Here is a 144,179-nt window from a genome sequence, read left to right on the forward strand (position 1 = left end):
TGATATATAATTGCTGCAGTTACAAAAGTCCTTCCTGATATTGACAACTGCGAAGCCACAACATTTTTAATTAAAGTTGTCAATTTTGTTCCATCAGGCCTACATCGTTGGAACATTAAAATGACATACTGGCCATATGTTCGTATAAATAATGTGGACAGCATTGCAGACTTACGTTGGCTACACTCCATGTTGTGATCGGCTGCTTTTACTAGCTTATTAAAGGACACTGATTTACTGTCTGGCAAAGTTAAATATATAAATCTTTCTGAGTCTACACTAGTAGTACTTGATAACCTACAGTTCTCGCAGTCATGCTGCCATTGATAAGAAAGGCCAAACAGATGATCTACATCTACACCTTCATCTTGCAATACATCAAACATATACATTAAAAACTCCTGACAATCTTGCTGAATATTTTGAGAGAATTGCATTTGACCTGAACATTTGTCTAACAGATTTCGAATTTCAGACACACTTTCTATTTTTGTTCTATCAGTGCTACATTTCTCTAACACAGAATTCAACAAACTGCAAAATCTTTGATCCGAATTGACCACAATCTCTTCTTTTAAAGTTTCTGGAGAAAAGACAACATTAACCACTACATTAGCATAGCAGTTGACACCAGAACTATTTTCAAATTGAAAACCAACAACATCTTCAACAGAATCCAGTTTTTTCTGCTTATAATTTCAGGTTCATCGACTTTTTGTCTTTTTGCTACAACCTCCCTACTATTGGTCACATTTCTTCGTTACCGGCCTACCACACGTTTCTCAAACAAAGGATATTGAGGCAAATGTGGCACATACTCTCTTCTTAACCTATTGTATTCCTTAACACAATCTAGATCCGCACAAATGTTTGTGACATCACACTCAATCAAGTACAATCCCGATAAACTTCTGACTTGTGACAATGCCACATATGCCATACCCTCCTTGAACACAGAACTGCCAATATTCACCAATGCACTGTCTACACTTAAACCTTGCGATTTATGGATTGTCACCGCATATGCCAAGCAAACAGGAAACTGCTTACGGCGAACATATAAGTCTTTTACAAGCAAAAACCTAGCAGAGCAACGACCAATTAGCTGTACTTCCTCAATGCCATCAAATTTAATTTTTAAAAATTCAATTCCATCTCTATTTCTGTATTTCTCAAAATCAACAACATTACCCATTGATCCATTTACCAGATCTCTTTCAACATGTAAATTCCTTCTTAAAATGATACGGCAATTTAAGCACACATTCAGAGTCTTTTCAAAACCAGCAGTTTTAGATATAGTCTTCTCTAATGAATCCAATTTAGATTTCAAATTCTCTGGCAAAATAATTGTTGCTCCCATATGCTCTATTCTGTCAATAGCTTCCGGTTTCACAATCTCTTGGTTTTCTAAATTCAACATTTTGTTGTTGAAGATGGCACATTCTGCAAGAGTTGGCATCAAACATATTCCAGATTTCTTCTCAGTAATTTTCCGAAAAATATTCTCTGGCACAACGTCTTCTTCTGGATACAAATTTGACAGTAATCGTGCATGTAAAGCTTCTTTCACATGCTCGGTCACTTTTCCGATTCTAACATTTTGTAGAATATTCTTATAATCTTCATCCTTCGCTTGACACATATTTTCACGCAGTTCAGCATAATTGAAGTTTAACCATATATTGACGTTGCCAATGCACCCTAGGCACTTCCTGGTATCTTCATGCGTGAGCATTTTGAACACAGGTTGTCCTTTCACTGGTGTCAGCTGCAGAAGATCACCGAAAACAATGATGTGTTTGCCACCAAATAACACATCATACTCTGTTTTGAGAACTTCTTGCATTCTCAAATGCACAAAGGCAAGCATGACATTAGAAACCATGCTTACTTCGTCAATGATAAGAAGTTTCATTTTCCTCAAGACTCTTGAAACTTCACAACAAGCATCTCTAGATAACTTGTGGTATTGTAATTTGTTATCATGCTCCACTGGCAGCATCAGTCTGAGGTTCCGTGGAAATCGTTACGGTGTTCTGGGCATAAACGAATATGGGCAAGTTTGGTATCTATGAACCGTAAATGACGAGTTCAGTAAGTGTACGCGTTTTCGCTACACCACTTGGCGGGGTTCCCCTTATTTACGTGTTTCTACACCTGAACCCTTGGGTTCCATTTTAGATACGGCATCCATTTTGATTCTTGCCCTCACGTAGTCAGCGAACAGGCAACTGTCCGCCTCGTGACCCGTTAGTTCCCAAGCCTTACAGAAGACGCATATTCCTTTCATGCGTCTTTATGACCGGGGGAATGACACTGCAAAGGCAGATGGCTCCGTTTGAGGGTAATCTTGCCGTGCCGGTCTATTGTTTCAGCCTTGCACGTGCTGGGATCAAGCTCTTTGATCCTACGATCACGCATCCGATATTACCCTCACACTCTTTTTCTGCTGTTGTCTGTCTTCCTGGCAGCTGTCCTTGTCTCTTGCTCTTGTTCTTTTACAACTGGAGTGGAATGTGCCTAGCAGCAGGATAATGTGCTTTTACAGTTGGGAACCGGCAATGTTACTGTAATTATGTTCCGGGGTTTCTGAAAACATGAAAGCGACCCTTTTGAAGTTTACTGTGGGAACTGGGTTGTAACCTTTTCTTCACATGTTGTGCAATGGCAAAATCTTGTATAAAAGAGAGCGACCTACATATGCAATTTGAAGCAGACTCTCAGAACCTACACGCTGTTGTACTTCTTGTGACTTTTGCCTCCCTGCAGTAATAAACGCTGATCTTTGACGCCGAAGGAAGTCTCCCGTGTCTCTGTCTTTAGTGCGCCAGAACAGGTATCCCATGAAGGTTTTAGGTGTTGTCCCATGGCACCGCTGGGCCTTAAATAGCCTAGTCCTTCAGTTGGCGCCCAACGTAGGGCGACATCAGCGGTACCGGTCCAAAGCCTGACGATTGTGAGGAGCTTCGTGTGAAATCTCCGAGGGAAGGTGCATCCCGCTTCATCGATCCTGTTGTCGAAATAAGTGGCCCGAAGATCTTTTCCCGTGAAGCTTCCCGCCTCCTGATGGCTGCGACGGACCGATGCCCTGACTGTCGACCTGTTTTCGGCGCCTGGCGTAGACCTTCCGTAAAGCGAGACGATAGACAGGCCTTCCTGGTGACGCCATCGAGCTCTCAGTTAAGTATTTGTGGGTCGCTCCCAGTCCTTAGTTGTTGGTGCTTAGTTGTATGCAAGGTTCCATTGCATTTGTGGTTCTTAGTTGTTGGTTCTTAGTTGTTATTTGACAGTTGCAATTGCCAAAAACCGAGGGTTTTGTCTTTCACAAAGATTTAGTACTTTGGTAACCCTTGAAGTTTGATACTAGGTTAGTGTGCACGATGCCTAGCCATAGTGGTTTTCTTGGTTTCTTTAAATGTTGCAACAAGGATTCCCGGTTGGAGGACTCGTGTCCGATACCTCCAGTTGGAACTCCGATATATGAGCTCTATAGTCGACATGGTGTGGGTCCTATACTTTATAATAAATATTGGGTCCGTTACACGAAAAAAGATGGTGTCCTTAGTTGGCCACCGCATGGAAGTTTTGATCTTACGATTTTAGATAATCTCGAAGCTAAATTGTTTAAAAAGAAAGCTAGACCCGCTATGTTTGATTCCTTTCGGTTGTGGCGTAAAGAGGCCAAGCAAAAAGAAATCAAACAGCTTAAACAGAATTGAAGAGAAGGTATGGTCCCGATAATGCAAGTTGTACAACAATGTCAGCGAGATAAAGAAGAAAAAGAAATGGAAGTTTCCACTAGACTACATCACATGAGGATAGACAAATGTTACCCGGTTTTACCCACTAGTCTTGATAAGAAAGAAGAGGATTCAAAGGAGGATCCCCTGTTAGCGTATTTAATGAAATCACCACCTCCTTATGCACAGGGTGTTACGGCTCCTGTAGTTCCTCCTGTAGTTCCTCCTGTTGTCCCTCCTGTTGTTCCGGCGGCTGCTGGTCAGCCTGTTGTTGGTCCTACGTTTGTCCCACCATCTGTTTCTGTTCCTACTGCTCCTTTGCCTGTACCTCCTCAAACTCCAGTTTCTACTACCCCGGCTGTCTTGTCTGTTTCTGCTGTTCCTACGTTCACTTCTAATATTGTCGCTCCTGCTCTTTTTCCTTCTTCTCCTTCCGTTCGTACCCGTATTCCTAATACTGTTGCTACGCTCTATTCCCCACTATCCGGATCGATACTGCCAACCAGTGTTTCTGAAGCTTCCCAGAGACGAAGTCAAATTCCTGGTGGAAGGGAGAGTGCAACATTAGCGAATATGGCTCGTAGGTGGATAAGACATCCTGCTAACCACCCTCCACATGTGGTTTTCGACACGTTTTCTCAGTTTAATGAGCCTACGCAGAGATTCGTGTTCGAAGAAATGTGTAACTCTTTGCGAGAACAATGGTGTAATGATGATTTAGATAACGTACCGCCCGATATGATTGAACTTCAGAGTCAATTTTCGAACGGTATGATTGTAGGTGAAGATGTACGACGTGCATTAGAGCGGTTGTTAGCTTTTAGGTCCGTAGTCCCTCCTCGAATGTCGATTGATGATGACTTCGAAACTTGGAAAGCGACTCCTGGTCAGTATCCAATGAGAGAGGTTCCGCCAGTATGGATGCCAGGTAACCCTAATGCTGCTCCTCCGGTTCCGGCATTTTTTCAAAGAGTTTGGTTATTATAAGGAGTTATCCCAATTGGTAGATGCTACTGTTATGAATCTTGCCGACATCGATATGCTGTTCGGTAATGTTGTACCACAACCAAAATCATGCGAATGAGTTAGGCGGTGATTGGGCTGTGTTAATAGCAGCTGATGGCCGACAAGTTGGTGGGGCTAAACCTGAGCAGTTAATTACGGATCTGCCACAGAGAATAATTACGCTCATGAAAACACTTATGCCGGCGATGAGGGTAAACTGGGATAAATTAGCAGCTTGTAAGCAAAAGAAGGACGAAAGTGTCTCTGATTTCTTTACTAGATTCGAAGAGGCATTTGTCGATCATAGTGGCTAGGATATGGGCACTGAGGGAGGCCAGCGGTTATTTGTTGATAAATTTGTATTGAATTTGTTGCCTGAGCTATGCAACAAATTGAAAAATTCAGAAAGTGCATGGGCTGTTTCAACCACTGCACAGATATTAGCGACGGCTCAATATTATGAGAATAGGGAAAAGGAAGAAAGTGATCGTGCAGATAAGAAAACGAAAGAGCTCAAAACGAAGGTTTTGTTGCAGCAAGCGTATCCTCCACGTTCAAATCAAAATGATTCACAACAGCAATATAGACCTCAATCGCAACCCTCCAGAATGCAGTCACGTGCTGACTCCTCAAACTTTAGATCTATGCTTGGGTATAATCAATGTGCATATTGTAGAAGAGAGGGACATATAAAATATGATTGTCCGGCCTTGCGTGACCGACTCAATGGAGTATCGGCACGAGGGGGTCGTGGTGGTCCTCAGCAAGCATCACGAGGTAGAGGTCGCGGTACTTCTCAAAATCAGTCTGAGCGCTCTCAGGTTTCCTCAGATGCGAATAATTGTTTTGACCAACGAAATGTGAGGTCTGATAAATCAGCACAGTATTATGCGGACGACTATTACGTTGATCATGAGACTGTTGCAAACGACCGTTACTAGGACAGCCACCGACAGAGAGAGGGAGTAGTATCAGTTCCGGTTGATCAGAGTGGGCCTTACGTCGCAGTTGCTACATCTGGCGTAGTTGAGCCTTTTCTGTTAGACACTGGTGCGACGAAAAGTTCCATCATGCATTCGAAACTCCCTGGCGCACCTTTGTCTGGCTTAACGAATGTTTCCGTTGGATTCTCTGGCGCCCCCGTTAGCAATCCTGTCTCTAGCCCTTTGCCACTTACGATTGGCCCTCGTGAGCTGGAGGCCCCATTAATTCTATCTACCGGTTGTGGTGAGAATCTTTTGGGCCTGGATTTGTTAAAACGGTTATATGCGACTTTGTATTGCTCTCCTGATGGAGTGGAGCTTACATTAGGTCGGAGGGTAGTCTCTCCTATGTACTTGTCGATCGATAAATTCCCACCGGAATTGAGTTCCCTTCCTGCGTCTTTATGGGCCACAGGTCCCAATGATGTGGGTCTATTGGACATCCCACCTTATGTGATCCAATTGAAACCAAATGTGCGATTACCACGTATTCCTCAGTATCGTATCTCTTTTGAAGGTGAACGAGCGCTATTAGCGATCATTGGTGATTTGATCAAAAATGATGTCGTAGAAGAGACTCGGGGAAATGTGTGTAATAGTCCTGTGTTACCAATTTTAAAACGAACTGATTCATCTAAACTTCCTGTGTACCGTTTTATAATCGATTTGAGGGAAGTGAATAAAATCGTGATCCCACAGTTCTCCGTGGTCCCCGATATCACGACCTTGTTAACTCTGATTCCAGCTTCTGCCTCCTGGTTCACGGTGATCGATCTAAAGAATGCTTTCTTTAGTATCCCGATCGCTGAGGAAAGCAGAGACCTATTCGGATTCTCATTAGGTGGTCGCAGTTTTAGGCTAAAACGCGCACCACAGGGCTATTGTGAGAGTCCGTCGATCTATAGTCAAGCCCTTAAGAGTCAACTTGATGCGTTTGTGTTACCGACGGGTGCGGCTTTGATTCAATACGTTGATGACTTGTTGGTAGCTGCTGATACTGAGGCTATTTGTAAAACCGCTACAGTATCATTGCTGCAATACCTATGTGACTTACACCATAAAGTGTCACCTTCTAAGCTGCAATATTGTTGTCAAGAAGTAACCTACTTGGGTCACTTATTGTCAAAAGAGGGGAGAAGGTTGACCCCAGAGAGAACTGCAGCGATTGCTCAAATGAGTGTGCCAAAAACTCAGAGAGATGTACGTGCCTTTCTAGGTATTACGTCATACTGAAGACAATGGATTCCAAATTTTTCATTGGTGGCGAAACCATTGATAGCCCTTACGTGCAAGGATGTTCCGACTCCTTTACCATGGACTGAAGAGTGTCAGAAAAGTTTTACTGAATTACGTGATGCGTTGTGTTCGGCTCCTGTGTTAGGTACTCCTGATTACAGTAAGCCGTTTACACTATACGTTCACGAGAGGGATGGTTGTTCGGTGAGTGTTCTGGCACAACAATTTGGCGATAAACAGCGTCCATGTGCATATTTTTCCTCGACCTTAGACCCAGTAGCTAGAGCCTTGCCGAGTTGTTTGAGAGCAACAGCGGCGGCTGCGGCATCCATTCGACAGTCCGCAGGTCTGGTCATGGATAATATGCTCACGGTAATGGTTCCGCATGCAGTCGACACTCTCTTGAACCGAACGAAAACTCAACATTTGACGAGCGCAAGATTGTCTGGATATGAATTGACGTTACTGACAAGTCACATACGGATAAAACGATGTAATGTGTTGAATCCAGCAACATTGTTGCCGATCAACACGGAGTTAAGTGATATAGCACCACATGACTGTTATCTGAAAACCGAAGAAGAGACGAAGGGTCGTATTGACCTGAAAGACACTCCATTGGTAGATCCCGATGGTACTTTGTACGTTGATGGTTCTTGTTTTAAGTTACCAAATGGTGATGTGACGACTGCGTATGCTGTAGTGACGTTGAGAACGGTTGTGGAATCTACGAGATTAAGTCAGAATTCGGCCCAGGCTGCTGAGTTGATCGCCTTGACGAGAGCGTGTGTGTTGTCCAGAGGAAAGCGGGTGAATGTGTTTACAGATAGCCAGTATGCTTTTGGTGTGGCACATAGTTTTGGGCGATTGTGGAGAGAAAGAGGATTCTTGACGTCGCATGGCACGAAGATTCAGCATGGACAGCTTGTGAGTGATCTTTTGAATGCACTTACATTGCCTAAGCAGGTGGCCATAATTAAATGTGGTGCGCATCGGAAAGTGACAGATGATGTTGGTCGTGGTAATGCGTTTGCAGATGAGACTGCTAAGGAAACGGCTAAAGATCTGACAAATCGAATGTATGTTGCGAGTTCAGTGAGATGGCCTGCAGAGACTAGTATGTGTGAAGACACGGTCGAAAGTGTAAAGGGTATACAGAATGAGGCCACGGACATGGAAAAGACTAAGTGGAAGGAAAGCACGGGGAAGTTAGACGAGAATGGATGTTGGGTTGATTTGTCAGAGAAACAGAGATGGATGTTACCGGATGCATATGTGCTTGCTGTTGTTACAATGGCACATGGCACAGCACATATAAGCGCAAAAGGCATATGCAAGTTGTTGTCTCCTGTATGGAAGAATGATGGGATTACTAAGTGTGCGGAAAGAGAGGTTAAGAATTGTATGGTGTGTTTGATGTATAATCCTGGTAAGGGCACCCCCACTCCACCTGGTCATTTTGCCCCTCCTACATGTCCTTTCGAAGTTATCCAATTGGACTTCATCCATATGGAGAGATGCAACAATTTGAAGTACGTTTTGGTTGTATTGTGTGCGTTCTCCAGATGGATTGAGGCCTATCCTCTTAAAGATAATACTGCTCTATCCACAGCTAAAATTCTGCTCAAAGAGTATTCTCCCAGGTACGGCATGCCACGGGTCGTATGGTCAGACAACGGAAGTGAGTTTGTGGGAAGTGTGATGAAGAGTGTGTGTCGTGGCCTAGGTATAGTCCAAAAATTCCATAGCGCTAATCATCCTCAGTCGGCGGGTTTGGTGGAAGGATACAATGGCACCCCTAGTCCTTCAAGTAGACGATGCAAAGTAATACCTTTAATGTTATGTGCTGCCAGTCCAGTTGGAGCGGTGACAACACAAGACAGCGATGACTCAGTCCTTTTCTGCAAATAACATGAAATTGCTTTAATGAGGAAACTTTTTCCAGTTCCCGCTTCTCCACTCACGTACAGTCGGACAGGCTTCAACGACGTACATGAGCACTCTTTCTTCTCATGACTTAATCCATGATCAATTTGGTTGGTAACTTCATCATATATTTTCCTCTGCTCAACGTTGAGTTGTCTTTCCAAGTCTTCTAAGTTAACCGCATCCTCCTGAGCATGTGCCATGGGTCTTTCCACTTCAATCATGGCAGTGGCAGCTTCATTTTCGATAACTGGTCCTCCTAGTGGATCCTGACTCAATGAAACAGAACTCTGACTGTCCTAAGAACTGTCTCTAGCAATCTCGGCTGCAATCATTGCTTCCTGCTCGATTTCCGCATTCAACATTTCTAGATATTTGGGAAAAACAGGACATTCTATGGTCTCCTTGGCGGCATTGAAAGAGTCTTCATAACAGAGGAAATCTCCAAGCAGTTCCTCTTCTGCACGCCAAGGCTTGAAAAGTTGCAAAAGAGCTAAATAGAAAAACTCTTTTCTTTCAGGAGATTCGCCACTCAATTTTCGATGGTTTACCAATTGGCATTTTCTTTGCTTGACCAGACATCCCTCACTTCCAATTACAGCATACACTCCTTTATCAATATCTTCTTTGATGTTCCTCTTGAATATGTAATTTTGTAGAACCTCATACAGACAAACATTCTCGAGGTGACTGCTTCTATTTGGATAATATGTATCCAACATGTTGGTCTTCAAAATATCGGTACTATTAGGCTCCTTTTCCGCCAAATACTCAATTTCCCGCACAGGTTTCAGAACTCGATTACGCGTTGCAGCAAGACCAAGACTCGCCCAAATGATACTCCTAGATTTGGCATAGAGACTTGCTGAAGATAACCAGTCAGAACATTCGTAAGCTTCGATTTCTCGATGCGACAACATCTTCAGACTGAAACTGTACAACTTCTTACTGAGGCTCTTTTCATGGGAAATGTCCTCCCACATATCCTTCAATTCTGTCTTTTCTTTTTTGGTGATGTAAGATGTCACATACCGAGCCACAGCCATACAGTTATCAGCCACAAACTGTATATCCATGTTAGCATTCCACATGGACAAAATCACTGGGTTGTAGTCGTTGATGTACTTGGACTCTTCGTTCCTTTTCAAATCGTATGTATTTTTGGGTGATTTCCTCGTCACATTATGTCGCAGCGAAGACATCAAACTGTTCACTCTTCCTTTAGAAATCACCGGTCGTGGAAAGCCGAAACGACATTTTGTGTAGAACTTGTCCTTGTTTCTAAATTTACGACGACAGTACTTTCCACAATGATGGCTTTGGAAGCGTAAAACTTGTTCTCTTAGGCTTTTGTCTTCCTTTGGCTTTGGAACAGCACATGTAGAATACTGTTCTATGAAACTCATCACTAAGTCATCCGGATCTGTTCCAAATTTGTGTGCATCTTTGATCCATAGCAGCATATGTATATGAGGAGCACCTCTTGCTTGGTACTCCTTTCTCCAGAAGAAATCCAACACCTCTCCAAGAGGTGGATTTTTCTTGTTCATGATGAAAGACATCATAGCTTCAAATCTATGATTGAAGTACCTGCATACATTCACTAGATCCAAAGAGCACAGTTCTCCGGGTGTCTTGAACGCTCTTCAATGCATACATGAGACCACTGGCTGGGATTGTTCGTCCGCATGGTGTTAAAATCATCTCCTATGCGGACGACACCCAGCTGGTGGTTTCCCTTGCACAGAAGAGCGGCCTCCAGTCCCCGCCAGATCTAGCGGCTTGCCTGGAGGATGTAAAAAGCTGGATGATGAGCTCATGTCTGAAATTAAATGATGACAAAACGGAGCTCATGATCTTAGGCCCGGCGGCCTCTCCCACCTCGGCGGCCCCTTCCACCTTGGAGTTGATATGGCCTCCAAGTATGGGTGTGCCTCCACCCCCAAGAGATAACATCAAAAGCCTGGGGGTATGGCTCGATAAGTCGCTGAGCTTTAATACACAGGCTACCAAGGTGTCAGCTACTTGTTTTGGCCTCCTCAGGGTGATAAAAAAAATTCTTCCCCTTCTTCCATTCGAGGCCAGACAAATAATAATACAGGGCCTCATTCAATCCCGGTTGGATTTTAATAACGCCCTTTACCTCGGAGCACCAGATTACACTCTACAAAAGCTTCAGTGCACTCAAAACTCTGCAGCTCGGGCGCTACTGGGAGTCCCACGGAGGACCTCAATAAAAAATGGTCTAAGAACTTTACACTGGCACCCAGTCAGGGATAGAGTGAAGTTTAAGGCACTATGCATTGCCCACCGGACTTTCTGGAAAACGGGCCCAGAGATCAACTGCTCCTTGATTTCCCCTTATTTGCCCAATAAGAATCTTCGCTCCTCAACTGCATCATTGGCCAAAATCCCTAGGATCTTCAGAGCCAGAGCAGGAGGACGTTCGTTCTCCCACAATGTATCCAAATTGTGGAACACCCTCCCTCCTCAGATGCGAAAGATCTCCAATCTAACTGGTTTTAGAAAACAGCTTAAGACTCTTCTGTTTAATAAATAGTAACCTTGAGAGGGTTCCTTCTGTTTTTCCAGCGCCTGGACGCCTCAGGGCAATTGCAGCGCTTTATAAATCCAATTTTCATTTCATTTCATTTCATTTTATTGAATTCGATATTTTCAATGTTTCCATTTGCCTCTCGTAGAAATTCAAGTAAGTCTTCCCAGCCATACTCGGCACAGTTGAGAGTGAGGAACCATGTGGGAGTTCCTAAGTTCCTTAGCATACATTTTAAATCACCATGACGACGGTACCAGTACTCATTAGTACCACGCTGACACGCCATGAGATTAATCAGGTGAGAATCCAAAATACTGTCTTGCACATTGACTTTATCCATAAAGTCCCTTGCCGAGATATTTTGCATCTGTACACCACTTTTCAATATGTGGTTCACTGCATATGACAGTCCAGACAGATCGCTTTCAAACAGGAGATTGAACAAATAGGGAATGCATTGACGAAACCTAGGATCTTCTGCATACAATCGTAAAGTCCGGTATTCAGAAGCAGGAATTTGATCAGGTCGCTCATCATATCTTCCTCCTTGACCTGTTGGAAATAGCTGTGGGAAACACCGAGCTTCCAAACCTTCCTCCCAAACACTAATAGGACACCCTTTGGCTTGTTTCATTTGAAACAACTCAATAGCATTCCCCATGACTTCCTTGGAATGCAAAGGATGAACACTATAATGTTCATGTATTTCTTCATTTTTAGAGGCTTCTACTTTCTCAATTTGACCAGCACACAAATCGCTATCCTCTTCTTCACTTACTTCCTCTTCTGCAACATATACATTCTTATAGTACTTATTGTTTTTCTTCAAATACAATGTTGCCTTTTTGACTTTCCTAACATCCACTAAATCTTGCCAGATTTTCTTACTCTTTGTCAGAACCCCATTAACTAAGATAACCAGAGGTTCCTCTTCCACTTTCTCTACTCCAATTGTATTAATGTTTTTCTTCAAATCTAGAGGCAAATAAACAACTCTTCCCTTTAATCCTCTCTGTAAATCTGATGGAGGCAATTTCCCTGTCGTGGGCTCCATTCGTACAATTGCCTGAAAGGGATGGACACTTTGAATCAAAATAGATTCATAAGTATTTAAATCCTTCAATTCAGAAGGAATCTGAACCAATTCCAGATTATTATGAACCGCTCTAGCAGGCATCCGGTTTTGATTTAATTTGTTACAACAATAAGTACACACACGTTGATCCGATCCCAAATCAAAACAATTTTCTACCATCACGTATGTTGCGAAATCCTTCCATTCACTATTATTTTCCCTTTCACTTTTTGCATATAAATCCACTAACTTAGTCTGATTCTTATAATAAGTGCGTCGACAACACACACAAGTAAAATTAGGCCTCTCACTTGATTTCACCTGAAACGTGGCAATTTCCTTCTGAAAATTATATGTACTGGAAATCTGTACACTCTCTTCCACATTACCTTCTTCTTCTGGGTCAATTTGAACATTCTCCTCTTCACTTGCAAAGTAACAAAACTCAATTTCTGCACAAATATTCTTCACATCTACTTCTGAACCATGCAAAAGAGCAGTGCATAATTGTTTAAGCATAATTGCTGGACTCTTAGCATAATACAACATTCTAACTAATTTCCTCACTTTATTATGATGCACTGCTAGCATCCTGAAATGATGAAAAACACTCTGGCATACTCTCCTGGAAAGACAAGCCAATGAATGACCATGCAAACCAGTCAGTTCTCTCACTCTGCAAGGATCTAATTCTTGCAACAACTTCATTTTCTGTTTTAAACTTTTCTTATTAAATGTCCGTACAAAATCACAAAGCAAATTGATGGAATCCTGTTGCACACTGCAAATACTACTACACTTCCAGGTGTACACTGGTCCCTTAGGACGTTTTCCTAAAACCTCATTACCTAACACCTCTTCTGCCTCTGTTGTCACAAGTTTTTCTTTTTCAACCACACATCCATCTTTCACCTCATATGCTCGACCACTGGTGTCAACTGCATGCACCAAATCATTATCCTGGAAATAACTCTCCTCATTAAAAAACTGCCTCACAACTTGAACTATGCATCTATTCTCCTGAAAAAACTTCACAAAAATTACTACGATTAACTGTTCTCTTCCATCTACTATTTGATTTGAAATCATAAATTACCTTGTTTAGTTTCCTAATTCTATTGATTATCAAAATAAATAACTTTCGCTTAATTTCGAATGCCTGATCAATAATTTTCTCAATATTTTTTTTTCTTTTATAAAAAACCACTTTCTGTTGACCTTTCTTAATATTTTTTAACAAATTGCCAATTATCCTGTTGCGGAACATTCGTCTACGAATGTCCCTAAACTGATTTTTCCTTCTACTACCATGCACAGAGTTATCTCCTGCTCTAGCAGTAACATTTTTGATTGGCCTTTCCTTTCCGTTTAAATTGGCACTCTTTTTCTGGACTAAAACATGTTCTGTAGTGATACTTTTTTTTCTGTAAATATTTCTTAGGATTGATTTTGTTGTCTTACCCGGAGCTTTCTTGGTGACTTGATGAGTTTTTATTGTAGAGGACTGCTGCAAGCATTTAGTAATCTGCTGTCTTTGACGTCTTGTAGCCTTTCGGTTTCTTTGCTTTGATGGCATAGTGTATTTTTTAAATGATCTGCAGTTGAATCTGTGGTAAAATATAATAAAAAATGTTATTAACCACTATTACCAAACAGTAAATCAATAACAGTCGTCAAAAAATTAACACACTAGTTGTCAATTCTACATACAATAATTTTTAGTGCATTGGCAAATTTAAAAGTCACAATAGTAGCAAAGAAATGGAATGCTTCTACATTTGACCTGTGCTCTTTTATATGTTAATCTCAACTAATTTTAGTAGCATATTTCACTATTTTATTAACCGCTTCAGCGCGGCGCAGATTCCTGCGCTGTGCTGAACGTTCCATTGAGCCAATGGAACGATGACGGAACGGTTCTGTCATGAGCACAGCTCAACCGTCGCTCATGACGGAACCGTTCTGTCATTAGCATGGAAGGGGTTAAAGACACTTCACACAAGCTGTTTTTGAAGTTGTATTTAATTTTAAATGAAACGGTTTACATGGTTACTTTTCATTTCGAGTAACTTAAATTTATTTTTAAAAGTCTTTATAGGTTAATAGGCTCGAGCAGGTCAGCTGCCCACCCTATGTCATACAATTCTGACAAATCAGCATCCTCATCATATTCTTCATCATCCACAGGATATAATTCATCCAACGGATCTACTTCCACTGACGTTTCAATGACAAGTTCAATGATAAGATGGAGATCAACAGATTGCTCATTATCACTCATGGTTGATGTTCTCGTTATCTTTAAAGAAAGAGAACAACAATGAGATGTTACAGAGTAAGAGACAAATCTCAGAGACTATAATAGTAAAATTGTTTAACAAGAGTAACATTTTGCAGATATTATTTAACCATGTCCAGCGATGCTGAGGAGGTGAGGCCTATGTCCAAGTTTTCAGTGAACAGGACTCATCTCTTCTTAACCTTGGATAAACCTCACCAACTCTGTGTCCCCTGCTCATACTTAAATGTAATGGAGCAGATTTATGTTAACTGGCGCATCCCCAGGGATGCACCAGTTAACGTGCGCCACTGCTCTGCCACCCATGATGTGCCGCATTTACAATGCGGAACACCATTGAGCAAAAACAGCAAAGATGCATCACGCATCTGTTCCACAAAAGCGGCGCAGTGCAGGAATCACGTCGTAAGCGCGACATATCTACTGCAAAGCACAGGGGCAAGCCACACATTGCATGGTGCATCACTCCTTATGCCTGTTTCAAACAGGCGTAAGGATTTGATTCAGCAATGCCATAAAGCTGACTCAGTGAAATCTTCTTAATTTTACTGTGTTAGTTTTACAGGGCTTTCATGCAAATGACTGCCCACCTTGCAACAAAACGCCCACATGAAACCTGACGCAGGTTTCATGTGGCACAGGACTTTACAGCATGACACATCTACCTAGATGCATCAAGTTGTAAATATGTCGCAACATAGCACATCTTTTGCGCCGACGCTGCGTCACAAAAGTGACGCACAGCGGCGCAAAAGAGGCGCACGGCCATCATAAATCTGCCCCTAACATTTTAAATGATTGATTCAGGATGACGATAAGGTGTGGCCTATCCAGAGGTTTGTTTGAGGTGAGGCCTACTCAGGATTGCAGATGAAATTTAGGTTTGTTGAAGAGTACAGAGGAGATAATACATGTGCAGGCCTACCAATGAAGTGAGTCATGTCCACTGCACTCTTGAACAAAGGCCAGACCTCCTCTATCTCCCTGGACAGGCCTAAAACTCATCTGCACAATGTGATTCGTAATGTTAGGAAACACAGGTGATGTAATTGAAAAACGTGCAAATATTTTTGCTCAATTCACAATCACATCACCTGTGTTTCCTCAGCTTAGTTATCTCATTGTGCAGATGTAGTCTAGCATATCCAAGAGTACGCTGAAGATGAGGACTGTATGCAACAGAGCAATGTACATTACTCACCTCCCTTGACACTTACAGAAGCCTCAGTTTCTCCATGCCTCCTACACAGTTCTAAATGTATATCATTATCATCATAGTGACTATGAAACTCTAGCAGTACATATTGTGAAACCTAATTGACTTCAAAAAACGTTATGACCTTCTCATAATGGGAAAAGCGTTTTTTTAAAAAAACAACGATTTTCTTGGCATAATTTGAAAACACAACACAGGTCCTAGGTAGAAGCACACCCTGTCAGTACTTAAATTTACCAAGCACACATGGGGTCGTATTTACAAGGACCTTGCACCACGGGGAAATGACTTAAAATAAAATGGGGAAAATAACGTCAAAGTGACTCAAAGGCCTTGTAAATATGCCCCAAGCAGCCTATGAAACTCTAGCAGTACATATCAAGAAACCTAAATGACTTTAAGAAACGTTTTTAAACACATGAAGTAAAGCAATTATTCAACCACATTCATGGGGAAGTGACTTAAAATGCCCTAACACACATGAAAGCGTATTTTTAAGGCCCTTGCACCATTTTTGCATCACTTTTAACATGGCTATGTAACTCAAAGAAACAAAATCTAAATTTGCCAAGCACACATGGGGGCGTATTTACAAGGACCTTGCACCACAGGGAAATGTCTTAAATTAAAATGGGAAAAATAACATCAAAGTAACTCAAAGTCCTTCTAAATATGCCCCAAGCAGCCTATGAAACTCTAGCAGTACATATCAAGAAACCTAATTGACTTAAAAAAACGTTTTTAAACACATCAAGTAAAACAATTATTCAACCACATTCATGGGGAAGTCACTTAAAATGCCCTAACACACATGAAAGCGTATTTGTAACGCCCTTGCACCATTTTCGCATCACTTTTAACATGGCTATGTAACTCAAAGAAACAAAATCTAAATTTGCCAAGCACACATGGGGGCGTATTTACAAGGACCTTGCACCACGGGGAAATGACCTAAATTAAAATGGGGAAAATAACATCAAAGTGACTCAAAGGCCTTGTAAATATGCCCCAAGCAACCTATGAAACTCTAGCAGTACATACCAAGAAACCTAATTGATTTAAAAAAACGTTTTTAAACACATCAAGTAAAGCAATTATTTACCCACATTCATGGGGAAGTGACTTAAAATGCCCTAACACACATGAAAACGTATTTTTAAGGCCCTTGCACCATTTTTGCGTCACTTTTAACATGGCTATGTAACATGGCTATGTAACTCAAAGAAACAAAATCTATTTGTAAAACACTTGACACAAAGCCACATTTTAAATACACAACTTTCTTCATAATTTTCTCCTTAAAGCATACTATTCTCTATTTAAATTAAATTAATCTTTTCTCACCTTAGCAAATACTTTTTGAGTTTCAAAACAGTCTCAGACACACACCAATTTGTCTTCAGCAGAACAAAGGGTATGCACTCCAGAGGCTGCAACCAACAATGGCACAGAAATGCTGTAATTCATCACACATATCTCTCATGTCACCCAATCAAAACTCTTCCCTCACTTTTTTCAAATCAACACCCTTCCCCTTCTGCCCTTTCTGCCTTTTTTGCATAGCAACCACCTCCTGAGAGACCTCTGATGTTTGCAAGTTCACACAACAATGTTTCAATTGAACTCTCAGTACACCTGCGTATCCACTGCAATTTTTCATAAAATGATTTTTTCTTGACCATTCAAATTACATCTTTCAAAGAACTCATCCATGCACCCTAACTTTCTGTTTTCAGCAATCAAAATCCACCAATCACTGCTACTGATTCATTAGCACAGAAAATCCACAGTTTTTTTCATTACATACTCCTACTGTTTCAACTGCCATTTCATTCCCACACTTCATCTGACTGCAGCAGAACCTTCTCTCACCATGTTTTCTGTCTGGATTGTTGGACATAGTTACATCTACTGGGCTCAAAGGTATGCTGATAACAGAAATTTACACAACCTCAATTTACAAAATGTGGAAATCAACTGGATTGGCCACAGAGGATTAAGATGTCACCAATTGATACCATTGACGAAAACCTTTTTGAATTTGCCAAAACCTGACCTGTTAATTGTGCACTGTGGAGGAAATGACTTGGGCACTTTGACTGGGGTAGGTCTGGAAATGCTTTTAAAAGACACCTTTGACCAATTGATGGCACTTTTTCCTCAAACTGCCTTGGTATATTCAAATATATGCCAAAGACAGAAATGGAGGTGGTCGAACCAATTTTGTCCACAAATTGAGAAATCAAGGAAGCATGTAAATAAGTCTGTTTCAGCTTACATGAGAGACCATGGAATGGGCTCCATGTACAACAATGACTTGCGTTACTACATGCAAGATATCTACAGAGGAGATGGAGTTCACTTCTCAGATGAGGGGAACAGAGTTTTCATCCTGAATTTAAGACTATGTATTGGTACCTACTTATAAGTACCTAAATCTACCACAGACCCAAAAGCTCTTCTCAGAGCTACCCTAACTATGATCACTATAAACACATTTTAAATGTAACTTTTTTTAAAATAATTTTCACAATTCACGCTTTCCGGAGCGCTACCCGGTACGCGCACCGGACGCTAACCGCGCGAAAATTTGAAAAAATATGTGTTTTTTTCGCACATATGGGCCTCCTCAGCCACCCTCAGAAAACCTAGGGGGTCAGGATACGTCTACCGTGCCCCCTTCTACCCATTCTGAACATTATTTGCCCTCCATCTTGTATCTCAATTCTACCGAAACACAAAATGGAGGACTCCTTTAACGCTGCCGGTTCGCGTACCGGGGCGCGCACTGGGAAGCGCTCGCTTAAAAAAGGTGGGAAAGTAATTTACAGAAAAACCACTGGAGACACTTTCACCAAATATAGATTAGCTCATACTACATACCAATCCCTACCATTTTCACAAATTTGGTTGGAATTCCATTTAGCCATTTAGCCTGTAGACCTCTCTAAATACCCTGAGGTAAATTACTTCACAAAACACATCTGAAGTGTTGGAATTTACAACCAATTAAAATGTTACTTTCATTTTCTACTTTTTTTACCTGACATTTGATTGGTTATGTACCTGAATATATATAAAGAAAGAGAGAGAAACACAGCCATTTTGACTACTACTTCCTGAAGTACATTGCAAGAGCATTTTCACTGACAACTTCAACTTGTTTTTAAAAGGTAAGCTGTTATTTTGTCAATTAGAAAGGAGAACTATGTCATGCACTTTAAATTAATTTGGGAAAACATTTTCAGATAGTTATATACTGTCCCTCTGTAAGAGTTAGAGATTGAGAAAGGCTTGTTTATTATAATTATGGATTGATTTAGGTTTCTGTGGTATAATTATGAATTTACATAGGCTTCTTCACAGGCACTTTTTAATAGTACTACTTCACGCCTGAAACCATACAGTGCCCATAGATAACTTTTCTGTTATAAACTCACAAGTACCTGTCTGAACTTAAACCCAACAGTGCCCTATCTCTACTGATATATTTATTTTTTATGCAAATTACAGCAAGAAAATGGAAGGAGAGCAGAATATTTCCTTCAAAATTGTTCTGGAGAACAACACAGAAAAAGTTATTGAGGACAATGATGACTCAGATTTCATGGATGAATCACGGGACCATGAACTTCTACAATGTGTAGAGTCTGTGGATTTCCTCCTTCAAAATGAGGACATTTCTGACAGTCAAATGTTAGAAGTTATGTTTAATTTGGAAAATGAATCTGAAAAATAAATTTATATTTAATAATTCTAAAATTGTTTGAGACATTATTCATTTTTATATGGAATTCTTAAGCTAGTACCAAATTGATTATAATGTAAAGTCAGACTTATAGTATACTGTGCAACTTTTTTGTGTTACATAGTCAGTTTGCTCATAGATACTTCCTTTCTCCCACTATATTATCTCCAATGTGTATTTACCATCTCTTTATCATCTCCTGCCTCCATATTGTTTCTGCTTTCCTGACACACTATGGTATGAATTCCATATTCCACAATAACTTCTGAAACAACATGCAAGATATCTACAAAGGAGACGGTGTATATTAATTTTTTGACTCTGCATTGGTACCTACATATTGCTACTTAAATAAAAAAAAACAAAAAAAAAAACAACAAAACGAACAATCAATAAACATACAATATTTGAAAAGTCTATCATTCTTTTTTCCTCATAGTACGCTCCCGGACCGCTTCCCGGTGCGCGTACCCCGCGGGGCCTTTTTAAAGCCTCCACATCAAACCTAGGGGGTCAGGGAGGATCTACTATGCCCCCTTATGGTCATTCCCCCCTTTGCTTCGCGAAGTTCCGTTACGCGTCAGGTACGCGAACCGGGGCGCTACCCGGAGCGCTGTTACAGATATATATTTTTTTTTGAACGTTAATTTATCAAAATCCACTGGAGCACATATATTGAGACCTAGCAAAGGCACATCGGGCTAACAGTCCCTACAATTTTGCCAAGTTTCGTGGAAATCCATTCAGCCGTTCGGGCTAAAAGTGAGTCCAACCGCCCTATGGAAATTAACATGGGAAAAACGCGTTTTGGGACCCTCCTTTTTTCTCGGCCCCCCCTTGACGAAACCCCCCCAAATTTTTAGGGGCTGCTCAGAAACAAAATGTTCCATTTTCCTGAAAATTTCAGCCAATTCCGTCCTCAAACGCTAAAGTTATTCGACATAGAATTTTCAAAAATCCCATAGGAAAAAAATCCTAACTATATATACCTACTGGCGACCGCCAGTAGGTAATATATATATATATATCGGCGCAATTCAAGCTGGGGTCTCGGATTCCCCTGTTTTATTTTAATGAGGCCCCTGGGCGGGCTAGGTACCGGGGCATTTCTTAAAAAATAATAGCGGGGGCTTGCTGGGGCTGCGGGGGCCCGCTGGGGTTCCCTCAGCCTCGGAGCTTCACTCATGTTGGGAGGGGGGGTTGCGCGGCCCCCTCCTGGAGCCCTCCATGTGCTTATAACTTTGGCGTCATTTGATGAATCTTTACGAAATTTTCAAATAGTTTCTCTTTTTTGATCAGCTCCTATCTTGAAAGTTATGGGGTGATTGGTCGAGGGGGGGGCTGAGAAAAAAGGGGGGTATGAAAAAGTGTTTTCTCAATGCATTTTCCATAGGAAACTTTAGACAAGGCTACAGGTCAAACTGCTGAATTTGGCAGGGAAAAAGGTCTTGATCCAGAAAGCGCGCTATTGATGAAATGGTGTAAATCATTTCAGTAATTTTTGAGATATTAAAGGAAAAAATATATATATATATCTGGAGGGTGCCTGAGCATGAGCCTGCCTCGGATTGGCTTCTAACACTTCAAACCAGGAAGTGTCCTCTAATTGGCTGCTAACACTTCAAACCAGGAAGTGTTAGCAGCCATCTTATGCCTCGCATCGAGTGAAGATATAAAAGAAAGGTCTCAGGGGCAGTTTAATATACCGGAGCTCTGTCTGTGCGAGATACCCCTTTCACGCTGCGTCTCCCCACATCAACAGGTAATGCACCCTCTTCCCCCATCAACAGCATCCCTCCAACAACCTTCTTGGGCACGCAAGTCTCCCTCTGCAAACAATTTGTCATCTCACAGCTCTTCGGGTGCGAGTTCTCGGGCCCGCAGTTGTATCTGTGAAGCCAAGACTGGAAATATACCGCAAGTCTCTCTTTGCGAGATACGCTCTTCACGCTCCCTCTCCCTACATTACTGTTCAGCAGCTATCCCTTTGGAAGCCGATGGCCCGCACCTTTCCCTATACCATTCGGCCCGCAGGTGTTCCTCTGCGAGCTGGCCCGCATCTCTCCCTCTGCGAACTGATGGGCCGCGGTTTTCCCTCTATGATCCAGCCAGTCGGCTCACAGCTCTTCATCTACAAGCCAGCGCGCCGGCTCGTAAGTCTGTGAGAAAAGATGCAATGGAGGAAACGATCATGCAGGTTGGACACCCAACACTGCTTTGACATCCCACAGCAAGAGCTTCTGGTACACTATTCCCCCCTCACCCCCACAAACAAATATGACAGTCACGTTAGGGAATCTGGAATATAAAAAATTGGGTAATGTTGTACAAATGATAAGAAGATGCTTGGGAGGTTGGATAAATAAGAATCTTAGGCATGTATGGATTTACATAAAAAACATATTATTAAAACAAAACAACAACAATTAAAACTATGCACAGTCATGTCCTGTCATTGCTTGACCATTTGTGAATCACAGCCTGCAAGACAAAAAGAAATCTAAGGTTGTGCGTCATGCCTACAGCAAAGGAGAAAGAAAGAAAGAGTGAGCGAGAGGACGAGAGAGAGAAAGAAAGAAAGAACGAGAGAGAGAGAGAGAGAGAGAGAGGGAGAAAGACAGAGAAAGAGAGAAACAGTGAGAGAGAGAGAGAGAGTGAGATACAATGAAGAGAGTAAGAGAGAAACAGTGTGAGAGAGGAAGAGAGAGAGAAAATGTGAGAGAGAGAAAGAGTGAGAGAGAGGAAAGAGTGAGAGAGAGAAAGAGTGAGAGAGAGGAAGACAGAGAAAGAGAGAAAGAAAGAGTAAGATACAAGGAAAAGAGAGAGAAACAGTTTGAGAGAGAGGAAGATAGAGAGAGAAAGAGTGAGAGAGGAAGAAAGAGAGAAAGAATGAGAGAGAGGAAGAGAGAGAAAGAAGGAATAAGAGAGAGAGGAAGAGAGAGAAAGAGAGAAAGTGTGAGAGAGAAAGGAAGAGAGGCGAGGGAGTGTTGTCACTGGAGAAAATCTTCGCAGCTCACCTTTGTGCCACCGGTGTGTCTCCTACCACGTGCGGAATATAATGCACCCTCAAGTTTAGTCATCTGAAAGATAGTATAGAATTATTAATTGCAGAATACATACAACTGCATACGCCTAATTCTCTGTTTCTCCAATGCGCACTCAAGCTGTTGCACCCTATCCACTCCCACTTCTCGGAGTTGTCTGTGCACTCTTGTGTGCCCAGACTGCTGCACAATATCCACGCCCACCGTCCAGAGATGAATGCCCACTGCTGCCGAAAGAAGCCTCTCTGTTCACCTTCTACCACAGATGTGTGTGTAAGAGGGTGCACCACGTGCCAAAGCAACCTTCAGGATGTCCACGCTTCATCGCAGGTTCTACACGTGTTCAGCTGTGGTGGTGTTGGGGGGAACGTCGATTAGTGAATCACAGCCTTTTAGATAAAAAGCAATATAAGATTGTGCATCATGCATCCATCGAAGGAGAAAGAGAGAGATAGAAAGAAAGATTGAGAGTAAGACAGAGAGAAAAAGAAAGAAAGAGTGAGTGAGAGGAAGACAGAGAGATAGAAAGAAAGAGTGTGAGGAAGACAGAGAGAAAAAGAAAGAAAGAGTGAGAGGAAGACAGAGAGAAAATGAGAAACAGTGTGAAGAACCGTTTATACCCACTTACTGGGTTCGGTGGTGGGGAAACCGCCCAAGTCTTCCATACCCTCCTTATTTAGTAAAAGGAGACACAGGAGCCTTTGTCTGCAGGAGGAACCAAGGAGCATATTATCAAGGGCACTATCGCCGCTTTAGCGAGAAAAAATCCCGATAAAGCGGTGAAAAAACTATCGCCCTATTAGCAAGCTGTCGCTAACTACTGTTAGCTACAGTTTTCCGGCGATAGCGAGCAAAAAAATTATCGCCGTTCATGGAAGCGATAAATATCGCTAATGGTATGCGAGGTAGGCGTACCCTCGCTAAATGTCACGAAAAAAGTCGTTAACACACAATCGCACTATTAGTAACGATCGCCAGGACTTGCTTAGCATCAAACAAATTCGCGCTAAGGCCCCTTAGCTGGAGATAAATAAGAACTGCTAAAACCAGTTCTAAAAAAGAAAAACTGGAGATAAAAAGGAGGCCACATAGAGGGAGACCAGCCCAGGCCAGCCACGCCACAAAGCTGAGGACCTGCAGATGCCATGGAGGCAGTAATCATTCAGCTCGGAGTCCCACAAAGGCAACAACCACCACCACCACCACCACCGCCTCCTGGACCACCACCAAGGCAGTGCCAAAGACGACGGCGGCCAATGCGCAGACGAATAATCCTTGGAGACCGACAACCACAGGATGTAATAGCCCACTACAGGCTCAAACGGACATCAATTGACTACATCCTGAACCACGTTGCCCACAGGCTGACACCACCAACCCAGCAGATAACTAATATCCCCCCGCAAACAAAGCTGCTGACTGTGCTGCATTTCCTGGCCTCAGGAACCTTCCAACCCACAACATCCAGACTCGACAGCGTCTCACAGGCAGCCTTTTCAAGATTTCTCCCTATTGTGTTGGATGGCATAATCAGCCTGATACCCCAGCAATTTATAATACACCATGGTCCAGCACACTATTATTTGTGTAAGTACATTCAGTATTTCAACAAAATTCAACAAAACAACTTGGTAATGTTCTGGTAGATGAAGACAGCAATTCAGTGGAGTTGTTTGTGGTTCACTCTTTATTTATCTTCAGTTAAAACCATAGCCGACTTTTTGTCTTAGGAGATTTAGGGGCAAGTGAATCTCTGGTCCGTGACACCTAAGAAATCTCTTACTTGAACAGTACTAAGTATAGGTGCAATAGTGTGTGACCCCATTCCCCGTTCTTTCTTTTGTCAGCCTGATACCCCAGCAACTCTACTTCCCCAACACTGTGCGGGAACAGCTTCTGGTCAAGCAGGGTTTCCATGCCATAGCTGGATTTCAACAAGTTCTGGGTGCTATAGACTGCACACATGTCCAATTAGTGCCACCTGTTGACAGTGCACACATATATTGAAACCGAAAGCACACTCACTCAATGAATGTGCATGCGATAGTGGACCACTGTGGACTGTTCACAAATGTCATTGCCAAGTTTCCAGGGAGTGTGCATGATTCGTACATCTATCGGCAGTCAGTCATTAACCAGCGCTTCCAGGATGGGACATATGGGAATGCAGTCCTAGTTGGTAAGTAGCAATCCAACATACCACTTGCATCGGCATTACACACACGCAAAACAGAAATGTGCTAATCTCCATGTCACAATATCGCATACAAGATGTCAAACAACATCACCCCACACCAGACACATTAACACCATGAACTGTGGGAACTGCAGCTAGATACATTGACCCAACTCACTGTAAGTCGTGCACCCCTGCACCCCCAGCAAATGTTGCGAGATTTGTGAAACATGCATGTGTGATGGAGAAACATCACTCACAAAGAAACTTGCAACACAAGTCCCAGTGTGCATGTCTTGTGCTGGATAGGTAGGATGAATACCACAGCAGAGTTTGACATGTTGCCATATAGTGTGAAAATGTAGTCCAGCTTCATTTCACTTACCGTCAGCGGCCCAGTAGCACACAACAATGTGTGGTAACTTGTGATGGATGCATGGAGGATGCAGAGGCATGCGAGGCAGATGCAGACCACTGGGTACACCTGTAGGTATATTGAGATTGAGCCTCAAATATGTATCTGAGTCTGGACTTGCAGTGTTCATAAACATGTCCCTGCTTCTTAACTCATTCTCCTCACACATGGAATGTGGAATCATGCCATACGATAAAGTAAATCCAGTCTATATGGTGATTTGTGAGTCAACAAAGTGTATGAGGCCACCAAGCAGATGTCGATATGAATGACGCTCCTTCTACGAGCACCACCTCTTTTGAACTGCCATTAACTTACAGGCAGTGATTAGCCCTCCATGTAGCAACTGCCTTCATACATGAAGCAAATTGTCATGCGATGAGCTCTGGCTATTGGAACAGTGTGAAGATAAGCAGAGTATCATCAGCGTATGATACAATTGCGACCCCGTGCACCTACAACCATGCAGGAAAGTGGTAACAAATAAAGATCAAACTGTCTGGCGTCCAATAGCCAGCCATGAGGGTTACCATGTAGGAGTGGAGTAATTCCAGAAAAAAACCTTGCATGTACCACATGAATGCCCCTTGATGTAATGAAATAACTCATCCATCTAAGGGCTAAGGTCTTCACTCCACATGACTCCAGTCACAGGAGCATTAGCCCATGAGAGATGGTGGCAAATGCTGCACTGAAATGCTACAGGATCCGTGCATCAGTCTGACCCATGGCTGCTCGTTGTCCCAGAGTTACACTAGGCAAGAGCATCGCAGTTTCAGTGGAGTGTGCAGTTTGGAAAAAAGTTTGCGACATGTGTAGCAGGGCCTTTTAAGTGCAATGGTTGCTGAGTTGTAGATAAATTCAGTTTTCATCAACTATCTCCCAGGAAAGGTAGTGTCAAAATGGGCCACAAACAAAGATTCAGCTCATGGTCCCTGTGAGGTAACATCTCAATGTACAGACCGTGTCTTGTTGACATTCCAAGAGGACTGTACATAATTAGAATGAGTGGGAGGACAGGAATGACCTCAATGGCATGATGCAGTGACTTACCTGCATCAGAATTACTGTGTGTGATGGTTCCTGCATTTAGCCTGTAATGCCAACAGTTGCTAGCTTCATAATCACATCTGTTGCTAGAGCTCAAAACTTGTGTACTGTTACTCCTTTGACTGCTATATCCACTGTGGTTATGCTGCCCATGCCCTGGTGATCCTCCAGATGAAACAAGACAGTAACCTCTTCTACCTCATCAGTCAATAATTTGAATAATCCATTACAGGACCCTCAGATGTATGAGTGGGCTGAGTCAATCTCACATCACATTGTAAGACTTTCAGTAAGCTAGACATGTTTGCAGATGAGTATTCCGACATATTGATTTACGTGTCATACAACTTGCGTGGGATGTCTTGATCAGTTCGTAAGTTTGGGATTTTCATTGCTTGTAAGCCACCTTAACTATGATACAATAGTTATTAGGCCATTGGCATGTCATCTTTTTTGCACCATTGCCAGTCTCTAGTGTGAATACCTGTTGATTTTGGGTGTAGACGTCATAGCTGTGCTGGCATTGTCAGTGAACCATGGTGCTAACTCATTGAGTGCCTCTGTGAAGCAGGTTTCTACTTGTCTGTAGGCAATGTCAATGTCCTGAACCAATATGCTTTCACAATCTTGTAAACCCAGAGCAAATGTGCTTGTCATAAATCATCACACTGCCTGTGGATCCCTGTTTGATTGGATTTGCATGTTGTTACAACTTGACATGGCATGTGAAAAGGGATACTATGTTGGTAGGACCATGGAAATGGCCACGAGCATTACCAATTCCATGTTAGTCATGTCAGTGAAGAATGCAACCAGGAAGTGGACTGCTTGGTGTGTGGGAGCAATGTTTAATTTGTGTCAGGTGGTGCATCATGAGCCCATCACAGACTATTGGTACCTCTGTTTTCACAAAATCTTCAAAGTGTATGTACCGATACCCTAAATGATGAATAATTTGTGATGGGTCGCTCAATTTAGCTCTATGAATACCTACATCAAATGAACAAATGTGAGATCCTGGGCCAGTGGTGTGGAAAATCAGGAAGCATGCTGTGTTGTTATCGTCAATGATTGAGTGTGGATACACATCCTTCACATTTGGACTTATCTGCCTCTCCCATTCGGCATGTGAAAGAAAGTCTCTAACTCATTGCTAGACCATCCCTCCTTGTCACACATGATCCTAACTTGTGATCCCATAGCCTCCCGGTACAGCATCAAGGGTGTCAGGGGTGGAATAATCAACAAGCAAAGTCTTGGCAATGAGCATCTAACTTATGCTTTTATCCCTTGAGTATGGTGTGGTCTACAGATTCATGGAAGATAATGTTTGAATATTCAGCTTGCGGAAGGACAGGTCTCAACCCAGTTGTGTGACCGTAATGAAGTGTGTGATCTCATTGTTGCAGTGTACACCATTGAAAGTATTCTTGTCTACCTTGAAAATTTGCAGACATACATTTACAAAGTAGCAGCCCTGCTCTGCAGTTCATTGGCTGTGTACCCAATGCACTTATGGTGTGTATGACTTGCATGATTTTTGGACCTGGTCCGGGCTGGGTACAGACAGGTGCCAACGTGATGGCCCTAGCCGTTCATAATGACAAGTCTAAGGTGTGCCCTGCATTGTGGATCAGTGTGGTGACAACCGTGGTCAGCCAAATGTCAGACATGTCATATGTCAACATGGACAATGTATGTTGAGCACTCATGGCATGTGAGTTGGAGTCCAAGACAGGAAGGAGCACATAGTACAGGTAGTGGATGGTGTTGCATCTGCAGAAGTTGATGTTGTTGGTGAAGCTAACAAGGCCACAATGGTCCATGCATGTAAGGGATAGCTAACTGTGGTTTTTGCTCAGCTCATGACTGGAAACAGTATGTGTTGTGCGTTGCTGCTGGCTTGCCGAATGCAGCAGCACGGAAAGTCAAGTGTGTGTTGTGTGTTATCATGCCTCCTACGTAGCTAATGATAATGACAGTGCATTATGTGGATCAGTGGCAGATGGGAGAAGAGCCACTCATGCAACTGAGCTGCACACCAAAATGATGTTGGATGGAGTCACAGCAGAGAGCCAATATCATTTGCAAACATGCACTAAAGCATTCTGCTGCAACACATGGCTAACTTGATAAACAAGTTTACATAAATGCCAACACACAAATCCATGTACATCAACAACACATCCAGCACAACCAATGACTAATTCTGCTTTCCCTTATATGTCACAGAGGACCAAGGATATGCACTTGGACCATGGATGATGACACCAGTTCGAAACCCCACCACCCAAGGCCAGAGGCAGTACAATGCGGCACACAGATGCACACGATCCAGTGTGGAGCGGACATTTGGTGTATTAAAGTCAAGGTTTCAGTGTTTGGATATCTCAGGTGGCAGCCTGCTGTAGAGGCCCGAAATGGTGAATAAAATCATCCTGGCATGTTGTGTGTTGCACAACATATGTGTCCGTACTAGAGCTCCATGGATCCAAGTGCCAGGACCACCTGATGAAGATGAGGATGAAGAAGAGGCTGGTGCTGTACACCCCTCACCTAATGCTGCAGGACTTGCATGGAGGAACCGTATCATTAACAATTTCTCTGACCGAGTCAGTCACATTGTGACGCCAACCTCTGATGCATGTCAGATCCAAATGACCACACACGTGGTGTCAGTCAAATAAAATGGCACAAAACCATACCATGTCTATGTGTCACTGTCTGCCATGGGCACTGTACTCATTAAACAGTTAAGTGGCTCAACAAGTGGTTATAGAAAACACTACTCCATGGAAGTTCGCAATGTGTCCACAGTACAGAAATGCTCTGCAGTGTGTAAAATGTATGACACCATACTCTTCATGGTGCTACGTAGGCTACACTATGTTAAAAGGTTGTGTCACATGATTTCAAAACAAGCAAACTAGAGTGTTGTTTGCGATGAGGATGAGATTTTTAATCTGCTCACATTGCCCCAATCCAGGTTTATTGGAATGTGTGTACGTTGTGTGATTCTTCTAAATTAGGAGTGTGTGAAATGGTATAAAGGATGCCAATAGTGCATGCAACCTCCCAAAATACAATGGTGCATATTTAGTATTTTATTGATTGATTGATTATTTAAAATCATTACAAAGAATAAGTGCGCAATTATGGACATTTCAATTAAGATACCTCAATAAAAATGATTTTTAAATAACGGTAAACCTTTAAAATTATACACACGCATTGTGCATATCATCCAGACACTTGTCAAAAACATGTCTTTCTTTCCCGCAAGAAAATGTCCCTAAAGATGTGAAAATGGGCTTGCTAATCTGCCCATTACAATTCCTATAGAAGCCCGCACAAGATGTGCAGGATATTGAACCTGGGACCGTGTATGAAATATATCCTGTATATTAGCAACCACATTGTTGCTGTATAATTGTCAAATCATATCTGCACAGATGCCCATACTGTCAATGAGGTTCATGAACATATTTTTCAAAAAGAGGGACAAGTAGGGCTATTTTTAGGGTCCAGCGTACGAGCCCGGGAATATGTCAATAAAGAAAGGTACGCAGTTCCCTTAGTAAAGTGTATTCAAAGAGTGAGACTGGAAACAAACAGGAATAGACTTAAGAAAAAGTGAAAGGGGGATGGGGATCCTCCCTTTCGGGACTAAAACCCTCACACACCCAGCAAGCTAGGTGTCATGCTTCATCATCTGGGTTCTGCTCCTCGTCAAACTGGCAGTGCAATGTCTGATGGTCACCCAGATGGGGCTCTTTATCGGAGATCTTTTGTCCCTGCCAGTTGGTGCATGTGGGTTTGAGGGCCTAGTGGGAAGGTTGTAGATGTGTAGAAGAGGTGGTGGTGATAGATAAAAAAGGATAGATAGTCCACAAAGTGTTTTAATGGTGTGGCTATCTACCTTAGTAAAAGCAGTGGGAGAGAAAACTTCCTGGTGTTAGGATCCAGGGAAGTATACTCTACCAGGTGGTCAGTGGTGGTTGGTCAACATGTTTCATGCAATTGTTCTGAAGGATACAGTGCAATTCATCAGGACCTAGAAACTATATACACTATCTACCCGCTGTGGATGGAAGAGTTACCTACTCCACAGGGAGTTCGAAAGTAGGCCGAAGGTCCTACCATATCTCAGTGGAGCCCTAACTTGTGCTGTGTGAGGCTTCAATGGTCTCCTTCCGTGAATATGAGCACTTCAAGGTATGTGCCCTAGTCACGCCGCATGTTGCATCAGTCAACCTACCCTTGCACAATACCGGCTCCTTCTCCTGGTGAATTGCACTGTATCCTTCAGAACAATTGCATGAAACATGTTGACAACAACCACTGACCACCTGGTAGACACAGGTCAGCTATTCGGACAAGTCGGACAATTTCTCTAGCTAAACCTAGGCTAGTTATACTTTTTTCGGGTCAGTATACCACCCTCCAAATGTTGCAAGTGTAAGAATCCCCAATTTCGATTGGTCAAAAGAAAGGACAGGTCAACACACCAACTAGGATTTGACCAGGAATCCCTATATTACTCCCATTACTTTATAATAACTATAGCCTTAGGATTAATGCAAAACGAACAGCATAGCGAAAGCAGCAATGCAAACTTGCAGGCATGTGAGAACACAAAGCAGCCATTTTAATACTACTGCGCAAGTGCAAAATATTTCCCACCAGAACTGCGAGTACGTCACGTCACATGAGTGTGACCGACGCATGCGCAGAAGAAATTCCCGCGTAGCAGCAGCCATTTTAGTTGCAAGCGTATTAGGATGAGTACACACATAGGCAAGACACCCCGTGTAATGTAAAATGTGCAATATTAGTAACACGAACATGCTGATTATATTTATTAACATTATTTGAAGTTCTTGATACAAGCAAATCGCTTTACGTGTGAATCCTTGCTCCATCAATCCCCTCTTTGATGATATTTTATATCATCACAAATTAATGGAACCAGATGCCAACTTTTCACATTTTCCCCAATTCAATCTCTTCAAACATTCGGTTCAGCTTTTCCTTAGTCTCTTTATTAGGGTGAGAAGTCTTCACCCTTTTATAAATCTGATTATTTAGTTCTTCTAATTCAAGTTCATCCACATTTTGTTTCACTCCTCTCTTGTTCACAGTGTATTTCTCTTGATGTTTGCAACATTTGCAGCAGATTACTATAATGAATACTGCTATACCTATTCCCGCAAATGGCATCAGTATTTTACTCAAAAGACTTTTACCTAGGTTAGAAAACCAATGACCTACAGCAGAGAGACCGGCTGTCTGGACCATTCTCAGTCGGGGTTCAGGCCTAGGTATAGTACCGAGACGGCTCTTCTTTCCGTCACGGATGCTATACGCATGTCTCTGGACAGGGGTTTCTCTGTGGTGTTGGTGCTGCTGGACTTGTCCGCAGCATTCGACACCATATCCCATACCATTCTCCTAACCAGACTAAAGGAGATTGGCATTGACAAATCTGCCCTGGCATGGTTCACCAGCTTTCTTGCAGAGCGCACCCAGAAGGTCAATATGGGTTCCTTCAGTTCCACTTCTACCAGCATCACTAGAGGAGTTCCGCAGGGCTCCTGTCTCAGCCCTACGTTGTTTAACGTATATGTCTCCTCCCTGGCCGACATCATGAGGTCTTTCGGGTTTTTGCCCATCTCTTACGCTGACGATACGCAACTGCTGTTTACCTTCAAATCCTTCACCCCGGAGATAAGACAAGCTTTCTCTAACGGCATGACTGCGATCGCCAGCTGGATGGCCAGGAACTTTCTACAGTGCAATGTGGGAAAGTCGGAGGTCATGCTGTTTGGAGAGGCAAAAATCCTGTGGACCCCTGACTGGTGGCCCACAAGTCTGGGCCAGGCCCCTTCCCCTAAACTTGTGGTGAAAAACCTGGGGGTCCGTCTGGACCACGATCTTACTCTTGCCCACCATGCCAGCACCACGGCGGGATCCTGTTTTCACATTATTAGCCTCCTGCGGAAAGTGTTTCCTCTTCTCCCTGACAGCACAAGGAAGACCTTGGTCCAGGCCCTCGTACTGAGTCGCCTGGACTATTGCAATGGCCTACTTCTAGCAGCCAATGAAGGAGTGCTCAACAAACTTCAGGTTGTTCAGAATACCGCGGCACGTTTGGTGATCAATGCCCCCCCCAGAACTCCATCCTTGCCCCTTCTCAAAGTACTCCACTGGCTCCCCATCCGGAAACGGGTGGAATTCAAGATCTGCTGTGTGGTGCACAAGAGTCTCCATAACCTAGGGCCGCACTATCTGGCCGAAAAATTTGTCCACCACCGCCCTTCCCGCAACCTGAGGTCCAGCAATCAGCTGTTACTTCAGATTCCCAGACACTATAAGACCAGACAGGGAGGTCGTGCCCTCTCTGTTATGGGCCCTCGTTTGTGGAACAACCTTCCCCTTTCCCTCAGACAGTGCTCCAGCCATCAAGCCTTCAGGAAACGTCTAAAGACAACTCTGTTTTAGTATGAGCGTATGCCTTGACCTGTTCACTATACAGCACCGCGCGGAGATACACCTTCGGGTGTGATGCCGGCGCGCTACAAACCCATAAATAAATAAATAAATAGTAAGTCTCTTCCATGCACTGTCAACCTCAAGTGGTTTGAGCTCTTTTTCCAAATTTGTAATGTTCCTCACGCACCCTTTGATTTCCACACTTTTGTCAGGTATGTAAGTGCAACAATGTTGCGCTTTCAACATTCTGCTGACTCCGCCCTCTTTTGCCAATAGGGTGTCAACAGCAAGTCGATTCTACAAAACAATTGATCTCACCGCAACCAATTCGGTATTGACCAAATCTCCAGCAGTGTCAATAGATAACCGATCCACTACTGTTGACAATTTGCAAATTCTGTGTGTGTTCAGAGCCACTCCCACTGTAGGTATCATTGCACTAAAAATATCACCTACTATTTCACCAACACTTTCTCTTTTAGTACGTACTAATTCATTAGTCTTTTCAGTGCTTCCAGTGATTTCCCCCACATGGTATATCTTTGGAAAGACAATACCAAAATAACAGCGTCCGAACCAATGGTCGGGCAATTTGAAGTAAGCCTTATTCCCACATATAAAATAAATTCCAGGAAACACAGGCTCTGACCCATCTTTGAAACCCCAACCCCCAATTACCTTGTAATTGTGTTTGCATTCACTGGAACCAATGAATATGTTATTATAATAACTAGTCACTTCTCTATGAAGACAACGTTTCCCTTTCTTTTCAAAATCCAGCAACATGGCAGCATTAGCTCCACCATTGGAGGTGCTCCCTATACTCTCTGCCCATTTAGGAATTTTCTGATTCTTGTCCTTGGCATTCTTTTGGAAACTTTCACTTCTTTTCTCTACCATATTCAGAAACTCTTTCTCCTTTTCGTGTAATGAACAGGTCAAGTTATTTCTGTGTGCATCATCTATATTTATTTTGCCTACAGTTAGAAAATAATCACTCATGTATTTTGCTAAATCTCTAGTTGTATGTACAGGGTTCAGGTTTCTTCGGACAGGAAGTACAGAAAATGTCACATCAAGATTTGAGTAATAATACTGTAAAGGTCCTCTTCTATAAAATAAACTAGTTAGTATACTACAGGAAATTCCACAGGTTAGAGGCAAGTGGTGGTAAGTCACACCTTCACTACTGAAGTGGGTAGCTTCATGCACACATAACAATCATCTATTTCCATAGCTTCTACATAATGTACTAACAGGTTTGCGAAATCATTTAAATGAGTTTTATTCTTAATTTTGTTAAAGTGTAATTCTTCCTCATCTGGTGCTTCTAAATCTAATTTTGTTTGTTTCAGGCTAAGTGGTTTTCTAGTACATCTACTCTTTGTGGTGTACTTCTAGTGAGTGATTCTACAGTATCGTCAGGCAGGTTAATATTTGGGTACAGACTTGGGTTTTTACTCATCATAGAAGGAATAGTTATGGTTAGTCCTATCCCAAGTATCAATTCTATTGCCACATGTTTTTAAACAACTTCGTCTCGGTCTCCCATTCACTGAAGAATCAGACATTTTGGCTTAAAAGAAGCTTCAACCCCTCTTTGTAACTCTGCACAGCTTGCTTACTCGAGCAACTTTTCAGGTTGGTTCTGCTTCTTCTTCAGCCTGGTCAGTAATCCCGCGACCAGGGTTCAATTCCCGACGAGGCAGGGTCGTGGACCTTGGTCAGCGGACTCGATAACTCTCGCTTCGGTGCTTACTCTAATCAGGGGTTCCACTCGGCAACTCTGGGCATTAGCTTGCCTAATCTCCACAACGGCCCCACCAATTCCGGGGATGCCTGGCTCCACCTTGGGGACTCCCAGCAAGGGACCATCCCACAGGGAAAGCCAGGACGGGTTCTCCAGAGTTATACAGCGCCGGGACGCCCCCTTGCTGGGGCAGCTGTGTGCTTTACAAGTATACTACATTTACATTTCTTCATCACTTTCGTCACTTATTTCCAGATTCTCAAATTCTTCCAATACAAAGTAAGTCCACTCAGGACCCGGGTATTTCCTGTTCAGCTTCTTTATACGAGCACTTCTTCTTTTAGGCTTTACTACTGCTGGGTCAGTATGACTTGAGACCTCATTTATTTGTTCAGGCTCTTCGTTTATTGTCTTTAGACGCAATCTCAGTCTTTTCACAAATCTAGGTACTGAGTCACCTTTTTTGGGTCTTTTAACTGGCAAATACTCTTTTGTTTTCGTTCAGTTGTGGCACATTGGAATCAAGTTCGTCTTCAGTATTACTCCCTAACTGACTAGGTCCAGGTCTGTCTTCGGTTTCTTCTGCCTGGTTTTTGGCTTTGATCTGTTTCGACTTCTTCTTCCTGAACACAATTGTCTACTCCTATCTGTTCCTGTTCAAGCTCTTCGAACTCTTGATTTTCTTCTGCTTGAATTTCCGCCCTAGTTTCTGTCTGTCCCTCTTCTGGTGCAGGTGTTCCTGGGGGAGTGTCGATTACCTGTTCTCTCCCTATCTGGTCCTCCTCAGAATCAGATTTGACTTGGATTTCGATGATCTGAGTATCTTCTTCTATACCTGTCTCATCCTCACTATCCCACTGTCTATCTAAGTAGATTTGTCTTCTGGTTCGTATAGGGTCCATTGTCGGGTCGATTATTGGGACCCAATCATCTTGACTGGAGCTCAGTTGTTCTTCTTCAGCTACTTCAGGACCGATATCTTGGGACCCCTCAGCTGCATAACCTTCAGCTTCAGTTTCTTCAGGTTCAGTCACCTTCTTCGTGTGGCTGGCATGGATCCAGCGAGGTACTCCTGCACACTTCACAGCTGTGGTGGTTACCAGGATCACCTGTCGTGGCTTTCCCCACCTTGGTTTAAGGCAACTTTTCCGAGTATGTTTCTTTATTACGACCCAGTCACCTGAATTCAGGTCATGTGCTGGAGTCGTTAGCCTGGCGACGGCGTCTCCCCCAACCTGGTGAGAGATAGAACGCACTTGGTCAGCCAGCTCTTTACAGTATTCTAGCACCAAATCATCAGATATGCTTATCAGTTTGTATCCTGGCACCCTTGCTTGCCGCATTGCTCTTCCCATTAGAATCTCGTGGGGACTCAAGCCCATGTTCCAGTCTGGAATACTTCTGAGTCCCATCAACACACGAGGCAGAGCATCTGGCCATTCCAATTGAGTGTATTCACACATCTTTCCCAATCTTGCTTTAATTGTGCCATTCAGTTGTTCCACCACTCCAGAAGCCTCTGGGCGATATGCACAGTGCAGTTTTTGCGTGATTTTGAATGCTTCACAGATTTGTTTTATTATTTCATTCTGGAAATTACTTCCTCTGTCTGATTCAATTGTGATTGGGAATCCGTACCTAGGTATTAGTTCCCCAAGTAACAATTTAGCTACTGTGATGCTGTAATTTCTACATGCAGGGTAAGCTTCCACCCATTTTGAAAACAGGCAGACAATGACAAGTAGGTAATTCATTCCTCTACAAGGGCGCAACTGAATGAAATCAAGTTGTAGTCTAATAAAAGGGCCTTCTGCCTTTCCAATTTTCCGTGGTAACACTACAGTTTTCTTTCCAGGGTTAAATTGTTGACAGATCAAACACCTCTGGCAGAGTGCCTCTGCTACGTTTCTGAATTTCAAATTGAACCATGTCTGGCGGAACATGCGAATCATCGCATCTCTGCCTATATGTGTGTCTCCATGTATCAACCTAGCCATAGGAGCAAGCATACAGTCTGGCAACACAGGCATATTATCAAGGTAAACAATGACACCATCTTCACTTCTCCTTCTACAACCAAAGTTTCTCCACCTTTGTTTCTCCCGTGGCTCTGCTGCTTCCTGTAAGTCTCTCAGTTTCTCCCATGTATTCACTCCCTCTAGCATCAAAAGTTGGCAGCTGTTTCCGTTTCCCCCAACTTTTATATTGATTGAAATTTGGTATCTTGCACAATGTTGGGCTAATTGGTCAGCATATCGATTACCTGCTGTCACTTTGTCATCGCCAGATTTGTGAGCAGCACACTTGACCACAGCCAATTCTTTTGGTAACTGGATTGATTCCAGTAACTCCTGTACATATTTTCTATTTCTGATAGGGGTGCCTGAAGAAGTCCTCTGCATCCATAACTGGCCAAATTCATGCACAATCCCATAACCATACTGGCTATAAGTGTATATGGTTATTTTCAAGTTCCTCCTAAATTTACAGGCTTTTGTTAATGCAACCAATTCAGCTATTTGTGCAGACTTGACTCCATGTAAATAGGATACTTCCACTGGACCTTCTAGAGTGCACACTGAGTATGCAGCACTTAGGCCACCTTCCTCATGTCTCATGCATGAGCCGTCTACGAACAGCTCATAATCCTCGTTAATTAAAGGGTTTTCTTTTATGTCTGGGGTGGTTTTGTACTGAACTCAGTCAAATCAATGCAATCATGTACAGTTTCCTCCCTCACTTCTGCTGCGAATGATCTAGGCAATAAGGTAGCTGGATTCAGAATATTACATCTAGAAATGGTTACGTTCCCTGCACCTACAAGGATTCTCTCATACTTAGTCAACCGACTAGGCGTGAGATATTGGGTCTTTGTTCTTGTCAGTAAAATTACAACAGAATGTGGCACATACACAGTTACTGGATGTCCCATAACAATGGACTCACTCTGTTCAAGACTCGTGCATGTTGCAGCTACAGCTTTCAAACATCCAGGTAATCCAGCTGCTACTGGGTCCAATGTGGAAGAAAAGTATGCCACTGGACGTCTGGTCAAACCATGAATTTGGGTCAGGACTGAAAGTGCACAATTGTCTCGTGTGTCACAGAACAGTGCAAAGCCTTTTGAATAGTCAGGCATTCCTAATGCAGGAGCTGTACACAGACATTCTCTCAATTTTACAAAAGCAGTCATGCTTTCGTCATCCCACTCCACTGGATCTTTTGCTCCTTTCTTTGTCATTTTTATCAATGGTCTTACTAGGACTGCAAATCCCTCAATCCACTGCCTACAGTATCCTACAACTCCTAGAAACATTCTGATTTATTTCTGGGTATTTGGCAATTCCATGTTTCGAATTATCCTGATTCTTTCTGTGGTAACTTTCCTGATACCTCTCTCTATCTGGTGCCCCAGATATTTTACTGATGTGGTACAGAATTGCAGTTTTTCTGGTGACACTTTATGTCCACCTTCACCTAAATGGTTCAGCAAGGCAATTGTGTCAATCACACAGTCTCTCCTGCTCTTAGACTCCACCAAGAGGTTGTCTATATATTGCACCAGGACTGATTTTCCGTGCAATACCAATGTTTCGAGGCATTTTTTCAGAATCTGATTAAAGATCGAAGGGCTTTCTGTGTACCCTTGAGGGACACGATTCCAGACGTAGACATGACTGTCGAACTCAAATGAGAAAAGAAATTTGCTGTCTGGATGTAATGGAATCAAAAAGAATGCATGACATAAGTCAATGACGGTAAACCATCCAGCATTCCATGGAATTTGGTATAGAATCACTGCAGGGTTTGGCCCAACAGGACAAGGAACCACAATTTTGTTAACCTTGCGCAGGTCCTTTCTACCCTGTACTTACCACTAGGTTTCTTTATGCCATTATTGGTGAGTTACAAGGACTGCTCAACACTTCTTGCAAAATTCCTGCTTCTAGCAATCATTTTATTTCCATGGCAACTCCTGCTTTTACTTCTGCACTCATTTTATACTGTTTAGTATTTGGGTAGACTGCATCTCCTTTTAGGGCTATTTTAATTGGGTCAACATTTGCCATTCATCCGACATCTTTTCCAGTAAAATTCCATACTTCCGGTTTCACTGTCTCTTGGAGCTCTTCAGGTAAGTCCTATATTGTCAGTATTTTTATTTCTGAGTCAGGTCTTGCTAACATTAATTTGTAAATCCCATCTTCGTCTGGGGTCTGAATTTCGACGCCATTTGGAGTGCAAAAGATCGTACAGTTCATTTTACACAACAAATCTCGTCCTAGAAGGTTTACAGGACTGGAATCACAAACAACGAATCTATGCATTTCTTTAAAATTCCCAATTGTAATTTCCATAGGTTCAGTGACAGGGGTACTAATTAGCTGATTAGAAATGCCCACTACTTGGATCGCTTCTCCCGAGAGGGGTAGGTTTGGAACGTCTGCTGTTCTTACAGTAGAACGGGTAGCACCAGTGTCCAACAGAAAGGTGACATCGTTTCCTTCAACCTTTCCTTCAATGTATGGCCCTGACTGGTCCACCGGCAAGGAGGCGCCAAGCACGCACTCCTCGTTCTCCCCCCTCAGGCACCGTCAGTAGGTGTCATCATGAAGAAATGTGTAATTTAACAGAAATTGTGAAGTTGGTGCATTTCTATCCTCCCTTCCTTCCCAACCATCAGTATCTTCACTCTGTTGTGCTTTACTCCTGTAATTTGGCCTAGGTGCACAAGGCAACTGATTCTGTTTTACCTGCTGCTGGGTCTTCCGTGGTGTTTCATTCTGCGTCTGAGGATCTAAATAATTAATTTGCACATTACCATTCTGCACAGCCTTACACTCGTCTCTCCAGTGACCTATCTTTCCGCAACCCGTGACAGGGGAACTTCTTTTTGGCCTCATCTCGGCTCATTTTTGCTCTGGGCTTTCCCCCACCCCTAGGGCCTTGATTCTGATTATTAGACATTTTATTTAACTGCTGTTCCTGGTGTTCTGCTAGTTTTACCTGTGCCCACATGACATTTTCCTTTAACTCTATTCGTTTATCTGCCAGCTCATCCTCGCAATATTTGGCATACTTCAGGACTTCATCAATTGGTTTAGACTGCCAGCAAATGTTATTATCTTTGATCCACTGTGAAATCTCAGGCCTTAACCCTAACACAAATCGATAAATGAAGTGGGTCATGTCTTTCATCTCAATGTTATCCAGTCCACTGTACGTTTTGAATACCTGTAACCGTCGTTCATAGTAAGAATGCACAGTTTCATCTCGATTTTGGGTAGTTCTATCTATCCTGGTCCAATCAGTTTCCTTTGCAGGCACCTTTCCTTTCAGATACAACATTACCTGGTTGTACTTCTTCATGACTTCCCCTGAAGGGGCCCCTGTCTTTGGGTCTCTGGCGTATTCTTCACTAGGCCAATCAACAGCAATTTTACATTCTGTCCACAAATCTACAGGAAATACAATGTCAAAGAAACCATCTAGATCTTTCAGGAGACATTTCTCCACTTTCACAAATCTCTCGACCTGTCTGTACCAATCTACAGGTTTTTCTCGTAATTTTGGGAAGTCATTTGTAAATGACACAATATCCTGTCGGGACCATGGAACATGTACATATCCTCCACCTGGCACTTCTCGCATAGGATATAATTTTTCTGCCTTGTCTGCTTCTTTTAAAACATACTCAGAAGCCATTTGTTTGGATCTAATTTCCTCTTTTTTCTTTGCCCACCTGGCTTTCCATTTTTCTAATTCTCCCCATTTTTGTAACAGGTTTAACAATGCTCTAATCTGTACCTTTTTCCCTGACACATTCATGTTTTCCAAATCTTTGTCTGAGAACTCTGCTCTGTAGGGTTTTTGCAACACTTTAGATTTACCAATATCTATTCCCATACTAGCCGCAGTGTCCATTAACTTTTCATGGAACACTCGGGTATTACGGGTGATACTTTTGCAAATAAATAGCAATTCTTCCTCAGTCAGGGTGTTCAGTCTGTCCAAACCCACATTCCCAACCATTAGTTCCTCCAATTCTATTCTCAGTTTGTATATATCCAATGTTTTTGGCTGAGGATTTAGTTTTTCTAATTCTCGGCTCCATCTTTCAATTTCTTCAGGAGTCACTACCGTGGCACTTCTATTATCCGTAGATGACTCAATCTGCACTTCTCTCGAAGTGAAAGGAGTGGTCTTTCTCTGTGAACCCCCTTCTGGTTCCCTTATTGGCAAATCCATCAAGGTAATTACAGATTCACATTCACTTGCCTGATCATCTACAATTAAGGGCTCTTTTCTTGGCTGTACTATCGATGGGGTAATAATTGGAGTCCTTGGACTACCTTGCTTATCCCCGTACAGAGGAACAACTGGACCAATAGTTACTGGGATTGTCAAAGCTTCAGGACTTGTATTCAGTTGGGAGATTTTCTGAATTAATTCTGTTCTTTGTTTAATTATAGCTTCTCGTTCTCTATCCTGCAGTACTTTTTCCATGGTGGTTTCATGTACTATTTGCGGAACTAATGGAGGACTAAAACTTGGGGCAGTCGGGTGTCTCATACTCGGTCCCTCACCATAATTAGGTTTCAGGAATGGATTTCCTGTACTTAAGGGTCTTGATTCCTCCTGATAAGGATGTCTTAGATAGGTATCTCTCCCACTTAAGGATCTTGGTCCTTCATTATAGGGTGGTGGATTCTTCATTAACAAATCCTCCAGATAATCATCATCTGAATCACCACTGGTCATTAAATGCTTTGTCTTTTCTGTCCTTTTCCCTCCCATGGGCTCCTCTACTGTAATTACAGGGTATAGTCCTTCTACCATCATGTTCTGTCTCCATTCTTTCATTCTTTTTTCTCGGGTTTCTCTCTGTACGTTCGTGTAAAATTTGGTTAACCCGTTGTCCATTCTGGGTCTGACTCACTCAAAAGCCTCTATTTTCCATTCTTCTAAGGCCTCATATTGCATTAGTCTGGGCCTGGGATGCAAATCATTCATTCGGGTTCTCAAATTGAACAGAATCCTGCTATTAAATGTACCGTCTAACGGAAATGCCAAAATTCCGTCATCTTTAGTATATTCCACCCAATTTTCTAACTACACGCAAGCATGGTAGCCTCTATCAAACATCATAAATGATGCGGGAGTATTAGATGGTGGAATGATAACTCCTTCTCTAGTTTTAATAGGCTTGTCTTTCTTGAAATGATTCTTTACTTTGTTCATCAATTTCATTTTTCTCTTATTTCCGTACATAATGTTATATCTACGGCTTTTCCACTGATCCTTCCCAAACCCTAGATATCTTGGATCAGGTCTAGTCTCTGGGTTAGTCGTATGCCACATATACTTTTCCGCAATTTATTTTGTTTACAAAATTACGTCCAATACAAGTGCGTCTTTTATTTCTCTGCAACCAATCAACTGTGTGATTTCTAATAATCTCAACCAATGGGTGCACGGCGTTTCTCGTAAACGAGTTCTCACGCTCCTGTGTTCTCCCCTCCTTTACAATGCTGTCTCAGCTAACCGCCCGCTGTCTCGACCAATACCAGCGCGGCACTGAGTGACGTCAGCGCAGCTCCGCAACTAACTCCCTCCTTCACAAGGTAAGGGAAAACTTCGGTTTCTACCCTTTAAAGTGCAAGTGCTCTGTTCAATTCACAACACAAACACATTCGCCACTGTACTCGAGTGTCTAGAAAGAAAAGATTTGTTTCAATGCAAGTAAACTTCTTCTATTTACTTTTCAAATACTGCGAGTAGAACCCTTCTGCCTACTCTTCACACAAGCATTTGAGAACCTGCTACTCCTTCGACTCATCCACTTTGGGATATATATACTAAGCCAAAAGTTTCACCAGTGAACCCCTTTGCTACCAATCAAGCTTAGATGAACCTGCTACTCCTTCCGTGTGACCCTTACTAGGTGATATCACAATAGAAGTTTTGCCAGCGAACTCTTTGCTACCATTTATTCAAACATTTATACAGAAACCCTAATTAGTGCTTCCAGTTCTACCTAACCTGCACCAATTTTCCTTGAGCAACTGACCTCACTGCGAGGTGGATTCTCCTCACCACCTGCTATTCTGCCTCCGGAGATTCCAGACAACATATAACAATCACTAACAAGTGTATTAGTACATTTAAATCAATATAGCAGCATTTAAAAAAAAAACAATTTAAAACATTTCATAACATTTCAAAGAAATTTTCATTTGATCGATCGATTTTCAGCAATAACATTTTTTACAGTTTAGCAGCAGTTTACCTATCTACCTATCTTAACTAGTCCTACCTAACTTTAACTAGTCCCTAACCATTTCCTCTGCTACCAGAAAATTACTGATAGAGCGCGCAGGTCACCCGACTATAATTTTACTATATGCACATTGGGCCCATAAATTTTAACTACACCATACTAAATATAATCGGGTAACCTACACTCTACTACCAGTAACCCAGTTCATTCCTATTATTTCCAATGTACCCGACTTACCAATCCACGTTACGGGTACCTATGATCACAATGGATCAGGGAGCTAGCTGTAAAAGAAAGGCAGTCACCAAAATACAAATACCATTTACTATATTTGCACTCATATAATAACCAGAGACACGGGAAGTTTTGAAAAACCTTTATCTAATCATCATCAATTTCGGCAAGCAAGAAATTAACAGTGAGTAAGCTATCAATAACCAAGACCATGAATATTGTGTAACTATGCAGGAAAAGGACTATGCCAACTATTTAGAAGTCTAAAGGAAAGGTAAGAACAGAGAACATGCTAATAAGCGATTTCCAGAATTTGGATGGGAAATAAGGAACATGCTATGAATCACAGTTAAGTATTTTTCAAAGACTAAAGGAGTTTGAATAACCATTTGGCTATAGGGAAGGGAAAAAATGGAACACGCTAATAATTCAGAATAACCACTTTAAACGACTAAAGGAAAGGGTAAAGAAAGGAACATCTATATTTCATGAACTGTATTTCAGGCTTTTCTTAAAGGATGGGTAAAAATGGAACATGCTAATAAAACAGAATGAAAGGTGTAAATCTTTATTATTGGTCAAAGACAGGGAGGGTAAGAAAAGGAACAATGTGCAAGTACGATTTTATTCAAAGCAAGGAAATAAGGATTGCAAAAAAAGGGTTCCCTCGCATTTATATTTACCTAGAACGGTGTGGAGCCCAACCCGGGCCACGGGTCAGTTAAGGACAGGAGAAACCCCAAGAAAGGACAGTTGCCAGTAGGCCAGCAGGTGCAGGATGGACACCCAGGACAGGAAAACCAGATTAGGATCAGAACAGGACCACCAAGGTAAGACCAGCACCCGCAGTTCAGCTGCAACGCCTGCGACACACCCTCTCTGCAGCTATTAGTCAAAACCCCGATTGGGTTCTCGAATTCCCCAGCAAAGTGCTCCGCCAGCACTTAAGGTTCTCAAAACCCCGAATGGGTCTCTGAGTTTGTCGGACAGAGTGCTCCACAGCACCTCTGTTTCTGGATCAGCTATTGAGTGCGTTGGGTCAGTGACAGGTCAGCTATTCGGACAAGTCAGACAATTTCTCTAGCTAAACCTAGGCTAGTTAAACTGTTTTTGGGTCAGTGTACCACCCTCCAAATGTTGCAAGTGTAAGAATCCCCAATTTCGATTGGTCAAAAGAAAGGACAGGTCATCACACCAACTAGGATTTGACTTTCTCAAGCCCCAAATTTACATCTTCTGGGACCGCCCATTGAATTTGGGGTTCCCATGACATGTGCTTCATATATAACAATGAAGAATAAAATTTTCATATACAATTGTTACAAATGCAGTACAGTTCAGCGTCGTCTTGCTGGGTCACAGGTCGGTTCCCAGGAGCATCTTGGCTGTGGCTGCCAGCTGGCTGGGTTCCACTGCTACTAGGTTTTCATCCCTCTGCCATGGTGACTTGCGCAGTAGAGACTTCTAAAATGGAGTAGTAAGCACCTCCCAGGCCCAAAAGATTCGATACATGAAAAGTAAAGGAAAACAATTTAGAACACAGAGATACATGATTACACTGTATACCAGGAATCCCTATATTACTCCCATTACTTTATAATAACTATAGCCTTAGGATTAATGCAAAATGAACAGCATAGCGAAAGCAGCAATGCAAACTTGCAGGCATGTGAGAACACAAAGCAGCCATTTTAATACTACTGCGCAAGTGCAAAAGATTTCCCACCAGAACTGCGAGTACGTCACGTCACATGAGTGTGACCGACACATGCGCAGAAGAAATTCCCGCGTAGCAGCCATTTTAGTGGCAAGAGTATTAGGATGAGTAAACACATATGCAAGCATCACACAAACATGCTGATTATATTTATTAACATTATTTGAGGTTCTTGATACAAGCAAGTCGATTTACGTGCAAATCCTTGCTCCATCAGAAGTTGGGGTGCAAATATGGAAATGGGGCATGAAATGCTGACCAATAAGAAATATAGGTGACAAATTGGAGTAACACGGAGATGTGGCGTCTAATGGGGTTACAACATTTATCTGTCTGTTAGAAGACATCAGCCAGGAAACAAGTACCACATACAGATCAATAAGGGCAACCATAACTATGCTGACCAGCTACTTGCCAAAAACAATGGACCACCACCACCACCAAGACACGCAAAACAGCAACATCTAAAAAAGGACACCATGCATGGGTGAAGACACCTCCTACAGCTGGACAGACAAGTATATGAGGATACACACTGACACATGGCTCATTCATAGCTACCAGTGAGACACACCTATCATTGCATATGAACCACTACGTAACATCAACATCTGACAATACACATGCAGGTACACACACCTGGAAGTGTACAGAAAGTGATGGCCATATGTCATGTGTCCCCCATGGGTGAGTAGCACATGTAAGAAGAAGAAATCATCACTGATGGCCCACTTGTGAGCAATGCCAACATGACGTGACATGTGTGGTGGCTAAGCTTCAAAATAGTGCAGACATGCTTGGCCTAAGGCGCTGCCGAGAGCTACCTTCCTACGTGCACATACATTCGTAGTATGCTGAGCTGCTACACATGTTGGTGATTGGTGGCACAACTACACACCTGCTGCAGCCCTTAGCCCAATTCAATGGCAATTAAAGGCATGCTCATTGCACCTCCGAGCCACGGACTCATGAACCACAGACTACACTCATAACAGATGTGATGCGCACGGCACGGGTTAGCTCTCCCCCCCCCAGCTGTGGCAAGTGGTTCAGTTACCAGTACCATGCCACTGGGAGGAGGACTAGGGACACAATGCACAGGGGATTGCAAAGTTTGCCATGGACATCTGATCCACAGGACGGGAACATTGTAGCTACTTGGACCCTGACGCCAAACCTCGGTGTGCCTGGGTGGTCCTGCACAATGACGCATAATCACAGAAGGATGACCCAGATGGTCACACACTACATCCTGTGAGGGAACACTACGCTCACAGATTTGTGAAAGAGAGACCTAGATGGACCACGGTGTACTCAAACAGTCCTGCAGCCAAACTTTTGCTTGGTGAAAGTGGGGACGCAGACATAGGATAAACTTGTGGCACGTCACAATGACTCACACCGCATCTGGACATCCCTGATGGCCTTCCCAGAACCCCACACACCCCTGACCTCTCCTGAGTTTACACTGTCGGATCCTGGCCACTCTGGATCTAGTGGTTAGCACAGGGAGACAACTGAAGGTCCGTTTTGATCCTGCATGCTGGGGTAGTGAGTTGTGCCTCTGCTGGCCCAGCCGCATTACAGAGTCTCTGCATAGCCCCACTTCCATCTACTCTGCTCCCCTATGCTGTGTGGACTAGCTATGACTGCATTCATGTCCCTGCACTCACCAACTGCTGTGTCTTTGGCGTGGGTGCACAAGTGTGAGGGTGAGTACTCGATGCGTGAGAAACATTGATAGGTGTGTTTACAGACGCTCAGTACCTGTGACATACTTAAAATACTCAACAAGTTACTTTTAATGGACACTTTGCCAGCCAACCCTACTCATACTGCAGATGCGCAGCATACTTTTGCACACACAGACGGGAGCACTTGCATGTGCATCATAGTAGTGCATGAAAGGCTTCCACCCCTGTTATACAGAGGCAGGCGGATTGCACCACGCACAGCTGTGCCTTAGCAAACAACATCCCACTCTCCAGCTGGACACTGTCCACCAACCCAAAAAATGTGGTCACGCCTGCAATGTAGCTCTACAGTTGCCCTACACTTCAGCCTGCGCTCCATACTGAATGTTGCTGTCCTTGTGTGGCTGATACATCTGCAACGGGTGGCCATCGCAAATCACCACCCAGTCCACACCAGGTGGCATCATGTGGCTGAGACCCCTGCCACATGTCACACGCCACTCGTGTGGGGGGGACGGAGGTGCACTGACCTCCCCTCTGTCCTGCATGTCTAAAGTAACTTCAATGCCAATGCAAACCACAATGGATCATGGCTCAGGCAAGCAAGAAACAGCTTCAGTACCATTTGAATAGCTGGGTGAGTCAATACGGCGAATATGCTCTTCATCAATGTAATAAATTGTTAATGTGGCTATAGACCTCACACATCTACGTGCAGATCATCACCAACTGGTAGATTGCACCGTTCACACAGAAGCTGACATTGCTGAAATTGCCATGCATGTTGAATCTGCAGACCGACATATACAAAATATACTCAACCATGTTGAATGCTGGAAGACAGAGTCGATGATGTCTTAGGGTGGATACAACGCTACAATGTATGCATGGGGGGCTGGGAATGTAGGAAGGTGGATATCTGACTATATGGTTACCCCAACTTTTTGCCCAGTGTGTAGCTGGTTTTTGACTTAGTTGGACTGAGATCCTGCTATTCAGGGCCCCAGGCTATCTGCTCTCTCTGTAAAATGGACTCCATGTACTTTAGGTACATACATAATTGGCAATTGGGTCACCTTTGTGAGCCCCTGTATAGTGTACCATAGGTACCCACGGAATAGGTGCATCCAGGGCCTACCAGGGGCTGCAGCATGTATTATGCCACCCCTGGCTGGCCATCCAAACTGACACCATGGACTGATCACTCAGCTTGGGTAAGGTGGTGTAATCACCCCTTACTTAGATATAGTATATCTATATCTACCTTATATATAGACACATATGCACCTATAAGTCACTCCGATGGTAGACCTCGACAATCCTTGAGGCAGAGTGCTTGGTTTTATGTGAGAGGGTGCTCTAGCAAGAGCTGAGACCTTCTGCAGCTTTCGGAACCATCTCCATGTAGCTGTTATATGATATAGCCATACCATATACTCTTAATTGCATCATAATCCTTGCGGTTTATGCTAATTTTGGTTTGGCTTTATCAAAACATGTCGTGTAAGGTGTCAAACACTTTGGAATACTACCCCCCCATTGGACAATAGGTTTCCTGTCGAGGGAGATGCTAGCACCTCCACAGACAGCCTGTAGTATATTGGGGCAGGGTGGGTTGAATGGAAAGATGCTTTTCCAGACACTGCCTGGGGCACACAAGGTGTTCCATGCATAGCCCAGTTCAAACCAGTTGCTGGGGCACTCCAGCTCCGCTCTGGCGTGAAACTGGACAAAGGGAACGGGGTGTAACCACCCCCTTCCCAGGGTCCACCCATAGGAGGGACCTAGCAGTTAATCCAGCCCCTAAAATCAGATAAAAAATAAAGATAGAAGGTGTGTTTAGAGACATTAGATTATCCTGGACTGAAACTCTGAAATGAAACTCTTGGACCTTCGATGTTCTATACCGACTAGAAGACTGAAGACATCTCCCTTGTGGTCAAGGAGTGACCACCCTGTGCAAACAGACACCACCAGTAACTTGACGGTTTGCTTTGTCGACGCTCCTGCCGGAACCTGAAGACTCAGTGACTCAGAAACTGGACTTCCAGACTTCTCCGACCCACATCCACAGCAAAGCTGAGACCCGTGGCGGACACGAGAGACGTGGACCGGACACTTTGGACTACCTGCACTTTGCTAATAGTGCAACTACCAAGGCACCCTTGCAGTTGTGCATTGGGGTTTGAGAAGCCCCAGACGCGAGCGCTATTTGCATCGAAGCTCAGCCCTCCACACTCCACGAGTGCCACGTGGGGCCTGCTCTGGCATTTCAGCTTAACACGTCTTCCCGGTTGCTAGCCCGTTGGCTAGTTAGCCCTCCGAGGACTTCCTTTTGAAACTACACCACTTGCCTGGTTGCTCCAGCTTTCCTGCAAAGGAGAATCTCCCCAGACCTTGCTGGTTTGAACTGAAGCCCATCTTCCCTTCCTGCGTGGATTGTGTTTGCCAAGGCTTGTTGGGTCCAATCCAAATACCGACACCACATTCAACTAGATCCTTTGCGGGACAGCTAGAATCCAGCTCCTGGTTGTCGTTGACACCTCCTGGTTCTTGTGGCTGCAGAGACAAGCTTCACCTTCTTCACTTGAAACACTCAACATCGCCTGGTTCCTTCCTGGTTCCTTCCTGGTCACTGGCTAGTGACACAGACTCTGTCTCCTCTGCTTTCATGTTCTTCACATCTTCAATCCACCCTTGGATCCACCCGGACAATTTTCTCCTTGTCGCCTGCAGAACTTTTTTGCAGCTCTCCATATGAAACAGCGACTAAACCGGACACGAAAAGACAGCTAGGCACCCGGCTTCCCTGGGTGAGGTAACTCAAATACTCCGGTGCTCCCGTGGGTGTTGACTCTCGAAGTGTCCTAGTTTAAAAGGGTTTTACCGTAGTCCATCTGGAAGTGCCCTTAATCAACTACTTTGTAACTTTTACGTTCCCATTACAACTCCATGGTAACTAACGACTGTGTTCCCACACTGCATGCATCTCCCGTGGGTCTCCTACTTCCTAACCTTTGGTTCTGTAGTGTAGCCCCATCGATTCCCTAGGCCCTAGGCCTATTCACTATTCCTGGAGTGGCTCTTATACCACTTACTTAGTATATGGTTCGTGAGGCCCCTAGGGCAGAATTGTATTTGGGCAACTTATAGTATGCTTAATGAGTAACTTGAAACGTATCTCGAACTCTGACCTCATAAAGAGTGCAGAGGGGTGGTGTTAGTAATGAATACATACATATTTGATATATACCTTGTGTGGTGTCCTTTCATTTGGTATTCAAGGGATTATATATGGTAAAACAGCTGGCTTCACATACTCAATGAATTTTTAGCCTAAGACTGCTGGTCCATGCTACCACTAGGATAGCTTGTCTATAAGGTTGACTTTACAACCACCATCAATAAGGGTCGTTTACACTGGTGCAAGGTGCCCACTAGAATAGTGGACATCATATGCCAGGCTAACTTCTCACAGGGAAGAAGGGCAGGAGGGTGAAGATCCGGATGTCTACACAGCGACTTGACCAAAATAGATGCTACCGGAAGCCACTCTCTCATCATGCGTCATAGTGAACGGGGAAACAGGGTGCCCACCAGACCATTGCCAACAGATAATAAGCCACCTACATTCTAGATCAACATCCTCAACTACGGGGACAGGGATGCCATAATGCAATTAAGTTCACAACTGAAAGACATCCAGGTTCTCAATCATTCTAAATGTTCTTCCTGGACCTCACATCACTGTTCACTACAAACAGATACACATTTCTGACAGGCAAGGATCGTGTTAGGCAAGACAAGCTTCTGCACACTATCCTGTTCCCAGCATATCTACGTGTAGTAGCAAAGGGAAATATTCACTGTGTTTAACAATCCATGACAGGCTGAATATTGGATGGACTCATGCGACTCTGCATACACTGAGACTGTGCCCACTTATCCGCAACAGCATTTGCACAATTCATCCTCCCAAACAACCAATGCTGGTCAAACACGGAGCCAATCTCGCTCTATACAATCTGCATGACCGGCATTGATCCAAGTGCAGATTTAATGTTGCAAGGTACTCAAGGCCATAGCGGACATCACAGGATCTCAACTGCACCACCTGGCTCTAACATGAGCCCACAGGACAAGATCAGACACACTCATTCCTCCAAAGAACCACAAGTATCTCAATACACCTGACCTGACCCTGGTCTGCGAAGGTCACTCCACCCGCCGCGCGGCTCCCCCTGAGTGTGTCCGGTCTCCCTGCCTGCCCCGCTCGGCCGTCACTGCCCTTGTGGCATAGGTTTTTTGTCCTCTTCCTTGTGTCTGCCATTTCCTGTGCTGTTTTGTCATCCGCCGTGTGCCCTGATCTGTAATCTTCGTTATCTTATCGGCCCTGTGCTTGTAGTACTGTTTTTCGCTTCCTATGCCCCTGTTGTGCGCTCTTAGCTCCCTGCCCTCTCTTGACTGCTTTCCCGCCAGTACCCCCTCCCAACTCCCTGCCGCGGCTCCCCTGCGGGTCCGCCCCCTTCTTCCTTGGTACCCGATCCCCGTGCCACCCCGCTCCCGCCTCCCAGCTGCTCCTCCCTCCCACCGGCTATTTAGGGCGATCCCGCGTGACGGTGAGCGTGACCTGACCTGACCCTGGTCTGCGAAGGTCGCTCCTCCCGCCGCGCGGCTCCCCCTGAGTGCGCCCGGTCTCCTTGTCTGCCCCGCTCGGCCACCACTGCCCTTGTGGCATAGGTTTTTTGTCCTTTTCCTTGTGTCTGCCATTCCCTGTGCTGTTTTGTCATCTGCCGTGTGCCCTGATCTGTAATCTTCGTTATCTTATCGGCCCTGTGCTTGTAGTACTGTTTTTCGCTTCCTGTGCCCCTGTTGTGCGCTCTTAGCTCCCTGCCCTATCTTGACCGCTTTCCTGCCAGTACCCCCCCCCACTCCCTGCCGCTGCTCCCCTGCGGCCCGCCCCCTTCTTCCTGGGTACCCGATCCCCGCGCCACCCCGCTCCCGCCTCCCAGCTGCTCCTCCCTCCCACCGGCTATTTAGGGCGATCCCGCGTGACGGTGAGCGTGACCTGACCTGACCCTGGTCTGCGAAGGTCGCTCCTCCCGCCGCGCGGCTCCCCCTGAGTGCGCCCGGTCTCCCTGCCTGCCCCGCTCGGCCGCCACTGCCCTTGCGGCATAGGTTTTTTGTCCTCTTCCTTTTGTATGCCATTCCCTGTGCTGTTTTGTCATCTGCCGTGTGCCCTGATCTGTAATCTTCGTTATCTTATCGGCCATGTGCTTGTAGTACAGTTTTTCGCTACCTGTTGTGCGCTCTTAGCTCCATGCCCTCTCTTGACCGCTTTCCCGCCAGTACCCCCTCCCCGCTCCCTGCCGCTGCTCCCGTGCGGCCCCACCCCCTTCTTCCTTGGTACCCGATCCCCGTGCCACCCCGCTCCCGCCTCCCAGCTGCTCCTCCCTCCCACCGCACCACATATGGCAGAGTCCACGCGGACGCGCAGTGGGCACGCCGATTGTGCGCCAAAGGCGCGCCAAAGGCAAGCCCGTCTGCGCCCGTCTGCGCCTGGACCGCGCCCAGTGCCAGGACGCCTGGTCCTCGACGACACCAGCGCACCCGACGAACATACGACGCCGCCGCCCTCCACGCACTCAACGCCGGCCGAAACAATGCCTGCTACCAAGCCACCCCGAGGCGTACACACGGACCCTTCACCTGCCAAGCCTGCCAATTTCTCCTGCCTCCGGAACGACACCACACCCACCAAGCCGAGCGCCAGCAACAACCTCCTCACGTGCATCCTGCTCAACACCTGCTCCATCCACAGGCACGCCGTAGAACTCTGGAACCTCCTCGACACAACCTCACCAGATGTCGCCTTCCTCACGGAAACCTGGATGAACACCTCCTCCGCCCCCGACGTCACCATAGCCATCCCGGATGGCTACAAGATCACCAGGAGGGACCGCGTCAACCAAACCGGAGGAGGCATCGCCATCGTTCACAGAAACACCATCCGCATCACGACCAACTCCGACGACACCCTCACCACCGCCGAACACCTGTGCTTCCAGATCCACACAGACCCCAAGACCACCCTCAGAGGCACCCTCATCTACAGACCCCCAAGACTGCGCACACAATTCAGCGACGCCATCGCAAACTTCGTCAGTCCGCCCGCTCTCACCTTCACAGACTACATCCTCCTAGGGGACCTCAACTTCCACCTGGAGAACAACAAGGACCCCAACACCGCCGCCCTGCTGGACAACCTCGCCAACCTCGGACTCAAGCAACTGGTGAACACCCCCACCCACTGCGCCGGCCACACGCTTGACCCCATCTTCTCTTCCAGCAAGCACATCTCCTTCAGCCACTCCACCGGACTCCACTGGACAGACCACAGCTGCGTCCACTTCAGCTTCAGGAGAACCACGACCCACCGCCACCCGCAACCGGCTCTCCGCAGAAGCTGGAGCAAGATTACCGCCGACCAGCTCGCCACCTCCCTCAGCCAGAACCCGCCCACCATCTCGACGAAGCAGCCGGAAACTTCACACAGTGGCTCACCGACTGCGCCGACGAACTCGCACCACTGAAGACCCCCCCAGCAGACCCGACAGGAGGAAAGCCTCGTAGTTTACCAACGACCTCAAAAACTCCAAGAAAACCTGCCGCAACCTCGAGAAAGCCTGGCGCCACGACCAGACAGCACAACACATGACCGCCCTCAAGAACGCCACCCGCAAACACCACCAGCTGATCCGCAGCACCGAGAAAACAGCATTCAAAGAAAGACTGGACAACAACACCCACAACAGCAAGGAGCTCTTCAGCATCGTCAAAGAACTCTCCAACCCAGACGCCTGCAACACCGACATCACTTCCTCGCAAGGCCTCTGCGACTCCCTCGCCTCGTTCTTCCACCGCAAGATCGCCGACATACACAACAGCTTCGGCGCCCAAACAACTCACCCTACCGTGGAACCGTCGCCCCCAACCACCACTCTCTGCACCTGGACCCCTATCAGCACAGAAGACACCACCCGCATGATGAACACCATACACTCTGGCTCCCCTACCGACCTCTGCCCACACCACATCTTCAACAAAGCCAGCTCCATCATCGCACCCCAACTCCGGGACATCATCAACAGCTCCTTCGCATCCGCCACCTTACCGGAGAGCTGGAAACACACCGAGCTGAGCGCCCTCCTCAAGAAACCCACCGCGGACCCCACTGACCTCAAGAACTTCTGCCCCATCTCGCTCCTCCCTTTCCCAGCCAAAGTCATCGAGAAGACCGGCAACAGACAACTTTCCACCTTCCTCGAGTCCAACGGATCCCTCGACCCCTCACAGTCCGGCTTCCGAGCAAACCACAGCACCGAGTCCGCCCTCATTGCAGCCACCGACGACATCAGGTCCCCGCTCGACAACGGGGTAACGGCTGCCCTCATCCTCCTGGACCTCTCCGCAGCTTTCGACACAGTCTGCCACCGCACCCTGATACAGCGCCTCAGCAACACTGGAATCCAAGGAGCGGCACTTGAGTATATCATCTCGTTCCCAGAGAGGCCGCCTCCCCCCGTTCCGTTCCGCGGCCACCGAAGTCATCTGCGGCGTCCCGCAAGGATCCTCACTCAGCCCCACCCTCTCCAACGTCTACATGAGCCCTCTAGCTGCCATCGCACACCAACACAACCTTACCATCATCTCCTACGCCGACGATACCCAGATGATCCTCTCCCTCACCAGCGACCCCGCCACCGCCAGAGCCAACCTCCATGAAGGAATGAAAGACGTCGCGGAATGGATGAAGATCAGCTGTCTGAAACTGAACTCAGACAAGATGGAAGACCTCATCATCGGACCATCCCCCTCCGCGTGGGTCGTCTCCTGGTGGCCCCCTGCCCTGGGCAACGCACCCAAACCAACGGGCCACGCACGCAACCTGGGCATCATCTTGGACTCCTCCCTCACGATGACCAAGCAAGTGAACGCCGTCTCATCCTCCTGCTTCAACACCCTGCGCATGCTCCAAAAGATCTTCCGATGGATCCCCACCGAAACCAGGAAGACGGTCACCCAGGCCCTGGTCACCAGCCGACTGGACTACGGGAACACCCTCTACGCTGGAACCACAGCCAAACTCCAGAAAAGACTCCAGCGCATTCAGAACGCCTCAGCACGACTCATCCTGGAAATCCCTCGCCGCAGCCACATCTCTGCCCACCTGAAAGACCTGCACTGGCTCCCCGTCAACAAGAGGATCACGTTCAGACTCCTCACCCACGCACACTAAGCTCTCCACGACATGGGCCCGAAGTACCTCAACAGCCGCCTCACCTTCTACACACCCACTCGCCAGCTCCATTCCGCCAGCCTCGCCCTCGCCTCCATTCCACGATTCCGGAAATCCACCATCGGAGGAAGATCCTTCTCCTACATGGCAGCCAAGACATGAAACTCCCTCCCCACTCACCTACGTCTGACCCTGGACCACCTCTCCTTCAGGAAACAACTCAAGACCTGGCTGTTCGAGCAGTAGCGACCCCCGCCCCCCCTCAGCGCCTTGAGACCCCCACGGGTCAGTAGTGCGCTACACAAATTTTCGTGATTGATTGATTGACTATCTGCCCAATGTCACTCCACAAAGGTGCAGCTACATCGCCTTAAAACCTACACTTGTGCGCCACTCGGGTGACACGTCCTTGGGAACTACATGGACCAGCATTCATGGCATGCATATCCTCAACTGTCTCGTGTCACAATCCATGTGAATTCACACATACCTGTTTTTTGACTGTGTCACAATCACTGACTCCATGACGAGCCAGAGTGCCCATTCACTCGCAAGCTGTGCTCCCACACATTTCACATATGTCCGTATGTATCTTCAGGCTTGGATGTATCACCTTGTGGCGCATGTCCATTTGCAACTGTCTGTCAGCTGTGAACTTCACAAGAACAAGTCAAGACACTTGCATATCCTTGGTCCATAATGCGTTGCGTTGCACATAAACCTCTGTCATTGTGTGAATCTTGCCTTTGGACAAGGTTTTGTGGATTGACTGTAGCACATTTGCCAGCTTGTGTTCAGTTATGCATTTTGATCTGTTTGCATTGCCATCTAACATCAGTAGAAGTTCAACTTACAAACTTTCAGTGCCATGGTAGGCAACACTGTGACCACATATAACTGTTTCAACGTATACATGCACATGTGCTCTCAAATTGAACACACTCTTAACCTACTATGACCTCCCTCAAAAAGGGGCACATGGAATGTCCGGGGCATACACACTCCATCATGTGGCTAGTAATTTTACTCCTATCTCAACCAACACCATAGAGAGCCAGTGCAGCTACAGGAAAATCATTTGTCTAAAAGCAGAATTGCAACATCTACATCGTCGTTGTCTGTGACAGTGGGATGCCACGGGATACTCAGTGTATGCAGGTGTGGAACAAATATGGGTCAGACTGGGGGTACCCTTTCAATTCGTGGACGTCAATATAGAGATCAAACCCTGGTATGTAGCAGTGTATGGCATAGTAGACATGAGGCCAGTAGTACTTGCCTCGCTGCATCCAAACATGGAATAGGGGGCGTTCTCCTATCACATTTTGCTTATACTCGCTCAATGGCATGTCCTAATAGATAACCTTGCCTGATGGGCCATTGAAATCGTGACATTGTTATAGCATTGCATTTGTGCAATGGTGGCACCACATGTTTACACATATCAACCTATTTCTCACCATCTCTGGATCTGTTTCAACATGTACACTGCTCGTATTTACATTGGTGTACCTTCTGGACGTATCAGTCTCCAGACCCTATTTGCCAAGTGTGTACCTATACGACATTTGACCAAAGCACATATCTGTGATTTAAGTATTATTTATTTACAACATTTACAAATTTTGTGAGCATATAGGGCAGGTGCAGAGGGTGCCCGTTGGAGGGCCAGACAGAGACAATTGATGTTATCAAGTCCAAAGGAAGAGGTATAGTTCAGTCAAGCTTACCCCCCCCCCGTCTCCGCCTTGAAGGTACTCCCACTGCTAGCAGCGGCTGAATGCAGGCCTTGATCTTGTGTGCCCTTTCCTTCCAATGCTGCATCAAGCCTCACGCCTGCTCCAAGCAAGTGCAGGGATGTGACGCAGCATGGGACCAAAAGTGAGTGGCTGGAATCTAGTATATTTAAATCTGCAAATAGAATGAGGCATTCCACCGCCGGAACACCACCTCATGTGCATGACTGCCTCCCCCGGTGCCAGGCCTTTGTGACTTTACATAGCTCAATGAGGCATGACCTTGAGGATAGCCCGCAGCATTGGGCATCCTTTACGCCACAGCTGCCTCACAAAAAGAGACGCAAATGCAGACTTTAAGAGGCGCAAGGGGCTTGTAAATCTGCCCCATGAGGTATGTTTTGTGGCGTTCAGATCTCCCCTGTGTGCTTCCTTATAACAACTGCATGATGCAGTTTCACATAATACACAATGCATTAAAAGTACAAGACATTGGAAATATATAAACAGTAACCAAAATTAAATGCCCTCAAACTTATTCCAATAACGTCCCAGGCATACTTTTACACATCACCATGAATAAACACCACTGTAGCATGCAGTTTCACCATTGGGCCCTTTGCGACCTATCAGCGTGAATTTTTTGGTCGCATTTAAAAAAACAGGCCGTTTTCACATATCATTTTCACTATATAAACCTTTGCGGCCTGTTTGCGTCCATATTTTCGTTGCTATAGCTATTTTTTTGCCGCTAACACACAGGAAGTGATGTATTACTGCTTTCTGTCACAGGGGTGTGGTTTTTACTTTCACTTTCTCTTTTCAGCACATTGCTTGTGTATGTGCTGAGAGGAGGAGGTTTATGGTGGTTGCTGGTGTTGGATTTGGGTTTTGAGAGTGGTGCTGTGTGATGTGTCCTGTCTGAAGTGTCTGTTTGGTGTATTTGTACAATTTTCAAGTGTTTGTGTGTCTACTGTCCTCAGTTTTGTTGTGTTTTGGTTGGGGTTAGTTAGTTATTAATATCTAGTTAGTTTAGTGGGTTATTATTTCTTTGTAGTAAGTGGGTTACGGGGGTCAGGGAGATGTCGGCTGTGGGAAGGTCAGGGAGGATGAGTGAGGGGGTATTGGGGGGGTTTCTGTGACTGGTAAAATTTTACCTGCCATTGATGTTGGAGGCTGGGGGACGATCCTGCAGGGCTATACTGCGTCTGTTCTGAAGGTGCGCTGGGAGCGGGTGAGGCTCCAGATGGAGCGATATTTTAACATTTCCCGGAATGTGCGCCAGTGGAAGCAGCGCTGGCAAGACATGCTTGCGCGTGAGGCCGACCTGCTCAACTACACCAGAGTGAGGACTGGCCTACACGGTGGTGAGTACTAAACCCATTATTTTACTTCACTAAACATCGGTATGTAAGTGAGTAACGTGTGTGACATGTGTGTATGACATCTACATGCTGTTTCACAACTGTGAAACTGTGACAACGTATTACTGACAATGTCATTAGACTAAAAGATTTGCGCATGATTCACATCACTTTGGATTGGAATGAACTACCTCTTCCAAACACATTGGGCTATATGTATCAAGCAAATTCGCATTCGCAAACGCACAAATTTGCAGAATTTCGGCATTTGCGAATGCAAATTTGCTAAATGGTATGTATTAATGAAAATGTTGTGCAAAACAAGGAAATGCAAAATTCCTTATTTTGCAATTTCATTTAAGTAATCGGAAATTTTGCGATTCCTTAAATGTAATGTATGAAGCAAAAAAAAAAGCTAATTGTCGGCAAGGAATCGCAAATTACTACCAACTTCAGGTTGGTGTTAATTTGCGAATTCCTTGAAAAATGCAAATTTTTGCAGAAACTATCATTCAAAGAACTAATATTAACAAAAGCATCAAATGACAACAACGACAGTGGTTGTTCATGTCCTGTAATACATGAAGTAAGTAGACTTATAATACTCATATTAATCATGTACAGGTCCATCACTATCTTTCCTCATCTCTGACTTGAGCCTCATATTTGATGGTTAAAAGTTTATTATCCTTTGTCTGTTTTAATCTATGGGAAGAGTGTTCTAAAAATGGATACGGCCAAGAAAAGCAATATTCAGAGTGTCGTGTTTATAATTAATAGAGTGGTATATGTATAAAATATAACTTAGGGTGATGTGTATTCAAAATATAATTGTACATGTTTTTTTTTAATAATGTATATAGATGCAAGGAAGTACAAAGTGGATTATCATAGACTAAGATAATCATGGTTCAAAGCTATTTTTAAGGAAGTATAATTGGGAAAGATGTTTTAATATTGTTTTAATAATTTTTTTATTAACAAATTCTATTCCTAGGATTGTGGTAATTTCCTGAAGAAGGCGTTTGATACGCCGAAACGCGCGTCAAAAAATTACTACGTGGACAAATAACCTGACTAATATTATGTTAATGATAGTTATATACTGATTGGAACTTTTTTTATAAATGTAACCTTGTATGTTTATTGCAAAGAATATTTTTGAGATTGATTTACTGTGAAATTATCATTTTGGTGTTTTTAATTTGCCATGAATTTTTATAAATGTAGAATAAATACACTTTATATATTCTTATAGATACCCTACTGTCTTTGATTTTTGCTATACCCTACGCACATGTATATATGTATTTATCTATGATTGCCTAGGAATTGTTTATTACACATATTTGTTTTTCCCTGTCCCACTAATTGAACCACGTTAGTTCAGGGGGCCTTTGTTTATCTCCTATACGTTCACCCAGAGCTTGTCTGTGCATGGCTTCTTTTTCTATATCATTATATTGTGTTATCAGTGTGGCCTGTCCATTTCTAGCACTCTGTTCTTTAATTCCCTTTTCTTTGTTTCTGAGGCTTTCCGTTGAGTAATCTCAGTAGAGTTAATATGGCCCAACTCAAGACATTCGGTTTCACCGATGAGGAATTTGCTACCTTAGTTGGTACGTCTGCCACCTTTGGTGGTGGTAATCAGGAAAGCAATCAAAACCAGGATGATATTAAAAATCTAATAGAACTTAAAAAGAAACTAACTCGGATTGAAGATCATGGAGAATTCATGTTAGCATATTTAAGGGAAGGTATCAAACCAACAGGCCTCCGAGTTCGTAATATTCCTGGCTTATTTGTACACCATAAAGAATTCCTTGATAAGTGGAGTATGATTTCTAGTAGGTGTTCAAGAGATCTGATGATCCTAATTGTAGAAATGGCCAAGGAACTATCAAATATTATTAAAACAGAGGCACAAGAATTGGAAGATAAAATTAAAAAAGCAGGCAGTGTAGAAGAAGCTTTAAAAAGGTTAGAAGAATGTAATAAAGAGATAGAATCTTTTAGTAACTATCTCAGTAAACGTAAAAATGATAAACTTACAAAAGATAAAAGGTTTTATACCATCAAAAACACCTACCCTTTTTTAAGACCAGACTTCTATAAACAAAATCACTACATTGATGAGTTAAGAACACAACAACAGCGAGTTAATACGTTTTCAGAAACTTCTGATTCTGAAGAGGATAACGGTAACAATTATTATGAACCTGAAAATAATTTTTATTCTTTTCAAGAAAAACGTACCCAACCTCAACCTTTTTTGGCCAACCGAGGGACACACAGGGGCCGCCAATGAGCCAGATTTCAATCACAAACAAGGGGGAATTATCAACCGCAATTTCACCATCAACCACAGGACCCTCAGCTAATGCGAGAAACCCCAAATCGCCAATATTGGAAACACGGCCTATAATCCCTGTTTTCAATCTATCCACCACAGATTTAGATATACATAGCATTAACCTTCTATCTAAAGGGTTATCCTTTGTCCCACACTCTCATGTAAACCTATTTGAATTACACCAAGATATCAATTCCTTCTTTCGTAGGATTAGATAAAAAAAATTTCAATAATGAGAATTCACAAGATAAGGAGGCTAACACTAATAATACCTTGAGTTTACCATCCACTTTTAGCCCATCGTTAGATCAGTTAGGACCAGAAGTGGCAGCTTTCGAATTGGTCGTCCTACAAAGATTGGAACAGGCTCCTCGGTTTATACCAAAACCTTTGTACAATCTTAACAGGTGTGAACATGAGGCACTCACTTCTCTAGTAAAAAATAAAGAGGTTGTAATAAAAAGTTGCGACAAAGGAGGAGGAATTGTGGTGATTGACACCGTTAGCTATGAAACTGAAATGAACACCATGCTTAGCAACATCACTTTTATAGTAAGATTACGGCTAACCCTAGAGTAGCTATCTCTAAAAAAATATACGATCTTACCTGCACAGCCTTACATAATGGAGAAATAAATACTAAGGAATTTGATTTTTTGAACTACAATAAAAACAAGACAGCATGCATATATGGCATGCCCAAAGTTCATAAAAGTATGATAGATCCACCTTATAGGCCAATTGTATCTACAATTGGAACGAATACAGAGCCTTTGTCAATATTTATAGATCATTTTTTACGTCCGCACATTTCGAAAATAACATCTTATATCAAAGAAACAGGCGAAATGATAAATAAAGTAGAAAATATTGTTTTTAACCCTAATATTGATCTATTGGTCACACTGGATGTTGAGGCGCTATATAACAATATTACTCCTATAGGAGCTATGGAGGCTACAAAATGGTTTATTGAAATATATCACATAGATTGTCCTAAACTGTTCCTCTTAGAGATTTTGAATATTGTGCTATCTGAGAATATCATTGAATTTGGCGAAGATTTATATCACCAGATCAAAGTGTAAGCATCGGGGCGTCAGTGGCGCCCTCCATTGCTAATATATATATGGCAGCATTTGAACAACGCTTCATATATAATGAGATAGCCCCGTTTTTCGAGTCAGTCTTCCATTGGTCCAGATATATTGATGACATCTTCTTTGTCTGGACCAATGGGAGGGAATCCTTACTCGAATTTCTTGAATGGCTCAATGCCACAGATGATAATTTGAAGTTCACTGCTCAAATTAGCGCACAGAAAGTAGAATTTCTAGATATATTGATCTTCCATAGCCATCAAAAATTAAAAGTGGACCTGTATGTTAAACCCACTGCACAGAATACTCTATTACATTTTAACAGCTTTCACCCTAGGAATCAGAAACAGAGCATCCCCTTTTCCCAATTTCTTAGAGTAAGAAGAAATTGCACTGATTTAAAAGATTTTGACCAACAGGCAGCGATAATGAGGACTACATTTCTAGAACGTGGGTATCCCCACCACCTAGTAAGAGACTCCTACAAGAGAGCGAGATTTTTTGACAGAGATAGTTTACTCAAGTCAAAAATAAACAAGAGAATACTCAATTGGTATGTGTCACTAGACATTCCACACATGATGCTTAGATCCAACAGATCGTTAATGCAAATTGGCACATTCTAAATAGCAAACCCACTCAGAGTCTTAAATTGAAGAAACCTGTGTTTGCCCATCGACATAACAGAAACTTGAAAGATTTTGTTGTCCATTCCAGATTCGATGGTAAGAAAAAGATGGGAAACGTTATCCAAAAATCTATAGACAGTGAGAAACCTATTAGGGGAACAAAGAAGTGTTCATCGTGCAAATCATGCAGCTCAATTTTGGAAGAAGAAATTCTTATCCATAATGGATATAGTATATGTGCAAATGAAATGTGGAACTGCAGGACCTGCAACGTTGTCTATTTTATTATCTGTCCTTGTGCTTTAGGGTATGTAGGAGAAACATCGAGACCTATTTAAACCCGACTTACTAAACATCTTTCGGATATCCGGACAAAAAAATTTGTCTCACCTGTGGTGAAACACTTTGTACATGAAGTCCATTAACCAGAGGAATTCAGATGGAGGATCCTTGAAAGAATTAGAATTCCAGATGATAAAGGAGGTGAAAAAATCCGAAAAAAACTAGAAGGTAAATTTGGACACCCGATAAAACTTAAAAGTCGGCAAAAAGTAGAGAGCCAGTATGAAATTTTCAGTTGACCATGGTTTTGTGTATATTTTTTATTTTGCAGTTCGGTAATTGAACCCATGCTGGAACCCACTATCAGCTATATCAAGCTTGGTTGGGTCAATATATCGCGCACCGGGTGCAAGCCAATAACTTCCATATTTTTCGCTGCCATCTACATCAAGTATTGGGCTATGGTACATCATAGATCTGCAGTAATTTAATTTCTTAATTGGTAGGTATTACATAGTGGATGTAGTATTCGTCTCTTTCTTCTACTAATAAACAAATATGTGTAAAACCTCATGATAAACATATCATTAGTGATAGAGTAAGTCAGCATTCTTATCCATTTCTCTCAGCTTTGCCTCGACCGTATCTGGAGCTGTTGGCATAAGGACACAATATCATAGTGCCTTATTTATCTTTATTATCTACTAAAGAAAGACGTTTTCGTAACCAGGTATGGATTTGTATTTTAAATGTCTGGTATGGTTTTTGACTACGACTCAAGTCTATAAAATCTTTGGTATCATTAGTCTTTAGACGACAGCATACAGGTTAAATAATATGTAGCGTAGTCGATAGATGGACAATTTGCACAAGATAAAATCAAATAAGGTTTATAAAAGCGAAAACATTGGGATTCGCTAATTAATAAAGAAAAAATGTGTAGGGAATATAGGCGAGTATATAATTACATAAAAAAGATGGCAATGTCTTGTTTTTAAGTGGTTAATGAGATTTTTATATGACTAAAAACATGGATAAATAGAAAAATGTATCTATTTAGATATAAATTAGATACATAGGTTTATCACCGTTATAAATAAATCTTCTATCCTTAGATAAAAAGAAGGTTCTGGATAAAAAAGTGGACAATTTTTAAAACGTCGCATATGATTCCACAAATCCCCATATCTTCATAGTGGGATTTTTTAAGTAAGTACGATACCCCTTATCCTGAGTAAAAACAAATCAGGCTTTTGAGATCTAAGTATCATAGTACATATGTCTATCCCCTTCTATATTGCAGAAACTATCATTCAAAGAACTAATATTAACAAAAGCATCAAATGACAACAACGACAGTGGTTGTTCATGTCCTGTAATACATGAAGTAAGTAGACTTATAATACTCATATTAGTCATGTACAGGTCCATCACTATCTTTCCTCATCTCTGACTTGAGCCTAATATTTGATGGTTAAAAGTTATTATCCTTTGTCTATTTTAATCTATGGGAAGAGTGTTCTAAAAATGGATACGGCCAAGAAAAGCAATATTCAGAGTGTAGTGTTTATAAATAATGGAGTGGTATATGTATAAAATATTACTTAGGGTGATGTGTATTCAAAATATAATTGTACATGTTTTTTTTTAATAATGTATATAGATACAAGAAAGTACAAAGTGGATTATCATAGACTAAGATAATCATGATTCAAAGCTATTTTTAAGGAAGTGTAATTGGGAAAGATGTTTTAATATTGTTTTAATATTTTTTTTATTAACAAATTCTATTCTAGGATTGTGGTAATTTCCTGAAGAAGGAGTTTGATACGCCGAAACGCGCATCAAGAAATTACTACATGGATAAATAACCTGACTATTATTATGTTAATGATAGTTATATACTGATTGGAACTTTTTTATAAATGTAACCTTGTATGTTTATTGCAAAGAATATTGTTGAGATTAATTTACTATGAAATGATCATTTTGGTATTCTTAATTTGCCATGAATTTTTATAAATGAAGAATAAATACACTTTATATATTCTTATAGATACCCTACTGTCTTTGATTTTTGCTATACCCTCCGCACATGTATATATGTATTTATCTATGATTGCCTAGGAATTGTTTATTACACATATTTTTTTTTTCAATCTCTGCCTTAGACAACTCGTCACCCAACCCAACCACAATGCTGGTCACACGCTGAACCCCATCTTCTCCACAGGCACCCACATCACCTTCTACCACACCACCTAATTCCACTGGACTGACCACCACTGCATCCATTTCCCCTTCAAGGAACAAACCACGCAGCACCGCACCCGACAGCTACCTCGCGACTGCTGGTGTAGTATGTTTATCTAGGGACCTGTATCGATACTCCTATTTCTGACCCTTGTCTGGTTATAATTCACTAATATCCATACAACGGCACAGAAACCCGTTTTCAGATTAAGTCATAGCGCATGCTGTCACATTGAGCAAGCACTATTCCTCCAGCCCCCTAGAAAGCACACCGAGTTCTCTAAACAAACCAAGCCACCAGCAAACCTGGGAAATCCCCAGCTGCTATTGTTTTGATATCGTTCGAGAACTCCTGTAAAGAATGTAAGAACGACCAGTTCTTAATGACATCCTTACTGACGTCTTATATCCATCCTTACGTCAAACTCGGCACCTTTCAGGTATAAATATACCGACGCTGCCCTAAGCAAAGACACGGTAGTGATGAGCTTGGAGCAGTGACTACTTGCCGGAGAGCCCAGCTGATGCAGGAAGCCCACGGACGCTGCCCCTCCCTTTTGACGCTCTGAGAGAGACGCTGTCTTTTCTCCTGCCGAGAAATCCAGCCTCCGGCGTTTCCAGCTTGCCCTCGCGGGTAACTGGGATACCGAGTCCTGAGAAAGAGATACCAGCCCTCCAGCCTTCTAAATCCCAGGTACTGAACTGACTAACCCCTTACAGAGAATTCTTGAGTCAGATTCTTGGCAAACCAAACTTAACTTAAACTGCTACTTACTTACTCCCTCCCATGCATTAGGCTTAGGTCAGGTACACCGGGGTAGGTGTAGTTAGAAGCACCAGTTGAGTACGATTAGTCAATGTATATATGTATGTATCTATTTTATCCATTTTAAAGTATCATATGGCTAAGAAACCATATCAATGCTTTTACAGTATTATTTTATAATCCTGCTTTTATTGTATGCATTCTACTTAACCTTAAGTATTGCAATTGTAGCAATTCATTTCTCTTGTATGAGAAAAGAGACTGATCAATAAATAACACCTTTTTATTGAACACGCCCGTCTCTTCTTTTCTCTACAATCTGGTGAAACTAAGTATGCACGTATTGACTGAGTAATATAACTGTCTTTTGTTTTCACACGACTCTAGAGATATACTCTTGATTAGGGAGAGCAAAGTTGTCATGTTCTATGGTTGTCAGAAACTAAATCCCTTCTTGTCTATCCAGGGAGGTTAAACTCCTCCTTGCCTATTCGAGAAAGTTTCTAGTGAACTCTGAGCTAGCTGGCACACAAAACTTAAGTCTAATATGGTCAGTAGAAGACCTAGTTAACCTCTGTCCTACGTCTATACTATTGAAGATATTATTCCAATGCGCAGAGCCTATTGGGATAATAGGAACTACACTACACTGGAGCTAATTCACCGAAGAGCAGCTGATCACCACACTTACCCAAAACCCACACACCGACTACACCAACCCAGGCACTGCAGCCTGCCACCTCAGACAGTGGATCTACGACTGCGCCAACACCCTTGCCCCCTGAAGAAAACCTCAAACAACCACACCAGCAAGAGAGCCACCTGGTTCACCAACGAGCTCCAGAGCTCAAAACGTGCATGCAGGAAAATGGAGAAGATACGGCGCCACAAACGCACTCTGGACAACCACGCAGCCAACAAGGAAGCCATCTGCAAATATCACCACCTCATCAGATTAGCCAAGGGATCCTCCTTCAAAGAGCAGCTGGATGACAACGCACACAAGAGCAAGGAGCTGTTCAGCATCGTGAAGGAACTCTACAAAACCAACACCAACAACATACCTCCCTCACAAGAACTGTGCAGCGCACTAGCCATCTTCTTCCAACGCACGATCGCTGACATCCATGACAGCTTCAACACAAGACACGCCCCAAAAATGCCAGATTCCACCTCCCCTGCGATCACCACCAGTGCAAACCCCCTGACCTCTTGGTCCAATGTCAACAACGACAAGATCCACAAGGTATTGCCCTCCTCAAGTTGCCCAAAGCGGACCCCAAGGACCTCAAGAAATTCCATCCCATCTCCCAGCTCCCGTTCCCAGTGAAGCTCACCCAGTACAACATCAACATGCAACTGGGCCGCTACATGGCAGACAACAACATCCTGGACCCATCCCAGTCCAGGTTCCAACGAGACCACAGCACCGAGACAGCCCTCATTGCCGCCACAGATGACATCAGGCACCAACTAGACAACGGCGAAATTATCACCCGTCATCGTCCTGGACCTGTCAGCCACCTTTGACATGGTCTGCCATCACACTCTAAACACACGGCTCCTATGAGCCAGAATACAAGAGAAGGCCCTTGACTGGACCACGTCCTTCCTCTCTGGCAGGACCCAGAGCATCCACCGTCCGCACTTCCAATCCAAGGACACCTACATCATATGCGGCATCCCCCAGGGCTCATCCCTCAGCCCAACGTTGTTCAACGTCTACATGGCCCCACTCGCACAAGTGGCCCGCAAACACAACCTCAAATTCATCTCCTATGCTGATGACACCCAGCTCATCCTCTCCCTCACCAAGGACCCGCACCCCGACAAAACCGACCTCCACGAGAGAATGTAGGCCGTCGCCAACTGGATGAGGAACAGCCGTCTGTAGCTGAACTCTGACAAGACGGAGGTACTCATCCTCAGAGCCACCCTATCAGCCTGGGACTACTCCTGGTGTCCGACCGCACTGGGAACAGCACTGACACCCACCAACCATGCACACAACCTATGATTCATCCTCAACTCCTCCCTCTCCATGTATACACAGGTCAACGCCTTCTTCTCCTCATGCTACAACACCCTCCTCATGCTCCGCAGGATCTACAAGTTTATCCCAAGCTAAACAAGTAGAATGGTGACACAGGCCCTCATCAGCAGCAGACTGGACTACGGCAACTCCCTCTATGCAGGAATCCCAGACATACACCTACAGCATCTACAACGCATCCAAAACGCCTCCACCCGACTGATTGTCCACGTCCCCCGCCACTGCCACATCACCCCCCACCTGAGAGACCTTCACTGGCTCCCTGTCGACAGGAGGATCACCTTGGGGCTCCTCACACACACACAAAGCACTCCACAACACCGGACCTGCCTACCCGAACAGCCGAATCAGCTTCCACACCCTCACCCACAAGCTCCGCTCCACCAGCATCCCCCTCACCGCTGTCCCCCGCATCCAAATGACAACCTCCAGCAGCAGATTCTTCTCCAGCCTCGCCGCCATGACCTGGGACACCCTCCCTACACACCTATGGCAGACCCAAGAACTACTTGCCTTCAGGAGACTCCTCAAGGGCTGGCTCTTTGACAGTAGCGGCACCCCTTCTCCTCAGTACCTTGGGACCCTCATGGGTAAGTAGTGCGCTTTACAAGTAGTCTGATTGATTGATTGATTGATTGATTGGGGTGCTCTGGCATTTTGATTTGACTATGTTTGCCTAGCTTTTCAGGGCACATTTGGGGTTCTCTCTGTCTTGTACAATGGTCCATGATATGACATGTATTCACCAACATTGTATTGGCTTTTTCATGAGGGAGATGCTGCTTCTACAACACAACAGTGCTTGCTGATATGCACTATTGTATTCAAAAAGAAAAAGAGGATTCTTGGGTGCACCTGGCCTACTATTTACATTCAATTAATGATATCGGCATGCCCCTCCTCAGTGCTTTGTGAGCTGTTACTTCTGCTAATGCATCGAATACACTGCCGTCACTCCTGTTACTGTGGCACTATGGGGCATAATATCAACAAAGTGAGGAAGAGAGGCGGTAGCCATCTTGGCTTGATGGCTCTCTTTGCAAATTCAGAAACGCTAACATGCAGCATATTACCAAGGATATGGTGCAGCCTAGCGATTCACCCTGCCATGGTGGTAGTTTTTGCTACTTATCGCCAGCACAGGCAGCCTTGCACCAGAGTGCAAGGGTGTCTGTGAGCAGGGAGGTTTGTTTATGTTCAGGCAGGTGTTCCTTCATGCACATAAACAAAGAGTCAATGCCATTTTGTAACTTACATGTGAGATGCTTTATACAGCACACATGTAAGTAACAAATGCTTAATTTTTTGATGTAGTTTGTTTATGTACTGGAAGGGACACCTTCTAGGATATGAACAGGCCGTGGCATTTGGTTTTTCCATGTGTGCTGCACGAGGCTGCACACATGGTAGAAACAAAAACTAGGAGATATGATGCATTTCTCCTCGATTCATCACCTTCAGGACAGGACTTTCCACCTGTTGTCACCAAGCTTGATAATAGTTGTCAGCGTCAAAGTGAATGGGTGTTGCAGTGGAACGCACACCACCACACCCACTGCATAGCCCCTATCAGGATGAGTTTCTTGTGATAGTGGCCCTATTGCAATGGCAGCGTTAAAACAATTTACATGGCTTTGAGCACAGTTAATTGACATAACGCTGCCTTGGTAATAGTGGCATGCACATATTTCTACGTTATCAGCAGAAAAGTGCCAGTGACGCAGCAATGAGGGGCTTGATAATATGCCCCTGTGTGTTGAGTGAGTTGCTGTTTGCGATTAGTGATATGTCCCTATGCTAACATGCACAGGCGTATCCAGGACTTGTTGTACAGTTAATGAGGGTATGCAATACAATGACTTTCATAGGACATGTGTGCCACTGTGCCCATCCAGCCCCTTCCCCCAGTCCCTGGTTGCTGCTCACCCTGGCGTTGTTGTGGGCGTTCCAAATCAGCACTATCCTGGCCTGCGACTCCAAATACAGTCTCCTCGCTGATGACATGAGACACCTGCTCCTCCAGCTCATCCAGCTCATCCAGCTCCTCCTGTGGTCCACCGCCTCCGGTCTCCCTCGCTGCCCTAAGGTGGCTCCCAGTTTCTTTTTTGTCTTGTTCTTAGTATCGTGCCACCACTTCTTGCACTCATCCACTGTCCTCCTTCTCTCCCCCACGGCATTGACTTTGGTCATGATGTCCTGCCATATCTCCTTCTTCCTTGCCATGGTGACGGCAGAACTCACAAAGAGTTCCTGCTGGTGTTGCGTCACCCCTTCAACCAGTACCTGGTTCTCCATCGGACTGTACTTGGGGTTCCTCTTCCTCTTGGCCTTTCCTTGGGTCTCTGCCTGGCCTTCCTGGGTGTTGTTTCTGCCCTCTGCATTTGTCCCTGCTTGCTCACCCTCATCTACAATGTTAGGCATTTTGCTTGGTAAATTTTTGGGCTTAGCGGGCGTTTTTCGGGTCGCTAACGCGTTTTATGAAAGCCTGGGGCCTATTGGTTTGCGATATTTATCGCTGATTGGCCCAACGTCCTTTTTTCACGTTAGCGTGCGTTGCGTTAGCGACTTCACGCTAAATGTATCGCCTACTTTTATCGCATTTCTTGGGAAATATCGCCGGCTAGCGACGTATTGATAATACGGCGCTGCAGCGGAGTTAAATACAGGTGATGCGCAGCGATAAAAAAAATCGCGCTAAATGAGTTTAGCGATAATTTTTGCCTCTTGTTGGTAATATCCCCCAAGTTTTATTCGAATAGCCCAGGCTATGGAACAGAGTCCCAAGCACGTTAGAAACAAGACTGAGGAGTCTGCTGCTTCACTCTGCAACTTACAGGCCTTATATATACATTTCCCACATTAACAAACCAGTTTGGTTGGGGGGTTTGGCGCCCCTGAGTCAAAAATGCAGTTACACTATTCTTTGTTCAGGTAGGATGGTGGCTGCAACAGATGGTACAAAGATTACGGACAGGTCTTGCAAAACAGATATGTACGTGAGGAAACAGAAAGATCTTGAACAACAGGATACGTGAAAGAAACAAGTTCTGGGACGGTGGCGTGACCAAGTCTTGTGAAACAGGATGGATTTGTGCAGGAGATCAGTCCGAGGGTGGTGAGGCCAATTCTTGGTTCCCCTTTTTCGAAATTGGCTCAACCACAAGGAGCAGGAAGGACAGAGTGGTCGTGAAAGCTAGAATTTCGACAGACATCAGCAGAAATGACCAGGAGTGTCGTGCAGAGGTGTTTGACATGAAATGGCAATGCAAAAACAATGGAGTCATGACACAAAATGGATGTCGACAAGAAGTACACTTTTCCTCGACCCTCCTTTTGCCATTGAGTGGCAAATAATCTGGGAAACGTCGATATTCATAAGATCATCTGTTTCTTGTTGGAGCATCATCTTCATATTAGTGTTGTGAATGTTAGAGGGTAGAGGCTGAGAGCCTGAACACATGTTGCACAGAGCATTGGCAGACATGGAATGCACAAACAGCAGGAGACTAGAACAGCCACTCCCAATGCAAGGAAGATGAGCACCCTCCAACCCCATTGGGAAAGGAGGCCCCAGATCCAGCCTGTGAGGGACCAGGTGCCTTCATCCTGATGAATTTCAGAGTAAAGGTGATGCAGACTTTGGATGGCATCATATACTGTGGGTGCGTGATCAGGAATGTACACACAGCAGCTAGAGCCAATCAATTTACACACACCACCACGATCAACGAGGATGATGTCAAGTACCATACGATTTTTAAGTGTTACAAGGCGATTTGCCTGGAGCTCTGCAGTGATGTTGGAGAGGGTTCCAGCTGTTTCTGTGATGGTGGCCTCAAGGACCCTGGTCAGTCCTTGTATCACTCGACTGTTAGCCGTTGGGCCGCAGAATCGGAGGAAACCCTTAAAGAAGTCCCCGGCTTCCTGGCCTACTGTATCCTCAGCCAATATGACACCCCTACGTGAGCGGTGCAAAGTGCCCTTCATCAACAGGTGGTAATCTCCATGGGTAGAATACGTCGGTGGAAGGAGGAAGGCCAGATAGCAGGTACCAGACCAGTTACAGGGGAGCCAAGTATAGGCTGCTGTGCCACAGATAAAGTAAGTGTTGAGGGACGCCACCAACTTTGGAGGAGACGTAGAGTTCAAAGTTTTAGTGATGTCACAGATACTAGTACCAACATTCTTAGTTCCTAAGCCATGGATGCAGACACGGCCACGTACATTTATAACATTCAGAGAGTTTCGTACATCAGGTAGTAGCCTTCTGGCCCGATATTTGGTAAATGTTTATCGAGAAGTTGAGTTAAATACCACCATCTCACCGAGTTCATCCTGTGGTAATAGCAATGTGGATGAACTGGTCGGGCAAAAAGGGATATTGGTATTACCAGACCTGTTTCGCCAGAAGTCATCTCGAAATGTTCCAAGGGCAAAATTGGCAGTACCATTGACAGTATAGGCCTCCTGCCTCAACATCCACCATGCAAGACAGGACCCAGAGATGGAGAAAGGATAAGGAAAGAATGACACAGGTTGTGTCATAGCATGCGGCATCAGTCCACATACCCAACAGTTGGAAGTATTTATGATCAGCTGATGATGATGTAACATCTGGACAAAGATGTTAGTGAAAACATTGCACAGCGGGGCAATTCGTGGGCGGGTAACGTGAAATACTGATGCTCTACAGGAGTCGGGGTAGGAGTTGGTGGGGTAACAGGATAGTAGATCAGTAACGTCCAACCGATGATAGACAAGATGATTGAGACAAACAGCGTCACCACAGGGGCCACAAAGCACTTGCTATGTAGGAGACGGACATATTGTTTCTGGACTTGGGTGTATTGGATGGCTGCCATTGTAATAAGCCAGGGACCACTAGCGGCAGTCTGTGATTGGTGGTTGCATCACTGGATGCAGGTGCGAAGAGCCCTATGGCGTACCTTAGTCTGACATACCAGCACCGTTCTTAGCCGGGAAATCACAGCCCTACAGCCTGTCGGCACCTGAGCGAAGTCAAGGGCAAGCCTTCCTTCTGGAACGCAATTTATATCGGGTAGAAGTAGGAACAGTATGGTCGGTGAATAATTGTTCCTGATGCTGAGCAGAGTGAGAGGAGTGTTTTCTCTTTCCCTTCAGTATACTGGTACCCTCTACTTCCGTAGATGTGGAATGTAATCTTGCGTCGCTGAAGGGAACAAACGTCGGGACTATTTCTGTCTCTGAGTCTCCTTGTCCTTCTCTCACCCACTGATTATAGGGGAGAGGCAGAGGTGTTTGTCTGCAGTGGGACGCGTTGATCCACTTCATCCGTTCCTCAACTTTCACGGTGGTGCGGGTGGCCTGTAACACCTGACGGGGCTGTGTCCAGCGGGGCTTGAGGCTCTTAGTACGTTGAAAGTTTCGAATCAGGACCCAGTCGCCAGGTTGGATAACCTGTCCTGGGCCCTCGATTTTATCAGGTATTGCCTCCTGCACCTGGTGGTAAAGAGTACGAAAGGTGTTAGTCAAACTGTACAGATAATCAGTCAACACAGGGTATTCAACATCAGACTTATTCTGGGGCATGGAACACCCCACACTTTGGCAGGCCTCCCAAACACAATCTCATGGGGAGATAGGCATATCCTGGTATGGGCCGTTGTACTGACAGACAGCAGGGCCAGGGGCAGAGCATCAACCCAAGTGAAATCTGTCTTGGCTACAATCTTACAATCCTGGCCATTTTAGTCTTTAGGATACCGTTGTACACCTCCACTAGACCTGCTGATTGGGGGTGGTTAGCTGCATGACATTTTTGTTTTATACCCAGTGCTGAAAAGACATACCCCATTATTTGAGCCGTAAAGTGTGTCCCATTGTCACTCCAAACCAAGCGGGGAAAACCAAATCGTGGGAAGTATTCTTTTAATAGTATTTTGGCGGTAGTGATAGCGGTACAGTCTTTGACAGGGTAGGCCTCCACCCATCGGCTGAAGGTACAGACCACCACCAGGACGTATTTTAAACTGTTACATCTGTCCATCTGGATATAGTCCATCTGGAGGGCATTCGAAAGGAAAGGTAGGGGGAGAGAGTCCTCCTCCATGGGTTACTGTGCCTTTTCCCAGGTTGTACATAAGGCAAATCATGCATGTTTGACCATCCTCTCAGCATATGCTGGTATCTTTGAGTTATACCAGGTGGGTTCCAGCAACTTGCATATCCCTTTCACACTAATGTGAGCAGGGCCATGGGCCATCGTTACTACCGGTAGCACATGACTGTCGGGCAACATCCATTGTCTCTCCATAGTGATACGGGCCCAACAACCATCTATTTCCTTTACCGCTAAATGCTCAAACCACATCCTCAGCTCCTCAGGGGTAGCATGGGACTAAATATCGATCACACACTGTACGGTATATTCAACCATGCCCCCCTCTGCTACCCACCTGGCGGGCCCTCCCACATACATTCCTTTCTTTTCATATGAGCTGTCTGGCTGGCTGTCTGGTCAGCCAGTGCATTGCCTTTCCCAACATCATCTGTCCCTTTCTTATGCGCTTTGCATTTTATAATAGCTACCTTTCTGGGAAATGTTAGGCAGTCTAATAATCGGAGAATTAGGGGGGCCATGTTGAATTTTTGTCCCATGTGAAGTAAGGAAATTCCTTTCTTTCCAGAGTCTCCCAAAGTTGTGAGCCACCCCAAAGGCGTACTGGCTGTCAGTGTAGATATTAACCGTTATTCCTTTGCTTAACTCACAGGCTCTAGTGAGGGCCACTAATTCTGCAGCCTGAGCAGAGCACTGCGGAATCTGAGCTGTTTCTACTACTTGCTCTAATGTCGTGAGGGCGTAGGCGGCTGATGTGTTACCATCTGGCCCTCTGAGAGATGATCTGTCCACATACAGTGTACCTTCTGGGTTTGCTATTGGGGTATCCTGTAAGTCAACCCATCCCTTTGTCTCCTCTTCTGTCCTCAATATACAGTCCTGTGGATCTAAACAGGCATCCTGAGTATCCAGTGGGAGTAATGTGGCGGGATTCAGTACAGTGCATCTCTTAATGTTAATGTGGCGGGAAAAGAGAGTGTCAATTCATATCCTGTGAGGCATGCGCTAGTGAGGTACTTTGTCTTGGTGTTATTAAGGAGGGTGTCCACAGAATGGGGAACCATCAGAGTCAAGGGGGAGTTCATGACGATCCCTGTACTCTGACGGACCATGAGTGCGGCCGTAGCTGTCGCCCGTAGGCATCCTGGGAGAGCCCTCGCAACAGGATCTAAGGTGGCTGAAAAATAGGCACATGGCCGATGGTGACCTCCGAATATCTGGGTCAAGACAGTGCATGCACAGCCATCTGTCTCATGTACAAAAATAACACTTTTTGTTTATAATCAGGAGTACTGAGGGCTGGAGCAGTACACAGAGCTCTTTTTAAATCCTGGAAGGCCTGCGTATGCTCTCTAGTCCATGGAAAGGAACTATCTGATACGTCTTTAGTAGTAAGGGCAAGAATAGGTTTGACCATGGCCGAAAAATTGGAAATCCACTGTCTGCAGTATGAGGTTAGACCTATTTATTTATTTATTTTTGAGATTTTTACAGCGCGTACAATTGCCCGTAGGCGTCTCGGCGCTAGAAACTTTGAATGTATTCCAAAGGTTAGGCCGGTAACTATTCTTGATCAAACAGCCAGGTCTTTATCTTTCTGCGGAAATGCATCAGGGATGGGCTGTCTTTGATGGAAGCTGGCAGGGAATTCCATAATCTGGGAGCTGCCACAAGGAAGCGTCTATCGCCCCAGTTAACTGTTTTTGTTCGTGGTATTTGTAGGATTTTAAGGTTGTTAGATCGGAGCGATCTTATGGAGGACTGGTATCTGAGTTGGGATTTCAGGAAATGTGGGCCACAGTTGTGCAATGCTTTATAGAGTATGCACAGCGCTTTAAACTTGATCCTGTTTCGAATCTTGAGCCAATGCAGGTCCCTTATAGTCTCAGAGATTGGTGAGAACTTTGGGATTCCAGACAGGAGACGGGCTGCAGCATTCTGGATGGTCTGAATTTTGTTGGTCACTCTTGCTTGGACGTTGATGAATAAGCCGTTACAGTAGTCAAGAGATGACAACACGAGGGCGCTTACTAGCGTCTTACCTGCTGAGGTTGGTAGAAACGGCATGATTTTCTTGATCAGCCTGAGTTTATGATGGGTGTTGCTGCTATTTTATTTGAGTGGGCCATGAAATTTAATTTATCGTCAAAAATCACCCCCAGATTTCTGACGGTGATGGCTGGTGTAGGTGGAGCACCAGGTGTTTGACCATCCAGGGGAGAGATGTCCAAATATGACGACCTCCGTTTTTTCAGCATTTAACTTTAGGCAGTTAGAGGCCATCCACTCACCGATCGCCCGCATGCCCTCTTGGAAGTTTTCGGCTACCTTGTCTACATTCCCGTTGATGGCCAACACAAGCTGGGTGTCATCCGCGTATGAGGTAAGGCTCATCCCATAGGCCTTGATGACAGAGGCCAGGTCCGACACGTAGATATTGAATAGTGTCGGACTGAGGGATGATCCTTGAGGAACCCCACACGGTAGTGACAGCTTGTGCGATTGGAAGGGCCCCAGTGTGGCCGCCTGTGATCTACCGGCCAGGAAGGAGGAAAGCAGATTTCTAGCCATGTGGCAGATGCCCAGGTTTTCGGCACGGTCGACCAAGATCTTGTGGTCGACCGTGTCGAAGGCTGCCGACAGATCGAGCAATACGAGTATTGCTGTACCTCCTTGGTCCCGTATCACTCTTATGTCCTCTGTAGCTTTTATTAAGGCAGTTTCGGTTCCATGGAACTTGCGGAAACCAAATTGAGTGTTGTCCAGTAGTTGATGTTTTTCTATGAACTCCGAGAGTTGTAAGTTCATAGCCTTTTCCACTACCTTGGCTAAAAAGGGAAGACTGGCTATGGGGCGGTAGTTTTTTGGTTGGTCCTTGTCCAGATTAGCTTTCTTAAGTAAGGGTTTGACCAAGGTGTTTTTAAGGGAGTCTGGGTATATCCCAGTTCTGATAATTGTGTTGCAGATTGATACAATGTCAGGGGAGAGATAGTCCATGATCGGACAAATGACTTTTAGAGGACAGGGATGTAATGCTGTGCCTGATTTAATTGTGGCCGTTATTTCCTTGATTTGTGTTTCTCCAAGGTTTGAGAACTGAGATAGTTCGATTTTATTGATCCCGTTGTTAGATGTGGGGGAGCTGATTACTGTTTTTGTGGAGAATGCTTGATATATATCATTCACCTTTGTGAAAAAGAAATCAGCCAGAGAATCACAAAAGACTTGGGATTGTGGAGGATTCAGGTCCGGTGCGTTTCCCGTTAAGACCTTAGTTATCTCAAAAAGTTTTTTACTTGAGTTTTTAGCAGAATTGATTTGTTCAGTGAAATAGGATTTTTTTGTCTCGACAATAAGGGCTTTGTATTGTCCGAGTGCTTCCTTATAACTGGTCTTGCTTTCAGTGCTGTAGGATCTGCGCCAGTGTCTCTCCCGGTTTCTACAGAATTGCCTCTTAATACGGAGCTCCTCTGTAAACCATGGGGCTGATGGCATTGCTCTATTTCTAGAGAGTTTTTTAGTTGGGGCTAAGGAGTGGGTGGCGGTACCTATCCACTCCTGAAATTGTCGGGTGGCCAAGTTTGGATCAAATGTTGAATCAGGACGGGTTTTTTCAAGTAAGGTCGTTAGCTCAGCGTGATCAATGTCCTTCCAAACTTTGATGGTTTGTGGTTTCAGTACAGAGTGGGGTCTGAGTCTATTTAATGTGACTGATATTTTTATTAAGATGGCGAAGTGGTCGGTCCATGGCATTGGTAAGGTATCTATTATATTAACGCCTTGCATATTAGTAAAGATGCCATCTAACGTGTGACCGGCTGTATGGGTGGGGGTGGTTACCAGTTGCCGAAGACTCATGGTGTGCATGTCTGATATCAAGGAACAGGTGTCTTTTTCAGATGTATTCTCAAGATGGAAGTTCAAGTCGCCCAATAATGTAAATGAGTCTTCCAGCGATGGAGCTTCTAGTATTGCACCCAGATTTGCTAGAAAGTTGGTGCGAGAGCCTGGTGGTCGGTATAGGAGGATGCATTTAAAATGAAACGATGGGGTGAGTTTAAGATCGAAAAGAAGGGCTTCGCAGGAGGTGGAGTGGATGTGAGATATTCTGACCGTTATGTGGTCGCGGGCGATGATGGCTAGTCCTCCTCCGCGCTTCCCCATTCTATCTAGGCGATAGGCGTTATAGGCTGGGGGGGTCGCAACTGCCATGTCAGGATCGGATGCTCCATCCGTCCATGTCTCCGTGAGAAAGAGACAATCAAGGTTGTTATTGATAATAAGATCGTGTATTTCTTGCCGGTGCTTGACAAGGGATCGTGCATTGATTAGTGCAGCGGTGATGTCGGTAGACATAGATGCAGTGACAGCATGCGTTTTGATGTTTTCATTGGTTATCTGTAACTTAACGTTGCAGTGAGGACATGTACATTTTGTGGTATCTGACCATAGGTGTGGATTGTATTGAGCGCAGTCGGTGTTAGGCGTGCGTAATGCCATCAATGTGGATTTGGGGTAGATGTGGGGAGCCAGTCGCGGGGATTGATCAGGGGTTCTGGCCCTTGGCCCGGTCTCGGCACGGACGAGCACAGACGAGCTTGCCTTATGCGCGGCTTCGGCGCGCAATCGTCGCGCCCGCTGCACTCGTCCGCTGTGCTTCCGGAACATGCACATATTTGTAGGGAGGGAACAATGCAAGAGGCGTGGCCTCGAAGTGGGCGTGTCCCAGTCAGGGAGAGGGGAATGAAGTTGGCGGGAAAACAGCGATGTTGCCCTTACCAGTGCTCATTTTCCAGCAGGAAAGGGTGCCTGCACACTGTAGTTGTGTGCCAGGGAAGGTGAGTGATTTTAAAAACAAAGTGAAATTTTACAGTTTTACAGTTTTAAAAAAAGAAGTTATGCTCAGTTTTCCTTGCTACTCCCGGCTGTGCCTCAGGAGGGTTCAAAAGTTATCTAAAGCACTAGTAGTCAGCGCGTCTATTATAACTTTGAAGGAGGGGGCGTGGTCTCGAAGTGGGCGTGTCCCAGTCAGGGAGAGGGGAATGAAGTTGGCGGGAAAACGGCGATTTTGCCCTTACCAGTGCTCGTTTTTCAGCAGGAAAGGGTGCCTGCACACTGTAGTTGTGTGCCAGGGAAGGTGAGTGATTTTAAAAACAAAGTGAAATTTTACAGTTTTACAGTTTTTAAAACAGAAGTTATGCTCAGTTTTCCTTGCTACTCCCGGCTGTGCCTCAGGAGGGTTCAAAAGTTATCTAAAGCACTAGTAGTCAGCGCGTCTATTATAACTTTGAAGGAGGGGGCGTGGCCTCGAAGTGGGCGTGTCCCAGTCAGGGAGAGGGGAATGAAGTTGGTGGAAAAAATGGCGATTTTGCCCTTACCAGTGCTCGTTTTTCAGCAGGAAAGGGTGCCTGCACACTGTAGTTGTGTGCCAGGGAAGGTGAGTGATTTTAAAAACAAAGTGAAATTTTACAGTTTTACAGTTTTTAAAACAGAAGTTATGCTTAGTTTTCCTTGCTACTCCCGGCTGTGCCTCAGGAGGGTTAAAAAGTTATCTAAAGCACTAGTAGTCAGCGCGTCTATTATAACTTTGAAGGGGGGGGCGTGGCCTCGAAGTGGGCGTGTCCCAGTCAGGGAGAGGGGAATGAAGTTATTGTTATTGTTAAGCTGTTTTATAGCACGCACAATTACTGCCGGAGTATCCTGGCGCGGAAGAAGGAAAAAGGGAAGTATAGCAGCAAAGCCCTAAAGTAACATAACAATTTAAACAGCTAATCTAAACAAATGGGTTTTTAATGCTTTCTTAAAAGCCATGAAGTCCACAGTGCTGCGCAAAGAGACTGGGAGCGCATTCCATGCTCGCGCAGCTCTCACTGTCACAGAGTGCCCACCCAGCCGGATGCGCCGAAAACGCGGTACTTGCATGAGGTGTTGAGATGCTGAACGCAGATCTCGGTTGGGAGTGTACCGCAAGAATCGTTTCATCAGATAGGCGGGACCGCGCCCATTGATGGCTTTGTGGGCCAAAGTCAAGATTTTGAAAGTAATTCGATGCTGCACCGGTAGCCAGTGCAAACTCTCCAGGTAACTCCTAACGCTGATCCGCTTGGAGATATTCCCCAATAATCTAGCGGTAGCGTTCTGAATAACCTGGAGCTGCCCTATCAAGTAAGCAGGAGAGCCACTAAACAGAGCGTTAGCGTAGTCCAGGCGCGAGAGAATTAAAGCTCTCGCGACTGACTCGCGGGCAGAGGCCGGCAGAAGCGGAAAAAACTTTCTGAGAGACTTCAGGGTCCCAAAGCAGCCTCCAGTGAGCCTCTTGATGCGCCCCTCAAAACGGAGGTCATCCCCAAACCAGACCCCGAGGTTCTTGGCCAAGGTGTTTGAGGCACCTGGAATGGGGAAGCCATCTGGCCACAATAGTGACCTGAAGTCAGGGGGAAACTGGCCATAGAGCAGGATTTCAGTCTTGTCCTCATTACACTTCAATTGTGATGACGCTAGCCAATTGAAGACTGAGGACAGACAATTCTGGATCTGCTTTGTAGTTGGCGGCAAAACGGCGATTTTGCCCTTACCAGTGCTCGTTTTTCAGCAGGAAAGGGTGCCTGCACACTGTAGTTGTGTGCCAGGGAAGGTGAGTGATTTTAAAAACAAAGTGAAACCTATGAAGGCTCGCACCTGCTTTTGTGTCCGTGGGGCCGCCTTAGCATTGATAACGGCTACACGATCAGCGGTGAGCTGCCTTCCCTCCTTCATGAGGGGATGACCTAAATAGGTCACCTTCTCTTGACAAAACTGAAGCTTTTTTAAAGAGACCTTGTGGTTATGGAGAGCAAGGTGGCGTAACAAACAGAGAGTAGCCTCTTTACATGTCGGGCGGAATTTGCAGTAATGAGGAGGTCATCAACATACTGCAGCAGTGTGGAATTATCAGGGAGTTCCAAGGAATCTAGTTGACTTTTGAGAGCTTGACTATAGATACTGGGGCTCTCTGTGAAGCCTTTAGGGGCGCGGCAAAATCTAAAGCTCCGCCCACCAAGGGAGAAACCAAAAAAATGTCTGCTGTCAGGATGTATAGGAATGCTGAAAAAGGCATTATTCAGGTCTATGACAGAAAAGTGCGTGGCGTCAGAAGGGACCATCGTCAAGAGGGCTTAATGTCGGGGACAACAGGGTATTGGGAGATCGTTATTTTGTTAAGGGCTCTCAGGTCAATCATGAATCTGCATATCTTAGGGGGTAGAGCATCTCCATTGGTCTTTTTAAGAACCAGAATAATGGGACTGTTACAGATATTACCATGTGTTTCCTCCACTACACCCTTGTCCATCATTGCAGATATTATTGTTAAAAGGGCCGCTTCTCCTTCCGTGGGTAGTCGGGACTGTAGAAGGCGGGGGAGAACTGCGCCTGGCTGAATGTGTACCACATGAGGAGGTATGTTGAGAAACCCCACATCAGTGTCTGATGATGCACAGAGGGAGGAAGGTAAAGACTGCAACTCTGGTGGGAGGGGACCGGACAGATACATATAGGATGCTGTGGTGGGGAAAAATTGTTAGGGATACACCTTGGGGACTACATGATATGGTTGCATACAGAGCTTTCAGTAAATCCAGGCCTAATAAGTTTTCACTGCAACCTATAGTGAGGACCAAGGGAGCGTCAACATGTGCGGGGCCAATATTGAGAGGGAGCGTTTGAGCAAATCAAACAGGTTTAATCCATCACCGTTCTTTAGCCCACTCTGCCACCCCAGTTCAGACATGGCTATATGCAAATCAGTCTGACCCTGTGCCTTATGGGAACAGTCCAGCCCGAACTGCCAAGCCATGTCTTCCCTGGATCGGAAACAAGCCTCTGAGGACCGGTTTCTGGCATTCCAGCCGTCTTCAGCCCGGCTTGCTTGAATCCAGTGGCAAACTGGGGTGGCAGAGTGGGCTAAAGAACGATGATGGATTAAACCCAGACGTGAGTCCCTTGCTCACTTTGCCACTGGATTCAAGCAAGCCGGGCTGAAGACGGCTGGAATGCCAGAAACCGGTCCAAGGATGCTTGTTTCCGGTCCATGGAAGACATGGCTTGGCAGTTCGAGCTGGACTGTTCCCATAAGGCACAGGGTCAGACTGATTTGCATATAGCCATGTCTGAAATGGGGTGGCTGAGTGGGCTAAAGAACGGTGCCCTTGCGTCTCCCATAGCTTCCAGCTTAGCGCATTTACCTCTGAGCTCTACTTCATGGTCAGTATGTCAAATTTTATCCCAAATTTCAGTAGGAACGACCGTAACAAAGAGCAAGTCGATGTCTTCAAGAATAAGTGTACCAGCAGATATTATCTGGCCTAATTCTTTGTAAAAGGCAGCCAGATTTTTTCGAGGATCTGGTAACTGCCCTTTCAACTGCATTACCTCTGACCTTTTCCAATGGGCCATGAACACATAGCCTGCGCAAGTGTGCTTCGACCATTATTTTGGGCATCGGTGAGAGCGTTAACAAAGACAGGGGCCGCCTCTCTCATTGGCATAGCTGTCTCTACGGGGGGCTTAGAAAAGGAAGTCATATCACAGTAAGCTATCAAAGCAGACATAGCGCCAAGCATCCAATCTCCCTACACATTGCCTCTTTTTATTTGTGACCTGAGGTCCACTAATCCAGCGGGTATCTGCATAAATGAATTCTCGAATCTCTGCATAACCAAGGTACACATGTATTCAGCCCAGGTGGTCTATCCCATAACCGTCCACTGGGAAAAGGTGGACCATATTTCTTTAAATGGGTAAATATTCCCGGTATTTATCTAACATTCACACTGTTGCTTTTGCATGTCATCTTCTCGAAGGGACGAAAAGCTGACTGCAGAGCGCAAGGAAGCCAGTCGGGGGAATTGAATAATCTATATAAATCCTGCTTAACCGTAGACCACGCGGAAGAAGGGAAGGGGCGGGCAGGGGTAAGGCTGCAAGGTTTGGGCGGATGGGGACTCGTGGTCATTCCCGTGGCGAGGACAGGGGTAGTGTGCACAGTCGGTGTCATAGACGTCAAACTAAGGGGGGTCGGTGTGATGGGGGAACAATAGAAGGGGCAATGGGGGCAGGAGAGTGCAGCACGGCTGGTGTAGCTGTATGCAGGGCAGGGGGTGTCAGTGCAGGGTACATGGGGGCATAGGCAGGAGGACTTTCCAACATGGTATCAAACAGGGAATCGCCCTCTTCTCCCCCTTCCATAAAGCCTTTTCCTTTCTCTTCCCGGGCCGGGTAGCACTTCTGCACCCGCGCCCTATTTTCCCTATGGGCTATCTCTACATATTTTTCCATTCGGTCCTGTAAGTGCTCCCTAGCATGGTCAGCCATTGACATCCGCTCCCGCTTCCTTTCTAGGGCCTTTTCCCTCTTTGCTCTCTGCTCAATTTCCTTCCTCCACAACCTGGCAGACTCAAACCTCGAGGGACGAATCTTCCATTTTAATAGCTGTTCCTCTACATTTGCCTGAACTTGTGGGTCAAAAGACCCATAAGGCAGCCATTGTAACTCTGAGTTACTTTGCTTAGTGTATTTGGTCCAAAAAGGGGAAAATATTACAGCAGAAGGACCATGTTTAGTATATATGGTGTGACCAGGGGTCCCCTCTAGAGGAAGCGGACAGGCCGCCTCCAGCTGGGAGTACTGCGCACACACACAACAACATTATTTCTTAAACTTACTACTGACCGGCATGCTCGTAAAAAAATAACAGACAACAGCGGGTTTAAAAAACTCACCTCGCTGGCTTGGCTTTTGCAAAAGTCAATAACAGCAGAATCATACAGACTCAGTGGGTGATCAGCCCACCCTTACCTGACAGTGGTAGTTCTCTGCTGCAGATGTAGGGCTGTGTCCTGCTCCAGAAATCACTTTGTTGGGGGACTCCAGCGAGGACGCGGTCACGTGGCCCAGACCGGGTTGGGAGGAACAGCGGGCGAGTCGTTCGGCTACCGGACTGCAAGAATCCCACGGGTAGGGTACCTTCCGTTGGAGTCTCTCCGTGCACCTCCTCACATCCACCGGGCCTGACCTTCGTGCTTGTGGAGTACATATTTGGGCACCATTTGAAGAACCGTTTATACCCACTTACTGGGTCTCGGTGGCGGGGGAACCGCCCAAGTCTTCCATACCCTCCCTAATTAGTAAAAGGAGACACAGGAGCCTTTGTCTGCAGCAAGAACCAAGTTTTATTTGAATAGCCCGGGCTATGGAACAGAGTCCCAAGCTCGTTAGAAACAAGAGTGAGAAGGCTGCTGCTTCACTCTGCAGCTTACAGGTCTTATATACACATTTTCCACATTAAGAAAAAAGTTTGGGTGGGGGTTTGGCGCCCCCGAGTCAAAAATGCAGTTACACCATTCTTTGTTCAGGCAGGACGGGGGCTGCAACAGATGGTACAAAGATTACGGACAGGTCTTTGCAAAACAGGATATGTTTGTGAGGGAACAGAGAGATCTTAAACAACATGATATGTGAAAGAAACAAGTTCTGGGACGGTGACGTGACCAAGTCTTGAGAAACAGGATGGATGTGTGCAGGAGATCAGTCCGAGGGCGGTGAGGCCAATTCTTGGTGCCCCTTTTTTGAAATTGGCTCAACCACAAGGAGCAGGAAGGACAGGGTGGTCGTGACAGCTAGAATTTCAACAAACATCAGCAGAAATGACAATGGAGTCAGGACACAAAATGGATGCAGACAAGAAGAACACTTTTCATCAAGTGGGAGTGAGACGAAAAGAGAGAGAAAAAGAAGGAAAGAGTGAGAGGAAGACAGAGAGAAAGAGTGAGAGAGACAAAGAGAGAGAAAAACAGTGAGAGAGGAAGAGGGAGAGAGGAAGAGAGAGAGAAAGAGTGAGATAGAGGAAGAGAGAGAGAAAGATTGAGAGTTAGGAACAGAGAGAGAAAAAGAGTGAGAGACAAGGAAGACAGAGAAACAGAGAAAGAGTGAGAGACAAGGAAGAGAGAAAGAGAGAAACAGTGTACTAGAGGAAGAGAGAGGGAAACAGTGTGAGAGTGAGGAAGAGAGAGAGAGATAGAGTAAGAGAGAGGAAGAGAGAGAGAGAAAGAGAGAAAGTGTGAGAGAGAGGGAAAGGAAGAGATGGAGCGGGAGTGCTGACACTGGAGAACATCTTTGCAGCTCACCTTTCTGCCACCGGTGTGTTTCCAACTAACCCTGGGCGAAGCACTACGCTACGCTCGCGTAGTTTGCGAAGTTTGTGCAACTTCGCACTACGCGAGCTGCACGTAGCACAGTGCGAACACGCGTAGAGCAGCGTAGTGCAGCGGTCATTTTTTGCTTGTTCGCGGTCCTCAACGTCATGTTCGCGACCGCGAGCAAGCAAAATGACATCCCGGCGAGACTCTCAACGCGGGGAGGTCAGGTTTTCTCATTGCGAGTGGTCGTGCATGCTCGTGACCGCTCGCGATGAGAAACTACCAGTTCGCGTGGAGAAAGCTGCCGCTCGAGTAAAAATCTACTCGAGCGGCAGAAAACTACAGCTCGCACTGTGCAAGATGCCGTTTTCAATGAGTGCACAGTGCCGGATGCTTGTTCGCACTGTGAATCATTGAAAATGCATTTTGCACAGTGCGAACATGCTACTACGCAGCTCGCGTAGTGCTACGTGAAGTTCGCGTAGTGCGAAGTGCACTTCGAGTAGCTTCGCGTAGCGCTACTTCGCGAACTACGCCCACCCTCATTTCCAACCACATACCGGGACATAGTGCACCCTCAAGTTTAGTCCTCTAAAAGATAGTATAGAATTAGTAATTGCAGAGTACATACAACTACACACACCTAATTCTCTGTTTTGCTGCTGCGCACCCATGCTGCTGCGCCCCATCCAGTGCCACTGCCAGGAGGTGACTGCCCGTCGCTGCGTAAACAAACCTCTCTGCTCACCTTACGCCACCGGCGTGTCGAAGAGGGTCCACCACGTGCCGAAGCAACCTCCTTGCCCATTCTGCACTCGGGGGGCATAGTTCTCATAGTAGCACTGCACGTAGCTAAGCGAAGTGCACTTCACACTACGCGAGCTACGCGTAGCTACGCAAACTGCGTAGTGCAGTGTGCAAAATACTGTTCGCATTGATTGCACAGTGCCGGATGCTTGTCCGCACTGTGCGATCAGTGCAAACCGCATCTTGCACAGTGCAAGCGGTTGTTTTCTGCTGCTCGAGTAGATTTCTACTCGAGCAGCAGCTTTCTCAACGTGGACTGGTAGTTTCTCATCGCGAGCGGTCGCAAGCATACGCGACCACTCACAATGAGAAACCTGACCTCCTCGCGTTGAGAATCTCACCGGGAGGTTTATTTTCCACGCTTGGGATGGGCAACTTGATGTTGCTGATCGCGAACGAGGAAAAAGTCTCGCCGGGAAGTCATTTTGCTCGCTCGCGGTCGCCTACTTGACATTGAGGACCGCGAGCAAGCAAAAAATGACCGCTGTAGTATACTACATGTGTTTGTACTGTGCTACGTGCAATTCGTGTAGGGCGAAGTAGCGCAAACATCGCAAACTACGCGAGCGTAGCGTAGTGCTTCGCCCAGGTTTACTCAGGGTGAAGCAGAGCTCACAATTCAGTATGAGTGTTGATTGCAGGATGGCCACGCATCATTGCAGGCCTGCTAGAGAAAAAGCAAGATAAGATTGTGCGTCATGCATCCATCAAAGGAGAAAGAAAGAGAGAGAGAGATAAAGAGAGAGAGAAAGAAAGAGTGAGTTGAAGACAGAGAGAAAAAGAAAGAAAGAGTGAGAGAAAGACAGAGAGAAAGAGAGAAACAGTGAGAGTGAGAGGGAGAGAGAGAGAATAAGAAAGAAAGAGTGAGAGGAAGACAGAGAGAAAGAGTGAGAGAGACGGAGAGAGAGAGAGAGAGCGAGAGAGAGAGAAAAGGTGTGAGAAAAAGGAAGAGAGAGAGAAAAAGAGAGAAACAGTGTGAGAGGAAGAGAGAGAGAAAAAGTGTGAAGGAGAGAAAGGAAGAGATGAAGAGGGACAGTGAGTGCCCATACTGTGGACAAAACCCTCATAGCTCATGTTTATGCCACTGCTGTGTCTCCAACCTCATGCCGGGACCTAGTGGAGCCCTCATGCTCCCACATTTGAAACATAGTACAGAATTAGTAATGGTAGAGTATATACGACTGAGTACGCTTAAATTGCTGTGTACCCCATCCACTCCTGCCGCCCAGACATATTTGCCAGCCACTGCGCACCCAGGCCTCACTGTTCACCTTTTAATTGGATAAGGAACCCTCCAAATCATGCAGCTGCGCTCCGCAAGCCAACAATTCTTACATTTTGTGCTGCGTCTTGATTTTTGCCTTGGCAGATGACATACTAGTGCACCTATCATCATCGCAGGTTCCACACCCGCTCAGTCCTTGCTGTGCCACTAACTCAGTGACCAGTGAGGCCACCCACATGGCGGTAGTCCCCCCTATTCGATGGCTCAGGCCTACATGAGGTGTCCGGACCACCAGGACAAGCCACCACAGTGCTTGCGGTGGGAGCAACTCTAAAATGACGTAGAGCATGTGCGCCCAGTCTTTTTTATTGGTAGGGTCACGTGTCCTGTGATGCCTGTGCTGGATGGGTATGGTGTGGGAGTATACCACCCATGATGGAGCGGCTGTGGCATACTGACAACTAGACCCGTGACCAGCAGATCACTACAATGAAAATCTGGGCCTTGTAGCATTGTTGTCCTTCTCTGTTATCGTAAGCAGTGTGGGCTGGCCTGGCGTATGACAGTCCTGTGTGAGGCTGTGAAGAATGACTGCCGAACTATGGGCGTGTGTTCAACGTGAGATGTAGCGGAATCAACTGATGTAGCACTGTTTCCAGATTGGGCAGATCACGCACAATTGGGCTATATTTTTCTCGGTTGTGCGGTAAAATTTTGGTGTGTGCTAGTTGCCAGATTATAAATATATTTACAGTGCTCCAGCAAAGGATTTGCTTGGTTCAGATGCTCCGTCCATCACCATCCCCTTTTGTACCGCTTTGTTCGCCATAAGTTAGCACTGAATTAGTTCTGACCCGGACTGTTGTCACAGCATGATCATTAAACCCAGCCATCTACGTATCGCAAACGCTTACTGTTTTGTTCGAACACACACACTGAGGCTTTACCATAAACGAATATTCATTTTCACGCGATGGGACCGTATAAATAAATAACACTCCCTAGTTACCGCACTCTCTTGCTTGAGCATTATCCACATTATCAAATGTTGTAAAACTCTACAGTGATGAAACATTAAACTTCCACAACTAGGCGAACCAGCAAAGTTGCTACTGCCCAACAAAACTGACATTGATTTAGACGGTCCAACATCTAATTATTACTCTCCCTATGACAGCACAGTGATGTATATCAGGGACTCTAATTAACGGTTAGTTAAACTGTTTGTATATACATTTTTATCTCTCCAATTACCAGCTTTTACACAGGAGCAGAGCCTTGTGTTTGGCTCCACCAGGCACTGTTGAAGCCTGGGGACCACAAATAGTAGTTGAGTCCTACATAAATAATTTCCTTCAGTCTGTTCTTATTTTTCCACAGGGGCAATATTCACCACGACTCGTCTTTACCCCAGAACTCATCGGATACCGGCAGTTCAATGGGCGAACAACAAAAATCCCTAACTGCCGGCAGAGTAAACTCCACTCTACCATCCACTCTACCATCCTCAACCGAACAAGACTTGGAAGATCAGGCAGGCAAGGGGAAAAGACAAGGAAGTGAAAAGGCCGCAACAAGATGGGGAGACGCAAACAAGATCTGAACCTCTACCCGATGTTTAACACCTTCAGACAACCAGCAGTTACAGAGTGTTACGATTCAAAAAGAACCGATGAGCCAAAAATACAATCAGAGGACCAACTAACCTTGCTGGAAAGCAGCAAACAAAAGAAGATTGGCACTCCGCTACCGGCAACAGAAAAGGATGTAGCAGGGGTACCGAATGCCAACCGGGCATTCAGGGGGAAAACGGAGCCAACTACAATCACTCACATGGCTCTTTCTGACCCAACGCCTCTGCAGAATGCAGAGGGTCAAAGTTCCAGCCGGTTTACCAATCCGCTCGGCAGCACCAACTCATCGAACCAGGCGCACATCAGCAGCACAGTTCAATATCACCCGGGCAATGTTACAACACCGGCGAGGGACAAAGGAGCCGAAGTACAAATAGCCCGCGGCAAAAACCAAAAGTGCCTCAGTTCAAGGAAGGAGGCTCCTAATACATCTATTCACATAGCAATAAACAAACATTCATTAGGTCCTTTGACAGAATTAGACCAAGTGCTTTGTGCTCAAAGTTTAGAGCCAAATCCTAGGCCGGCTATGGCCCCTTCTTGTGGTGATCCAACCTTCACGCTTTTCTACCCTGAGTATAAGTCTAAAGGTAGCTGCGATATACTAAATCGCGGGAACATCATAAAATTGATAGAAGCAATAGGCCTGTCAAACGTTATAACATCACAAGACATCACATTGATAGAATTTATCGCACCGGGTCAGGGCCAAATAAACGAAACCACAAAAGTCACTTGGAGCTCGAAAGAGGCAATGAATAACATCTTAGGGCACACAGAAACCTTAAGGCAGTGGGGCATATTCATTCTACCCTGAAGGGAATCAAGCTACCCACACGTTCTGCAGCCAAGTCGAGGCACTGAGCGTACACGTGCAGAAAAAGGAGCAGTATATTCAGTCCTGAGGAGTGCACGCAACAAAACTCCCACTTTCGACCCTAAAGCAATAAAAGTAAGAGATGACGGGATCATACTTAATAGGGAGCGGAAAGAGGTCGGAACATGGTCATGGCTGGCGGGCTCCTTAAACTCAACTACGCTGACAGCACAACGTCGAAAAGGTTTTGCTCCTGGAACATCAGTGGGCTAACAAATAAACTGGAGGACAAAGCAATAATCTTATATTTTCGATCATTTGAGATATTACTACTACAAGAGACATGGCTTGAGGAGCCGCAGCAAATAGAAGGGTTTAAAACTCATCATTATCCAGCCCAGAAACTGAAATCTTTAGGAAGAGGCAGTGGCGGCCTAGCAATATACATATCAATAAATAACGCAATTGCTTCCTGGGAGTTAGGGAGCTCATCACACTTCCTCCAGTCTGTGGGAATCTCCTTCACCACAAACAAAGGCCAGAGCAGTTCTATCACTTTAATGAACGCCTATGTTCGCCCAAATTCAGTGTCAAGGCAATCCTTCTCAGAAGAGGTGATAGCAACAGTATTAAGAACAAAATCTGGATCCCCGAATGTAGAAATAATACTATCTGGTGACTTTAACATGTGGCTAATGTCTGACCTACAGAAAAACGAGGTAACTAAATCACAAGAAAGCATTTGGGTCATACCACTGCAGGAGCTTCCAGGATGGCACAAGGAAGACTCGAAGGGACGCTCCTTACAAGACAACCTTGAAAACCTGGGCCTTAGAGCCCTCAATTGGCACTTTCTTCCAGACAAGCCACCTTGCCTCTCATATCTATCGAAAAATGGTGCTTCCCTAATAGACTACACCTTTGTCAGCCTCTCCCTCCTGCACCAAATATCAGGTTTTAGACTCGGAAATAGAACAGAAAGCGATTATAGTCCCCAAGATATATCGCTTTGCGCCAGACTAACGCAACACGAAGAAGAAAGGGCACTGATATCTGACAGCTACACCATCAATCTAAAACTAATCAAGTGCTCTGTTAGTAAATTACAACAAGTAGCAATAGAGGCAAAACAAATCTTTGAGAGTACCAGTAGGTCTACTGATGACCAAATTATCAACTGGACAACATTTGCAACTAAACTGACAGACAGACACGCAAAACCAACAACGTATGAAAATCCGAACGGGGCACAACAGCCGACCTCTTGGAATCCTGTGATACAATCCACAAAAAGAACTATGAACCGGATATGGCGGGAATTAAAAACAAACCCAATGGACCCCTCAACAATAACAAAACTGAGAGAGGCCCGCAGCCACCTGAAGAAGGTAAAAAGAGAACAACGCAGAGCTCACTGGAACTCCTTCTGGGCCAGATTACACCAAGACATAAAAACAAATAATTCCGCAAGGTTCTGGAGTACCATCAATAGCCTAGGTGGGCGTGCTCCGAAAGTTGCGTCGTCAAATATACTGGAGCCTGAGTGAGTTGCTTTTCTGCACCATAATTTCAATGACCATCAAGACAATATTTCTCATCAGAACACCAGCGAAGAAGGCAGCAATGCTCAAAAAGCGGCATTTAGGCCCTTACATCGCAATTTTAAAACACTCACAATGGACGAATCTTCCAAAGCAGATCAAACAACTGAAAAACTAACAGAGAGCTTAATCCATCAAAGCGGCACCGAACATAGAACAGTCCAGAAGGATCAAATTGAAAATCAGATCAAAAAGGGTCGGAAGGATGGAGCCCCTGGTCCAGGAGGCATCCCTCAGGCCTTGTTCAAGGTGGATTCAACCTTTTGGGCCTCAAAGCTAACTCCACTTTTCAACTCGATCCTACAAAATAACATCATTCCCCCCTCTTGGCAGGGATCGATTCTTGCACCAATCTTCAAAGGTGGGGCCAAAAAATCTCCCGGGAATGACCGCCTAATTGCCCTTATCGATAATGACGCAAATTATTTTGCCGGGATTCTGCTCAACTCACTCTGGGCATGGGCTGACAACCATTCCGTAATTCCTCCGAATCAAACTGGTTTTATAAGCAACACTGGTACCTTGGTCAATCTTATGATTCTCTCCTGCTTGATAGATCAGGCGGAGATCAGTACTTCCTCACGACAAAAGGTCTTAAACAAGAATGCGTCTGGCACCCATACTTTTTAACTTATTCCTATCAGACTTTCCTGAATCCTTAAACAAGGTAAACTCTCATGCTCCCACAGTAGCTGGTTTTCTGCTGTCAAATCTTCTTTACGCCGACGACGTGATTCTTCTAAGTAAAACAAAGATCAGCCTGCAAAGACTCATGAACGCTACCTCCGAATACTCAAATAAGAACGAGCTCCTGATGAATAACAAGAAAACAAAAATGTTGGCCGTACGTCCAGGAAGGGCAAAGAAGCTGGCTTGGGTCCTAAATCGTGAAAGCATTGCAGGATCCAACTGCCACAAGTATCTAGGTGTTCTTTTCAACAACAACGGAAGATACAAAACTCACTTAGAAGAACAAAAAAAAGAAGGGTGCAGCACTAGCTTTTGCAATTAGTTCTATTCACAAGGAGTTACTCGGCCCAACATTCGCTCTAACACTGCAGGCAGCACAGGCAAAAGTCATTCCCACATTAACTTACGGAAGTGAGGTCTTAAAAGGATTGGACAGTGGCCAATTAGATCAAATTATTGCAATAATCTACAGAACAGTGTTCAAGTTACCCAAACAAACGTCACCATCCCAAATTAGGCTGGAACTGGGCATCTGTAACCAAACACTGGCCAGATCTATGAGTTTCTTAATGTGCTGTCACAAATTGAGGTCATCGAAGGAAGGCAGCCTAGCGCAACACCTATAGTTTTGCCTTAACACGAAACTATGGCGTGCAGGGCATGAATATTGGGAAAGAGGCCTAAAAACGTTAGGCTTGAATGAAGTTTGGAACCTTCACGTAAGCCACAATGAATTTAAAAGGCTAGCAAAAATAAGTGTAAAAAAACTCTCCTCACAGGAAGACAAGGCACGTATAGCAAAAAGAAGGCACGGCTGGATGACCCTGCTATCATACGTCCAGCTGACACCTCAGAGGTATCTAATCCTACCATTTACAGCACGCACCAAATTAAGTTTTTTTTAATTGAGAATGGGAGTTATCAACTTGTCGTGTCACCTGCCTAAATGGAAAAGAGATCACGGCCAGGAACACGGTCGACTTTGTGGAAACCATAAGGAAGACATAATACATATCCTATGTCTTCCCTCTTAAGGAAACTCTGGAACACCAACGAGGTCAGATCATGCAGAGCCACAGTTCTGGCATGCTTTGACCCACGTAACACCAATTTAAACTGTGCCTTAGTAAGGTTTATGGATCGAGCTGTAAAAAAACTAGGGGAGGGGACGCAAGAATATGATCCTTCATCGGATTAATAATCTGGAAAAATCCTCCCTGCAGTTACCCAGAAAAGACCAACCAGTTAGAGTCATCATACCAACTAACTAAACGGGCTGGACACCCAGGCTAGTCTACTCGAGGACAAAAAAAAGGGGGGGGGGTACTTTTTTACTACAAGGACTTGAACTTTCACTTTCTTTTAACACGTACATTTTAATATTTTGTAACTTGTAAAGGTTTTTTAAATCACGCAATAAAGTTTCTTATGAGTTTGGGACCTTAGCTCACTGCGGACAATCACCTGTTTTTAACGGATAAAACTTTGATGTTATCCTTGAACGCCGTTTGGCACTTCCACCAATACATAATTGGCATGCTTTGGAGTCACCATGAATTTTTGTTGGTACTTGTGAAAAGTTGTTACATGAGATTTGTTTCCCGTCTAACGCCTTCTTCTCCCACAACAGGTAGATCCAGGCAGGTTAAAAGAAGATTTGGGGTAAAAGATTAACCCTGATGTGCAAAACTTTGTTTGCCTTTTTCCCATTAATTGTAGATAGCTTTTTTCTTTACATAGGTCTTGAAGAATCGTAGGGTTAATACACCGTTAGCGAGAAACATGTTGACCCACACACGTTAACAAGGACACGAATACGCACGAAAACTTTTCGGGCAAGTGCCTTGTACACTGGTTTGAATTAGGACAGGAGACCCCCAGAACAAAAATGTTGTCCTTCTAGGTGCTCCCAGTCCTATTTTACTTCACTTCACTGCATCTACACAACAATGACCCCATACCCGCACTTCACCATACAGCAGTTGGATAGAAGATCTCCGACAAGGAGCCCCTTTTTATGGAGCTTGGGGATTGCACCGCCGCCCCAACGAGGAGCAGCCCAGATGATGAAGCATGACACCTGAAAGGGTGTGTGAGGGCATTATGATCCACCATATGGATCCCCACTTATGCCCTTTCTAGTGTACAGTGAGATCCAGCCACTTTGTGTCTCCAACAAGCATCGTTTATGAGAGGAACAGCATAAACCCTTTTTTTTATTGTACCTACTGAGGCCCCCTTTATGCTGGACGTGCCCACTCCTCTTTGAGTGGGAAATACGCCTCTAGTCCCTTTCTTTGACTCAAATGGTCAGTGACATCACTGATGACATCACTGATGATATCTCATATGACATCACTAGTGACATCATCCATGTGAAAATCTGATGCAACTCCTCATACCTTAATAAAATCTTTGATACACCCACTCTAAAAGACTACAATTTTTTAAACAATTGAGACCCCAATACCAGTTACTACGTACGCACCCACTGATTCCCAGGTCTACACACACGTCTACTCATTCACCCATACAGTCACTCATACATGCAGTGACTCATCAATACAACACTATTATACACCTATACAAACACTCACACACCGCCACTCATCCAGAGTTACTCACACATCTAGTCAGTCATGCAAAGAATCAATCACACTTCTATTTACTCAGCCTTACAGTTATACACACACAACCTCACCTATTCATACTGATACTAGCATATACTTACTCTCTTATACAATCACTGATACAAGTACACACTCATCCATACAGCCACTCGCACATTCACTGAGTCTCTCGTATAGTCATTTATATAGTCCAACTCTCTCATGCACTGCGTTTTACATATGTAGTTACTTGGACATGTAGCACTGAGATATCCATTCCCTCACCAACGCACCAATACACACACTCACCCACCCATACAGCTGTTTCCACATGCAGTCTTGAACCCATACACCCAGTGAATAAAGAGCTCACACATCTATGCACAAAGTCACACACCTCCCACCCACCTTCACACACACTCAGGCAGCCATACAAATAATCAGGCAACCAATCAATAACCCATATAGACACTCATGTAGCTACTCATCAAACAATGCAGCAGCTTACAAAGCAATAGACAGACTGATACAGACATTTTACACAGTTTAGTCACTAATCCATGCATTCAGTAAGACACATTTAATCACTAAACTTATACAGTCAGTATACACCTACTAAATCCTCCATCCACACACTTATACACCCACTTATTCTTCAATATACCTTGGCAAATATATTTATGAAACATATTTAAGCTTTACAGAAACACACAGTCACTAGATGATGTTATCAGTGATGTCATCAGTGATGTCATTTGAGATGTAATCACTGATGTTATCAGTGATGTCACTGACCATGTCATGAATGATGTAATATGTGACGTCATCAGCAGTGCATTGCGAGGGCATGAGTTATAGTTAGCTATAACTAACTATAACGGCCACATTTCTATGGTTTTGTATGAGTGAAATGTGCAACTAACTATAACGGACCTGAAACCTATGGTTTTTTCAGGGAATGTATATATATATATATATATATATATATATATATATATATATATATATATATTACCTACTGGCGGTCGCCAGTAGGTATATATAGTTAGGATTTTTTCTCTATGGGATTTTTGAAAATTCTATGTCTAATAACTTTGGCGTTTGTGGACGGAATTGGCTGAAATTTTCAGGAAAATTGCACATTTTGTTTCTGAGCAGCCCTTGAAAATTTGGGGGGGGTTCGTCAAGGGGGGGCCGAGAAAAAAGGGGGGTCCCAAAACGTGTTTTTAACATTGAGTTTTCCATAGGGCGGTTGGCCTCACTTTTAGCCCGAACGGCTGAATGGATTTGCACGAAACTTGGCAAAATTGTAGGGACTGGTAGCCCGATGTGCCTTTTGTAGGTCTCAATATATGTGCTCTAGTGGATTTTGAGAAATTAACGTTTAAAAAAAGATATATATCTGTAACAGCGGACCAGGCAGCGTCCCAGGACGCGTACTTTTCGCGCAACGGAGCTTTGTGAAGCGAAGCTGATTGGTTCTCCGGCGTCTGTCAACATTCCAAACAGTCCGTAGTGGCCGCCATCTTGTCTCTCGGTAGGATCGAGAGACAAGAGGAGGTCAAAACAAAGGGGGAAATAACTATAAGGGGGCATAGTAGATCCTCGCTGACCCCCTAGGTTTGATGTGGAGGTTTTAAAAGGGCCCCGCGGGGCAAAAAATAATAATAATAATAATAATCGAACGGCTGAATGGATTTGCATGAAACTTGGCAAAATATTAGGGACTGGTAGCCCGATGTGCCTTTGCTAGGTCTCAATATATGTGCTCCAGTGGATTTTGAGAAATTAACGTTCAAAAAAAGATATATATCTGTAACAGCGCTCCGCTTCGCGTAACGGAGGTTTGCGAAGCTGATTGGTCATTCTGTCACTGGGCTATAGTTGGGCTACATCTGGCTGATATTTGGGCTACATTTGTTTTTTTGTGTGTCTGGCGGCCATCTTTGGGCTACATTGGGCTACATTGGGCTTCATTGGGCTACATTGGGCTACATTTGGGCTCCAACATATATATAGGCCAATGTAGCCCAATATATATTTTTCAAAGTTAATTTTCGTAAAAACCACTGGAGCATATATCTTGAGACATAGCAAAGGCACATCGGGCTACCAGTCCCTACAATTTTGCCAAGTTTCGTGGAAATCCATTCAGCCGTTCGAGCTAAAAGTGAGTCCAACCGCCCTATGGAAATGAAGGAAATGAATGGGTAATTTGTAATTAGCAAATAGCTAATCGCAAACTAGGAATGGTAAAGAATCGCTATTTATTCCTTAAAGTTCGCTATTTAGGAAATGCAAAAAACTTTGATGATACATATGGCGGTTCATCTCTAACAAGATAAGAAGCATAGGGATACATTTATGATGACTGGCGCATCACCAGGGATGTGTTAGTCATTCTGTGCCGCTGTTCCGTCACCTATGGTGTGCTGCATTTACAATGCGGCGCATCATGGGGCAAAAACAGCACAGATGCGTGATGTATCTGTGCCGTAAAGGTGGCGCATTGCTGGAGTTGTATCGCAAGTGTGATGAAGCTCCAGCAAGGGTCGGGGGTGCCCCTGTCGCAGGGTTTCTGTTCTCACACAGAACTGTGGACAGAGGATTGGAACCTCGGCGAATTAGGGTGTCCCAAAACTCACGTTAGTAATCAAAAACTCCTTAGCAAGCTAGGTACAGTGTCACATTGGATATAAAAAACTCTCAATGTTTAGACAATCCAGAATATGAACTTATAGTACCTCAGGATACGTGGAACTCACGAACAGTCGGTCGTTATATATTTCTTAGAAACCAGAACATGGAGTTAAGAAGAACACATGTGTATTTGAAATGTTTATTTACTAATGCCGTCTTCTCAGGCGTAGTATCTTAGATAATACAAGTACACATATTATCAGTAGCAAAATTACCAGCATAGTTACTAGTACATAAAAAGCGAATGGTGATAGTATGTTAACATGCTGTAAATGAATAAGAGTTAGCAACACTTATAAGCAGCCGCGGGCCGTGGAGGGAGTTACGGTGAGGCAGGGAGGCGGGGAGGGGGAGAAGCAGGGTGGAGAATACAAGTACACATATTATCAGTAGCAAAATTACCAGCATAGTTACTAGTACATAAAAAGCGAATGGTGACAGTATGTTAACATGCTGTAAATGAATAAGAGTTAGCAACACTTATAAGCAGCCGCGGGCCGTGGAGGGAGTTACGGTGGGGCAGGGAGGCGGGGAGGGGGAGGGGCAAGGTAGAGAGGGCTCCACCCTGCTTCTCCCCCTCCCCGCCTCCCTGCCTCACCGTAACTCCCTCCACGGCCCGCGGCTGCTTATATCTCACCCTCCCTAATACACATATTATATTATTTGCTAAGAAGGTCTCTTTGTGTTGGTTTAGGGCGTGCCCATACTTTAGTGTCTTAGATTTGAAGGAATCACATCAGCATACACCAGCTCTCTCTTCATGTGAACCGCATCAACTGTTGTGTATGTGTGTTCGGCAAAGCAATATAAAACCCGCCTCATGCCCAGAATTGGCAGAAGTTGCACTTATGTTATGAGTATGAAGTCGTGGAGATCAGACCTCATAACAATTCTGTATCGTGTTGTTCTTGAAACTTTAGCACTCGCTGTACAGATATAGTTTAACAAGCAAAGCAGATAGTAGAGCAATAACATATTATTCTCATGTAAACCACGATGAACTACTAGGTGGAAAGCTAAAGCAACAACTAAGTGTCGTGTGCAGAAGTTGCAAAAAAGGAAAAATGGCGTTTAAACCGGTAATGAGCCCATGCTAACTTAACACGGTGTAAAGATATCCAGGACCTAGATGACACCTCCCCATGATCCGGAAACGAACTGAATAAGATAATAGAAGTGCCATCTCATGAGAGCAGATTGCAAGTTTATATGTGGACGGTCCGCAAGGTAAAGCATTAAAAACTAGGAAAATTTAATGCTAAAGAAAAATAAAACAGCCAAGTACTTTATCGAGTCTTAAGCCAATAGGCAAGGTAAATAATAAAAACTTGACAAATAAGTCAATGAATTGTCAATGAAATGCTAGTACTCAGCATATCAAACATGAAAAAGGTCTATGACATAACTGTGTATGCAAAATAAGCTGCAACAGCCTCCAATAGGAAGTCACCGTCTTCATCCGAAAACAGTTCAGCCATCCAATTTAAAAGCGGAAAAGAACATACGTGCTCTCCCAGCACCGGATCCTCTATCACCATCAGAGGACAGCTCGGTGGGTTTTCAAGAAAGCTCTGTTCCAAGAAAGACTGTGCTGCCGCCAGTAAATTCCAGGGACCAAGTAGTCCATGCATCAATGCCACAGCCATAATCCTTTCGCCAGGACAAACCAACTCGTGAGTAATGATAGGAGTCATCAGCTGATTAAAGTCGACGTCAGGAGAAACCGGTCCGCAGAGACACAAATCAATGGCCCAATCGAAATCACAGGTCAGGCAGTGAAATACAGGCTGGACACAGGTGAAGTAGGAGAATCGAAAAGATAATCCATATGCCGTGCTTAATATCGCCAACGGCATTGTGCCATAATATTCTAGCATGCGATTGCGGAACAGTGTCAGCAGCTGCAGGGTGGGAGGTTGCATAGGAGGGACATCCATATTTAAAAATGTAAAAAAGCACAAGAGCGTCCGCTGGTAATGCAAGTAAAAATGCCAATCCACGAACCAGAGTGGAGAAAATAGAATGAAAGGAAGCAGGGATGACTCCAAAGATTTTCTCAAATGAAGTCACGAGACCACTGGTAACAACTTTAAAAAAGTGCGCCAGGGCCTTTGTGGAGGATGCGTTAAAGATAGTCGGAACCATCTTGCTGAAATTGAAAGGCAAATCTGAATTGAAAAGGGTTGCACCTCTGTACGGGTGTTCGCTATGTGAAGCACGAAAGTTTCACGGGCCGAACTCAAGGCCACCTCTCTCTGAGACAAAAGAGCTCTTATTCTTGCCATGCCGTTGAAATCTGTCCCAAGGTTGGTATTTGTGGCCAGATTGAAAACTCCCTATGTTCATGTGTGGGAGGAAATAGAACATTTCTGCAGCAAATAACCCGTTCACTTACTGTTACGATAAAAGGAATACTTTTAATTAACTCAGAACAATCTTCATTATTGAGCATCAAATAACTACCATTTGCCAACAACTTGAACGTGGGGATGATAGCAGGAACTGGTGTGCCTTGCAACACGCAAGCCATATTTGGTCGGTGTTTGTTGCATGAACCGTGTAACTGTATGTGCCTACACATTAGTGAATGATCTGGCGTCTCAGTGCATTCCTCTCCATTCAGATAAACTTCTTGATCATCTTTGAAACATCTGTATGTGTATGGAAGCGACCAGACCTCATGAAGAAAAGCACTACCTAAAGGTTGATAACGACCTATTGGTATATATTTCATACAATTTGAAAACTTATATAAAGCAAAAGGCAGCGTTATTAAACCGTGGATAAGGCACGTTGCCAAAAAACCCGCAATCCTCTGCTGATGATGTCACTGAGCATGTCATGAATGATGTAATATGTGACATCATCAGCAGTGGATTACGGGTAATAGTATCTCTAGTTTACTCCCCTATAGCTGTCTTTCTTTTAACATAAGTGTCTGTTTCCTTCCCTTATACTTACTGTTTTTGGTTCGCTTCCGGTTCGCGTACCGGCGAGCGAACTGGGAAGCGAACTAAGAGAAATAGAGGTTGGCACAGTTCCAAATATTGTACCAATTTTTTAATAACGGGGAGGTAGTTCTGAAAAGAACTTTTTTTTTTATTGTTTTTGTTGTTTTATATTTTTTTTATTATTTTTCGGAACATTTTTTTACTTTTTTTGAATTTTTCTGAACAGTTTTATATTTTTTGGGGTTTTTCTTGGAGGGGGCAATGAAAACGATTCATTGTAAAGGGCTCAACAGGAGCAACAAAACAAAAAAAAAGTATTTATTATTTTGGGCGTTTCGTACAAACTTGCATATGATAGTCAATAGCTCTGTTGATCAGAGTGATGCTTCTTTCTCCGTAGCAAATGAATCCATCGCAATATACGCAGGTGTGTTTTACTTCACCAAATCTCATTTGTATATTTGGCACCATCTCCCTGCCCTCTGGTCCCGTTACTTCCGGTACAACAGATCTTCTGGCCATAATAGGGAGATTATCTAGGTCGTTCCGAAACTGTGCAGCACTGTAGTTGTTAGGATGCCACCTAGTCATATGGCGATGCATTGTGTAGTTTCCGAAACTGTATTTTTTCTCGGTTCCTCTGGACAGTCTATCTTGACATATAAGGCAAGTTACGTATCTTGCATTTACTTTTTTCTGACCTTTGGGAATTTTAAAAAATTGCCAAATGAAGTTTTCTTTCCGGTGAGACGTCCTGGGCTGCTCAGGCAAAAACTGCCTCTCTTCGTGCTCGTCGTCCTGTTCCTCTTCTTCCTCTTCTTGTTGAATTATAACTTGAGCAGGTGGTCCACTCTTCCTTGGATGTGGTGGAGGTGGTGGGGAAGCACCAGCTGAAGCTACTAAAGAAGCCATTGCTCAGTGATCACAAAGGGTCTTTCTCTCACAATGATGAAAGTCAGAGTGAGGAAAGAAGGAGGGATTTTCATCATTTGGGAAAAACAAGAGTTCTCAACCAATCAAAAGTGTTCATTTTAGATTATATGACCTAGTCTTACATCATTAGGAAACCAAAAGTGAAATGAACCAATGAAAAGTGTTATTACCAAGTCACATGACTTGCTGTGTTTACGTTAAGCGCTTTGCAGGGCCTCCCGGTTTGCTTCCAGAAACCTGCGCTTTGCGACTCGCTTCGCGTACCAGTTCGCTAACGTAGCACGTCATATGACGTATCACGCGAGAACGTGAAACGTCATGCGGACGGGAGGCGTCACGATGTTGTTTTCTAACGCGGCACTTGCGGTAAAGAAACGTTTACCGGCTCGCGGTCTATTTCGCGGCATCAAGGTCAGCTAACGGGAAGCTTCCCGATTCGCGAAGCGGGAACGAAGAAAAAAAAATATTTAAAAAAAAAATTATTCATAAACATATAAAATATATTTTTGGATTTAAAGAAGAATACATTTTACAGCTACAGATATTAGCTGTTAAAAAACCAATGAAATTCACAGAAAAAACCATAGGTTATAGACCATATATAGTTAGGAATTAGCATTTACAAAACCTTGAAAATTCACTGAAAAAACCATAGGTTATAGACCATATATAGTTAGGAATTAGCATTTAGAAAACCTTATTTTACTCACACAAAATCATTGAAATTCCATATATAGTTAGTTGCACTAACTATATATCGCGCACCCGCAATCCACTGCTGATGATGTCACATATTACATCATTCATGACATGGTCAGTGACATCACTGATGACATCACTGATGACATCTCAAATGACATCACTGATGACATCACTGATGACATCTCATTTGACATCAATGACCACATCACTGATGATATCATTCATGTGACAATACAATGCATCTCCTCATATTTTAATATAACCTCTGTTTCACCCAGTGTTAAATACAGAGTATAATTTTTGAAACCATTGACACACCAATACTAGTTACTACATATGTACTCACTGATTCCTACGTCTACACACACATTCACTCATTCACCCATACAATCATTCATACATACAATCACTCATCTTTACAACACTATCATATGCACTCATACACCTATACAGACACTCACACTCTGCCACTCATCCATGGAGTTACTCACACACCTAGTCAGTCCTGTAAAGAATCAATCACACTTCCATTTTCTTGTCTATATAGATAAACATAGAGCACCTTATATTTTCAAACATATACTAACACATACTTACCTTGTTATACAATCATTGATATAAGTACACATTGATCTGCACAGAGTCACACACCTCCCAGCCAGCCACACACACACTCAGTCTCCCATACAAATACTTGGACAATCAATCAATAACCCATATAGTTACTCATATAGCTATTGATCAACACATGCAACAGTTTACAGAACAACAGACATAATGATGCACAAATTAAGACAGTTTAGTCACTAACCCATGCACTCAGTGAGACACATTTAATCACTCACTCATACAGTCAGTCATGCACCTACTAAATCCTTCGTCCAGACACTTATACATCCACTCATTCTTCAATATGTAAGACATATTTAAACTTTACAGAAACATAAAATCACTGGATGTTGTTATCAGTGATGTCATCAGTGATGTCATTTGAGATGTCATCAGTGATGTCATCAGTGATGTCACTGACCATGTCATGAATGATGTAATATGTGACATCATCAGCAGTGGATTGTGGGTGCGCGATATATAGTTAGTGCAACTAACTATATATGGAATTTCAATGGTTTTGTGTGAGTAAAATAAGGTTTTCTAAATGCTAATTCCTAACTATATATGGTCTATAACCTATGGTTTTTTCAGTGAATTTTTAAGGTTATGTAAATGCTAATTCCTAACTATATATGGTCTATAACCTATGGTTTTTTCTGTGATATATATATATATATATATATATATATATATATATATATATATATATTCACTGAAAAAACCATAGGTTTCACACCAGTTATAGTTAGCTGGAAATTTCACTGGCATAAAACCAATGAAATTCCCACGTTATAGTTAGTTGGACTCACTATAACTTGCGCGTGCAATGCACTGCTGATGACGTCACATATTACATCACTCGTGACATGGTCAGTGACATCACTCATGACATCACTGATGCCACCATCCAGTGAATGTGTGTCTTTCCGAAAAATAAATATGTGTTATATGTATATGTAAAAGTTGATGGAATAATAAATGTTTAAATAAGTGTTTACATGGATGTTTTAAAAAACAAAAATGATTGGTTAACTGGCTTATTAAGTGTATCTTAGTGAATACATATATTAGTGAGTAATGTTTAAATATTTAAATATATGGATTAGTGTTTCACTTTGTGTATAAGTGGCTGCATGGGTTGGTGAGTAGCTACATGTGTATGTATATGGGTTATTAGATGTTTTTTTTAATATCAGTATGAGTGTCGATATAGATTGGTGGGGGTATTACTTAGCACATAGATGCATGAGTGACTGACTCTGTTTGTATGTGTTTTGAAAACAGCATATGTGCAGGACTGTATGGGTGGATGAGTGTGTATATGTGTATGTTAGTGAGTGAATGACTGTCTCACTAGTGTCTTTATCAGTAACTACATATGTTTTAATCTAGTATATGTGAATATTGATGTATATAAGTGAGTATATGTTAGAGTAAGACATTTTTTAGAGTTCCTGTTTAAATAAGTATGTGTTTCTATAAGTGATTGTTTAAGAGAGTAAGTATGTGTAAGTTTCCTTAGAAGTAAGGTGGTAGTGTGTGTATAGCTGTATATGCAAATAAATGGATGTTCAATAGTTTATTTGCATGTGTGAGTAACTTTTGGATGACTGTCGGTGTGTCACAGGATGTATAGGTGTATCACTACATATGATGAGTGAGTATATGTATGAGTGACTATATAGAACTGTTTGTGAATGAGTGGATGTGTATATAGATGGTGGAATTACTGAATTGGTTGTTGTAACTGATATGGGTATCTGCATTTTTTTGAAAATTTTAGTTTCTATTTTTGAATATGTGTTTCAAGGGTTACATTACAGTGAAAGGAGGTCTGTCACTCTGTCACAAGGATGGTGTCATCAGTGATGTCATGAGTGATGTCACTGACCATGTCATGAGTAATGTAATATGTGACGTCATCAGCAGTGCATTGCATGCGCAAGTTATAGTGAGTCCAACTAACTATAATGTGGGAATTTCATTGGTTTTATGCCAGTAAAATTTCCAGCTAACTATAACTGGTGTGAAACCTATGGTTTTTTCAGTGAATTTAATAGGTTTTTTAAATGCTAATTCCTAACTATAACTGGTGTGAAACCTATGGTTTTTTCAGTGAATTTCATAGGTTTTTTAATAGCAAATCTCTATAGGTATGAAATGTAATATTTTTTACAATGAATTTTATATTTTACAATTATGTAATACTATTTTTTTTTTTTTTGCTCCGGAGCGCTCCCGGGGCGCGTACCGATGCGCTCACCGGTGAGTGCAGTGTTACGACGCGCCCCAGGTCGCGTACCGGGGAGAGTCCGGTTAGCGCTATTGCCGCAAACGAAAACAACATCGTGACGTATCGCGTAGCCGCGTGATGCGTCATATGACGCACGGCGTAAGCGCACCCGGAAGCACCCGAGCGCATACGATCGCGCAACGTAAGCGCCGCCGGGCGCGCCCCGGGGCGCGTAGCGTAAGCGCGTCGGGTCATGTGACCTGAAAATAACACTTTTCATTGGTTCAGAACACTTTTGGTTTCCAAATGATGAAAGACCTGGTCATGTGACTTGAAAATAACACTTTTCATTGGTTCAGAAAATGTTTGTTTTCCAAATGATGAAAGCCCCCACCTTTTTTCCTCATTCCCACTTTGTTATTTGAGTGAGGAAGACCTGCTTTTTCCTTACAGAGATGGCTACAGTCATATCAGCAGCTGGAGCATCTGCCCCACCACCACCACCACCACCATCAAAAAGACCACCAGAAGATTACATTGGTGGTCAAGAAGAAGAGGAGGAGGATGATGAAGAGGAGGAACAGACAAGGCAGTTCCTGCATGAAGATAATCCCCCCTACAAACCAAAAGAGCACTTCATATGGGAGTTTTACAAAATCCCAAGGGGTTTCAAAAAAGTCAACGCTGCGAAGGTGACTTGTCTGATTTGTGGTGCTGTGCTGTCCAGGGGGAACCCTAACAAAAAATATTCCTTTGGGAATCATACTATGATTCGGCACAAGATGCGTTTGCACCCAAACAACTATTCTGCTGCAGAGGTAAGGGACCTCTGCAGTAACCTACCCCCATCAACATCCAGACCCTCAACATCCAAAGAACCCACTCCATCGGGTCCAGAGGCAAGAGAGACGATGCCTACCATTCAACCCAAGTTTGCCGATTTTAAAATGGTTTGCAAATTTTGTGGAAAGACACTTTGCTATGGTGAGCAAAGTATAACACTTATCATCTGTGCTGGTGATAACCACAAGTGCCCGAAAAAACCCTAATTTTTCCCTGATTTTTTTTTGCTCCAGTTGAGCCATTTACAATTCCCTGTTTTTTGTTTCTCCCCATAAAAAATACAAAAAAAATATAAAACTGTTCAGAAAAGCCAAAAATAGTAAAACATGTTCAAAAAACAATAAAAACAATATAAAACAACAAAAAGAATAAAAAAACAGTTCTTTTTAGAACTACCTTTAATTTATAAAAATAAACCTATATTTTTAAAGAATCTCTGTCAATCTTTTTTCTGCAGGGTACGCGTACCGGTACGTGCACCGGGGCGCGCACCGAGGCGCGCACCAAAAAAAAGAAAAAAAAATTAATGAAGGAGTGAGCATGAGGGAAGAACACAGAGAGAGTAATGTTAAGAGAAAGAGAGCTAGAGGGAGCAACACAGAGGGATTGTTTATTACATAGTAAAAAACAGAGAAGGTGTAATAGGATGTAAGTGAGAAAAGGAAAATGAATAAGGGAGTGAAAGAAGGGAAGAGAGAGGAAGAAGACTAAAGTAGAGGTACTGGGAGAATGTGAGTGGGTGTTGAAAGTAAAAGGAAGGACAGTAAAGAATGGGGAATGAGGGGTAGTGACGGAACCGGAATAAATGAACAACGGTGAGGGAGGGTGAGAAAAGAGCAGTGAGTGTAAGCAAAGAGGGGTGAAAGAGGGTGGATAAAACTGAATTAGGGTAAGACATGGGGAGTGACAGAGAGAAAGGACAGAGAGAATAAAGGAAACAGTGACTGAAAGAGTCTGAGTGAAACAGCAAAGAAAGGTAAGTAAGGCAGTGTGGGTGACTTATAGGGAGTCAGTGGGTGTGTAAGGTGTGTGTGTGAGTGTGGGTGTGTGGGGTGTTTGGGTGTGGGTGGAGGTGTGGGTCTGTGAGATATGTGTGGGGGGGGTGTGGGTGTGGGGGGTATGTGTGTGGGGTGGGGGTGTGTGTGGGATGTGTGGGTGTGTGTGTGTGAGGAATGTGTGTGTGTGTGTGTGTGTGTGTGTGTGAGGTGTGTGTGTGGTGTGTGTGTGGGGTGTATGTCAGAGGTGTGTGTGTGTGTTGGGGGGGTGAGGTGTGTGTGTAGGTGTGAAGTAAATGATTATGGGAAAGAGAATGAGTGAGGGAGCAAAGGAAGGGAATAGAGGGTAAGGGAAGTACAGAATGGTGACTGAAAGATGTTGAATGTGGGAGGGGAAATAGGGAAAGGGGAGTAAACATGGAGAATAAGAATACGTGAGGGAAGCAGAGTAAAGAAACAGGAGTGAGGTAGGTTGAGAAAATAGTAGTGAGGTTAAAGCAAAGGGTGATGACAAACTACATTTTTTTAGTCACACTTACCATATAATAAATGTAACTTTAATTACATTTTTTTTACTACACTTTGTATCTGTGAAAGAGAGAAGAAAAAATAAGTTATAATTAGTAAAATATGTATTTTAAAATAAAAGATACAAATGAAGGGGTTAAAAATCATAACAATGTATTTAGAAATAAAGTAAGAGTGAAGGACACAGAAAGGGAAATAAAGTAAGGTATAAGGACAAAAAGAGGGAAAAAGAAATAGAAGGAGATCAAATTACTAAGAGTAAGGCATATAGATTCACTGACAGAGAGGAAGAGAAGAAGAGAGAAATGAACTGAAGGTAAGAAAGATACTAAAAGAATGTGAGTTAGCAAAACTAAATCAGGAAACAGGAGTAAGTAAAAAGATAATGACTGAGAGGGAAAGGAGTCTAAATAAGGATGCATTTAGAAGAATGAGGAATGGAAGATAACTGAGAGTAAGTGAAGGAGAGTCATAGAGTGAAGGGATGAAGGGAGAGAGGATAATATAGAAGGATTGAGGGAAAAGGAGTGAGGAAGTTAGTAGACAGAGAGACTAAGAGAAGGACTGAGTGAAGTGGAGTACAATGAGTGAGGAAAGGAAATGAGTAAGGGAGCAAAAAAAGGAAAGAGAGGAGAAGAGGACTAAAACAGTGGTACTGAGAGAAAGTGATTCGTGATGAAAGTAAAAAGAAGGACACTGAAAGATAGGAAATGAGGGGTAGTAATGGAACCATAGTAAAAGAAATGGGATGAAGAACGATGAGAGAGGAGCAGTGAAGTTGTTGTAAGAGAAATGATAGAAGGTAGATAAACAAAAGTGAACATAACACAAGGAGAGTGAGGGACAGAGGACATAGAGGTAGTGAACGGAAAATAGAGAGAAGAGGTCAAAAGAAAGGAGCAAACAAAGATAAGCGAGGGAGAGTGGGTGATTTATAGTGATAGAGTGCGCCAATACTGCTGAGTGAGTAAAGAGGAATTATTAAAAGAGCAAAGGAGGAAAAGACGGAAAAGGGAAGTAAAGCAGAGAGACTGAAAGCTGAAAAGTTATGCAAGGGAGAGAGGGGATGCAGACAGTTGAAATGAGAATGAGGGGTTGTGAAAGAAGTGAGTAAAGGAACGGGGGTGAAAGAGAGTGAGAGAAAGACATTATAAGTGAGTAAAAAGAGCTGAAAGAGGGTGGAAAAAGGAAAGTGAGTGTGAGACAATGGGAATACAATTTAAATTACACAATACAAACTATAGAATAACTTGTACAACATGTTACATAGTTTATTTTTGCTGTTCTCAGAATATATTGAATTTCACTTAAAACAGTGAGTTCAAATTACTCATCATATGACAGCGGGAAAAAAAACACAATCTAAAAGATTGTGTTTTAAAAAAAAACCTTAGAAACTTAAAAATCACAAATGTACACTAATCTTTGATTCACTTACTTTTCATTTAGGCCAAATAGTATATCATGAAGGTCCTTTTCGTTGGAAAGTACTCTGCTGTTCACTAAAAAATCCATTTCATCGACTTTCTAGAAGAAAAGCTCCAAGAACATCTGAAATATTTTCATTATTTTCATATACTCCTTTTTTTCAGTCATGACTCTTTGCTCATTCCTTCACTTTTCCTTAAGGCCAAATAGTGTCAGATGTATGAGTATATTTTCAAATTAATTAAAAGAAACTCTGAAATTACCGTTTTTTCGACGTTCTGAAAGAAAGGCTTATACAACATTTTCACAATATTTAAATATTCGTAATTCCATCTCTGACTCACTAATGTTCATCATTTTGTATAATACTGATATCACTTACTATGAGATCCACTTACAGTACCTATATGACAACTCAATTTTTTATATTATCTTGATCACTTTTACTCAGAATATAATTTTAAACAGTAAACTAACTTTTATTAACTGCTCCCGTCTTCATAGGCCAATTACCTTTACTTAAATTTTGGTTCTAAAAACAGTAGGTAAGAATTTTTTAAGTCAAAAGGCAAACGTTGTTTGAAAGTCAAATGAGTGTCATTACAGTGGGTCCAACCTTTACCACATTTTAAATAGCATGTGTAATGCCCTGATGTTGTTGAAGGACCGTCATGATAATTAATAGCTACAGTTGTAAAAGTTCTTCCTGAAATTGATAACTGAGAAGCCACGACATTTTTAATAGAAGTTGTCAATTTACTTCCATCAGGTCTACATCGTTGGAACATTAAAATGACATATTTACCATAATTTTGTAAAAATAATGTAGACAGCATTGCAGACTTACATTGAGTACACACCATACTGTGATCAGCTGCTTTAACTAGATTATTAAAAGACACTGATTTGCAGTCTGGTAAAGTCAAATATATAAATCTTTCAGTGTCTATTCTAGTACTACTTGATAAACTACAATTGTCGCAGTCATGCTGCATTGATAAGAAAGACTAAAAATATTTTTTATATCTACTCCTTCATCTTCCAATACATCAAACATATACATTAAAAATTCCTGACAATCCTGCTGAATATTCTGTGAAAATTGATTTTGACCAGAACATATGTCTACAAGATTTCGAATTTCTGAAACACTTTCTATTTTTGCTCTATCACTGCTACATTTCTGAAACACAGAATTCAATAAACAGCAGAATGTTTCATCCCGATTTTCAACAATCTGTTCTTGTAAATTTTGAAGAAAAAAAACAACATTAAGCACTACATTAGCATAGCAGTTGACACCAGAACTGTTTTCAAACTGAAATCCAACAACATCTTCAACAGAATCCTTTTTCTTTCTGCTTACAATTACAGTTTCATCTACTTTTTGTCTTTTTGCTAGTACCTCACTGCAATTATTCTCATTTCTTCTTTTTCGGCCTACCACACTTTTTCAAACAGAGGATATTGAGGCAAATGTGGAGCATATTCTCTTCTTAACCTATTGTATTCTTTAACACAATCTAGATCTGCACAAATCTTTGTCTCATCACACTCAACCAAGTACAATCCTGATAAAGTTCTGACTCGTGATAATGCCACATATGCCATACCTTCTTTAAACACAGAAGTTCCAATGTTCACCAGAGCAGTATCTACACTTAAACCTTGAGATTTATGAATTGTCACCGCATATGCCAGACAAATAGGGAAATGTTTTTGGCAAACATATAAGTCTTTCACAAGCAAAAATCTAGCAGAACAATGACTGATTTGTTGTACTTCCTCAATGCCATCAAATTAAATTTTTAGAAATTCAATTCCATCTCTATTTCTGTAATTCACAAAATCAACAACATGACCCATTGCTCCATTTACCAGACCTCTTTCAACATGTAAATTCCTTCTCAAAATGATACGAAAATTTAAACACACATTCAGAGTCTTTTCAAAACCAGCAGTTTTAGATATACTCTTCTCTAATGAATCCAATTTTGATTTCAAATTTTCAGACAAAATAATTGTTGCTCCCATATGCTCTATTTTATCTACAGCTTCCAGTTTCACAATCTCTTCATTTTCTAACTTTAACATTTTGTTGTTGAACATGGAACATTCTTTCACAGTTGGCATCAAACATATCCCAGATTTGTTGTCAGTAATTTTCTTAAAAATATCCTCTGGAAGAATGTTTTCATCTGGATACAAGTTTGAAATTAATCGTGCATGTAAAGCTTCCTTCCCATGCTCACTTAGTTTTCCGATTCTTACATCTTGTAGAATATTTTTATAATCTTCATCCTTTGCCTGTCGCATATTTTGAAGCAGTTCTGCATATTTGAAGTTTAACCATATATTAACGTTTCAAATGCTTCCTAGGCACTTCCTGGTACCTTCATGCGTGAGCATTTTAAACACAGGTTGTCCTTTCACTGGAGTCAACTGCAGTAGATCTCCAAAAACAATAATGTGTTTTCCTCCAAATAAGACATCATAGTCTGTTCTAAGAATTTCTTGCCTTCTCAAATGCACAAAAGCAAGCATTAGATTTGAGACCATGCTTACTTCATCAATGATAAGAAGTTTCATTTTCTTCAGGATTCTCGAAACTTCAGAACACGCATCTCCAGATAACTTGTGGTATTGCAATTTATTATCATGCTCAACTAGTAGCATCAGTAAACGATGTAATGCAATCCCTTTAATGTTATGTGCTGCCAGCCCAGTTGGAGCGGTTACAACACAAGACAGCGGTGATTCAGTCCTTTTCTGCAAATAAGTTGCAATTGCTTTAATCAGAAAACTTTTTCCAGTTCCCGCTTCTCCACTCACGTACAGTTGGACAGGCTTAAATGATGTACATGAGCACTCTTTTTTCTCATGACTGAATCCATGTTCAATCTGTTCTGTGACTTCGTCATATATCTGTTTCTGCTCAATGTTTAGTTGTTTCACCAAATCTTCTAAGTTGATTACATCCTCTTCAGCTTGTTCCATAGCTCTTTCCACCTTATCCATGGCAGTGGCAGCCTCATTTTGAATAATTGGTCCTCCTAGTGGATCCTGACTCAATGAAGTCGAACTCTGACTGCCTTGAGAACTGTCTCTAGCAATCTCTGCAGCAATTGTGGCTTCTTGCTCTATTTCTTCGTTCAACATTTGCAGATAATTTGGAAAAACAGGACATTCTATGGTATCCTTGGTTGCATTAAAAGAATCTTCGTAACAGAGAAAATCTCCAAGTAGTTCCTCTTCTGTACGCCATGGTTTAAAGAGTTGCAAAAGAGCCAAATAGTAAAAGTCACTTTTGTCTGGATTTTCGCAACTCAATTTTCGATGATTAATCAAATGACCTTTTCTCTGTTTCACTAGACATCCTTCACATCCAATGACAGTATATATTCCATTATTGATATCTTCTCTGATGTTTCTCTTATAAATATAGCTTTGCAGAACTTCATAGAGACAAGCGTTCTCAAGGTGAGGACTTCTATTTGGATAGTATGTATCCAACATGTTTGTCCTCAAAATATCTGTACTTTCTGGTTCTTTCTCCGCCAAATACTCTATTTCTTGTACAGATTTCAAAACTCAGTTTCGTGTTGCAGCAAGACCTAGACTCACCCAAATGATGGTTCTAGATTTGGCATATAGACTTGAAGATGTCAATCGATCAGAACATTCATATACTCCAATTTCTCGATGTGACAACATCTTCAGACTGTAACTGTATAATTTCTTGCTTAGACTGTTTTCATGTGAAATGTCCTCCCACATTTCCTTCAGTTCTGTCTTTTCTTTTTTTGTGATGTAAGACGTCACATATCGAGCCACAGCAATAGAGTTGCCAGCAACGAATTGAATATCCATGTTAGCACTCCACATGGACAAAATCACTGGGTTGTAGTCGTTGATGTACTTGGATTCTTCGTTTCTTTTTAAATTGTATGTATTTTTGGGTGATTTCCTCGTCACAGTATGTCGTAGAGAAGACATCAAATTATTTACTCTTCCTTTAGAAATCACTGGTCGTGGAAAGCCGAAACGACATTTTTTGTAGACCTTTTCCTTGTTTTTGAATTTTCGACGACAATACTTCCCACAACGATGGGATTGAAAGCTTAAAAGTTGTTGCCTTAAACTGTTTTCCTCGGTAGTTTTCGGAACAGCACATGTTGAATACTCTTCAATGAAACTCATCACTGTTTCATCCGAATCTGTTCCAAATTTAGGTGCATCTTTAATCCACAACAACATATGTATGTGAGGAGCACCTCTCGCTTGATACTCCTTTCTCCAAAAGAAATCCAAAACCTCTCCAAGGGGAGGATTTTTTTTGTTGGTAATAAAAGACATCATAGCTTCAAATCTATGATCAAAATATCTGCATACATTCACTGAATCCAAAGAACACAGTTCTCCAGGTGTTTTGAATTCTATATTTTGTATATTTGCATTTGCCTCGCGTATAAATTGAAGTAAGTCGTCCCATGCATACTCGGCACAGCTAAGAGTGAGGAACCATGTAGGAGTTCCTAAGTTTCTTAGCATACATTTCAATTCCCCATGACGACGGTACCAATACTCGTTTGTACCACGCTGACATGCCATGAGATTGATTAGATGAGATTCCAAAATATTATCTTGCAGATTGACTTTCTCCATAAAGTCCCTCGCCGAAACATTTTGTAGATGTGCTCCACTTTTCAGTATATGATTTAATGCGTTAGAAAGCCCAGACAAGTCACTTTCATACAGTAGATGAAACAAATATGGAATGCATTGACGAAACCTTGGATCTTCAGCATATAATCTTAAAGTCCGGTATTCAGATGCAGGAATTTGAAGTGGTCGATCGTCATATCGTCCACCTCGACCTGTTGGAAATAGCTGTGGAAAAGAACGAGCTTCCAAACTTTCTTCCCATACACTAATGGGACTTCCTTTTGCTGCTTTCATTTGAAACAAGTCAATTGCATTCCCCATTACTTCTTTGGAATGCAAAGGATGAACAGTATAATGTTCATATATTTCTTCACTTCTAGACACATCAACTTTTTCAATTTGGCCGGCTGAACAATCACTGTCTTCTTCTGCAGCTATTTCCTCTGCTCCAACACATACATGTTTGTAGTACTCATTGTTTTTGACTAAATACAAAGTTGCCTTTTTGACTTTCCTAACATCCACTAAATCTTGCCAGATTTTCTTACTCTTTGTCGGAACCCCATTAACTAGAATAACTAAAGGTTCCCCTTCTACTTTTTCTATACCAATTGCATCAATATTTTTCTTAAAATCTAGAGGCAAATAAACAACTCTTCCCTTTAATCCTCTCTGCAAATCTGAAGGAGGCAATTTCCCTATCTTTGGCTCCATGCGAACAATAGCCTGAAAAGGATGGACACATTGAATCAAAATAGATTCATATGTATTTAAATCCATTAATTCAGCAGGAATGTCTACCAACTCAAGATTAGCATGAACAGCTCTAGCAGGCATTCTGTTTTCATTTAATTTATTATAACAATATTTACAAATACGCTGATCAGAACTCAAATCAAAAAAATTCTCCATCAACAAATAAGTTGTAAAATTCTTCCATTCACTATTATTTTCATTTCACTTTTTGCATATAAATCAACTCGCCCTGATGGAGAAGCGAGAGCTGAGGTGACTCGAAAGCGGCGTCGGAGAAAACTTTGGGATGATCCACTGGAGGGAGCCCACGAGCTGCGAACAGAAACGCCAGAAACACCAATATCGCCGAAGCGAGACGGACGCAGTGGCTGCCGCTCCTGTCTGCCGCTCCCTAAGCCGTGAAAGCCGTGAAGTCTGTGAGAGTCGACGTGAACGGCGCGGGTGAAAAAGCTCGGGCACGGCGAGGCTCCAGCCCGGTCTACCCAGGGTCGTGCTTTATGCTCCACAGGCAGCAGGTGAGCGGCTGAGCGGTTCAGGCGGCAGTTTGGTGGACGAGTGGAGCTGGGGGTGGAGTCACTCAGGACTTGGAATTGAGGGGGGATAGCAGAGCAGCAGAAGCAGGTTGGGGCTCATTTTTGGGGCTCATTTTTCATCTTTGTTCAACTCACCCCCTGCACCTGTATTACCTGCATCAGTAAAGTCATCTCCCCCTCCCGTGGCCCCTCTACAGCCTGAGACCCGCTGTGGGGGTTTCTTGTCGGGGGCCCCTTGGAACATTGCCGCGCCCGCTCCCCAGCCACAATCAAGCGACTATCAAGGCAAGACCCCATAGAACTGTATTGTATTGACTCTGGAAAATTCAGCGGATAAGAGAGACTGCGAGCGTGGCTGCCGTTAGAGGAAGCTGCGAAGTAAGAGCCCGGGGGCGGTGGCCTAGGCCGGTCTGACTAGGTCCGACCTCGCCAGCGGTCCCCTCCTGTGTGCCCCGCTCGCTCCAATCATAACCACGCTACAGGGTGGCATACTTTCCAAGCCAGAGGCTCCGGGTAGGGTCGCACCCACACCCGACTTAAATAGACCAACAACGCCCTTACACCGCTCACCGGAAGATACTCATCCGAACTCGATCCTAAATGGGGCCCTCGCGGCTGACATATCGATCAGCACATGTAGCGCACCCCCGGCAACCGGGGAGCACACTCCTGACGCAACCAGCCACACACATGAAATTTATGAGGGAGGAACCATCACAGAAATATTGTCCGGCACTCCCCACCTTCGACACTTGATGTATCAGAGCCCCCGGGACCAAGATAAAATGACCTTGTTACCATCTTCAATGAGTAGAAGCTCGGATAGGGGGAGAATCCCCCAGTGATCACAGACCATCTAACTCTGATCAATGAGACACTCATCTCTATGACAGGTACGGCAATAATGCACGCCGACAAGCTCGATGCCCAGATAAATATCCTACAAACTGTCGCAAACTTAATATCTAGAATCGACTGTAAATTGGACCATCTGAACTCCCTGATTCGCAGAGCACAGGACAGCACACACTTCAAGCCCGTGCCATGCTGTTGCAGTCCAATCCTGAACAACTTAGGAAAACTTCCGGACATCATGACCACACTAGTTGAGGACCTCAAGAATGAAGTCGGCGGAATCAAGGACCCGATCTCTCAGGAACCACCTCCGCACCCTCCAAAAACAGAAGGTTTAAGAAACCAAACAAACCACTCTACACAGATTAATAAAGAAGATAAAACTGCCTGGGAGGCACCACTACCTATGCTCAGCATGAGCAGGTCAGACGCCATCACAACCAAAATACAAAATCATGAGCCTCAGCATATTACCACAACAACCAACCCCGACTTTCACATCTTATCTAGGAAAAACAAGAAAAAATTAAAAAAACTCAACAAGGCAAACAGAAACAAATCTCTTGCTCCCAGAACCATCCGGGAATGGCTACGGCCTGAGAATGCGACGTCCGCCCACATTGTGAATCAGGAAACGAGCAAACTGGGAGCAACTGTGAAAATACTGGAAACAATCAAGTCAAACGCAGAAGATACTAATCCGACTAACTCAGCAATAACCTCGCTTTTAACCCCCCAGCCAGTCTTAACAGCACCACACCTAAAACAAGCAATGGACCCCTATGGTCAAAGCTCAGCTGAAGCAACTCAAGCAAACCCAAACAGACATGACCTTCGGGTCGCTGCTTTATCAACATCCGCGAAGGGCTGCGCAACGCAAGCGTCCCTGACTATTACGGACCTGAGGGAAATCGAACAGCCGCTATTAACCGTAAGCGCCCCCAGTCTGTCACAGATGGAGGCCCAACTGCGACACTTGGGGCCATTGGGGTTAAACAGGCAGGAAACAGTACAAATACCACAAATAGGAGGCCATGGGGCGGACTCAGTCTGCCGAATAAGTCACCCCCAGGATCGCAAGATAACGTTGTACCCTGACTACGCCTCCCAGGGGACGTGGGATATTCTTAACCGTAGCAATTTATTAAAACTTTTTGCAAATATCCCAGGATTGGAGGGAACTAACACTACAAACATTGATACCATCTCTTTTCTCGAGCCAGACGCGGAGGAGAAAAACGAATCCACGGAGCTAATCTTCGTGAGCCCGCACAAGGCCGAGGTCCTGAGAAGCCAGCACAAGCTATTGGAAAGTTGGGGCATAATAATAAAATCTACGCGCACACAAAAATACCCCCTCCCTCTAAAAATTCAAACCGCACACTCCCAGATGGGAAACATAGGACAGCGAATTGGAGGGACCTCATGCCTGCATGCCCACCCCATTGACGGGCCTCACATGGTGCCCATCCTCCAGGGGTCCAAAGGTGCCACTATTACTGGCCCAACCATCAGCACCCCAATTAAAATAACAACTAATACGAACCAGGGTACACGCATATGCGCAACCTTGGGACGCGCAAGTAAAGATTGGTCCTGGCTGCCGCTAGCATTAAACTCAAGATCCTAACACAGCCACGATGCCTCGAGCCACCTCTCTGCAACATGACCATCGTCCAATAAAACCCTCCAGACAGGGATTATCCCTGGGTTGTCTGAAATTCATGACTTGGAACGTCGCAGGGCTTAGGAGGCTGCTTCTTAATAAAAACGCTGTGACATTCATGGAAGAGGCAGACATCATCTGCATACAAGAATCCTGGCAGCTCCACCCGCTTTCAATAAGAGGATACGCAGAATATGTAAAACCTGCAAAAAAGCCTAACATATTCGGAAGACCGTCGGGGGGGATATGCGTTTACATAAAGCATTCACTCAATCTGGAATTTGTGGTAATTCCTAATCTCCCGGACAATTTACAGGCAGGCATCCTTAAAGGCTGTTGCCTCACAAATGGACACATTTCGTTCTTATTAATTAACCTCTATCATAACTCACATGGGCCCATATCCAATCTGGCCACGCTGACAACGCTCCTTGAGACCTTAATCCTCCAACATCCGGCCTTGGAATGCATCATCCTTGGTGACTTCAATACCCATAATATAGGGACCACACGAAGACTTCAGCCTGGGGCTACCATTGCTCTGAATGACTTATTAAAAACTTACAAGCTGGCGACAGCGCACTCGGTCCTCTTAAATCTGAGTCCAGGGTCCTTTGTCGGCCCTACATATAACAACCAAACAACGATTGATTACATCATTCTCAGTGAAAAACTACAACCTCTCATGTCAAATTTTACAGTCCACCCGCGCAACGATAGCGACCACGCTGCCTTAACCATCACATTGAATCTCATAGCGGACACTCGCCACAGGCTCGAATACATTGGTGCATCAAATGGCGAAGATCTGATAAAGCTGCCTAGAAGAATTAAATGGGCACAGACCTCTATCACATCCTTTAACAACTGGGCAAACCAGTGGCCAGGCTGGCCACCGAATGAAAAGATAAAGGGCGCAATAGCAACCATCACTGAGACCCTGGCTGCGATCCTTCGTGGAACCTTAAACAGCACATTTAACAGGGACTCTCAACCCACATATGGACACAAGGTGGAACTCAAAATCAGCGCCAAACAACTGAGCAAGAAACTTAAACTCTCCTATAAACATGGCACAAGCCCAATGAAGAAACAACTCCAAGAGGCCAGCAAAAGTCACTCAAAGAAGGTCTGGGAGGCAAAACGAGATCACTGCGAAGCACAATGGCTGAAAATCTATGACCTACCGAGCCCAGGAAAATCGCAGGAGTTCTGGCACTACCTAAGCACACTCGGACGATGCACAAACCACAGATAAAACTCCCTCGAGACTCCCATCTGGGTCGCCCATGTAAAAGCCCTCTACATTGAAACCGGCCCCGTTACCAAACAAAATGAAACAATTAACTTTGGAGCTGACTCAGATCCAATCACTGAGATGACTGCCCCGCCGGGAAGACTGTCGGTGTCCAAAATTCTAAAAAAACATCAGACAAAATGGTGCCCCGGGGCCTAATGGCCTTCCCGGACACTTATTTAAGGCTAACATCGACTTCTGGTCAAAGACCCTGACCCATCTGTACACCGAATGCTGGCTTCTGGGGGATGTCCCTGATTCATGGAGAGGCTCGCTACTACAGTCAATCCACAAAAAGGGCCCCAAATCTGAACCATCAAACTATCGCCTGATTGCCCTTCTGGACATCGAGGGAAAAGCATATGCCAGTGCGATCCTGAGGGACCTTACAGACTGGACGAACGCTGAAGGTCTCCTTCTATTCTGTCAAACTGGATTTAGACCAGGGTCCGCCACAGTTGACAACATTACTGCACTCTCTTATCTGGTCCACCACGCTCGGACACGCAAAAGCCCCCCCTTATTCGCCTGCTTTATTGACTATTCGGCGGCGTTCGACGGGGTAGATCGTGCAATCCTGTGGAGAAAGCTGGCCCAATGGAACATCAACCCAGCTTTGTTGAGGGCGATCCAATCCTTGTATCACAAAACGTGGGTAAGAATCAAACTCTCGAAGGACCATGCATCCGTAAAGATCAACACGGATCGTGGGCTAAAACAAGGGTGCGTGCTAGCCCCAATGCTATTTAATTTATATACAGCTGACATGGAGAGAGCCTTGTCTGGGGCAGCACTGCATACCCCAAAGATCGGCGGGACAAAAATCCACTTTATGCAATACGCCGATGACCTGGTGCTCTTGGACCATACGAGAATTGGGCTACAAAAGGCGTTGACGGCACTCGCCGCATACATTGATAAAAATAAGCTTGTAGCAAATTCATCCAAGTCCAAAATCATTATCTTTGGAAAGTACCCAAAGAAAAAATCATTAAAATGGTGGCTTGGCAACCTTTTTCTGGAAAGCACTCAGCGGTACACTTACTTGGGCATTTGCTTTCAGGAGTCGGGGCTCCCATACTCGCACCTAAAGACTATTCAAGGCAAAGGCAAATCTATAACTTACGCCATTTGCAAGCTGCACGCTTCTCTATATAGCCCGTCCACAATGGCCATCCAACGTGTACTCAAAGCAAAATTAATGCCGGCCCTAAACTATGCTCTCCAAGCATTTCCAGGGAAACTGTATAAAGAACTAGAAAAAATTCACTGCAGAGCCTACAAGAGACTATTCCATCTTCCGAGGTGTATCAGAAACACTCTCGTCCGACTGGAGTTTTCACTCAATCAGCAATACTTGGAAGAGATGGCAGCCCTAAGCAAATACTACTTTTTAACAACGACTGCCAAGGAGAACACTCTTAAGGCAACGCTGAATTGCATCTTCAGAGAACCAGGGAATCCTTGGTCGGCCACTCTCAAGGCGGCGAAGGACCATCTCAATCTTGCCATTGAGTCTTGGAATCCCGAACACTGCCATCAAATACTCAATCAAAAACAAGTGCGGGCGCGGTCAAGAGAACTGGACCTGGAGTTGCTGGCAAAAAAAAACCTACACGTGTCCTTGGTCCTACCACACACCCTGCATAATCCCAAACATCATCTCAAGCAGGCTGTGGGCCGCGCAGCCCTTCATAAGATCTTAGCCTACAGACTACACCCGCTGCCTCTCAAAGAACTAAGGGCTAGATGTAGGTAATCTGAATTTACAGATTCATAAATACCGAATTTTACCGATTCGGTATTTATGAATCGGTAAATTTGAAGGAGGGAGATGTAGGGAGAATCGGTAATTGAATTACCGATTCTTTAAAATTCGGTATTTACCGATTCGGTAAATACCGAATCCGTATTTCCTATTGATTCCTATGTGCTGTGAAGCCCATAGGAATCAATGGGAAATACCGATTCGGTAATTACCGAATCGGTAAATACCGAATTTTGCAAGGGTGCAGGGGGTGTCACTTTGACACCCTCTGGCACCCCAAAAATAGGCATGTGCGCCATTTGGCACACAGACATGCCCTAAGGGCATGTCTGTCTGTCACATGGCTAGGTGTGCATGCACACATGTGCATGCACACCTGAATTCGGTATTTTAACACCCAATTGGATTGGGTGTTAAAATACCGAATTTGTAGGGCCTTTGGGACTCAGAAGAGTCCCACCTACATCTGGGATTTACCGAATCGGTAAGAATACCGATTCGGTATTTTACAGAATCGGTAAATTTACCGATTCTGTAAAATTGTGCCCCTACATGCCAATTCTTAAATACCGGTCGGTAACGGCCGAAATCGGCCGTTACCGACCGGTATTTAGGCTCCTACATCTGGCCCTAAATGCCTTTGGCATGGCCGGCTCAGGCCTCATGGGAATGCAGGCTCTGCAGGTACAAACGTGAGTCATTGGCCCACCTTCTATTCTGCTGCCCGGCCCTGCGCATGGCCCGCAATTTCTATCTTAGGCCAATTCTAAGACAATCAGGATTCCGCACGGCAAAGGAGGCGACCACCTACCTCTATACCTTGACAACGGTAAAGCATATGGCCTTCTTAGGAAAGTTCATTTACCAGACACGAACTCTGCTGATGGCACGGGAGGGCCTCCCCTCATAGAGACTTAGCAGATCCACGCCTTAATATGATCCTCACTCATCGCTACCCCACCCCTTGGGCGGCACAAACTCCTTTGGTTTTAACTTTTGTAATTTTGTAACCTTGTATTTCGTTTTAATGTAATGGTTTTGAGCAACCAAACAATAAAAGAATTCATTCATTCATATAAATCAACTAACCTAGTCTGAATCTTATAATGAGTCCGTCGACAACACACACAAGTAAAATTAGGCCTTTCACTTGATTTTACCTTAAACTTAGTAATTTCCTGGTCAAACTTTTCTGTACTTGAAATCTGTACATTGTCTTCCACATTACCTTCTATTACTGTGTCAATTTCTACACTGTCCTCTTTTTCACCAAAATAACAAAACTCAATTTCTTCATAAATCTTCTTCACATCTAATTCAGTTCCATGCAAAAGAGCACTGTTTAACTGTTTAAGCTTAAGTGCTGGACTTTTTGCATAATACAACCTTCTCACTAATTTCCTCATTTTGTTATGATGCACTGCTAACATCCTAAAATGATGAAAAAGACTCTGACATACTTTTCTTGAAAGACAAGCCAGTGAATGGCCTTGCAAACCTGTGTTTTCTCTCACTCTGCAAGGCAGACTTTTCTTACTATATGTACGTAAGAAATTACGAAGCAAATCGATTGATTCCTGTCACACACTACAAATACTACTACACTTCCAAGTGTACACTGGACCCTTAGTACGTCTCCCTAAAACTTCATCAGTGAACACCTCTTCTGCATCTCTAGAAACAAGTTTCTCTTTTTCAATCAGACAACCATCTTTCACCTCATATGCTCGACCACTGGTGTCAACTGCATGCACCAAATCATTCTCCTGAAAGTAACTCTCCTCATTAAAAAATGGCTCACAACTTGAACTATGCGTCCATTCTCCAGAAAAAACTTTACAAAAATTAGTCCGATTACTCTTTTGCATCTACTCTTTGATTTGAAAACATCAATTGTCTTGTTAAGTGTCCTAATTCTATTGATTACTAAAATAAATATTTTTTTCTTAACTTCAAAAGCCTGATCAACAATTTTCTCTACATTTTTCTTTTTCTTGTAAAAATCAGCTCTCTGTTTACCTTTCTTAATGTTTTTTAACAAATTTAAAACTACCCTATTGCGAAACATTCGTTTACGAATTCCCCTAAATTGGTTTTGCCTTCTATTCCTATACATATTATTCTCTCCTGCTGCAGTATTAATATTTTTGGGGGGTCTCTCCTTCCTCTTCAAATTTGCTCTCTCCTTCTGTTTATTCACATTCTCATCAACATTTTTTTTTATCTACATATGTTCCGAAAGAAAGACTTAATTGTCTTACCAGGAGCTTTTTTCCTGTCTTTTGAAGTATTTGTTGTAGAGGAGTGCTTTAATTCCGTTGCTGTTTTTGATTTTTTCCGCTTCACATCTTTTCTTCTCCTCTGCCTTGAGGGCATATTTCCTTACTATGCAAATCTTGATTTCAATCTGTGATAAAGAAATAAGATAACACATTTTAGACCACTATTACCAACGAACAAAGCAATGACAATAAGCAAACGATATAAACACTACTTTACAACATATCTAAGTTTATATCACAACAACTATGTAACTAGGATTAAGACGGAGAAAAAGAGCTAGAGGAACTAACACAAAAAGACAGAGAGAGTCAGACAAAGAAACAGATAGAGGAAGTAAACCATAGAGAAGGAGTAAGACAGAAAGAGTGTATAATATGTTGTAAGACAGAAAAAGGATGTAATAAGGAGAGGGAGTCAGTCAAAGAAATGGACATAGGGAATAAGTTAGAAAAAGGATATAACAGGGTGTAAGACAGAGAGGGGACAGGATGTAAAAGAGACTAAAACACAGAGAGGCTGTAAAAGGTAGTGAGAGAGACTAAGTTTGAGAGAGGGTGTAAGAGGAACTAAATCAGAGAGAGGATGTAACAAGGAGTAATAAGAGAAAGGGAATAAATCAGAGACAGGGTGTAAGAGAAAGTAAGTTAAAGAGAAAGTGTAAGAGAGTGTAACACAGAGTCAGGATGTAAAAAGGAATGAGTCAGAGAGAGGATGTTAGAAGGGGACTGATGGAAAAATAGAGTAAGTCAGGAAGAGAATATAACAGAGACTTATACATTCTTCATAATACTTGGTAAAGAAACCTTGGTGCATAAAGGAATTGTATTTTATAAATGAGCGAGGTTTGAAATTGAAATTAAAATATTTATAAAGCGCACATACACCACGTGGTTTCTTGGCGCTAGGACATAAATCCAGGAGGGAGCAGAAAAACGGCCAACTAACACGAGAAAGCTTGAGTGAACAAAAAAGTTTTTAAAGACTTTCGGAATTCTGAATAATGGGTGGAAAGTCTAAGGGAGGAAGGAAGGACATTCCAGAAAGTAGGCGCAAGCGTAGAGAATTTTGCGCCACCTAACCTCTTCTTCTTGAAACGAGGGACAACCAGAAGAGATTGCGAAGAGGAACGCAATTCTCTGCTAGGACAGTATGCCTTGATCTCAGAGGAAATGAAGTGAGGGGCTGTCCCTGCCCTTGCCTGGAAGGTGATACAACCCATCTTAAACAAGGCACGCTCCTGGATAGGCAACCAGTGCAGAGCTTTAAGCAGCGGGGTAACATGACAGGACTTGGACAGGTTGTAGACAAGTCGGGCTGCCTGATTCTGCACTAGTTGGAGTCTCCGAAGATGGTAAGCGGGGATTCCGTTATACAAGGCGTTGCCATAGTCCAAGCGGGAGATCACCATCGCAGACAAGATGAGTTTGAGGGCACAGAAAGAAAAAAAACGGGACACCTTACGGATCGTGCGAAGAGTGAGAAAGGATGAAGAGACAACTGAACTAATCTGAGAGTGTAGTGAGAGGTGCGCATTGAGTTTGATCCCTAGGGTTTTGTCCGAAAAAGAAGGGGTGGGAGGGGGACCCAGGGAAGAAGGCCAAAAAAGGGAAGACCAGGGACTGGCGGAGCCTCCCGTCAGTACCACCTCGGTTTTGTCGGGGTTAAGCTTCAGATGATTGAAGCTCATCCAGTCCCTGATAAACAACATAATAGAGGGAAAATTGTGAATGGACTCAGGGGAGGAAGATAAATTAAAAACCAGTTGGAGATCATCAGCATAGTTGTAGATGATGACGTCCATCTGCTGAAGCGCAAAAATAAGAGGGGAGATGTACACATTAAACAATAAAGGGGACAAAGAGGAACCTTGCGGCACTCCTCCGCAGTGGACCAGTTGAAGGGGAGCAGAGAAATTGGCCAGATGGACGGCCTGAGTGCGGTCCTTTAAAAAGGATGCAAGCCATGCCAGGTCGGACCCCCTGATACCAGCCGCCTCGACACGGGAGAGAAGGATGGAATGATCCACCGTGTCAAAGGCGGCGGATAAATCAAGGAGGACCAGAGCCTGGGGCCGGCCAGCATCCATGCCCTCTCTGAGGTTGTCCAGCACAGAGAGGACAACAGACTCCGTGGAATGCGCCGGGCGAAACCCAGCCTGACGAGAGGCTAGGCAGCCGTTCTCCTCCACGAAGTTACTAAGCGTTCTCGTGATATGGCGCTCCAAAATTTCACCAAGGAAGGGGAGGAGGGAGATAGGACGGTAGTTAGTAAGTGAAGATGGGTCGGAACCAGGCTTTTTTAGAATGGGGATAATAATTGCCGATTTGTGAGTCTGGGGAACAACACCATGAACCAAGGAGTTATTGAGAAGAGTGAGCGGAGGGGAAGGACAAGCCAAATAAATTTGTTTTAAAATATGTGCCGGGCAAATGTCAGATGGAGAGCCTGACTTAACCGTCAAAACAAGAGACAGGAAAGCTTCTGTAGTCAGGGGGGGAAAGTGATCAAGATACATCTGAGGGAAAGAAGGGTGTGGATCCGAGTAGGAGAGGGGGGGGGGAGCTACGTTAGACTTAATAGCCAAGACTTTGTCTATAAAATAGCTATTAAGTGTATCGCAGAGGGTCTGAGAAGGGGAGGGTTTGAGGGTTACTCTGTCAGAAAAGGCCAGATCTTGCACAATAGAGAAAATTTCTCTAGGCTGATTTTCCGCGAGCAAAATTTTGGAGGAGAAGTACTCTGTTTTGGCCAGAAGGATGGACTTCTTATATTGGCTTAGAAGAGTGGTGTACTCCGTCTTAAGAGTGGGACAATAGGCACGTCGCCAGGCACGCTCCGCTTGCCGGAGGGTCAGCTTTTCCTCTTTCAATGCGTAATTGAACCACCTATTGGCGTCATAATTGCGCCTGGCAGAAACGCGTCTAAGGGGAGCCACCTGATCACAACCTCTACTAAGCCAATTATTTACAGAGTCCGTTTGACAGTGAAAAGGGAGGTCTTGAAGGTTGGGGCAAGAGGCAGAAAGGGAGGAGCAAAGTGATGGCACATCCACATGAGTCCAATTCCGGGCCCATGTGTTCCTGGGAAGGGGGGATATCCTAACAAGACTGGGGTACAAAGAAAACGAAACTAGAAAATGATCAGACCAAGTGCAGGGGGAGACCACCAGGGAGGAGACAGGACAATTAAGCGACCAAACCTGGTCCAGAATATGACCATGGATATGAGTGGGGCAGTGAACGTGGGACACCAAATTAAGGGAAGAAAGAGAGTCTGAAAAATCTTTGGACGAAAAGTCCTCAGCTGGATCAAAAGGCCAGTAATTAAAGTCGCCAAGCAGCAGGATAGAAGAGTTATTAACTGCTAGAGTAGCTAGCAGGTCCTGGAAGGCATGAAGAAAGTGCACTGTGGTCTGTGGGGGGCGATACACAAGCAGACAGGTGAGAGGAGGCGAGAAGGAAGCAGAGCGAACAACCAGATAATCAATCATAGCAATAGGGGAAGCTGGTAGTATCTGAAAGTGAAGGTCCGTGCGAGCAATGAGAGCCACCCCACCGCCAGCCCTACCTGCCTGACGATCGGCACGGATGGCATAATAAGAGGGGGGAGGGTGGCCAAGAGGGTTGGGAGGGAGTCCGAACAAAACCAAGTCTCCGTAAGAAACAAAAGATCAGGTTGGTGAGTGTCTAGCAGAACAAAAAGTTAATGAAAATGCTTGACCGCCGATCTAGTGTTCAAAAGGAGAACCGAGGTTGCCGGAGTCGCAGGAGTAGAAGAGGGCAACGCTGGGGAGCCGGGAGGGGGAGGGACAAGGGCCTGAGTATTGGGGATAGGAGAGGTTGGAAAAAGGCCGAGGATGGACATTTTGGCAATAATAGAATCAGGCAGGGCCCACGGACCTTGCATAGTACGAAGCTGGGCCGATGAGAAAGTTAAAAATTGGGCAGAGTGGAGTGCCCCTAGCCCCGGTCGGCCGCCGACGGGCGCAGACGGGCTTAACTTAGGCGCAACTTCGGCGCGCCTTCGGCGCGCCCGCTGCGCACGCCCGCTGCGCATGCGCATAGGGGTGGGCTAAATGGGGTCTCGAGCGCGATGACAGGAGCGCTGACCCAGCCTACACTGCCCTCCCAAGATGGTAGCCTGCTCACCCCGTCAGCCTCCAGCCCTCGTCAGCCCTCCGTGAAGCGGCACACTGCCGATCCGGACCGGTTTCAGTAGTGTAATGAAAAGTTTATACATATGACCTTTTCTCTGTTTTTCAAATGTTATTCTAAAAAAAGATTGTGAGGCCTAAGCAGGAGTGCAGATGAGATGAAGCCTGTCCAGGGGAGCACAAAAGGTGAGGCTTGTGTCCAAGAGTGCAGTGGACAGGACTTCATAAAGCCTATCCCCCACTGCACTCTTAGACACAACCCTCACCTCCTTTGCACCCCTGGACAGACCTCTCTTGCACTACACTCTTCAACACAGGCATCACCTCCTCTGCCCCCCTGGACAATCCTCACCTCATCTGCAACCCTGAATACACCTCAACTCATCTGCACCATTAGACAGGCCTCAGTTCATATACACTCTTGGACACGCCTCATCTCATCTGTACCCTGTTACCATCAATTATACTGAGGCCTGTCCAAGGGGCACAGATTAGATAATGCTTCTCTAAGGGTCAGAGGAGGTAAGTCCTCTCCATTGCACTCATGGACACAGGCCTCAACTCCTTTGCACCCCTGGACATACCTCACCTCATCTGCACAATCCACTTCCTAATTTGAGGAAACACAGGTGACATGATTGTGAAAGGTTCAAATATTTTTATGTAATCATGCACACACTATTTATTCCTTCTCAAAAATATAAAAGCCATTGATTTGCCCCAAAATCGTTTTTTTAATAACATTTTAGAAACAGAGCGCAGGTCCTATGTACAACCATTCAACTTCACTACTGAAACCTCACTATTTCACAAAATAAAAATCCTCTATCTTGCAAATGTAGATACCAAGCATTATCAAAAAGCATGACACAAACCAACAGCAAAGAAGCTCAGGGCCTCATTTATGAGGCCCTGCGTCAGTTTTGCGCTGCTGATGCGTCACTTTTTGTGATGCATCGGCGGCATAAAACATGTGCCTTGTTGCGCCATATTTAAAAAGTGACGCATCTAGGTAGATGCGTCACTTTTTAAACCCCTGCGCCACATTATACCTGCGTCATGTATAATGTATGCAGAGGGGGCGTTCCCCCGCAAAAAAGCCTCGTAATAGTGACGCAGTGAAATCCTTGAGATTTCACTGCGTCACTTTTAGGACGCTGTTACGTCAAAATCTTGCGCCTGCCTCACAGCAGGCGTAAGACTGACGCAAGCCCTTTCACATGGGGCTTTCCCCATGTGAAAGGACGCATTGCTGGAGTTTCGTCACTTTTGTGACACACTCCAGCAATGCATCACTTTTGCACAGATACGTCAGAAATACTGACTTATCTGTAAGTCCTTGCGACATGATGCGCCATACATTAAATATAACGCATCATTGGTGTCGCAAGGAGTGCGCAGTGAAAAGTGACGCATCGCTGTTTTTATAAATAAGGCCCTCAGTGTGCTTCCTAATCTGAGGTAACACAGGTGACATGATTGTGAAAGGTTCACATTTTTTTATGCAATCATGCACACACTATTTATTCCTTCTCAAAAATGTAAAAGCCATTGATTTGCCCGAAAATCGATTTTTTAATAACATTTTAGAAACAGAGTGCAGGTCCTATGTACAAGCATTCCATTTCAGTACTGAAAACTCACTATTTTACAAAATACATTTCCTCTCTCTTGCAAACATTCCTACCAAGCATTACCCAAAAAATTACACAAACCAACAGCAAAGAAGCTCAGTCTGCTTCCTAATCTGAGGTAACACAGGTGACATGATTGTGAAAGGTTCAAATATTTTTATGCACACACTATTTATTCCTTCTTAAAAATGTAAAAGCCATTCATTTGCCCTAAAATCGTTTTTTCAATAACATTTTAGAAACCGAGCGCAGGTCCTATGTACAAGCATCAAATCTCACTACTGAAACTCATTGATTTGACCTAAAATCGTTTTTTAAATAACATTTTAGAAACAGGGCGCAGGTCCTATGTACAAGCATTCAATTTCACTACTGAAACCCATTGATTTGCCCTAAAATCGTTTTTTAATTAACATTTTAGGAACAGAGCACAGGTCCTATGTACAAGCATTCAATTTGACTAGTGAAACCCATTGATTTGCCCTAAAATCTTTTTTTAAATAACATTTCAATTCCACTTCTAAAACCTCACTATTTCACAAAATACAAATCCTCTATCTTGCAAATATTGAAACCATGCATTTTCAAAAAGCATCACACAAACCAACAGCAAAGAAGCTCAATGTGCTTCTTAATCTAAACTCTCTATCTATATTGAATGAATCATAACTTACCTTTACAAATGCTTTGGGTGATTGAGAACAGTGTCAGATACACACACCAATATTTCTTTAGCAGAGCAAAAGGTATGTTCTCCAGGCACTGCAACCATTAATAGCACAGAAAACCTCTAATATTACACACATGTCCCTTTTTGTTAACCAATTAAAACTCTTCCCTCTCTATTTTCAAACCAACACCCTCCCCCCCCCCCCCAGCCCTTTCTACCTGTTACCATAGCAACTCCCTCCTCACTGAGCTCTCAGGGTTAAAAGTTTATCCTACAATGTTGCAAATGAACTCAGCAAGGATGTTTGACCTCTCAATACACCAGCTTATGAGGTGAAATGTTTCTTTAAATGACTTTTTCTTAACCATTCAAATTACTTCTTACAGGATAAGTTCATTCACCGTGAGTTGCTCATGCTCTGTTCCACAGTGATGCTTTATAAAACCAAGTGGGTGGCTGAGGACAATCCGATTTGGTGTTGCTGCACAGGATAAGTTCATTCACCGTGGTTTACCTGTACCAAAGCAGTGGCGCCGCTTGACACCACCGCAGGACTGCACGCAGGTACAGCACTGAGGAAATGCCGGTTAGGCATGAAACGCGTCGGGAACTCTAGGACTGAACGAAAGGCGAAGCATTCGATTTGGGAGTTGAAGCCGTTCCTTCACGAATAAAGCTGGTTACTCCTACTTACCTGTGTGGGTTGACTCATTCCGGGCAAAAACGTGGGATGGTATGTTAGCGGCCAGCCTGAGCCGCGAGTCAAGCCCTGCTGTACCTGCGTGCAGTCCTGCGGTGGTGTCAAGCGGCGCCACTGCTTTGGTACAGGTAAACCACGGTGAATGAACTTATCCTGTGCAGCAACACCAAATCGGATTGTCCTCAGCCACCCACTTGGTTTTATAAAGCATCACTGTGGAACAGAGCATGAGCAACTCACTGGAGATTTACAAACGAACACTACAAGATCCAGCGGCCACGGTGGTGGCCACGCCCACAAGGGCGGAGACTTAACTACTTTAATAAGTGCTCGATTCAATGCTGTGCTGTGCTCCAGTTGCTGCCTGAATCCCCTGAGGAAATGCCGGTTAGGCATGAAACGCGTCGGGAACTCTAGGACTGAACGAAAGGCGAAGCATTTGATTTGGGAGTTGAAGCCGTTCCTTCACGAATAAAGCTGGTTACTCCTACTTACCTGTGTGGGTTGACTCATTCCGGGCAAAAACGTGTGATGGTATGTTAGCGGCCAGCCTGAGCCGCGAGTCAAGCCCTGCTGTACCTGCGTGCAGTCCTGCGGTGGTGTCAAGCGGCGCCACTGCTTTGGTACAGGTAAACCACGGTGAATTAACTTATCCTGTGCAGCAACACCAAATCGGATTGTCCTCAGCCACCCACTTGGTTTTATAAAGCATCACTGTGGAACAGAGCATGAGCAACTCACTGGAGATTTACAAACGAACACTACAAGATCCAGCGGCCACGGTGGTGGCCACGCCCACAAGGGCGGAGACTTAACTACTTTAATAAGTGCTCGATTCAATGCTGTGCTGTGCTCCAGTTGCTGCCTGAATCCCCTGAGGAAATGCCGGTTAGGCATGAAACGCGTCGGGAACTCTAGGACTGAACGAAAGGCGAAGCATTCGATTTGGGAGTTGAAGCCGTTCCTTCACGAATAAAGCTGGTTACTCCTACTTACCTGTGTGGGTTGACTCATTCCGGGCAAAAACGTGTGATGGTATGTTAGCGGCCAGCCTGAGCCGCAAGTCAAGCCCTGCTGTACCTGCGTGCAGTCCTGCGGTGGTGTCAAGCGGCGCCACTGCTTTGGTACAGGTAAACCACGGTGAATGAACTTATCCTGTGCAGCAACACCAAATCGGATTGTCCTCAGCCACCCACTTGGTTTTATAAAGCATCACTGTGGAACAGAGCATGAGCAACTCACTGGAGATTTACAAACGAACACTACAAGATCCAGCGGCCACGGTGGTGGCCACGCCCACAAGGGCGGAGACTTAACTACTTTAATAAGTGCTCGATTCAATGCTGTGCTGTGCTCCAGTTGCTGCCTGAATCCCCTGAGGAAATGCCGGTTAGGCCTGAAACGCGTCGGGAACTCTAGGACTGAACGAAAGGCGAAGCATTCGATTTGGGAGTTGAAGCCGTTCCTTCACGAATAAAGCTGGTTACTCCTACTTACCTGTGTGGGTTGACTCATTCCGGGCAAAAACGTGTGATGGTATGTTAGCGGCCAGCCTGAGCCGCGAGTCAAGCCCTGCTGTACCTGCGTGCAGTCCTGCGGTGGTGTCAAGCGGCGCCACTGCTTTGGTACAGGTAAACCACGGTGAATGAACTTATCCTGTGCAGCAACACCAAATCGGATTGTCCTCAGCCACCCACTTGGTTTTATAAAGCATCACTGTGGAACAGAGCATGAGCAACTCACTGGAGATTTACAAACGAACACTACAAGATCCAGCGGCCACGGTGGTGGCCACGCCCACAAGGGCGGAGACTTAACTACTTTAATAAGTGCTCGATTCAATGCTGTGCTGTGCTCCAGTTGCTGCCTGAATCCCCTGAGGAAATGCCGGTTAGGCATGAAACGCGTCGGGAACTCTAGGACTGAACAAAAGGCGAAGCATTCGATTTGGGAGTTGAAGCCGTTCCTTCACGAATAAAGCTGGTTACTCCTACTTACCTGTGTGGGTTGACTCATTCCGGGCAAAAACGTGTGATGGTATATATATATATATATATATATATATATATATATATATATATATATATATATATTTAGAACCACAACTCACTCACATCCGAATTAGTCCGACACAACAGGACTTTTAGCAACTGGATTTATTTCAGATAATCTTTTCAGCGCGAGGCATGAAAGTATGTAGAAACGCCGTGGCAGACGTGTTTCAGCATAGGCTTTCCTCAGTGCCTTGTTTCTACGCCAGTTCTTACACCAAGACCTGTTCATAATTTCAAGGTGGGGCTTTAGCCACTCCCAAGTTCAGAATGTTAACAGGTGCACTGCATTGTTCCTCGCGCTGGCCTGAGGCTCGTTGCATGCTGGTAATTGTAGTGCGACGTGGTGACCCGTCCAGTGTGGGGTCTCAAGATACACCAGGTGGCGTCCCAAAACCAGTTGGCATCACAACTTCTCTCACCTCCAGCTTTGAATCCCAGGAGAACAGTTTAAACTTGAGACCAGTTGTTTTCCCCAGTAGTGCAATCTACTTCCTCTCTCCCCATGCAGACGGTGAAGCACAATGGCAATATCTCCGCTTGGGGGTGTGACATGGTGTACAAACATACCAAAGTCCAAAGTTGCTGGCTTTACATGTCACTCCAGACCGAGAGGGGTGTCGGCGACCATTGCCCGCATACTGGTCAAAACATAGAACCACAACTCACTCACATCCGAATGAGTCCGACACGCCAGGAATTTTAGCAACTGGATTTACTTCAGATAATCTTTTCCTCGCGTGGCATGCAAGTATGTAGAAACGCCAAGGCAGACGCGTTACAGCATAGGCTTTCCTAAGTGCCTCGTTTCTACACCAGTTCTTACACCAGGGGCTGTTCATAATTTCAAGGTGGTGCTTTAGCCACTCCCAAGGTCAGAATATTAACAGGTGCACTGCATTGTTCCTCGCGCTGGCCTGAGGCTCGTTACATGCTGGTAATTGTAGTGCGATGTGGTGACCCGTTCAGTGAGGGGGTCTCACCATACACCAGGTGGCGTCCCAAAACCAGTTGGCGTCACAACTTCTCTCACCTCCAGCTTCGAATCCCAGGAGAACAGTTTAAAACTTGAGACCAGTCGTTTTCCCCAGTAGTGCAATCTACTTTCTCTCTCCCCATGCAGACGGTGAAGCACAATGGCAATATCTCCGCTTGGTGGGTGACATGGTGTACAAACATACCAAAGTCCAAAGTTGTTGGCTTCACATGTCACTCCAGACCGAGAGGGGGTGTCGGCGACCCGTGCCCACATACTGGTCAAAACATAGAACCACAACTCACTCACATCCGAATGAGTTCGACACGCCAGGAATTTTAGCAACTGGATTTATTTCAGATAATCTTTTCAGCGCGTGGCATGCAAGTATGTAGAAACGCCGTGGCAGACGCATTTCAGCATAGGCTTTCCTCAGTGCCTCGTTTCTACGCCAGTTCTTACACCAGGGGCTGTTCATAATTTCAAGGTGATGCTTTAGCCACTCCCAAGGTCAGAATGTTAACAGGTGCGCTGCATTGTTCCTCGCGCTGGCCTGAGGCTCGTTGCATGCTGGTAATTGTAGTGCGACGTGGTGACCCGTTCAGTGAGGGGTCTCACCATACACCAGGTGGCGTCCCAAAACCAGTTGGCATCACAACTTCTCTCACCTCCAGCTTCGAATCCCAGGAGAACCGTTTAAAATATATACACACACACACACATATATTTATATTTATTTAAAAGGTTTTATATAGCGCTGGCTAGACCCGGAGGTATCAGAGTGCTTTACATGAGTATCAGACCATAGTTACCGTTTACATTATCACAAAGGTTACACAGTTATTAGAGCTTAGCTATATTGTTACAAGTTAGGTCGAGACAAGTAATAAGGACAATATGCATAAGGGAAAATGCAGGCAAGAGGAGAGATTAATTGGAGAGGGGGTAGGAGCAGGGGAAGTAGACAGCGAATGAAAAGAGGGAAAGAGGAGAGGGAGGGTGAGAGACACAGCATGAACGAAGAGGGGTAGGGTGACGGGGCACAAACCGGTAGACAAGTAATAACTGCGTCCAGAGTCCAGTAAGCTGTGATCCCAGAGGAAGTGGTATCATTTCCCTAACTCAGTTGCGAGAGGCTCCCCTTACGCATTGGACTCTCTCAGAGGGGTCTCTGAGATGCTAAGGCCTACCTACTGGATCCTGCCCCAAAAAGGGGAGAGGACGAGCTTTGGCAATGGGTGCCATACCATACCTCAACTGTGAGTGGCTCCCTTGGCACTGTGGACTCTCTCAGAGGGATCACTGAGGCTCCAGAGTATAAGTAAATGGATCTTTCCCCAACAAGGGGAGAAGGAGTGCTTAGCTAAAGGGCACAAGGGACAGGGGGCTATCAAAAGATTACCAGTACGCGGAGTTAAGACCCTGCAACTCTTGTGTGGGTGAAGCACCCAAAAGTATCCATGCCACTGTTCACAAAATCAAAGACACACAATCCAGTGCTGAATGAACAAACAGGCATACGTAGCTTTGCAAATTGAATCCTGTATAACACCAAAGATCAACCCAACGCATTTCAGCGACAAGCACACCTTATTTATTTTATTTTTTATTTATAAAGTTTTATATAGCGCAAACTTGATCCCGAAGGATATCAGAGCGCTTTACAATGTGAGGCAAAGGTAACAAATCAGAACATTAGTCTAACATTGGGAATCTAATGGGCATTGAATCAACTAGAACAAACATAACAGCTCAATATAACCTGAGTACACGAGTAGGAATGGGCTATGTGATGGAGCATAGAGAGATAAGGGGAGTACGTACAATAATCAGGGGTGTGGTGACGGGTTGAGAAACACCACAGTATCATCATAGAAATGGTGAAAATGTGTAAACATAAATGACAGGCAGGGGCTCAGCAGGTTATATATAATGCAAGCAATGCGGCAGCCATATTGCAGTATCAATAATGCGGTGAGGGCGTTCTGAAGAGTGGGCGGGGCTGCGTCGGTCATTGGCCAACGGCAGCACTAGGGAGGCAGTGCTGCCGTTGGCCAAAAGCCGACAGCAGCACGCAAGGGGTTAATGCATATCATACACAGTGGGCCATGTATATAATGTTGCACATATCAGACCGTACTGCCAGCAATATAATATGTGAAAGGCAAACAAAATAAGTTAACCTTCAGCAATTATGCACGCAAATCCAAATAAAATGCAAACAATAATGTACACCCTCTACAATAAAAAAAAAAGGATTGTATAATGACCATTACTGATCCACAATGTAGAAACCATCTATATATCCTGCAGACAGAAAATTGTATATGGTGACATTAACGTTCAAAGTATATGTGCTCCCTGATGAAGTCCTTGTGGAAGGGTAAAAATGCATTGCCTGATTTGGATGTTTCTATTTTGTGATATGAATATAATTCCCAAGTGATTATTTTTGTAGCGCTCCCTACTGCAATGTTTCTTTTACAGTAAAAATCATGTGAGCATCTGAGCCTTTTTTGATTGCAGCGCTGAATAGAAATATTTGAGTATTAACACTTGTGCCATCATAGACGGCCTATAACTGCTCTGTTTGTGTTATGATTTTTGCACATTTGTTTTGATGTGTTTGTTTATACAGAGCCACTTCTCTTGAAATCGGAGGAAGAAGAGAGACTTATTTTTGTGCTTGATCCACATGTGATTACGTGCATTTACCAATATGGGGCATAATTCACAAACTGCACTTTGTAGTACATTTTGTAGTACTAATGTAGTACTAAAAACTTACTATAAAGTGTTATTCACAAACTGCACTTTTGTAGTTGCTTACACTTTTAAGTAAGTTTATAACTAATTAGTATTTGCAAACAGCACCAGGAAATGAGTATGTTGCCTTTGAAGATGGAGATAGAAATTACAACTTTTAAGTATTGGTGCTTCAAAAATGCCTGACCACCAATATCAAACTATCCTCTGAAGCTTCAAGCTTCTATTTTATTGAACCACAATGGGAGCAGCTGTGAGGAATTCTGACCTGAGAAGGGAGAGTGTACAGTAAACCTCACAACCACTCTCTCATACTTTGGTCCATTTAAAGAACATTTTGCAGAATAACACCCTCTAATGATTCTCTTTTTGTCAGTCAGAAATTAATATCCATTGTACCTCACCAAGTTATGTTGAATGACAGAATATAGACCAAAATATAATTGGCAAAATATTCACAACAAAACTGTGGTCCAAAATATTAACATTAGGGACCTTCTTCACAAAGATAACTTACACTGTTGAGTAAGTTCATAACTTTACAGTAGTCAGAAATTGCACTTCTGTAGTACACTGCTTGTAGTAACTTACACTTTTGAATTAAATCCAGCATTACACATGGCAAACCACTGCTTCTGCAAAACCCTCCCTTAAAAAATAATGGAGGTAGGGATTTACTACAAAAGTGTAAGTTTACTACAAAAGTGTAAGTTTGTGCAGTTTGTGAATGCCACTTTGTAGTAGTTATGTAGTACTACTGTAGTACTACAAAGACTGCTACAAAGTGCAGTTTGTGTATCAAGCCTTATATTTCCAAATCTTTTTCTGGGATATTAATGGGAAAACATTGCACAGAGTACAGCCTAGTTTCTGGCAGCCAGAGAACCAGACCTCTTGGCACACACATTGCAATTACTTAATATTTGGAAAAGGATGATTTGAAATGTAAATGTAAAAAATGTGCAACAATGTTACACGTGATGTCACTTATTAAGTTGACACAAAAACTGAGACATATCAACAATGGTGGCCAACTTGACAATATTAAAAATATAGTCAGCATGTTCAAATTCCAGTAGAACGAGGAAGTATTGCAAGACTATACTACATTTGGAAAATATTTCACCTGACTTGGAAGTTAAGTTGCAGTAAATGATGCAATAGAGTTGTATGTCAAGAGCAGAAAGAAATGAATCAGTATGGTTATTATATGCTGGAGTGAAGTGGAGGGAGTTATAATACAATGAAAAGAGTGACCTAGTAAGTCTGTATGAGGTATTGTGATTGAGTACAAAATAATGTTTTACTGTGCCATTTATAGGCTAATATTTGTCCTCAATTGCCTGGAGCATCTTATTAAAATCCCACTCTGTGTTTGACCTAACCATTTCAAATATTTCTGTACTAAGACAATGATCCATTCATGGAAGAAAATGGATGAATACTCTACATTTAATTACGAATGCTGAAACTTGATGCTCACATCTTGTTCTGTATGTATCCAGGCATCCACCCTCTAAATACTGTGGTGTTAAAATGCAGAAAGGTATGAGTTGGCTAGCCAAGATCTGGTCTTACTTCCTTCTCATTCAGTGAGAGATTATTATTTGAAGTATCCCTCTTCTCTCCTCCTGCTGGTTACTGGGCACTTGTCTTGTGAGCTGGCTCCCAATTCCTTTCTGAAGAAGTAACCCGAGACAAACCAATAGGCAGACCCACCTTAAAGCTTTCGCATCTTGAATATCAGAAACTGCAGTCCCACCCTTGATCTATACTGTGTATCACGTGGCAGTGCTTAGGAAGAACTAATTAACAGCCTTTTTCTAACAAGGCCCTCCTTGAATTTCAAAGGGAATCCCTTTTTCCACCTTCCTAGATTTCCAGTGTTTGGGTCTCTGACCTTCAGCCACAGTAATGCAGGCAACACACCACCCCTGTCTGGAGAAGCTTCTCAGATAGGCCATCAGGACATCTTATGCACATTAAATGTGGGGCATAAAAAATGGATCTCACTGGCCCCAGCACTCTGTCTTATACTACATACAGCGTCCTACTATCAGATGTGCTACATGTACTGCACGTACACATATGTGGCATGCACATGGGATGTCAGTGCAAGGTTCTAGGGATTCACATAACAGTAGAACTTTAAATTAGAGGAGTCATGTTGTACATGATTAATTCCCCATCTATGCATTCTCTACAGTTTAAGCCTTCCTTTGTGTTTCCCTTTTTCCTTCCCTTCTAGAATACCTGTGTGGATTCTAGCATGTGTGTTATATCTAAAGAAAAAATTCTCACTTTCCTCTGATGTTGACGACACTTGGTGTGAGGCTGTACAGACTTCAACTGGTTACATGTTGTCTGATATGGATGATTTTGTTCCTCATCCTGTTGTTGTTAATCGAAGGGAAGTGGGTGGTGGGGATGCTTGAGACTCAGCTGAAAATCCGTTGAACACTCACAACTTATAGGAGTCCAGGAGTATAAGATGTTGCAGACCACTTGCTTATTTGAGTGATTACTGTTGTTGAGTATTACTGCTTATCTATGTTTTCTTATTTCAGGTTGACACTTATATCTTCATGATTGTTTGTATAGAGGAGGAAGATGTATTGTACATGATTAATTCCCCATCTATGCATTCTCTACAGTTTAAGCCTTCCTTTGTTTTGCCCTTTTTCCTTCCCTTATAGAATACCTGTGTGTATTCTAGCCCAGGTGTCAGACCATTCTATGTTTTGTCAGTTACTTGTCTGCTCAGCTGGCGAGGTGTTCGTTTGGCTGGTGTCTCAATAAAATCCATTAATTACTTACCTGGAGAAGTCTTCAAGTTGCCCATTATTTACAAGAAGTCATTAGACTGCACTCACTGACACAGAAAAAAAGATTACATCGAACTAAAGATCCACAAAACATGGTATGATGCCCCCACCCATTTATGTGTCCCTCCCCAGGCATGGAGACTTATGACTACTGCAACGGTATCTGTAGTACACCCTGCTAGGTCGTAGACCAGGTTTTGGAATTCATATTTCCAGGGGCATGCCTAGACTTCCACACATACGCTACATTGGTGTGATGCTAAGGTCAAGAAAAAAGTCACAATATCAACTTCATATTCAGTCAGGCACTCATAGCAGGGGGAAAAACCTGTTTACAATTCAGTACATTTCCATCCCAACAGCTGCATAGCTAGTGGTCAGACATATGCATAAAACCAACTGGGCCAGCTGATGCTTATTCAGGAGTAGGTTTACCCTCTATGTAAGTAATACGTATGTACATTCAGCCTTATGCATTCAACGGGCATCTGCATTCTCTTATGCAGGGTGGTATTTCCAAAAGTAACACACTTCCGCTCATCCATTCCTGTGCAGGGGTGGTTACTCTAAGATGTCAAAAAGGTTTTTACTTATTTTATTCGAGAGAAAAATGATGTCTCTATCATCAACATGTGTTTGAAAGAGTGTGTTTGCAGTATTCAATCATGGTATACACATTTACATATGTAAACGGCATTGGGGTGCCACAGAGTAAAGCCAAACTTTATGAGATGACTGAGCTGACACCAACAAAAGAGGCAACAATGCATCTTAGAAAGTAGAGCAAAGAGTGGAGTGAGCAGGAAAAAACAAGGCAGAGAATGTAAGAAAACAGCAGATACGGGAGTTTGAACGAGGAAATGAATCCAGATTCCTGTCAAAAGAATGCAGAGACCCTAAAGCAAGTTCCCTGATTGCGAAATGTGTTCTCTACATCAACTAAGTCACCAATGAGTCTAAGGACTTTCAGGAAATCAAGGAAAGCCACTATAAGTTCTTGATGTTGCAGGTTGGGCAGAGGATTGTTCCTTGTAGTGACAACAGACCTGGAGAAGGACTGTCTGATTGCCCAATTGTCAAATTGAGAGTATTTAAACACCAAAATGCTGAAAAGTTTGGAGTTAACGCTCCATGACAGACACCTCCATCCTGGGAGAAAAAAATCAAATGGCTATAACGCCACATTGTTTGTTACCTTCACCATCAATTCCCTTCGGTCTTCCATCATAGATACAGCATAGAGACAGTGACCATCCAAGCGACTGATGCAAGAAAAGAAAGATCTTTGTCATTTCAACCTCCTTTGTCTGGACTAGCCATGAACATAATAGGTAAACCAGAAATATCCAATGTCACTACACAAATGATTAAATAATACCTACAGGTAACATTAGTAGAAAACATCCTCAACAAAAAAACATTATATATCAAACTCAGTTCAATTTGGACTGGGCACTATGCAGTGACATTAAACACCTACTCATCAAGTATGGGACATTTTAACGGCCCTTTAGTGTCTCTCCCTTTTTATAGGTATTGGTGCAAACTCATTCATTTTCAACGTATATGAGAATAATCACAAGCACAACTGTTCATGCCAAAGTACCAGTCATGGGGCTTGTACTTATAAATGAAGGGCATGTACAGCTAGATTCATGAAAGGAAATCCGGCTCGCAAAGGGCCAGATTCTGAGAATCTGGCCCTTTGCGAGCACAATTTTTGCATTTGGGATTCATCATCCCAAATGCAAAAATCGCTAATTGCGAAATCGCATATTTGCGAGTAATTGCATTTAAGGAATCTCTATTTGAGATTCCTTAAATGCAATTCATTAACCAGTTTTTTATTTGCGAATTCGCAATTTCTGGCCGCTATTTACCACGAAGTCTGACTTCGTGGTAAATAGCGAAAACTTAGAAAAATGCACTTTAGTGCATTTTCTAAGTGGTATGTTACACACACACATGTCCTTTGGACATGTGTATGCACAACATTAGGCTACATTTCCATTTCAGGGGTGCTACAGGGTGTCCTTTGGACACCCCTGGCACCCTTGAAATTGCATCCTTATTTGCGATTAGCAAATTGCTAATCGCAAATAAGGAATGACTCCCCATTCTTTTCCAAGGCCCCCGGGTGAAGCATGAGTGAAACAAAAAATACATGTCCCTAAATTAAAAACTGTCAATCAAGAGCTGTATTGATCTATTGATTTTCGGACATTATAAACATCTTGTTTAGCACAATCCACAGTCCTAATTAAAGCATCTGTGAGGTGTTAAATAACCTGTAACACGTTCAATAGTATACTAGTTTAGCAGACAGGAATCCCCTATTGACAAAGACTCTGGGGAGCAGGAGTCTCTGTGGTTGCAGATACCTGCCTTTACACTCGACCTTTGTGACCTGACAATAAAAAACACCCCAGGTTGCTTATGTACAGAAAAATAACTAGAGACCACTGGGGTTTATGTACGAGGCCCTTGCGCCACTTAAGCGTCACAAAAGTGGTGCAGGGGGTTGTACATCTGTCCCCACTACCTCCAATGATGAATTGCCTTATTGCTGAAAATGCAAATACATTGGTGGAACCCTGCCGAGGACGACATTCTGATTCTATATTTTGTGTTTATGACGCTCAGACTCTTGCATTGTTGTCCGTTGTCTATGTCTATGTGCGTATCTAGGAGACTGGATTGTCTGCCAGCAGGGACAGTGTTCAGAAGTGGAGGAAGCGCCGAGAGCTGAGAGCTGGGCGCTGGGCAGCGGCGAGGCAGGCTGAAGAGTGGCAGGCTTCACCTGCTGTGCTCAGATCCCCTTATCTTGCTGCTGCCTCCTTATTCCTGCCCTCACCTTGATCGCCCGGGAGGGGCCGAGGCCACAGCATGAAGGTGACCGTTGATTTCGAGGAGTGCTTGAATGACTCTCCCCGTTTCAGAGCCGCGTTGAAGGAGGTTGAAGGTGATGTGACGGGACTGGAAGTGAAACTTGATAAGCTTGTTCAGTTATGTAGTGGCATGATTGATGCAGGCAAGGCCTTTTGTGCTGCCAACAAGCAATTTATGAATGGCATTCGGGACCTGGCACAGTATTCAAGCCAGGATGTGGTGATTGAGTCTAGCTTGACGAGGTTTTCAGACTGCCTCCAAGAAATGATCAATTATCACACAATCCTGTTTGACGAAGCTCAGAGATCCATTAAAACACAGCTCCAGGTATTTATTAAGGATGATCTTCGAAAATTCAAAGATGCAAAGAAGCAGTTTGATAGGGTCAGTAAAGAAAAAGAAAACGCACTAGTTAAAAATGCCAAAGTTCAAAGAACAAAACTGCACGAGGTGGAGGAGGCTACAAACCTCTTAATCACAAAAAGAAAATGCCTCCGGCACATAGCTTTGGACAACGTCCTTCAAATCAATGTTCTCCAGTCAAAGCGGAGGTCTGAAATTTTAAAATCGATGTTATCCTTCATGAAGGCACATCTAGGCTTCTTCCACCAGGGCTACGATCTCTTCAGTGAACTTGAACCACACATGGAAGAGCTTGATTCACAGTTGGATCGGCTTGCTGTGGATGCAGCAAAGCAGAAGAGGGACATGGAACAAAAACACTCCACTATTCAGCAAAACGATTTCGCCAACGATGATCTCGGACTTGAATACAATGTTGATACTGCTAATGGCATTGTAATGGAAGGATATCTCTTTAAAAGGGCCACTAATGCCTTTAAAACTTGGAACAGGCGCTGGTTCTCAATACAAAACAACCAACTGGTATATCAGAAAAAAATGAAGGATAACCCCACAGTGGTTGTCGAAGATTTACGGCTCTGCACAGTCAAACACTTTGAAGACATAGAAAGACGTTTCTGCTTTGAAGTAGTCACACCAACAAAGAGCCGCATGCTACAGGCTGACTCAGAAAAGCTGCGACAGGCATGGATTAAAGCTGTCCAAACCGGCATTGCTACAGCATATAGAGAAAAGTGTGTTGAGACGGAGAAGCTGGATAAGAAATTTCCACCTTCCACAGGAAGTCTGGGCTCTGGCAGCAAGGTGGAAGAAAAATTAGTTAAAGGTGAAAGCCCCTTACAGCGGAGTCAGTGTATCGCTGGAAACTCTGTCTGCTGCGATTGTGGTCTGGCGGATCCGCGATGGGCCAGCATCAACCTTGGAATCATCCTGTGCATTGAGTGCTCTGGGATACACAGGAGTCTTGGTGTGCACATTTCAAAAGTAAGGTCATTAACGTTAGATACATGGGAGCCTGAATTACTAAAGCTGATGTGTGAACTGGGAAATCAAGTTATTAATAGAATATATGAAGCTCAATTGAAAACCCTTGGAGTAAAGAAGCCAGACAATGAAAGTCCAAGAGTGGAAAAGGAGGCATATATCAGAGCAAAGTACGTGGAAAAGAGGTTTGTGAACCAGGACTGCGTTGCTTCACACCCTCCTGGTGGACAGAAAAGGCCTTATTCCCAGTGCAAGAACGAAGACCTCAGTAGTTCTGAGAAGTCCCGGGCATCACAGGATCACTTTTCAACATCTTCCAGAAGTTCAGTGAAAAGCAATGACAGTGTAATCCGCTTCAGTTCAGAAGGCATTCGAGAACTTTTTGCCTCTATTGTATCCTCAAAGAAGTTGCATGAACCAGTCCTAGAAGTCGAGAAGCGAGATTCTTCAGTATTTCAGGATTCGAAAAAGATTCATCCAGGGCTGCACCTTTATCGAGCTGCGTATGAGAAAAGCCTTCCTGATATGGCAGAAGCATTGGCACATGGCGCAGATGTTAACTGGGTGAATGAAGAGGAAAACAATGCAACACCCCTCATTCAGGCTGTGCTTGGGGGTTCTTTGGTCACCTGTGAGTTCCTGCTGCAGAATGGTGCCAATGTTAATCACATGGATCTGCATGGCAGAGGACCCCTGCATCATGCAACTGTTTTAGGGCACACTGGGCAAGTCTGCTTATTTCTGAAACGTGGGGCAAATCAGCACACCAAAGATGAAGAAGGAAAATGCCCCTTGACTATTGCACTTGAAGCTGCAAATGCTGATATTGTAACACTGTTGCGAGTGGCCAGAATGAATGAGGAGATGCGGGAATCTGAAGGACTATATGGACAGCCAGGTGACGAGACCTACCAGGACGTATTCGGTGATTTTTCACACATGGCATCCAATGATCCTGAGAAATTAAACCGTTTACAGCCATCCCATTCACCAAGGTTTTCAAGGATGTGGAGGAGAAAAGTGCACCCTTGTCCTCAACCACACCAGGTGCTTCCGGAGTAAAGTGCCTGGTCCCTGGCTCTTTACCTGACTTGGGAACATTAGTTTAAGTACCGAACAGTCTGGAACCTCCTACAGCATTTGATTGACACAATGAATATAGGGTCCTTTATATGCCGAAAGACACCACAGTGCACCAGAAATTATGGATACCTCAGCAGCCAGTCTAGCAAAGTACTCCTTGGTTTAAATATATCAACTTACCACATGGTCTGACTGTCCATGTATTTCACCTTGTGGTACCTCGGCGGAAGGATACACAGATTTCAAGGCTTCTCATTGTAAATCCCAAGTGAAGCAGATGCCATGCTATGTAGTACATGTCAATTCTGGCGTCTGTTTTCCATGTAAAACACACACCAGTAGATGTTCTAAAATTGTTTATACTGTTATTCTAGACAGCAGCTTTTGAATATCTAATTGTAGTTTTCATGTCCTAGTCAACAATGCCTAGCTTGCCATTTCAAATTCTTAGTTTCAATAATAGAGGTATCAGTTTTAAAAGATACATTTGGCACATGGTTAAATGGGCACCATGTAACATTCTCGTTTATGAATTTATTTACCCATTTTTAAAATTCTTTAATATTGTGAACGGTATGCAAAGTACGAGGTTTTCAGAATCCTTGTTAGCACCTTACTTGGATATAATGAATGTAATTCTTGGAACCAAATCAAGAAATTGCTAGGTGCATGTGTATCCAAATAGTGCAAATTCAATTGAGTCATTTATGAGGTGCACATAAGTTCTAGTTCATCTGTACAGTGCTCTCACAGTGGGATTATTGTAATGTACTCGATTTTTCCTAAAACATTGCACTCCATGCACCTTCTCTTGAAGCATCTCCAGTAGCAACAGCCTTTCTTCGTACCTATGTCATTTTGTTCGCCCATTAAATGCAAGTCAAGTCTTACAGAAAAAAAATGTAAATAAATTAGAACAGAATTTTACCATTTTCAAAAAGGTATAGCAATGTTCTTCCAACTTGAAGGGAAATGTTATGCAAACAAATGTATGTACATAGTTTACTTCTTGAAGAGACCGAAATAAATAAAAACCTTTTGTTTTGAAACAGTAATTTCCAAAAAGAATATTAATTTATTAAGTTCAAACTGGTAATTATGAGCCTTTAAGTGGTATACGATTTGCAAAGAGTGGCGAGTTTCGTGTTGATTTCTACACTTTTAAAGCACTTAGGCATAGTTAATTTACTGCATGAATTTGGGG

The 144,179-nt window shown here is 43.9% G+C and overlaps 1 pseudogene; it reads left to right on the forward strand.

The window, feature by feature from the left end:
• The first annotated feature begins 140,542 nt into the window (after positions 1-140,542).
• On the forward strand, positions 140,543-142,954 carry LOC144828160 (arf-GAP with coiled-coil, ANK repeat and PH domain-containing protein 2 pseudogene; annotated as a pseudogene).
• Positions 142,955-144,179: the final 1,225 nt, after the last annotated feature.

The sequence above is a fragment of the Lissotriton helveticus genome, chromosome 4_1 (genome assembly GCF_964261635.1).
Source record: "Lissotriton helveticus chromosome 4_1, aLisHel1.1, whole genome shotgun sequence".
Taxonomy (NCBI): Eukaryota; Metazoa; Chordata; class Amphibia; order Caudata; family Salamandridae; genus Lissotriton; species Lissotriton helveticus.